Source organism: Hyperolius riggenbachi, chromosome 9 (assembly GCF_040937935.1).
Source record: "Hyperolius riggenbachi isolate aHypRig1 chromosome 9, aHypRig1.pri, whole genome shotgun sequence".
Classification (NCBI taxonomy): domain Eukaryota; kingdom Metazoa; phylum Chordata; class Amphibia; order Anura; family Hyperoliidae; genus Hyperolius; species Hyperolius riggenbachi.
This window is the reverse complement of record NC_090654.1, coordinates 99,179,644-99,323,822: the sequence shown is the minus strand read 5'-3', so window position 1 is coordinate 99,323,822 and position 144,179 is coordinate 99,179,644. Positions and strand designations below refer to the sequence as shown.

The 144,179-nt window shown below is 45.1% G+C and overlaps 1 long non-coding RNA gene across 1 annotated transcript; it reads left to right on the top strand.

Annotated features, from left to right (window-relative positions):
• Window positions 1-35,246: 35,246 nt before the first annotated feature.
• Window positions 35,247-109,841, top strand: LOC137531682 (uncharacterized). Its single transcript, XR_011023707.1, has 3 exons — window positions 35,247-35,625; window positions 41,378-41,493; window positions 109,710-109,841. It is a non-coding gene; the product is annotated as an uncharacterized lncRNA (long non-coding RNA).
• Window positions 109,842-144,179: the final 34,338 nt, after the last annotated feature.

Below are 144,179 nucleotides of genomic sequence, written 5' to 3'. Positions count from 1 at the left end.
CTGGGGGAGCGCAGGAGGGGTACAGGAACAGATAGGGGGACAAGGGGAAAGAAGGAAGCACGAAGGGGGACAGAAGGAGGTACAGAGAGATGCACACAGACCCAGATCATCACCAAGGCAAACTATGAGGGCCCATTTCCACTAGCACGAATTCGCATGCAAATTCGCATAGCAATACAAGTGAATGGGACTGTTTCCACTTGTCAGGATTCCTTTGCGTTTTTCTGTGCAGAAAAAATTTGCATGGCAGAGCCATCGGAATTCGCATACCGCTATGCGAATCGCATACAATGTATTGAATAGGAAATTCGCATGCGGTTTGGGTATGCGTACTTTCATGCAAATTCACATAGAAACAATGGAAAATCACACCAGCACTGCCATGGTTAAATTTGCATACATCTTCATTCATGCGAATTCGCATGAAAATCAGCATGAAAATTTGCATACACTCACATGCGAAATTCGCATCCGCATGCAAATTTTTACCGCGGGGATTCGTACCGCACAAGTGGAAATGGGCCCTTAATGGCTGGAAGAAACCCCAGTTAAGTAAAAATCATTTTTTTTGTGCTAGTTCAGGCAGGGGTGAGCCTGGGGTGCCTGACACCCATGTCCATAATCATTTTGTGGGCAGCATTCACCAGAAAATAATCGCTATGTGGGGAGCAATCACCAGAAAATAATTGTTATGTGGGGAGCAATCACCGGAAAATAATTGTTATGTGGGGAGCAATCACCAGAAAATAATCGTTATGTGGGGAGTATTCACCAGAAAATAATCGCAACGTGGGCAGCATTCACCAGAAAATAATCGCAATGTGGGGGCATTCACCATAAAATAATCGCTATGTGGGGAGCATTCACCAAAAAATATTCACAATGTGGGGAGCATTCACCAGAAAATACCGTATTTTCCGCCGTATAAGACGCACTTTTTCTCCCCCCAAAATAGGGAGAAAAAGTCCCTGCGTCTTATACGGCAAAGGCAGGGAATCCCCAACTTGCGAACGCCCGCCGATATGAACCGCCGACCCGACGCCATTGGGGATTCCCTGCCTGTGTGTGCGCTTGCTGTGCCTGGCTCCCCTGCGTGCGTAAGGTGTCCCCCTCTAACTTCCTCCTGCCCCCTCCATGTGCGCATCTCCCCGGTGCCCGCCCCCCCCGCGCGCGTGTCTCCGATATCTAGCCTTCCTCCCTCCGGGTCTGCAGCTGCAGCGGCTTACCTCATATATGCCGCCGGGAAGACTGCAGACACCCGGCTACTCCATGTGTTCCCTCTACTGCGCGGCTTGTACTGATGACGCAATCAGTACAAGCCGCGCAGTAGAGGGAACACATGGAGTAGCCGGGTGTCTGCAGTCTTCCCGGCGGCATATATGAGGTAAGCCGCTGCAGCTGCAGACCCGGAGGGAGGAAGGCTAGATATCGGAGGATATCGGAGACACGCGCGGGGGGGGGGGGGGCGGGCACCGGGGAGATGCACACATAGATGGAGGGGGCAGGTGGAAATTAGAGGGGGACACCACGCAGGGGAGCCAGGCACATGCCACAAGGGTGGAAACGAGACTGATGAGAGGGACACAGGAGGACACATGGGGAGGACACAGACTGACACAGGAGGACACATGGGGAGGACACAGACTGACACAGGAGGACACATGGGGAGGACACAGACTGACACAGGAGGACACATGGGGAGAGGGACACAGGAGGACACATGGGGAGAGGGACACAGGAGGACACATGGGGAGAGGGACAAAGGAGGACACATGGGGAGGACACAGACTGACACAGGAGGACACATGGGGAGGACACAGACTGACACAGGAGGACACATGGGGAGAGGGACACAGGAGGACACATGGGGAGAGGGACACAGGAGGACACATGGGGAGAGGGACACAGGAGGACACATGGAGAGGACACAGACTGACACAGGACGACACATGGGGAGAGGGACACAGACTGACACATGGGGAGAGGGACATAGACTGACACAGGAGGATACATGGGGAGAGGTGCACAGGAGGACACATGGGGAGACTGACCCAGGAGGACACATGGGGAGAAGGGGCAGTCAGGACACGTGGGAGACAGGTAGACAAGGTGCACATGGGGAGAAGGGACACACAGGACACATATGGGAGACAGGACACATGGGGAGACGGACACAGGAGGACATATGGGGAGAAGGGGCAGTCAGGACACATGGGGGAAACAGGACACAGAGGGAGACAGGCAGACAGGGTACACATGGGGGAGACAGGCAGACAGGTACTCATGGGGAGAAGGGGCACACTGGACACATAGAAAAACACATGGGGCATACAGCAGGACAGATGGGGCACACAGGAAGAGACATGAGGTACACAGGAGCACACAACATGTACAAGACGCTCCTGGAATATGGACGCACCAGGTTTAGTATTTTTTTCCTGGTTTTTGCCCTCTAAATTTGGGTGCGTCTTATATTCCGGAGCGTCTTATACGGCGCGAAATACGGTAATCGTTATGTGCGCAGCATTTACCAGAAAATAATCATTCACCAGAAAATAAACGCTATGTGGGGAGCATTCACCAGAAAATAAACGCTATGTGGGGAGCATTCACCAGAAAATAATCAATAGGTGCGCAGCATTCATCAGAAAATAATCGCTATGTGGGGAGCATTCACCAGAAAATAATTGCTATGTGGGGAGCATTCACCAGAAAATAATCGCTATGTGCACAGCATTCACCAGAAAATAAACGCTATATGCACAGCATTCACCAGAAAATAATTGTTATATGGGGAGCTATCACCAGAAAATAATCGTTATGTGCGCAGCAATCACCAGAAAATAATCGCAATGTGGGGGCAATCACCAGAAAATAATCGTTATGTGGGGAGCATTCACCAGAAAATACTGGCTATGTGCGCAGCATTCACCAGGAAATAATCGTTATGTGGGGAGCATTCACCAGAAAATTATCGTTATATGGGGAACTATCACCAGAAAATAAATGCTATGTTGGCAGCAGTCGACAGAAAATAATCGCAATGTGGGGAGCATTCACCAGAAAATAATCGCAATGTAGGGAGCATTCACCAGAAAATAATCGTTATATGGGGAGCTATCACCAGAAAATAAACGCTATGAGAGCAGCAGTCACCAGAAAATAATCACAATGTGGGGAGCATTCACCAGAAAATAATCGCAATGTGGGGAGCATTCACCAGAAAATAATCGTTATAAGGGGAGCTATCACCAGAAAATAATCGTTATGTGCGCAGCAATCACCAGAAAATAATCGCAATGTGGGGGCAATCACCAGAAAATAATCGTTATGGGGGGAGCATTCACCAGAAAATAATCGTTATATGGGGAGCAATCACCTGGGGAGCTATCACCAGAAAATAATCGTTATGTGAGGAGCAGTGCTGTGAAAAAAAAAATTCACTCACCTGGCCGGCCTCTGACGTGCAGCTCCCCGACGATCCTCCAGTGACGATCTCCAGCGCTGACAGGCAGAGTGCAGGGCTACGGCAAGATGGCGCCCGAAGCCCTGTACTGGAGACACAAATAGTCTCCACAGCAGGGCTTCGGCAGCCATCTTGCCGTAGCCCTGCTCTGCCTCCGGGAGGCGGTCCCCACAGCGGGGAGATGAACTGGGCAGCCAGCAGCAGGGAAGAGAGGCAGAAGGAGGGGACTCAGGTGAGGGAGGGGGGGATCTGTCCCCCCTCCCTGTCGCTGTCCCCACCCCTCCTTCTAGTGCTGCTCTTCCCCCACCATGGGGGGTCATGGCGACACCCCCTTGGGTGTCAGTCACCCGGGGCGCCACGCCCCCCTGCGCCCAATAGATGCGGCTAGAGGGAGGGAGGGAGCGGCGGCCAGAGGGGGTGAGCGGAGGCCGGGAGGCGCCTGACAGAGAGAGGCGCCTGGGTGCAATGCACCCGCAGCACCCGCCCGGGCGCGTCCCTGAGTTCAGGTGTGCTTTTATACTGTACTGCGTTATAGGCAGTATTGGTAGCAAACCATCAGATCATTTGCGATGCTAAGTAATGCTTACCTTTGCGCATAAGGTGCCTTTTGCAAGGCCGAACTGTGCGCTTGTCAAGCAGTTCTGGCGAGTATATATAGCGCTGCTGCTGCATGAGTTGGGCGCACAGGAGTTGATGAAAAATGTGGTCATTTAAATTATTGATATTTTACTATAGACAAATCTGGTGCCCATTCTCACTTGAACCCTCCTTCTGGTGCATAAAACAAACCCCCCACCTAATACCTGATCCTAATCCCCCCCCCCCATTAGTGCCTAAAACAGATCCCCCATCCTGCCTGATGCCCAAACCTAATCCCTTCTCCTAGTGCCTAAAATGAACCACCCACCTAATGCCTAACCTAATCCCTAATCATAATCCCCCCATAATGCTGGGGATACACGGTACGTTTCTGTACCGTGTATCAACCAGCTGATCCGGCCAGCTGATAATATTCAGTTGGCCCGATTAAGCCGCTCGATCCCAGCACGCTCGATTCCTGCCTGCGGACAATGGCAGGGAATCGAGCGCTGATAAGGAAGTGCCGGCGGGGGCGAGCGGTAATCGATCCGCGCACAAGCGCGGACAAGCGGTGACGCGGCTGGGGTCGATCCGGCGGCTGATCATTATATAATTAATTACACAATGGAAACTTGTTGTTTTTTTGAACGCCTGGTGTCAAGATCCGGCCCCACGGCACGCCTGCAGAGACAGTTTCCTGAGGGTTTGACTAGATCGAGAGGGGAAGCAGCCTTGTTCAAGCTAACACAAGGCTGTCAGCTCTCAAAACACTTCTCACTGCCACCACTAGCTGCTGCTAGACACTTCAACAATTCCCACTCTGCTGTCAAATGGCCTGCACTCAGTCCAGCGTTTTCGTATTTGGATCAGTTGCGCGCTTAGGCCAAGAAAGGGGAACGCCACACACACAATACAATCACACAGTAGCAAGGCACAATCCCAGCAGTATAATCAGGCACTGAACTTGTAACACAAATTACACTGCAGTCTCTCTCTAGGCTGTGAGTTCTATTAGTACATCAGAAGTCAGACTTATTAAATAAATATTTAATATTCCAAAAAGTGGACAGTGCAGAAAGGAATATATACAAAAGGTTTACAAAAACAAAGTAAAAATTACAAAGACGCACAACAAGACAGTTTGCTCAAAAATAAAAACAGGAATAAAACGTTACCAGCATGAAGGTCTGAATGTTGTTTGTGGGAGAACGCAGCAGCTGGTCAGAAACCAGGATAGTTCTAGCGTCTTTGCTATCTCCATGGAACTACAAGTCCTGCGTCTCTCAAGCCCATTTTTATAGCGAGCAGCGTATCCCAAAGGTACAAGTCCAGATATCATTTAATTTCCTCAGAGGGTTTTCACATATTCCTTGTAATATCCTTGCTGGCTGTGATATGCAAATGTCAAAGGTTTCCCCTTGGAATCTTCCTAGACTCAGATAGTTTGATTGTATATTGGGGACAACGGGCGGCTGTTTACATATACACAGAGTTCAAAGCAATGCAGACAATTGTCGTAGGCTTTAGTTTCCTTGCTGGAAACTCAATGCAAATGTAATTTACATTGACATACAGAAAATCAAATTAGCAGCTTCCTTCATCCTGCTGCCCAATTATACCCCAAAGCCAGCTGCCAGACTGGCTCCTGACTGACATACACATAAGAGATACCGGTAGTACATAGCCAGCATAAAATGACAAAATATGGCTTCTGTACTATACACAATATCACAGATAGCTGCTATATTATCACACCTAGGAAAAAAGAAAAGTTGAGCTCAGAACCTTCCATAACATACTGACAATGGTGTTTCGGCCATGTTTCTCTATTCATCAGAGTTTGGGATAGAACATAGCTGAAATCACAGTCATATTGTTCAATGCATGTCATATTGTTCAATGCATCCAATTCTTGGATTCCTTGCAGACAGATCCAAGCACAGTTTTAAAGTGAACCTTATCTGAGTCTTAAAAGAAAAGTTTTACTTACCTGGGGCTTTCCCTAGCCCCTGGCAGACATTCTGTACCTACACTGTCACTTACCGATCAACCGGTCCCTATACAATGCCCCAATTTGCATATTGGCTTGCCTCGGTACCTGCGGGTGCTTTCTTTGCTTCAATTTGCGCCTTTCCGGCATTTACTTTCTTTGCTGCAGATTGCGGCTAAACACCGGGGGTGGGGAGGTGGATTAGGTTAAGGTTAGGAGGGGGTTAAGTGATAAGTGCAGGGAGGTTAAGTGTTAGGCACCACCTGCGGTGGTTAAGGGTTAGGCATAGGTAGAGGGAGGTCTTAGGTTTAAAGGATACATCCAGGCTCCCAAAAAACAAAATTCTGGGGCTTTCTCCAGCCCCTGGCAGCTGTCCCGTGCCCTCGCCGCAGCTCCGGTGGCTTCTGTTGTCCTGCGCTGCAGAAGCCGACCTCGCCAGGTCGGTTTCCTGGTCGGCGTCTTGTGCGTTCCACGGCGGGGGTCACGTGGTCTGGCGGACGTAATCAGGATTGTACTGCGCAGGCGCCGTGGAACGCACAAGAAGCCAACCAGGAAGCCGACCTGGCAAGGTTGGCTTCTGCAGCACAGGACAACAGGAGCCAACGGAGCTGCGGCGAGGGCACGGGACGGCTGCCAGGGGCTGGGGGAAGCCTCAGGTATGTGGATTTTGTTTTTTGGAGCCTGGACCTTCCCTTTAAGCATCAGTAGAGGGAAGATTCTGTGTAAGAGTAGGGTTAGGTTAACACATCGTAAAATATCATTAAAGATTACCAATATTTTACTACTGGAATCAAGTAGCAGAATATAGGTAATTTTCATCTTCAGAACTAGGAGGCGGCTGTTTTATGCTTATTTGGCCCAAGAAAAAGTAATTCTGTCAACCACTATTATACACAATTTATATTATATCATCCTGATTGCTATTTCAGTTTGACATGTTCAATTTTGGCTTTAGAATATGCTCATTATAGGTTAGCGATAATTTGTGCTAAATTTGCTCACATCTTTAGTTTTGCATACTTTTGATACTTAGTTTTAGATAGAGATGTTATGTGGCGATAACAATCTTTAATCTTAAAATTTTTAAAAACAGGATGTGCTAATAACCTTTAAAACACACATTGCACAGTAAAGCTGCCCACAGCTATATTATTGCAAAATTAATTAAAACACAGCCTGCATATTAAAAGGCAAACTCTACTACAGACTTCCTGTATGAAAAAATAGATTACACTGCCAGAGCCACAATAGAAAACTTTAAGGCTGAAGTACTGATGGTCTCCCAAAATTCAGACAGCGGATGTACATAAGTCCTAAAAGGTCTTTATAGCAAATCATCAGAAGAATGAATATAATGAGGGATACATTATTATTATTATTTATTTATATAGCGCCAGCATATTCTGCAGCACAGTAAGACAACACGGGGAACATAGGTACAACCACAAAATGTACAGCAGAGTCTCAAGCAGCACTAATATTCCAACAAAAACAGTAAACATTAGGATTATGCAGGAGAACAGAGGCGCTAAGTGAGCTTAAAAAAACAAATTCTTGGTAAATAGAGGAGGTAGTGGTGGACTTACCTCCTCCAAGTAGACACACAACGACTGTAGTAAAGACAGTCAATATATTTTATTTATGAACTCCAAATATGCAACGCGTTTCGCAGGTTTTATCCAGCTTCATCAGGCAATAACAACGGAGCAATAGCATATGTGGTCAGTAGAAGAGCCAGGCAGCTCTGGAGGATGACCCTGCTCTTGCGAGTTTACAATCGAAACATCATAATTACTACAAGTAGGCTGCGCCTCCTAAAAAAACCACTAAGCAATCCTTTGAAAAGTTCCGCGAGTTCGCTGTGGTGTATCCAATCCTGCAGGTCAATGTAATTCAAGTCCACTGCGCTCTCCAATAAAGACAATATGCTCCTATAGAGGGAAAATACTGCACATAGTGTAATACTGGTTTAACTACTTCATACATCCAACTCTGTGCAGTGTCAAGTGCCAACACACGTGATCCCTCCACCCCACAATCAGGGAGGCGCACCAAATTGTAGCCACCTCGTTTTTCAGGTGGATCTCGCGCTCAATCTGTATGCTTTACTAGGACCACTTCAGTGAACCATACCAGGGTCATGTATCAAATTCTATTTATTCTTCAGTAAAATTTCTAAAACATATAAAAAGCTTCATTGCGCAACATGTTTAAAAGTACAGCTCCACATCTACGCTTCTCGCACCAATTAAAAACTTACATTCTCCCAAAGACAGAGAGGCATATCGTAGTGGTGTTCCTAGGGCCCTGGAAAGTTTGTGCACCCTTCTTTCCGGGTGGCGTCCCGCTCATCAAACACCTCGCACCCTCCGGGTTCCCCTTCCACGCTCCACCGCTCGTAACCTCCGCCTAGCGTGATTGCGTCAGTCGTACTGGCTCCGCCCTACTCATTTCATCATCAACCAGACTCATCAGGGACTGCACCTGAAAAACGAGGTGGCTACAATTTGGTGAGCCTCCTTGATTGTGGGGTGGAGGGATCACATGTTTTGGCATTTGACTCACACTGCACAGAGTTGAATGTATTTTTCCTCTATAGGAGCATATTGTCTTTATTGGGGAGTGCAGTGGACTTGAATTACATAAATCTAAAGATCATGGCATGGCTGTTACAGCCCCATCAGTGGCTGTAACAGCCATGCCCCTCTTCTATCAGCTAGAGAACTGTGTTCTCTCCCAGAAATGACAGGAAGAGGTGGGGCTGTTGCAATGACTTGATTGCTTAGATCCAGAAGATGATGGAGCCTAATAAGGGTACTCCATTATTAGTGGTGGCTCCAGATTCAAATTTTTGTTGGGGCACAAACAGGGCCAAGATTTGTACTTTCCAGCGCCCAAGGCCAGGTGTCACCAACCACCCCCACCCACCCCTTTCCCAACTCCAGTCTGTCCAAAAGGATACATATAAAAACAACGCTTACTGAGGCCCAGAACAAGTCCCGTCGATGTTAATTACTATTCCCCCTCCAGGTCCACGTGGATAGTGGGGGAAATACGTAATTCGCCTGCCAGCTATTTCTGGCGGACGAATTACACAGTTTTTAAGCAATTTGGGCTCCGTCTTTCGCTGGCCAACAAATTAGCTTCTGAGTGATGCTATAGCTGTAATTCACATTACGGTCTATGGTGCTGCCAAATTTCCATATTGTTCGGCTTTGGTCCAAAAACCTTACTAGTAATCACCGATTTGAATGGGCTCTTTTCCATTGTGCTGCTCTGCCCTCGATTCAAGAAAGAAGCAGCACATGCTCTATACGCTCATACTCCCTGTTATTCCACGCTCCTGCCCAAATGTACACAGCAGCCAATACTGTTCTGGGCATGTATACTTCAGAGTATACATGCTCATAACTCATACTCATAACACACCCATACTCAGCCAACTCATACTCATAACACACCCGGCCTCAGCTGTTGTGCACATCCAGACAGGAGCGCAAAATTACAAGGAGCATGAGTGGAAAGAGCATGCGCTGCTTCTTTGTGCTCTGTGCCACTGGCTGCAGTCAGATTCACAAACTGGTGACAGGGCAAGGCAATGGAGAAAACCCCATTCAAAACAGAATAAGTAGCAAACAACATCTTGTCAGTATACAGGAAGAAGAAGGCTTAGAAGCAGAAAGATTTTTCTTTTAAGTTAGCCAATAAATTATATAATCCTGATTAAAAACTTTCTGTTTCATTGATGGCTAACAATGTACAATACTGTACTGCTACAGGTAATCAGAAGGATCCTAAACTACATACACTGACATAGATGTAGGTGTCCTTAAAACAGTGACAATTCGTTGCTTAAAATAGAAAGCTGTATCTTAAAAGGAGTCAAGGAATAGTTAATTGAAGCGGAGATCACTGCTGCCATAAACATCCCTGGCTAGCAAGAAAAAAATAAATAAATTTAGGCTTAGATAAGAGAAACTCATTAACAGGAGTCATTCTGACAGCTGTAGGAGAGAGGGAGAAGAAACCAGCAGAGCTGAAATTCCTCTGTAGCAGTAGAGTATTGTACAGTCCGGAATCAGGAATCATCCTGATTCAAAACTTCTTGAAATTCCTCTGTAGCAGTAGAGTATTGTACTGTGTATCGTCCTGATTCAAAACTTCTTGAAATTCCTCTGAATGTGTGCATTAAAACTGAATGCAGTTTTGTCTGCTTTACTGTAAACTGGCACTTTTCACAAAGCAGCATGTATGTCTATCATACAGAGGACTGGATCACCATCAGATATGCAGGGAATACGGGAACTCTGGAATTTAGACATCAATGTAGAGCAGGGCGCTGTGCTGCAGACCAGAAGAGATGATTTACTTTAACATATGACCTCTTCTCTCTCCAAGTCCTACCACCCTTCTGATCTTATCTAAATTTTATCTCCCTAGGCCATGGCCTTTGTGGCCTTCCCAGAAATCTGGCCGTGGGCACAAAGGGGACACGATGGCTGGCTGGTGGTGCCCATTTGGGTGATCAAAATCTATGTTTGTATGGCAAGTTTGAATTATTTTTTGCCTAACTCAAGTGATAAAATTAAGGCTAGCTAGTTCAGCAATGACACTGCGGAAATCCTCCACAAGCGTATAATTAGAGAGAACCCAGCTATGGTGCTATGCACCTGTAGAGAGAGATTCCCATCGGCAGATGGAGCTGTGGAGTACAGACGAACACAGCCTCCGTACTGCCACAGATGCCAGATGGGAATTGCTCGAGTTGAAGCAATGTAGGGCTGGATAGCACTCAAAGAGAGAGAGCACAGAGATAGAATAAATGTGTGTGCACCAATCTAGTCGCCACCCAGGGACGGCGAACACACATCAGCAGAAACAAAGTATGAATGCAATCGCCAGACTGGCGATTGCCAAGAGACACAAGACCGAGCAGGACAGAGCACAAGATGAGCAAAAGGCACAGCAAGCAAGAACAATCTGAGCAACAAGGAAAATAAATGCTAACTAAACGCGAACACTGCACTCATTCGCAACAGGTTTAAGCACGATCACCGTGTGTTAGGCGCCCAGTGATAAGCGTGCCACCCTAACTAACCAATGTAACACAAACATGAAATAGAGAAAGCCAACGCTTGCTAAACTGTTACCTCAGCGAGCCTACAGCAAGCGTTCGTACAAGACAAGACAGAGAGAAGGAGCAGCCAGCAGCAACCGCAGCTCTGGCCTACACTCCCAGACAGAGTACAGAAGAAACCACCGCTGCTACCGCTAGAGCGAATGCGATCCAGACAGACAAACAGATGGGGCTACCAGTAGTAACCGCTGCTCTGGTTAGCACCCCTGAGGCAGAATACAGAAGGAGGCACTGTCACTACCACTAGGGCGAATGTGATCCAGACAGATGGAGCAGCCAGTAGCAACTGCAGCTCTGGCCTACATTTCCAGACAGACAGAACGATTTCCTGTCGACCGCCGCTGGCGACAAGACAATCGAGACAGAGAGACAGAACAAACCAATACAGATAATACAACCTGACTGCACTAGAAGGGATGCCTAGTGCAGTCCCCAAGAATTACTCTAAGATAATCTTTAGCAAACAGGCAAGGCTGATACTCCAGGAGAGTTAGCAGGAAACAAACCATCATGACCAGCAAGGGATTCTGGGAGAAAATGGTATTTATACTGCAAGCCATCAAAGGAAGCAGCTAGGCAATTTGCATGACAAATGTATGCAAATTCCTCAGCAGAGCAACTCTGAAACTTGCAAAGCGAAGACAGGTCTCTTTTCCAGAGACCTACAGCCTCAGACCTAAAGAATGGACAAACAGCTGTCTGCCCGTGCAGACAGCTGAGCAGATCATTACAGTGTGCAATGGGTTAACTGTTTTTTTACTAAAAAGCAAAGAGATGTAATTTTAGAATTTAAACCACACCGGTACTTTCCTGCTTCGCTAGTTTTTCTTCATATTAACATTTGAAATGAAGAAATATATCAATTTAAAGGATGGAAATACAGTTTGGAGTCAATTAAACACATTTTTCTGTGGAATAATACATACAGTATATTCCGGCGTATAAGACTGGGCGTATAAGACGACCCCCCAACTTTTCCAGTTAAAGGGAACCTTAACTGAACGGGGGGTAAAGAGTTTTACTTACCTGGGGCTATTACCAGCCCCCTGCAGCAGTCCTGTGCCCTCGGCACCACTCTGGAATCCTCTGGTCCCCCGCTGTCTCTTAGTTTCATTTTTGACGACTCACCAGTCGCCGGCCGCCATGCGTATTCTTGGACGCATTCACCAATGCAATTAGCGCTATTGCGGACCGCAACGCGTACAAAAATACGCGTTGCAGCATATCTACGCGTGCGGAATGCGGCAACGCGTATTTTTGTACGCGTTGAGGTCCGCAATAGCGTTAATTGCATTGGTGAATGCGTCCAATAATACGCATGGCGGCCGGCGACTGGTGAGTCGTCAAAAATGAAACTAAGTGACAGCGGGGGACCAGAGGATTCCAGAGCGGCGCCGAGGGCACAGGACTGCTGCAGGGGGCTGGTAATAGCCCCAGGTAAGTAAAACTCTTTACCCACCGTTCAGTTAAGGTTCCCTTTAAAATATAGAGTTTGGGATATACTCGCTGTATAAGACTACCCCTCTTCCAACACACACCAAAAAAAAAAAAAATCATATACTGGTACTATGTATGAACAGATACTGGTTCTGTACTGTATGTGGTACCTAGTATATAAGCGATTGACTGGTTGGATTGGTCAACTCTCCCTAAGTGGACTGGTCAGCTCTCCTTGTCTACCTGTTTATCAGAGCAGTATGGAAGAATAGATTGCGCTGTGCCCATCCATAAAACACGCCTCTTTCACCCTTCTGGCCCGCCCTTGTATCCTATTTACCTCCTTCTCTGCCTCTCAGATCTCACACGTCCGCCTATGGGTAAGAGGATAGGGTGTATCACCCGACATCAATGACACCCGGCGTATAAGACGACCCCTACATTTTCAGATGATTTTCAAGGGTTAAAAACTAGTCTTATACGCCAGAATATACTGTATATTTACACAGATCTGTACATCAGTCCTGAAAGAGGGACAAATGAGAAAGCAAGTGGGACAGAGGGATTTGGTTCTCAAAGAGGGACTGTCCCTCTGAAAAAAGGGACAGTTGGGAGCTGTGTTTACTGGTAACCCTGTCTTGTCACGCTTGTGCTTCTGGAGAGACACTGCTCCCAGCTTCTAATAATAATAATAATAATCCAAACATTTGTATAGCGATTTTCTCATGTCTGACTCAAAGCGCTCGAACTGCAGCCACTGGGACACGCTCAAGAGGACCCCCTACAGTGTTAGAAAGTCTTGCCTTGAACTCCTTACTGAATAGGTACTGACCCTAGTAGTGTTGTCCGGATCATGAACGATTCGGATCTTTGATCCGAATCTATTTTGTGAGTCGAATCATCCGAATCATCAAAATTAGTGATACGGATCGCAAAAGGGGCGGGGCCAGGAGCGACACGCCCCCTCTCAGCCGGCAGCGGGGTCCTGGAAGCAGAGCAGAGATGGATCGCTCTGTTGGAGGGGACTCAGGGGAGCCAGCCTTGCAGGGACAGGTAGAGGGGACATGGGTGCCACTGCCAGATATGTGTAGAGCACACATACTGGCTGAAATGTGCTGCTCATTACAGGCTGTCTGTTCCGTAGTTGTGCACAGTGAACACATTGGAAGCTTTTGGCTCAGCTCAGCACAGCTCAGTAACTTTGCAGGCACTGTGATTGCAGGGCAATATGATCCTCCTGCACTCGCTCTAAACAGCTGCACTTATCTTCTGGAAATGCTTTCTTTCACTGTGCGACGGTTCCATTCAAGGTATACAGATGAACATGTAGGTGAAATATATGTAAAGCATGATTGCAGCATGTGGGTATTGTGTGCAAACAAACATTTATGCTCTCTGGCTCTGCTCGTCCCTCCTCCCTTCTCTGTCCACTCATTGCCCTCTGTCCATCTTCTCCCCTTCTCTGTGTGTCCACCCCCTCTCCTTCTCCTGCCCTACTAGTCCTACTAGTCATTTCACCCCCCCCCCCCCCCCCCCCCCGAATGCTTCCCTTGTAAAATGATCCGAGATTCGGATCAAAGATCCGGATCTTTTCAATGATCCGATTCGAATCATCCGGATCATTGAAAAGATCCGAACTTCCCATCTCTAGACCCTAGCCAGGGTTCAAACCCTAGTCTCCCATGTCAAAGTAAAATGATATCATTTGTATGTGTAGGACAGCTAAGAAATAAAACATTAGGAGCAGAGACATAAGTCTAATATTGTTTCGAGTACAGGAAGAGTTAAGAAATTCCAGTTGTTACCTATGCAAAAGAGCCATTGAGCTCCACGACTTTCAAAGTCGCAGAGAGCTCTGTCTTCTGAAGCTTATTGTCTCAAGTGTCTGGCACTGTATTTTTTTTTCCTGCAGAGGGCAGTTCAAAATTTCACAAGTCTGCTCTGTAAAATAAATTACATAATAATAGAATGCTGAGTGGTGTGTAAACTGCAAATATTAGAGAATGATGCAATGTTCTAAAAAAAAAAACTAACTGAAAATAAAAATATGACAATATTTTCTTTGCTACTAATGTTCTAGTAATTATCCGTACTACACAACCAATTTATTATATCATAATTTTTTTTTCGCTTCAGTGTCTCTTTAAACAGTACACTATCAAGCAACTTCTACCACTAATGACATGGCAGTGCCTGTTTAGCGCTAATGCTCACTGCACTGCCTGAACACAGTACACAGGCAAGGGAGTACCTACATAATTGATACTGTATGTAAAAATCAAAATATAGCAAACAATATGCTAACAAGTAAAACACATAACAAAATTACTTCCGGGTATATTTTACAATAAGAATTCACTAATAATAGATCCAAGTAAATACATTTTCTATTTTGATTACATGATATTGCTGCCTTTGTGAATTATTACTGTACTTGGCACGTTTGTTCCACCACATTTTGTGTACTTCTTGCTAATTGGAAATTTTTCAATAAGAACTCACTAATAATAGTATCAAGACTTCGTGTCATTCGTGCAGTAAGGTGTCAGTGTCCTCCCTTCATTTACTTGTAAGAAGTCCCAAGGGGACAGGTTCTCGTGCCACTTCCTTTGTAAGCCACCTGCTGCTGGGGGAATACCAGTTATTCAAATATACTACAGCAGTGGCTAAAACTGAAAACTGCTGGTTACCTGGTCCAGACAGTACCACTTGAACCACTGGTAAATATTTGTTTGTAGCTTTATACAGTCTGAATTCCTTATAATGAGGGTCACAATCAAAAGTCGGCTTCCAGGCAACAGCAATGACATGACATGAATCTCTCCAACAGCAACAATAGGGTCTAAAAAAAAAATATGTATATATATATATATATATATATATATATATATATATATATATATATATATATAGTGCTGCCCATAACTATGCATACCTCTGGCAAATTTTGACTTAAGCTTACTTTTATTCAAACCAGCAAGTCATGTTTTTTTTATGGGAAATTACATAGGTGTCTCCCAAAAGATAATATGACCATGTACAAGAGGAATTATTGTGGAGAAAACATTTCTCAGCTTTTACTTACATTTGAGCAAAAAGTGTCCAGTTCAAAATTATTCATACCCTTCTCATTAATCAATAAAAAAAGCCTTTATTGGCTATTACGGCAATCAAACACTTCCTATAATTGCAGGCCAGCTTTTTGCATGTCTCCACAGGAATGTTTGCCTATTCATCTTTAGCAATGAGCTCCAAATCTTTCAGGTTGGAGGGTCTTCTTGCCATCACCCTGATCTTTAGTTTCCTCCACAGATTCTCAATTGGATTCAAGTCAGGACTCTGGCTAGGCCACTCCAAAACGTTAAAGAGAATCTGTACTCTAAAATTCTTACAATAAAAAGCATACCATTCTATTCATTATGTTCTCCTGGGCCCCTCTGTGCTGTTTCTGGCACTCCCTGCTGAGATCCTAGCTTGTAATTGCCAGTTTTAGGCAGTGTTTACAAACAAAAGACATGGCTGCTAACCAAAGTGTGAAAGGCTGAGAGGAGCTCAGACTGTGACTCACACAGAGCCTGCAGGGGGCATGGAGAGGGTGTGTATAGCTTATATCCTATCACAAGCAGAGCTAAACATTCCAGACTGAGTGTCTGAGCCCGACAAAGCCGTCAGAGGAAAGAAGATTAGATTATATAACAGAGATAATATAGCCCCTGTGCAACTAGGAAAGGCTGCAGTAAGACAGACCACATTAGAACAGGTATAGGAACGTATAGGATAGAAGAAGTGAGGCTGAAAATTTTGTTACAGAGTCTCTTTAATGTTGTTGTCTGTTTCTTCACCACTTTTGCTGTGTGTTTTGGGTGATTGTCATGCTGAAATATCCACTGGTGGCTAAGGCCAAGTTTCTCTGCAGACTGCCTGATGTTTGTCGTTGGGAATCAACAATGCAGGATAGTTCACCAGCCTCAGGATATTACCATGCAGATCTCGGGGAGTCCTACTGGGATGAGGGGTCCATCACTCCTCTCAATTTCAAAGTCCACAATCATAAAACATTCCCATCCAGGACTTGACCCACAAACGGATGTGATATAAATCACTGGTATTTATTCCATTATTGCAGAAATATGTACAGTATGACAAAACAGCACGACGTTTCGGGCATGTCGTTGGGAATCCTCATGTATTGTCCTTTTTTCATGGTGCCGTTTACTGTGATTAGGTTCCCTGGTCCATTGGCTGAAAAACACCCCCAAAGCATTAGGTTTCCACCACCATGTTTGACAGTGGGGATGGTGTTCTTTGGGTTGAAGGCTTCTCCTTTTTTACACCAAATGAAAGAAACATCATTGTGACCAAACTATGCAATTTTTGTTTCATCTGACCATAACACAGAAGACCAGAAGTCTTCTTCTTTGTCAAGATGAGCATTTGCAAAGGCCAAGCAAGCTTTTGTGTGCCTTATCTGGAGAAGTGTCATCCTCCTTGGTCTGCATCCGTGGAACCCAGCAGTGTGCAATTTCCGTGGGATTGTCTGCCTTGAGACACTGCCACCAGGAAAGCCCAGATTCACAAGGATGGCCTTGGAGGTGATCCTTGGATTCTTTTTCAACTCTCTCACTATCCTACTGGCCAGCACAGGTGTCACTTTTGGCTTCCAACCATATCCTCTGAAATTTCCACAGCGTGTAACATCTTGTATATTTTAATAATACTTTGCACTGTAGCCACTGGAACCTGAAAACATTTAGAAATGGCCTTGTAGTCCTTTCCTGATTTGTGAGCAGCCACAATGCGCAGCCACAGGTCCTCACTGAGCTCCTTTGTCTTAGCCATGACTGTCCACAAACCAACTGCAGAAAGGTGCTGTTTTCCACATGTTGAGTTGATTAAAGCAGTTGTTCCCAATTAATCAGGGTAACTAGGAGGTTTTAGAACAGCTTGGACTATTTGGACTGGTATAGAACTTTGGATTTTCCTACAGACTGTGACAGTTTGTGAAGGGTATGAATCATTTTGGACTGGACACTTTTTGCTTAAATGTAAATTAAAGCTGAGAAATGTTTTTTTTCCCACAATAATGCCTATTGTACATTGTCTCATTATCTTTTGGGAGACACCTATGTCATTTCCTGTCAAAAAATACTTGCAGGTTGAATCAAAGTAACTTTAAGTCAAAATTTGCTAGGGGTATGAATAATAATGGGCAGCACTGTGTATATATATTCTGTGTATGTACACTGTGTATTCCCCCCCTGAATTGGCTCTAGACTACAATACATACACTACACAATATAGACATATGACTATGGTAGGGACTAAATTGAGAACCCCTCCGAGGGACAGTTAGTGACAAGACTATATATACTCTGTACAGCACTGCGGAATATGTTGGCGCAATATAAATACTAAATAATAATAATAATATACAGTATACATATATATATATATATATATATATATATATATATATATATATGTATACAGTGGCTTGCAAAAGTATTCGGCCCCTTTGAAGTTTTCCACATTTTGTCACATTACTGCCACAAACATGAATCAATTTTATTGGAATTCCAGGTGAAAGACCAATACAAAGTGGTGTACATGTGAGAAGTGGAACGAAAACCATACATTATTCCAAACATTTTTTACAAATCAATAACTGCAAAGTGGGGTGTGCGTAATTATTCAGCCCCCTTAGTCAATACTTTGTAGAACCACCTTTTTCTGCAATTACAGCTGCCAGTCTTTTAGGCTATGTCTCTACCAGCTTTGCACATCTAGAGCCTGAAATCCTTGCCCATTCTTCTTTGCAAAACAGCTCCAGCTCTGTCCACCTAAACTCACAGGCCGAACAAGGAGAGCGCTGATCAGAAATGCAGTCAAGAGGCCCATGGTGACTCTGGAAGAGCTGCAGAGATCTACAGCTCAGGTGGGGGAATCTGTCCATAGGACAACTATTAGTCGTGCACTTGGCCTTTATGGAACAGTGGCAAGAAGAAAGCCATTGTTAACAGAAAAGCATAAGAAGTCCCGTTTGCAGTTTGCCACAAGCCATGTGGGGGACACAGCAAACACGTGGAAGAAGGTGCTCTGGTCAGGTGAGACCAAAATGGAACTTTTTGGACAAAATGCAAAACACTGTGTGTGGCGGAAAACTAACACTGCACATCACTCTGAACACACTATCCCCACTGTCAAATATGGTGGTGGCAGCATCATGCTCTGGGGGTGCTTCTCTTCAGCAGGGACAGGGAAGCTGGTCAGAGTTGATGGGAAGATGGATGGAGCCAAATACAGGGCAATCTTGGAAGAAAACCTCTTGCAGTCTGCAAAAGACTTGAGACTGGGGCAGAGGTTCACCCTTCAGCAGGACAATGACCCTAAACATAAAGCTAATGCTGGAAATACACGGTTCGTTTTTGCCTTCGTTTAAACCTTCGTTTCGATTGTGCCTTTTGTCCTTTTCGATCCTGAAATAATCGGTCATACGGTTAATATCACCACCCACGGTTTCGTTTTTTTTTCGATTCTGATGGTTTCGTTTTTCCAATGATCGAAGGCTGCAAAGAAACAAAACGAAAATCCCTTTTTACAGGGACGGACTAGCATAAACGAATATATAATCGATCTGAACAGCCATCAAGCCTACCAATGGCTCGATTAGATGGATAAAGAGAGATAATATCAAACATGTTCGATCACTAGTCGTTCGTTTTTGGGGTCTATTAATCGAAACTATAATGAGATTATGACTATTTTCACATACGTTTTCAACACTCGATTCGTTTACCGAACGAATCGAAGGTTTAAACGAAGGCAAAAACGAACCGTGTATTCCCAGCATAAGGCAACAATGAAATGGTTTAAAACAAAACATATCCATGTGTTAGAATGGCCCAGTCAAAGTCCAGATCTAAATCCAATCGAGAATCTGTGGCAAGATCTGAAAACTGCTGTTCACAAACGCTGTCCATCTAATCAGACTGAGCTGGAGCTGTTTTGCAAAGAAGAATGGGCAAGGATTTCAGTCTCTAGATGTGCAAAGCTGGTAGAGAATTACCTTAAAAGACTGGCAGCTGTAATTGCAGCATAAGGTGGTTCTACAAAGTATTGACTCAGGGGGCCGAATAATTACGCGCACCCCACTTTGCAGTTATTTATTTGTAAAAAATGTTTGGAATAATGTATGATTTTCTTTCCACTTCTCACGTGTACACCACTTTGTATTGGTCTTTCACGTGGAATTCCAATACAATTGATTCATGTTTGTGGCAGTAATGTGACAAAATGTGGAAAACTTCAAGAGGGCCGCATACTTTTGCAAGCCACTGTATGCTTGCACCGCACCTAGAAAAGGCCTTGTCACCTGATAATGCATTCATTTCAGTGTATGCGTCACATGCGTCACACCAAACATGTGTGAAAGCGTCTCGGAAATAAAATTGCATCATGTTTCAATGTATTTATATCGTTCAGATAGAGTGAAAATAGCCATAAAGTGGACGTTAAATTACATCTGAAGTGAAAGGAATATGGAGGCTGACATAAACAATGCACATTGCCTGGCTGTCCTGCTGATCCTCTGCCTCTAATACTTTTAGCCATAGACCCTGAACAAGCATGCAGATCAGAAGTTTCTGCCTAAAGTATGATTCAGGACTGGTGCACACCAAGGCGTACATTTGAATACGGCGCTGGTAGACTTGGGCGCAGGATCCAGCTGTTAAATGGCTGGTCCTGCTTCTGCACAAGTCCGGGGCGTTTTAATTACTATTCCCCCTCCAGGCCGACATGGATAGTGGGGGAATGAAATAATTCGGCTTCCAGCGATTGCTGGAGGCCGAATTATTGTGTTTTTTAAACAACTTCGGCTCCGTCTTCTGACGGAGCCGACCTTCCTCACTGAGCGCCGCTATAGACTGATTCCCATTACAGTCTATGGCGGCGCTGGCTGCGCCCAAAGCTAGCAGCGCTGAAAAGCACTGCTCCGACACCAAGGGCTTGATTCACAAAGCCATGATATACGCTTATCACGGTCACGCTAGCGTTTTGCGCGCACTATAACGTGCATAACGGTTTTCTCGCAGAAATGTTAATGAAAATTTGCACGCAAAAACTCACGATTGCGCATGAAAACCGCTATGCACGTTATAGTGCCCACAAAACGCTAGCGTGATCGTGATTAGAGTTTATCACGGCTTTGTGAATCAAGCCCCAAGAGCGATTCTGAGTGCTTTTAAAAACACCAGTGCTTTGAAAAGCGCTTGGCTAAAGTATTTGAATGGGATGGATCACACCAGAGAGATGTGATTTTCTCCCAAACGCAAACGCGTGTCCTGCAGCATTTCTGCTGATTTCTGAGGCGATTCAGCCTCAATGTTAAAGGGGTTTCTATGGTATCTGTAAAAAAGCTAAAACTGACACTTACCTGGGGCGTCTATCGCCCCCTGCAGCTGTAATGTCCTCGCGCCATCCTCCTCTGATGCGCCGTTCCCTGCCGCCAGTAACCTGCTAATTATTCTACGAATAATTATTTTGCCAATAGAATTGCGGTTGCACGGCCACGGATGCGTACTCACTCCCGCACGTATCATCAGGAGCTTACTGCACAGATGCAGTACAAGAAAACTTCGTACTGCGCCTGCGCAGTAAGCTCCCGATGACACGAGCTGGAGCGAGCACACACCGCAGTTCTATTCATCTAGTTAGAGGAATAATTAGCAGGTTACAGGCGGGAGGAACGGAGCATCAGAGGAGGACGGCGCGGGACATTACAGCTGCAGGAGGCCAATAGAAGCCCCAGGTAAGTGTCAGTTTTAGCTTTTCTACAGATACCAGATAACCCCTTTAAGTATAGGAAAGTGGAAAATCGCTCTGAAAAACGCTAGATCACAACAAAAAACATAACAAAGAAAAAAATGCCAAAACACTCCAAAAATGGCTAGGCATGATTAGAAAATCGCTAGGCACATACCTATAAAAATCACTTCAAAAAGCACTGAGCGTTTGCGATTACGCTAGCGCTTTTTGGTGTGCACTGGCCCTTAGACATTACTGAAGACAGAAAGATCAGTAGAACTGCCAGGCAGGGCCAGTTCGAGGTGAAATATGGCCCTGGGGCAGAAAAAAAATAGGGGGCCCCCTAGATGACACTTGCTAACATTACCGTGCCATTTCCAAAACAAATGCAAGCGGCAAGGCATCAATAAATGTACAATTAAACATTTCTGTAATATTTATTTACACAATAAATAAATGCAAACAAAAAGGAATAACATATAAAAGTTTCCAAGTACCAAAGTATGTTTCTATACAATGCAGGTAGATTTTTGGATAGGCTTAAAACCCAAGGAATTTTCTCCAAAATTCGACGATTTCCCCACAAAATGCAATCTGATTGGCAGACAATTTCCCCACAAAATGCAATCTGATTGGCAGACGATTTCCCCACAAAATGCAATCTGATTGGCAGACGATTTCCCCACAAAATACAATCTGATTGGCAGACGATTTCCCCACAAAATGCAATCTGATTGACAGATGATTTCCCCAGAAAATGCAATCTGATTGGCAGACGATTTCCCCAAAAAATGCAATCTCATTGGCAGAAGATTTCCCCACAAAATGCAATCTCAGACCAGTAGTGTGGGCCCGAACTGAACTTGACCAGCAGTGACTGACCCACCCCAAGCCCCAACTGAACTGACCCACCCCCAAATGAACTGACCAGTGACTAGACTGACCCACCCCCAACTGAACTGACCAGTGACTAGACTGACCCACCCCCAACTGAACTGACCAGTGACTGAGTCTGACCCACCCCCAACTGAACTGACCAGCAGTGACTGACCCACCAACTGAACTGACCAGTGACTGTCTGACTGACTGACCCAGACCCACCCCCAACTGAACTGACCAGAGACTGTCTGTCTGACTGACCCAGACCTGACCCACCCCACAACTGAACTGACCAGCAGTGACGGGCCGGCACCAACTGAACTGACCAGTGACTGTCTGACTGACCCAGACCCACCCCCAACTGAACTGACCAGTGACCCACCCGACAAGTTACTGAACTGACCAGAGAGACTCTGTGGACAGTGGACTGACCTCTTGAAGTGACCACGGACCGGACGGCGGCAGTACGGCAGGCTCTCACTTGCTGCTGCTGCTGGCTTACTAGCAGGCCTAGTAGTCTGGCTACTGGCACTAGTGCGGAGCGACTGGCAGTGGCTAGTGGCTGCTGCGTAGTTAGTTATGGGTGCGGCTGCCTCTGGGTCGCGCTCGCGCGTCATCAGGTTGGCTCCTGGTATTGTTTAAAAGGGGAAAAAAATATGGAAGCCTCCATATGCCTCTCACTTCAGGTTCCTTTTACAGTAGTCTATAGCAGGGCTTTTCAATATTTTCACTAATTGTACCACTTTTATCACCTGAAAATGTACAAGTACCACCTGTGTGCCTGCGCAGTAGAGTGCACCCAATCATGCTTGGCTGTTTCCACCTGAATCCAAGCGGAGAGCTGCTACTGTGTATGCTGACAAGGAGATCTTTGGGTGTCCTATCACTGGATCCCCTCTACTGTGGAGGAATGGGGAAGCCCCTTAAGCCCCCGAGGTCCTCGCTGTGCTGCCCTGCAGAATAGTTCAGACTTCAGATCAGCAGTAACCCGACTGGCACTATGCACCATTCGCCTGGCTGTCTCTTCACCACTGATCTGAGGTCTGAAGTATGCCACAGGGCAGCACAGTGAGGAGCGAGCGTGGGGGAGCTAAACTTTGTGGAGGCAAGATGGGACCAGGACAAGTGGCAGGCAAACCTGAGGTGTACCACCTGGCCAACAGCAAAGTACCACTGGTGGTACGCGTACCACAGGTTGAAAAGCCCTGGTCTATAGAACTTTGAGGAAAGGATCACACTTATATCTGTGGAAAACACAGAAGATTCCTTGCAAGCCTTTTTTTGCATGATACGTGCGTTTGTCTGCGTTTTAACACGTGGTTTTTTTTACATTTGCCAGTGATATTGAATGAGGAATTGCGTGCATTGTGCGGTAGTATCTTTTTTTTTTTTTAAGTACACCTGTGACTTTAATTTAAAAAATAAATCAGATACTTACCTTGGGAGGGGAAAGCATCTGGATCCTAATGAGGCTTCTCCAGCCTCCTCTGCAGCCATAATCTAGTGATGGCTACCCCAGAAAACAGCCACAATAATATTTACAATATATTGCAGGTGTAGTAGCGGCTTTCTGCTTGGGCTCTGGCGGAAATAGCTGAGCCCAATCAGGTCCGCTCTACTTCCCAGGGGAAGCTGATACTGAGGCTTCTGACAAGCACCAACAAGGGGGGGGGGGGGGGGGGGTTGGGGATGCCAGCACTGGATCCCCTCTGCTGAGGAGGAAAAGGGAAGCCTCCAAAGATAAGTACTCCCTAGGGGGGCACTTTTTACCCTTCAGGTACACTTTTAAAGTTACACCGAATCACAGGCACCTGAAAATGAGGCAACCCCATACTGCAGGAAACCATTCGTTGTAATTTTGCGTGCGATTGAGCACTGCAACAACATGCCTTTGATTACATCAAGTATGACCCCTACCTGAGGCCTGGAACCCCCTACAGCGTTTTTTTTAGTGTTTAGGGAGCGCTTTAAATTGCTAGTTACCGTATTTCCCTAAACGCTCTGCCTAATGTAAATGGATGGGACAGATTCCACTGGAGTGATTACAATTAAGGAAATCGCATTCGCAGGACATGCAGCATTTTGGGAGTGTTTCCATTCTAATGAATTGTATAGAGACACGGAAATTTCTCCCAAAATCGCTTGCAAAACGCTATAAAAAATCGCAAGTGATAGCACTTTCTAGTGGGTTCCAGGCCTGATATACAGATGGTTAATAAGATGCAAATACGTGCTGCATTTGAATGGGCTTGTTTTAAACCACACCTGTTGTGAAAAACAGCTCCCCCCCCCCCCACATACACGCACGCATGCGCACACACACCCCTTGTAGTTGCAGAGGCTGCTCCCCTGTAGTAGACCATCTTTACTTTCGGGACCGCTGGTGCAAAGAACCAGATTTACATTTTACCACTCCAGGATACATACATCCTATATAATCCTATAATAAACCCTGTGTCAGTGCTTTGCGCTACTGCGCATGTCAAGCACTGACAGCCGTTGGGACAGGACGCAGGGCGGGTGGGCCGGTGTACTGATAGATAGTGCAGCCCGAATGCAGCTCAGCACACTGAAGTGAAATGTCATCACGTGCTTGAGCAATGGAGAAACACATCATCAGAACTGGACAAATCACAGCGCATGGCCGATTTTCTGCTGCACAGTATTTGTCAACGTCTCTACCTGCCTCCGCCCCCCGCCAGTGTCATGAGGATAATATCCTCCCTCTGCCGTCCCCGATATCCTCCGCACCTGCTTATTATATATAAACATACCATTTATTTTAAACACTTTGAATTTCACTGGCATTTAGTGAAAAGCGTTTAAAATAAATTGTATGTTTATATATAAGCAGGCGCGGAGGATATCGGGGACGGCAGTGGGAGGATTAGAGCGGCAGTGGGGCCAGGGCTTAGCAGTGCTGATTCTTTTTTTCTCTAGTTTAAAATGTAAAATAATAATAAAAAAAAAAATTAAATTGCGAAGCAGAGGGACGGCGGCGAGGGGCGGAGTACAGTGACATCATGCTGGACTGTGGAGCAGCACTGACTTATACGCTGCTATGTGTTAATACATACCTCCCAACTTTTTGAAATGAGAAAGTGGGACACTTAAGCCACACCCTTGCCATACCCGTGACCACGCCCCATCACAACCCTAGTCACGCATACCATAAAGATTTCATAAGAAAAATATGTTGTTAAATCATTCAAACCACACTGGTCTTTTCTATCCTGGTTCATTTTCCTTCATATTAACATTTTAAAATTAGTAATATATCAATTTAAAGGATGAGAATAAAGTTTAGAGTCAATTTAACACTTTTTTAGTAGAGCAATACATATATTTACATAGAAAGAGGGCCAAAGTCCTGAAAGAAGGACAAATGAGGAGGAAAAAGGGACAGAGGGACAGGGCTCCCAAAGAGGGACTGTCCCTCCGAAAGAGGGACAGTTGGGAGCTATGGTTAATACACGCTGCAGCGATGGGGTATGACGTAGCATGCACGTTGTACAGCCGCATGCGCAGTAGCAACAGAGCTGCACAACGTGCAAAGCTGCACTTTCTGTCATTACACCGGCCGACCGAGTGGGCAGACGTGTGCGCTCTGACTGGCGGCGTGAAGAGACCTAGAGCACGTTTTTAAACGGGCTTAGGTCAACTAGTAATTATAATACATTTTATGACCGTAATGTCAAATTAATGGGAAACAGCACACGGAATTAGCTATGAATAAGGACCAGTAGGTCCGAAACATGTCAGCTGGTGATATGTGTTGACCTTTTGGATACGTCCATGAATAAAGACATAGGATTTTAGGAGCATCGTGCGGACCTTCTTTCGTTTTCACGCACACGGAATTAAATTGAGAATTGTATTACAATAACTTCAATGAGAAAAATAATAGTGTCAAAGAGAATAATATTGTTCTTTTGCAAGAAATTTAAACTAATAGTACTTTAAATGCTGTAATCCCTGAATTTCAGACATAATTTATAGCAGGGAAATGATTCCATTTTTTTGGCTTTGCATTATCCAGCAGACTCCTCTATTGTATGGTATGGCTGCTAGAATTACTTGCTAAAGTTCCCTATACTCTGTTTTTAGCAATAGCAAGCTCTTGCAAACACTTCAGCAGAAACGAGAAGTTTAATTGCAAATAATTTGCAGCACACATCCGGTTTACTTATGTTAGGAACGTGATTGCAAACTCCACCCCTCGATGACTACGCCCCTCCTCGTCCTTTCACTTCTGAGAAATGTATTCTGCCACGTGACTTCGAGGAACTCTTGTGCTATTTCCAGCTTGTTGCCAGGCGGAATCTAGCATTTTTTAAACCGACAAGCCAATCTGTGCTGAGGTGGGCGTGGCTGTTTACTGGTGGGCGCTTGCATTCCAATCCTCACATCGGAGCTGTGCTGTCTGTGTTATTGCTCAGGCTGCAGCATTGCTGTTTGTGCTGCAGGTCTGTATTAGGTGATTGGACAGCACTGGATGTGCTGTGTCAGCCTGCTTAGCACAGCTTATCTGCATGACTTGGGGAAAAATATTTTTAGCTGGTTGTGGTGAAAAATAAATAAGTTCTTTGTAAATGTTTTGCTCTGAGTGCTGTGTGTTCAAAACTGAGTTTTTTTGCGCAAAAACTAAACGCACCTGCAGCTGGTAGTCTTTGATTTGAAGGGATATTCAATTCATTGTGAAATTGCCATAAATAGAGGTGGGGATGTTTTGATAAGTCGTTTTTCCCTAGTCAATGTAATTAAACTCTGAGAATTTATTAAACTGATATTGGGCTCAAATTGCACTGCTTTGCAAACAGCACTTTGTGCACACTGGAGCATAGTTGCTATGAGGTCCTTTTGGATATTGCCGCCCTGCTGCAAGAGTTATGCTACGTACACACATGCGACAACGATCGTTCGTTGAGAACGACGAACGAGCTTTTAATTGATGAAAGAACGACCTGAGTAAAGTTAGTTTTTAAATGTGTGTAACGATCTGATCGTTAGAACGAACATTACATCACGTAAAGCAACTATTGCGCCTGCGCATAAAAATGAGAAGTTTCACAGAGAAATAGTGAAATGCGCATGTCAAGCCTAGTACGAACGACCGTTTGCAACGATGTACTACTTTTGCAAACGATCGTCGTTGGGAAAAATCCGCCGAGACAGAACTTTCTTTTGTAGCGATTTGGCTCGTTCGTCGTTTGCCTTAATAGTCGGTGGTTCGTTTTTTGTAACGATCGTCGTTGGTAAAGATCGGGGAACGATCGTTACAAACGACTATAGTCGCATGTGTGTGCGCACCTTTAGGTGCAGAGAGCAGGGCTTTTGTCAGTCATTTTCAACACAAAGGGTAGGAACACAATAGGCAGAATCGCATATGCGTTTTCCATAGCACAGTGTAATGCTGGGAATACACGGGTCGATCCGGCGGCCGATTAGCCGCCGGATCGACCCCAGCCTCGTCGGCGCGGATCGATTGCCGGTCGTCCCGCCGGCACTTCCTTTTCAGAGCTCAATTCCCTGCCATTGTCCGCCGGCGGGGATCGAGTAGGCGGGAGTCGAGCGGCTTGATCAGGCCGGCCAGCTGAATATTATCAGAAATGATACCGTGTATCCACAGCATAAAACGCATATGCAATTCTACCCAAATAGCAATATACTGACTGGCAGCAAATGTGGACAACACTATCTGCGAGCAATGATTGCTGAAGTCCTTGCAATATATAAATCGAAACAGAAAATACAAGATGTGTTGTATCTGCAAGCAGTACTGTAGCAGGTACCACCACCAGTGGCTTTTGGAGATATATATCAAATTGAAGCAAAAGTGGAGCACACACCAAGAGCAAGGGTTCTGGTTGGTTGCTTGGAGCAACTGCTGCACCTATTTTGCATGAGTTTTGGTCAGTTTGGCTTGCACTAAGGCCTGGTGCACACCAAAACCCGCTAGCAGATCCGCAAAAATGCTAGCAGATTTTGAAACGCTTTTTCTTCTTTTTCTGTAGCGTTTCAGCTAGCGTTTTGCGGTTTTGTCTAGCGATTTTGGTGTAGTAGATTTCCTGTATTGTTACAGTAAAGCTGTTACTGAACAGCTACTGTAACAAAAAACGCCTGGCAAACCGCTCTGAAGTGCCGTTTTTCAGAGCGGTTTGCGTTTTTCCTATACTTAACATTGAGGCAAAAACGCATCCACAATCCAAAAAATGCCTCACCCAGGCATTTTTCGTTTATGCAAAATGCCTCCCGCTCTGGTGTGCACCACCCCATTCAGGGGCAAACGCAGGATTTTTAAGGGGGGGGTTCCTGAAAGGTCCAGAAGCACGTATGTCCCGAGTGCTTCCGAATACAGGTGGCTCCATACTGCCCATGCACAAAAGTGCGCTGGCGTATTACGGAGCTGCCTATCTTTGGAAGTACTCAAGGACACTAGTGTTTCTGAGGGCTTCTGGTAGCAGCAAATGTGAACGGGGTACAGCGCTGGAACAACTCCCCAAGAGAGGAACAGGAGATAGACTTAGTTTGGACAATTCAGTGGAATATGCTACATAGTTTCACATAGCGCAAGCGATACCCATATGATGCAGGGATATATGCATCTGCGGAAGATGTCGGCGCTACATAAATACTAAATAATAATATTTTGCCTCACCAGGATTGCACTTTTATTTAGCTTTCCTGTAAGACAAGAACACACAGTAAGCTCTAGGGGAAGAGGGAAACAAAGGTGAATGAGGGAGGGCTGGTGCACACCAAGAGTGCTTCTGAGCGTTTTTCAAATCAACAGTGATTTGAAAAGCGCTTGGCTAATGTTACCCTATGTGGGTGTTCCCACAGCAGCATTGTGATTTTTTCAAAATCGCAGGTATACTGCATGTAGCATGTTTTTGAGCAATTCATTCAAAAATCGCTCTGAAAATCACTTCACAAAATCACACTCACAAATTGCTACCCATTGCTATTGTCATTTTGGCGTTGCACTAGCCCAGAGAGAGGAGTGGAGAAATTGAGAATAGCCTGAGATGGAGCAGAGAACTTATCTGTATTGAAGTCCCACATCACACAGGCTACTTGCCTGTAATCGGACTCCTGTCCCTGTCAGTCTCTCACACAAGTCAGAAAGAAGCCCTCCTGGAGTCTAGGGACTGTCAAAAACTTTTCAGCTTGTTATCCACACCTTATCCACACATGCAGTCATTATAACAATGGGGAGAGACCAGACAGATGTTTGCCCACGGACCCTGAGTCCAGGCAAGCTCTGCATCATGCTGTGCATATTTACCAGCTTGCCTGCACTCTAATTTCATCATGTCTGACACTTCTGTGCTGTGGAGAGTCCAGGACTCCATAATCAACATTCTCTCACTGCAGGCTGCATCTTGTGGGGGAAGCTAGGCTGCCTCTCTCATTCTATTAGCTGGAGGGAGGCACCAGAAGTAAGAAGGGAGGGAGAATGAGGCTGTTTATATTATGCGGGCTTCCCTGGCTGAATACACAGCTCAGTGCAGGGGGGAGGTTCCAGACACCCGGAATAGCCCCCTGAGTTCGCCAGTGCCATTGAGATACATTGACCAAGCAGATCCGCAGCCGCAAGCGGATCTGAAAACGCCCAAAAAGCCGCTCGGTGTGCACCAGCCCTAAGTTAGTTTGATATGTCTGTCTGAGTCTGAATGTAGGATAATGAATCCTTAGGGTCCTTCTATACACGTCACAGTATTCTCTCCAACCACAGCTTGCCCCAATGGCCATTACAAGAAATGGAACATGACACAATTCCTGCGATGCAACGGAAATGCTCGGGATAATGCACAAGCTGCCGTGCATTACCATGTGACGCTGTAATCCTGGAAGTATATCGGAAGCTACATGTTAATTTTTTTTTCCTGGGTCGCACTGCGACTACAACACGCGGTGCGACTTTTCAGCTCTGGTGCAGTGCAGTGTGATTGTTCCAAATCACATCGCACCAGTGTGAAAGGATCCACAGGGCTGTTTCTTACTGCAAGTTGCAACGCAATGCGATTTTCTCTGGGAACTAGGAGCAAAAGGAGAAACAGACAACATGCAGGATGATCAGACAAAATGAGATCGCCATCGGATCGCACTGGTATAAAAGGGTACCTTATATTTTCATTATTTTGAGGTCTTCACCATTTGAATAAAAAACACATCGCAAAATGAAGCAAATCACGTCTAGTATAAAACAATTCTTTTTTAAAAGACCACTATTATAAAAAAAAAATTGGGTACTTATCCGTTAGCCGGGCGCATCCGGCAGGTGGCGCTGTTGATCTTAATTCCAATCATAATTACTTCACGTCAACCTGTGAATGTAAACACCGGATGCGCCCGGCTTAAACAGATCAAGCCGCCGGCTTGCTTCGTGTCTCGCTCTTCTCCCCCTCTTGCCCTCTCTCCTATAGAACACTGGGGAGGGGACATGCGTGTCCCCCGAAAGTCGTTCGTCGCAATGCCGCGACGAACGACTCTGGGGGGACACGCATGTCCCCTCCCCAAGGCTCATACGAGAGAGGGCAAGAGGGGGAGGAGAGCGAGACACTCACGAAGCAAGCTGGCGGCTTGATCTGTTTAAGCCGGGCGCATCCGGCGGTTTACATTCACAGGTTGACGTGAAGTAATTATGATTGGAATTAACATCAACAGCGCCACCTGCCGGATGCGCCCGGCTAACGGATAAGTACCAAAAATTGCAATGGAGAATTCACAGGGTTTTCTTCATCTTCAAAAGCACTTTTGCCTTGTGACTCCTGGGTTTCTGGTGTTCTGTATTCCAAAACAATCGTTTGCATGTTGGATTGGTGTGGCTGTAAAATGTATAAGCTACAGGCTCACTATACACATCTGGATGTGGGGCTGGTGTTCAGGAGCATAAAGAGATGATTTGCATATTCAACAGTGATGCATTATGGGGAACCTCACTTGTTCACTTAACCTCCTTGGCAGTTATCACGAGTCAAGCTCGGGGTGGAAAAAACAAGCCAGGAGCGGTAACCTTGAGCATGACTCGTGGTCGCCGCCAGCAGGACTATGCAGAGCAAAGCGCAAAGCAGGTGTTTTAACTCACTTCTACCGGGATCCAGTCGCCGGCAGCCATTCTCCTTTCTGGTGAAATCGACGTTTGTCATCGTGACAACAGAGTTAAAGCCCCACCTGGAGGGCAGAGGGAGAACTGCAACGCTGGATCCCAGGAAGGTGAGTAAAGGTGGGTACACACATCAGATAAAAGTCTTTGGAAAATGAAAGATCACAGACCAATTTTACCCCTTTCTATGTAGTATGAGAGCCATACCTACACAGTCTAGTCTATTGAGCTGAACTCCCATCAGATAAAAATCTTTGCAAGATGCTGCACACAAAGATGCTGTACACATTCAACAGATCAGTATCTGCAAAAGATCAGTTCCTGCAAAAGATCCTTTCCTGCAAAATGCATTCATAGTCTATGAGATCTGCAGATCCTTATACACACCTTGTTTAACGAATATTCATCTGCAGATCAGACAATTATCTGCAGATTTGAAGATCCATCCTGGTGGATCTGATCTGCAGATGATTGTCTGTTAAACAAGGTGTGTATGAGATCTGCAGATATAGACTATGAATGTACCGTGTTTTTCAGGCTATAAGACACACCTGACCATAAGACGCACCTAGGTTTAGAGGGCAGAAACCAGGGGTAAAAATATATATACTAAACTGGTGTATCCTTGGTGAAGGGGCATCTTGTGGATTATGCCTTCTTTGTACCTCTTGGACGCTTGTACCTCTTGTGTCTCCCTGTGTCCTCCTCTGTCCCCCTTGTGTTCTCCTTTGCTCCCCTCAGTCCTCCTCTGTGGCCTTTGTGTTCCCCTTGTTTCCACCTCTATGCCCCTGTGTGTCCCCCTTTGTCCTCAGTTTGTCCCCCTGTGTCCTCCTCTGCATGGGCACAGTACAGGGAGTCCTTGACATTGCAGCAGGTTGGAGGTTCATATTGGCAGGCATTCACAAGTCAGGAACTCCCTGCATTTGGATAATAAGACGCAGTGACTTTATTCCCCCACTTTTGGAGGAGAAAAAGTTAGTCTTATAGTCCAAAAAATACAGTATTTTGCCGGAACGGATCTTTAGCAGGAACTGATCTTTCGCAGACACTGATCTGTTGCTTGTGTGCAGCATCTTTGTGTGCAGCATCTTTCAAAGATTTTTATCTGATGGGGGTACTCAGCTCAATAGAATAGACTGTGTAGGAATGCTCTTCTAGTACATGGAAGGGGGTACAATTGGTCAAGACAAGACAAGACAAAACATTTATATTGCGCTTTTCTCCTGGCGGACTCAAAGCGCCAGAGCTGCAGCCACTAGGACGCGCTCTGTGATGTTTGATTTTCCAAAGACTTTTATCTGATGTGTGTACCCATCTTTTGTGCTGGGACTGCTACAGATCTCTCTGCGGTGTGATTTTTTTTTTTTGCCCCCGTTTTAGGGTCTAAAAGCCTGAAAAAAATTGCACTGCTTTTAGACCCTAAAATCCGGAAAGAATCATAACCCTAGGGGGGCTAAAGATGAATATTTGCAAATCGCTTCTCTTTAGGGTAGGAACACACTACGTGCCATACCACTATGTGCAATGTAAAACGCATATGTGATTCTGCCTAGTGTGTTCCTACCCTTAAAGAATACCTGAGATGAAAGGGTTGAAGAGTTTATACCTCCTCCAGCCCCCTCCACAAAGATCCCTCACCCTCCTCAATGCTGCGGTAGATGTCCCATTATCCTCAGCCAGTCAGTGCAGGCGCAGTCCGCCTGCGCGCGCTCCCCTGTTACGCTTCCTTGGCTGGGAGTGTTCCCGGCGACAGGAGCACGGTAGGTTTTTGTATTTTATATGTCGGTCTGCTTTAGCTGATGGCCAATATGCTACTACTGCATATTACTCCACAACACCAGCAGTGAGTGATAGCTGAGCACAAAGTGGGGTACAATACATCACCACCTAATCTACCCCAATATCCCTGTCATTGTGCCTGTATATTCTTACATCTCTTGCTATACAATTCTTCAAGAAAACTGGTGAACTGAAAATACTCATTACTCTTAAAACAATGCTATACAAGGAATTATTATTATTTTAAAAGGTAAGCCTTTGTAAATATACGGACCCTGCTGCAAGCTATGGGTACTCTTTGTTTCCTTTACTGCTGATGGAATTTCCCGGAGTTGTTCTTTTAGGCCTCTTTCACACTAGGGCGGTGCAATACTCTCCCCTGTCGCAATGGCCATTAATGTCAATGAGACATGCCACGGTGCAACGCAATGCAACGGAAGTGCTTCTGGCAACACAAAGGGGACACAGACTCTACAGCTTGCACAATTGCATTGGAGTCAATGGCACCACAAAAATCTGTACAATTGTTGCAGCAGCAGTGTGACAATGTCTGAAAGTGTGCATGTGACTCAGATGTCTGACATCACTTGTGCGCACGTTCGGGGGCCATGCAGATTTCCATATCAGCACTATCTGCCTCGGATAAATCTGCATGTAAAGGGACGAAGCGGTAGGCTCTTCTGCTGCTCGCAAACCATCTGTTACACCTGGCCTAACCTCTAACCCCCTTTCCACTTTCCAATCCATCTTTGTGATCACCCACCCACGCCAACCCCCTCCTCCCCGCACTTTTTTCCAGTGTACGGAAGGAGGGGGGGTGGGGGTATCTACATTCTCACATGGTGACCCAGGATCAGTGGGGGCGGGGTTCCAGCTTGCATGCAGTAGCTCCGCCCCCCCTTTGCACGCACACCAGCATTATAACAATATTATGTGGCACAGCACAGTGCCAAAGGGGATCAAAGTGTCGGAATTTGTCTGGCTCTTTGATCCGCATAGCCTGATGCCGTGTCAGGCTAGATCCAGCAATGTGCCCCTTGTGGCGAGTCCAAATGCACCCATGTAACAGTTAAATTACGTGGCGGAGCAGGGGGTTCGACACTTTGATCTAAAGGGGCTGGTGCTGTCAGGGCCGGATTTACCATAAGGCACTGTAGGCACGTGCCTACAGACGCCTGATGGAGAGGCAGCTCACTCTCCGCCCTACGTGCATCCCTCCCTACTTCCCTATGCAGAGACCCAAACAGAGTGTAAACAAGGGGTTACTCAACCAATTCTTGGCATTCCACTGATGAGATCTCCCTTCATTTGCTAGCTACTTAATACAGAGGGTACCTCTGGCTACCTAATGAATGATATCTGGGTCAGTCAGCACACTTGTGTGATTCAGCGAGGGTTTGTTGGTTCATGGAGGGCGAGGTCTAGGGTGCCAGGACATCTGTGGCTATAAGCTTCTGTGAGGTAAATCCGGGCCTGGGTGCTGTATTGGATTTTATCTGGGAAGAACGCCGTTCGCAGCAGCCATGGTTTCCTATGTCTGACACTGAATAAATCCGACATAGCACTGGAAAGGGTTAAGGTGTTCTGTTCCTGTTTTATGCACATTTTTCCTCTTTAATGAATCCCTCCTGGAGTTTCAGTGTTTTGCATGAATCATTTTTCCCTAGTCTGCACATTTTTGTCCACATCACATGCTCTATTGTGAAATTCCAGCCTCAGTCAGTTCAGTTTCTCCAAAAAAAGACCAGAGAGCACAGGACAGAGAGGTTGTCAGCAGCGGCCAGTAAAGTGCTGTTTCTGCAGAGCGTGATGCTGTGTTTGTGAAGGTGAATTTGCTGACATGGGACACAGAACATGTAATAATATAGCTGCTGAAATGTTAATGTATGCTGCTACAGCTGCCTCTGTGATGTCACCTTCCTGAGCCTGCATTCTGTGCTCACTCAATGATTTCATTGTACTGGTGGAGCAGTAGACACATTCGGTTTTGTCGAATGCTGTCACAGTTGTAACGTTGGGCCGTTGTGTTGTGTGCTGAATTTCATTTGTGGAATAAAAAAACAAGGTGGCTAATTTAAAGGGCTTGATTACAAAAAAAAAGGTGTATTGAGTCTTATTAAACTGTACCCAAGGCGGGTAAAAATGAGATAAGTACCCCACTAATGCTGGGGGCTCACCCCCACAGCATATCCAACAAGAGCTTGTTGGAAATGTTACCTGGACACACTCCTCTTTATGCATGAATGTGGCCCTACTGTGGCCAAAGTATGGCCGTGCCTGCGCAGTAAGTCGGAGCCACACGTGGACAAGCAGCTGCTACTGCACCAATGCATGTGAGTGCGGCACAACCATGTTTGGATGCAATCTTCAAGAGGGTCCTGTGCAATGGCGGTGGTCTGGATGTGGGAGGCCTCCGGAGGATACAGAGGCTTCCATCTTCTTAGGTATATATATCTGGTTTTGTTTTTGTTTTTTTTTTGTTTATTGCCGCCTCGGGTTTCCTTTAAATAGAATTTGAACACTTTCTTTTAGACATAATATAAGTGTAGTATGCATTTGCATTCATTCTTGCATTTTATATTATAACCCCTGCGACCTTGGTCAGCGGAGCTAGGTAATAATGTTTACCTGCTCCTGTTTAGTGTTGTCCGGATCATGAACGATTCGGATCTTTGATCCGAATCTATTTTATGAGTCGATCATCCGAATCATCAAAATGAGTGATTCGGATCACAAAAGGGGCGGGGCCAGGAGCGACACGCCCCCTCTCAGGGGGCAGCGGGGTCCTGGAAGCAGAGCAGAGATGGATCGCTCTGTTGGAAGGGAGCCACCCTTGCAGGGAGAGAGGTAGAGGGGAGTCAGGGACATGGGTGCCACTGCCAGATATGTGTAGAGCACACATACTGGCTGCAATGTGCTGCTCATTACAGGCTGTCTGCTCCGTAGTTGTGCACAGTGATCACATTGGAAGCTTTTGGCTCAGCTCAGCACAGCTCAGTAACTTTGCAGGCACTGTGATTGCAGGGCAATATGATCCTCCTGCACTCGGCACTAAACAGCTGCACTTATCTTTGGGGAATGCTTTCTTTCACTGTGCGACCTTTTCTTTCAAAGTGTACAGATGAACATATAGGTGAAATATATGACTTCAGCATGTGGGTATTACGTGCAAACATTTCTGGTCTCTGCTCGTCCCTCCTCCCATCTCTGTCCACTCCCTGCCCTCTGTCCATCTTCTCCCCTTCTCTGTGTGTCCACCCCCTCCCCTTCTCCTGTCCACAGACCTGTCCTGCTGTTCATTTCACCCCCGAATGCTTCTGGTAATAAAATGATCCGAGATTCGGATCAAAGATCCGGATCTCTTCAATAATCCGATTCGAATCATCCGGATCATTGAAAAGATCCGAACTTCCCATCTCTACTCCTGTTTTGTCGGATCTCCTCTTCCTCCCAGCAGCTGCTCACTTTATGCTGCCCTCCTGTGGCTCCCAATCACATGACATGCCGGCCATGGGAGTTGGGCATGCAGCACTGAGCGAGTGGCTGTCAGGAGGAAGAGGAGCGAAACATGTGGTTTCAGGGCAAGGAGCTCACCGCCGGGTGCCAAAACCAGGCGCCACATATCAGCAAAGTTATGCTTCACGGGGCGCGTAAGGGTAATTCGGACCGGACGCCGAATTACATCTCTCTCCGAGTTGTGACAGCTCGGAGGGGGAATAGTCTTTAATGCCACCGGGGAGTTTTGCGGCAGCAGGGAGAGCCGTCATTCGGCTCTCCCGTCACCGAATTCACCGGCGACGCGTACATACGTATGCAAGAGGAGACCTGATGCAATGGCAGCAGGTAAATATTACTTATATTACTTATTACGCAGCATGAAGTCTGAAATCAGACAGTGCAGTCACTTCTAATGCTCATGTATGTCGCACACTATACGCATTGCTGAAATGTGCACGGCAACACGATTAGTGTGAACAAGGTCTTAGTGTCAGCTTATCTGCTGCCAAGTTGTTTGCTGGGCACTGACCAATATTTCAATCTGCTCTAGTTTCTGTACTCTGAGTAGGCACACTTATAGGCACCAATGCCAAGACACAGAGAAATGCTCTGAAAGGGAATTACAATGGTCTTCGATTAAAGAGTACTTCCAGTGAAGAAGACAGAGCCTGTCATGTAAGGTTCTGTCTTAATACTGCCAAGATCGGTAAGTCTCAGGCTGGGTTCACAGTGGTCAGTTGCATAATGCCCGTGTTATAATGAGTGTGAACTGCAATGGAGGCTGGGCATAGATTTAATACAGCCTGCATACAGCGAGTTAGAATAACGCGATCAGTTCCAATGCAGTACTGTGAACAGGGCCATAGAATTGTATGGGCAGTGAGCTGACATGCAGAATTATTCTATAACGCAACTGAGCACTGGAAATTAGCCCTTAGAGTTAATAACTCAACTGCTCGCCTGCAATTCATCAATGCTAGAAACTCCAACCCTCCTCGACAAAGCCGCTGTGGCATTTTTAGTGGAAGTATTCTGCTGGGGGCTGGCCATGACAACAAAGGTAGGAATGGCCAGGGCTTCAGAAGACTTAGGAAAAAATGGCCGCAAATGTCTTGCCAATACAGGGGGTGAGTGATGCTTATTAAAGCCACCGATCCTGGCAGATTCTTGCATGACAGGTTCTGTCTTTCTCAGTGGAAGTATTCTTTAATACTGTGTTTGTTTTTTTTCCTTTTATAATTGTTTCTGATACTTTGTTATATATTTAAAGAGACTGTACTTTAAAAAAAAGCTCTCTGGGGGAAACTTACCTCGGGAGGGGGAAGCCTCAGTGTCCCAATGAGAATTCCCCCTCCCCTGTAGCTTCAGGGAATCCAGCGCTGGCTCCCCCAAATCCTCCCCGACAAACTTGACAAGGCTTGATTTTTTTACCTTGCCGGGAGCAGGCGCAGTAGCGGCTGTTCGTTCGGACTAGGCGGAAATAGCTGAGCCCGATCGTATCTGCTCTACTGCGCAGGCGCAAAAGGACTCACGTCTGCACAGTACAGCGGATAGATCGCATTTAGCTATTTCCGCCTTAACCGAATGAAGATTGGCTAGTGCGTCTGTGCAGGATCGCGGTAGGTAAAGATTTACCTCGCCGCACTTCAGGGGACCCTGGCACTTGAATGGAGGGACGGAAGAGGATGGGGAAGCCTCATTAGGATCCAGAGGCTTCCCCCTCCCGAGGTAAGGTTTTTTTGTATTACAGGTTTTCTTTAACCACTTCAGCCCCAGAGCAATTTTCACATATCAGTGCTGCTCCATTTATTAGCCAATAACTTTATTACTGATTATCACACCTAAGTAATCTATATATTGTTTTTTCAGGACTAATTAGGCTTTTAGTGGGTGTAATTTTCATTTAGTAATTACCTTATTTTCTGTGCAATTTAAAGTGAAAATAAGGAGGAAAAAATAGAAAAAAAAAACTCCACACTTTTTCTCCATTTACATCCATTATAGCTGTACAATAAATAGTGCTAACTATAAGTTAACCTTACACATTTTATTTGCCTATCCATCCTGGTTATAACAATATTTAGATTATGTTCCGAGTACAATGTATGGTGACTATATTGTATTTGCAAATAAAAGTGTCTTTTTTTTCTGTTTTGTGTTTTTTGCTTTCTCATTGTAACACTATGGGTGATTATGAGACCTTAGTTGCAATAATAATAGTAATATACCCTCATTGCATACATATTTAAAAAGCCAAGTTCCTAAGGTATATGTATTTTCTTTTATGTTCTGCCGCTTTTTTCATTTTACAAGTCTTTTATTTTGGTACACAATGGGCCATATGCAATTCACTTTTTCTCCTGACTTTTCCCCTAGGTGATATTTTTACAACTTGTCATAAAATACCTTTTAAAGGGAACCAGAGAGGATGAACTATACATACCTTGGGCTTCCTCCAGCCCCATACGCACGGATCGCTCCCACGCCGCCGTCCTCCACTGCCTGAATCCGCCGCCACCGGGTCCCGTCATTGCCGCGAGTGGGCAAGTCGGCCGGCGGACGCGGCCAATTCTCCTCATCACAGGGTGCTCTCCCCATACAGATACGCATGTGGCTGCCTACTGTGCAGCCGCATGCGTACATGTATGGAGGGAGCCCCTGTGATGCGGACAATTGGCCGCGTCCACCGGAAGTGACGGGCCCGGTACCGGCGGATCCAGGAAGCTGAGGACGGCGGCGTGGGAGCGATTCAGGCTTATGGGGCTGGAAGAAGCCCCAGGTATGTATAAAATCTTTGCCTTTTTTCACCCCTCGTTCCTCTCTGGTTCCCTTTAAGTCACCAGCAAGCAAGAAAATACTCAAAATTAATTTGCTAGCAATTTTTTTACCAACTTTTGGGTACTTTTTCAATTGTAAAATTCTAAAAAGTTTACAGGGAGGGGAGTGGATCCTCTTCTTCCCCCCTACCGCCACAGCTCTGTAAGTGATCACTATGATCCTCCGGCGATCATAGTGATCACGTGATCAGAAGCCATCCTCGATGGCTTCTGATCACTGAGTGGAGATGTCAGCTGTCATATCACAGCTTAATCTCCCCTCTCGGGTGCGCACGATCGTGTCGGGAGCAGTAACGGCGGGTGGCGTAGATCCTACGCCGCATCTGGCTAGAACAGCCACAAGTGTGGCGTAGAATCTAATGCAGGCGGTCCCCAAAAGGTTAAACAACATGAAAAAAGCAATGCCCCTCTGTCTTTACAAATACAATATATTAGGTGCAACTGTGGCAGCTTTGCAAAACATATTGCTGAACAAATCACAGCACTGCATGCATGCTTGGAAGCTCCCTCTGCCACGCTGGTTTCTACTGGTGCAATAAATTATCATATATATGTAACTAGGTATGAGTATGGATTCCGATTGTCATTCACCTGGGCTGAATCAAAACTTTCCAAGGTCATAATAATTACATTTGGGAGACTGATAATGAATCAGCGGTTCTGAGACAAGCGTGCCCTATATTGGGTTTCCGAATCGTGAATTAGAATATAAAATATATGCAGTTGGTGAAAAAAGTGAGTATTTTCAGGCCAATCAGTGTTATTCCGAATGTGAAGAAAAACAAGTCAATAGAAATCAGACAGCAGAACAGCCGGAGGTAATGTTTGGTTAAGCTCTGAGTTTCTCACAGTAGAAAAACAGCAAAATAAGGTGTTTTCAGTTCATCTGTTAATGATGACAAACACTCCACTGTTCCCTGTATGGACGTGTTTACTGCAAAGTCGCTGTCACACTGCATTCAGTCTCACTACCAAAGGCACCTATGCATGGGGACAGGTAGTGGCCAAAACTATGCATTAATTGTCCACTAATATCATTATTATAAAACTCCAAATGCTTCATAAGCAAAACGAAATTCAAAATTGATGCACCATCCTTCCAGGGCTTTTGGGAGTTGTATATCATTATCTTATAATCTTGGTTACTATATGGTCATCGGGCTTCACTGTGATGGAAAGCTGTGCATTGTGGCAAAGTGGTGGGCAGCACGGTGGAGTAGTGGTTAGCACTCTCGCCTTGTAGCGATGAGTCCCTGGTTTGAGTCCTAGCCAGGGCACTACCTGCAAGGAAAACTCCTTGTCCTCCCCGTGTCTGTGTGGGTTTTCCTCGGGCACTCCAGTTTCCTCCCACATCCCCAAAACATACAGATACGTTAATTGGCTTCCCCCTAAATTGGTTCTAGCCTATGATACATGCACTAAATGATACATACATAGACATATGACTATGGTATGGATTAGATTGTAAGCTCTTCTGATGGACAGTTAGGTGACAAGATCATATACTCTGTACAGCACTGTGGAAGATGTTGGTGCTATATAAATACTTATTAATACTAATGCTAATAATTATACAGTACTACTAATAATAATAATACTAAAAAATAAAAATCTTCTACTATTGCCTGCACACATACACTGATTCAAGATACTGTGCGGGCTTATTCACACAAAAGGCACCAAGGCCAGCACAGCCATGGGGTCACACTTGGCAGTTGCCAAGGACACCAAACTCCTTAGGGTCCTCAGGTCAGGGATTGTGGAGGTCTTAACAACTTTGTTTTGTCAGTACAGTATTAAAACTGAAGGGTTCCCATAATCCCATCTGCCTAATGCCCCTTTTTTTGTTGTGTCTCTACAGTGGCTTTAGCTTGCACCAGTCACCCCCACCTGATTGCAGAGGGCATGGCTGATAGTGCCTCTAGCCTCCCTCCTCCTACTTCCAGTTTATTGACCAGCAGGGATCGCATCTATGTGGTATGTCGTGGTAGGAGTCACAGAGATGTTGAATCAATGCAGTGGTTTCAAAGATGTGGCATAGCATTTAAAGAAGATGGTAGAGTCAGCAAAGTTCAGTGTCTGATTGGTGGGTGGGTTTACACATCTCTCAAAGTTAAATTCCTTTGCGATAATTCCGACCCACGTTCGGGGTGAAAAAAAAAGATGCTGTTAGCGGTAATCCCAAGCCTGGGACAGGGTAGCCGCCTGGAGTTAGAATTATATGCAAATATATGCAGCTTGAAAATGGACCAATCAATTTAAACCTGGGTTTAAATTGATTGGTCCATTTTCAAACTGCACACATTTGCATAAAAATGCATAATTTGCATCTCATTGATCATCCCTAATGACAACAGACTGCAATCTCACCATAAGAGTAGTTCGCCACCCAGAGAACAGGAAGAAGGATTGCAGGGGCTGCTGCAGATCTCTCTGCGGTATGATTTGGTCTGAATTTTAGGGTCAAAATCACAAGACAAAACTGTAGCGCTTTTAAACCCTAAGATCCGGAAAGAATCATTCCACCAGGGAGGTTAAGGGCCCCGATAATTGAGCATACTGGGTTTTTGGTAAGTGTACAACTCCCTGGCGTTCTATTAAGATCGCCAGGGAGGCTACGCAGCAGTATTTTTTGGATTTTTTTTGTAAATCATGTAGCTAGCCTAGCGCTAGCTACATGATTCCCCCCTCGCTGCCACATCCATCCCACCCCTCCGATCGCCGCCAGCGCGCTTGCCCATAAGGAAATCCCGTTCTGATCGTCCCTAACACGCAGCAAGCAAGGTGCTTGCTGTGTGTTTTTTTTTTTTAAAATATGAAAATCGGCCCAGCGGAGCCTGAGCGGTGCCCTCCGGCGCTCATGGACGAGCTGAGCTCGTCCATACCGTCAAGGAGGTTAGGTAATGTGACATTAGCTTACAAAAAACAACACCTGGAATAGCGCTTAAAATAGTTTATTTGCCACTGACAGTTGTTTCATTTAAACGCATTGCTAATTATTCATACATCTAACATTTTACATTTCTATCCATAAAGCGGTAATATATAATTACGAACCGAACAAATTCGCCAAGTCAGCTCAGGTGAATGCCGTCATTTCCAATATTTATCCTTTTCTTCATGTTAGGATATGGAAGCACGGAACTGAATGCCTTGTTACTGCTGGAATAATGAGCTGTTCTCACTGAGAACATTCTCTGCTGTAATTCTACTTGGATGAACGTGCCCTTAGGCAGTCAGCTGTAGAAAGAATTCTTTCATTTTTAATTTGACTTGGGGACATCAGTCAGGCTTCAGGTCATCCTGGCATTTACCATCTCCACAGAGCAGCATGGGCTGTTCTTGTCAGCACATTATGGTTTAGCTATACAAACACAGGCAGAGGAATAACAGGATGCAAGCCGGAATGAACTCATAAACAAGCCATATGCTGAGCTCTGGTCCAAAGTATCTTGTGACAGACAGATCTCTGTGGAGAAACAGGAGCTGGGCTGTGGGTGGAGGACGTGATTTAAAGCTGTAGCCTTATGTTTTACTGTCCATCCATGCCAAAATAAAATCACAGTCATTTGGATAGCAATGGCATATTACACAGGTACAGAACACGTGGAATGATTTAAAGGACAGCTGAAGTGAGAGGGGAGGCTGTCATATTTATTTCCTTTTAGGCTGCTTTCACAGTGGGACGTTAAAGTCCCACGTTACAGCAGCCTGTAACGCAGATCAACTCACAGCAATGATAAATCAATGGGCTGTTCACAGTGCCCACTTTGCGTTGGAGTATAACGCTGCACGTTAAATGAAAGTGCAGCATGCTGTGCGTTATACTCGTATTTCGCTGCATTCGAATGTTTGCACATGCTCAGTAATGTTTGTTTTTTTTAATAAAAATGTGCCGCTTGCGCCGTTTTAGTTCAATCCATATGCGTCAAAAAGTATGCATCAAGTACACATCAAGAAACGCATAACGCAGTTCAATGTAACATCCAACTTCAAAGCTAACGTGCGTTGCGTTAGGGGCACGTTATGCAACCTTAACGTCGCATCAAACTCAACGTCCAAGTGTGAAAGAGCCCTTAAACAATACAAGTTGCCTGGCAGTCCTGCTGATCTTTCTGCCATCAGTAGTGCCTGAATCAAGCATGTGGCAAATTCAGTCAATTGTTAGTCAAACCTCTGATCTGCATGCTTGTTCACAATCTATGACTAAACGGATTAGAGGATCAGCAGGACAGCCAGGCAATTTGCACTATTTAAAAGTAAATACATATGCCAACCTACATATCCCTTTCACTTCAGTTGTCCTTTAAATCTGTGCTTGTATCACTGTCTAATGTTCTTTAACTTTGCAAATAAATGAAATGACCCTTACTGATTCCACAATATTATATCCAAAATGTAAAGTGGTATTGAACTCAGCATCTCTTCTTTGCTCTAAAATATACTTTATAGCATAAAGCCTACCATTAGAAACAAAATGGTAGCAGAACAGCAATCAAACAGTTAAAAACAGCACTCTCTTCTTCATTGGTAAGCTTAGCTCCGATGCCGAAGTTGAGGAAGTGATTACATTATCTTGTTTGTTTCCTTATTGTCCACTATTAGTATACATTGCAAGTAGCGCTAAACACAAGCACACAGAACACAGTGCACAGAAGACACATTCTCACTGGATACATTATAATATATAAATACAGCAGCTATGCAATAAATTACAATGGCAGCTTTTAGAGCAGATAAATTGTACTCTGGGAACTTGCAATTTGTAAACTGATGATAATACTTGTGAACAAACACAAATATGATAACTGTATGGGTAATAAAAATTTGGAAAAAATGTTTATTCAATGTTATGTCGGAGTTTAATCCTGCTTTAAGGAACCCCAAAACACTGTAAATTGAATTGATTTGCACCTTTCCCATATAGTGCTCCAATCCCCATAAAATGACACCTCTCCATTGCTGTAAATCAGTGTTCCTCAAACTAAGGCCCGTAGGCCGAATGCAGCCCTCCGAGTTTTTTTCCACTGGCCCCCAAACACAAAATGTATAAGCTTATAGATGTGGTCCACTGTACCTTTAACCACTTAAGCCTATCTGGAGAAACAATCTCGTCCAGATAGGCTGCGCGCTTCCGCTGCCGGCATTAGCCCAGCGATCAATGAATGGTATCATAGTTCCCATTCATTGATCAAAGTTTCCCATTCATTGATCAAAGTCCCCCGGAAAAAAATCGACAGCCTCTTATTAGAGGCTGCAGTTTTTTAAGTAAAAAAAGTTTCCCATCTTCATTCTTGTTCCGATCGCTCCCAGGACTTTTTGACTAAAACTACACCCACATCCATTTTTTATTAAATAAATACATTATTTTACATTTAAAATTAGCTGTTTACCTCCAACACCAAAAATTACCCAAATAAAATTTTTAATGAAAAAGAAAAAGAAATACAATAAAAAAAAAAAAAACCAACAACAAATAGTTACCTAAGGATCTGAACTTTTTAAATATGCATGTCAAAGGAGTATATTAATATAATTTTTTAAATTATAGGCATGTAAATGGTGATGGACGCAAAATGAAAAAATGCACCTTTATTTCCAAATAAAATATTGGCGCCATAAATTGTGATAGGGACATCATTTAAATGGTGTAATAAGCGGGACAAATGGGCAAATAAAATACATGGGTTTTAATTGCGGTAGCATGTATTAATTTCAAACTGTAATGGCCAAAAAACGAGAAATAATGGATTTTTTCCATTTTTTTCTTAATATTCCTGTTAAAATTGATTTAGAAAAAAATAATTCTTAGCAGCATGTACCACCCAAAGAAAGCCTAATTGATGGCGGAAAAAACAAGATATAGATCAATTAATTGTGATGAGTAGTGATAAGTTATTGGCAAATGAATGGGGTGTGAAAGTTGCTCAGATGCAAAAAATAAACAACCCTGTGGGCTTAAGTGGTTAAATATCGGCGGCCCGCATATAGAATAGCAGTGCTGGCCCCATCCATCCACGTACTGTGGAAGCCAGCGGGCTGTAATTCACTGGCTTCCAATCCAATACTGCATCAGGTGACACTGCTGTCCAACTGGATGGCAGGTTGTCACCTGGGGATGCTTCACTGTCTGGTGCACAACGATGTTCTTCAGGCGCCACATGACTGAATGCCTGCTGCTGGGAGTTCTGGGGGGAAGTAATACCTAGATTCAATGTAATGTTTTTCAACATCATTTTATCTATGTTCCGGCCCCCGAGCAGTCTGAAGTATGTTGACCCGGTCCTTGACCAAAAAAGTTTGGGGACCCCTGCTGTAAATGCTTTTCCTGTCCTTTTTACGTAGTAACATGTGGTGGGCTTCCTATACCACTTTACTGCAGCTGGTTGCTGTTTTTGTACTCAATCAGCCTGATGAACCAACAGACTTGTTTCCTAATGAACATTGATGGGGTATGGACTGTTTGAAAATGAAACTAAAACTAGCAATGTTAAGTAAAATTTTAATCTTTATCTCATACTTTTCCATAAAGTGGATCCGAGATAAACTTTAACTCATTGCATAATTGTGTTCCTTTCATATAGTTTATAGGGCAATCCTCAAGCCAAATACTTTTTTGTTTTGATTTAATACTATAATTCCCTATAAACTAATGAAGCCTCGCCCACAGTTTCTCCAAAGAGCCTTGGCACTCTCAGCCTTAGTAGCAAGGGATCATGGGAGCATAGTCTGGGCTGGAGGAGGAGGAGGTTACTAGCCAGAGACTTCAGAGGCAGAGGGAAGGAGGGAGTAGGAGAGGGGAGTGAAGTTTTCTCAGGCTGAAGGCTGGAGATATAGATCAGCTTGCCTGTGTGTAATGTGACAAACAGAACATGGCTGCCCTCATTGTATCACAGGAATAAATAATCATATACTGTTGAAGCTGTTTGCAGCTAGTTTTGCTGAGTAAACTATCTAAACTTTAAATAAGATATATAGACAAGTTACTTGTTATATTTAGTTTTTCATCTCGGATCGGCTTTAAAGAGTGGTTCACCAGAGGCAAAATTCTAAGCTCACCTCATCAGGAAAATAACCTTTCCAGTACCTCATAAACTGCATCAGTTCGATCTACTAGTGTTGATGTTCGAATTTGTCAGAATTTGTAACAGTTCAATAATATGCACCCTGTCCTGCTGGTCCAAGCTGAAATGATGCTGAATGCTTGTGTTCCAAACCACGTACTGATGAATTTGAACACCAATCTATCTATCTACCCTACTAATTTGTTTCTACTTTCTACCTCATCTTCAGAGTCCATTAACAATAGTTAATTCCTAGGCCCTGTCAGAAGGGCCACCAACCCTTGATCTGTAGACATGAGAATCTGTTCACGATATCTTCAAAAAATAAGTTACCGCAGTGCAGCAGCATTGGGATTGGGGTGAGAAATGGTCTCAAAGTATGTTTTTCAGTCTGTAGAGCTACACTGGGACTCTTTAGGAAGATTCCCACCTAACAATACAGGTCAAATTGTGGTTGTGGAATCTTATTACGCTATTAACCACATTCTCTGATGATTAAACCTGGAACAGTTTTGTGCAATTTTCGATATTGCAAAATGTCATCGAACTGCACACCCAAAGGTAATGAATGGGTGTTTTGCGGAGGTTCACATTACGTGAATTTTTTTTATTCGCACTGTTTGTGCAGACAAATTTTGGACAGCCAGTAGATAAATGTGAATGTATTTTTTGTATATGTGCACTATTTCTGTGCAATTTCTGTGCACGGTTAACCTAGCCTCCGCTGTTTGCTCGCCTTACCCCACCAACACTGCAACTCAGCTTTTAAATACCTCTAATATTTACCTAGGGCTTCTTCCAGTTCCATGGATGTATCAGGTCTCTCTTCGTCCTCTGATTCCCCTCCTTTGTGCCACTACCAGCTCTGAAATAACTGCAACTGGAGCTCCAACCCCTACTGCTCATGTGCGGTCTTGTCCATGGGTGCCCACTCCCGCAGACAGGATTGTACTGCTTATGCGCAGTTCATTCTTTTGAGAACCATGTATGTGCAAAACGCTCTCAGCAATGGTAGAGCAATCATGGTACAGGACTGCACATGCGCAGTAGGCATGGCTGGAGCTATTTCGGGGCTGGCAGTGGCACAACAGAGGGGACGCAGTGAGCACCAAGGTACCTGACACACTACAGGTGACTAGGAGAAGCCCAACGTAAGTAAAAATCAAATTCTTAGTAGCAACTAGGTGTTCTTTCAAGAGGAGCATTCTTTGGGCTCTTTTATTGTAGAATAGGGCAATTTTCTTGTGCAAACTGCAGCAACCCATAGCAATTAATGATACTTGGACATGTTGCCAGGAGTCAGGCCAGTGCAAGCTGAAGTGCCCAGTGCAAGGTAGCAGGCTTTTGTGTGTGTAGAGTATGAGCTAACAGTTGTGGAAGACCAGAGTGTTCTGATATTCTGTAGAATGTCTGATGTAACTGCTTTTCAGTTAAGACCTCAACTGCTTTTGACATGAAGCCAATACACAAACTCGAGACCTCATACTTATTGAGGTTGAGGCATTGAGGCAACAGAGGAAATTTCCGTGCTATTGCTATAGACTTTTACAACAAAAATAAGATTAAAAAAATGTGTACTGATTGCAGACAAACTGAAAAAGATCCCCTACCTTTTATAAGATTGTTGTATTTAATTTCCTTTTTCTCCTTTTCAGTAATTGGCTATTACTGCCCACTAAAGGGAAATTCCATTTTTTTTTAGAGGAAGAAGTCTGCTCAACACCTGTTTCCTGTAAAATCATCTTTATTGGAGTAAATCATTAAAATACATAGCAGCACAATGGTTGCAGGTCCCCACAGAATGGATAATAGTACAGTTTTGTTGAAAAAAACTACACAGTCCATAAAGTTAAGTTCTACATTTAGGCCTCTTTCACAGCACGATGTTAAAGTCGCACGTTATAAAATATTATAACGCAGAGTAACACACAGCAATACTAAGTCTGTGCGACATTCACAGTGCACACGTTGTGTTAATGTGTAACGAGTAGCGTCATTAGAAAGTGCTGCATGCTGTGCGTTTAGCAATGATTCTGCTGCGTTACTTGTGTTGCACATGCTCAGTAATGTTTTTTTTCTTTTTTAAAATGTTCCGCATGCGCCGTTTTCGTTCCATAGTAAATACATTTTCTAACTTGTGACTTTAGCGACTTTAACGTCGCACTGTGAAAGTGTATATGCGTTGAGTTAGGGCCGCGTTGTGCGACCTTAACATCGCATCAAATGTAACGTCCTACTGTGAAAGTAGCCTCAATGCCAAACATTCGAATCAAACAATAATAAAACATAATTCTGCAGCTCATCAATGGATTAGTCCAGGTGTTTAAACTCTTGCGGACCGTACTGCTCTAGCCGCTTTAAGACCAGAGCTGTACGTGCCTTAAAGAGGAACTCCAGTGAAAATAATGTAATAAAAAAGTGCTTCATTTTTACAACAATTATGTATAAATGATTTAGTCAATGTTTGCCCATTGTAAAATCTTTTAAATCCCTGATTTATATTCTGACATTTATCACATGGTAACATTTTTACTGCTGGCAGGTGATGTAGCTGCTGGCTGCTGCTTGCTGTTTTGGCAGTTGGAAACAGCTGTAAACAGCTATTTCCCACAATGCAACAAGGAACACAGACAGGAAACTGCCAGGAGAACCATGGTCCTCAGAGTTTCTTGTGGGAGGGGTTTCACCACAATATCAGCCATACAGAGCCCCCTAATGATCCGTTTGTGAAAAGGAATAGATTTCTCATGTAAAAGGGGGTATCAGCTACTGATTGGGATGAAGTTGAATTCTTGGTCACGTTTTCTCTTTAAGTCCTGTGATTGCTGTGATTGGCTCATAGCAATCACAGGGTAAGGAGCCAATGAAATTGGCTCCTGCCCGATATACGGAAGCTCTGCTGTCAGCGTGACAGCAGAGCAGACAGCGGCGGGAACAGCAAGAGCGGCGTGAGCAACGGTCATGATTTCAATCTACACTCTGGCAGGAATAATAGCTCCCAAACAGAGTGTTGATTTCAATTAGTGTGGTCTGGAAGAGGTTAAAGGGACCCTAAAGGGAAAACGTCCGAAATTGGGAACCTATCTTGGGGGATGGATTCCTTTGGATCCATGCTACTGTGCAGGCATGGGCGGAATCATCCCTGCGACCCCTGCCATCGCAGGGGGGCCCCGAAGGCATTATGGGCCCCTACTCCTCCCTCTCCCTAGCTGCACGTGCAGCCAATTGGCAAAGAAACCTCCCCCTTCCATCACAAAAAACGTGTGCTGAAGCATGTGTAATTTTTTCTTACTTCCAGATGCTGCTTCACAGCAGAACACTCACTGCTGCCATTCACTGGCTCACGGTCATGATCACCTACCCATTCTAATATTCGTAGAGGTGATGTATTGTTTCTGGAGTTATCAGTCACTCTGTCTTTCCAGTTAAAGAGGCACCGTAGTGAGATCTAATAGAATGTAGTAAATTATTCAGGATACCTACTTTTATATTAATTCTTCCCGTTTCAGCATCAGAAACACTTCCTTCATCTACTGTATATATTGCTGTATATTGGTATGTAACCCCACCCTCCCAGTTGCTTAGCTATGCGGAGTTCTATTCCCAGAGAATTATGGGAGACCACATATATTTTGTACTGGGTCAATTTGGAAAAAAGAAAAGTGATGGGCTTTAACCACCCTGCGTTTTATTTACTGCGGCCATGCGGCCATGGGTGGCTTTTTTTTAAAAAAAAATGTGTTTAAGTTAGTGTAGCTAGCCCTAGGCTAGCTACACTTTCCCCCCAAGTCCCACAGCACTGTCCCCCCCCCCCCCCCTCCGATCAGGGGGTATGTATTCACGGGCGATCGGGGGGGATCAGAGCGGGCCGGCGGTGAACGGGGGGTGATGTAGCTAGCCAAGTGCTAGCTACACCCCCCACAGAAAATGTTATTAAAAAAGACCCTAATGGAGGAGCTGAGCTCATCATTACCACCAAGGTGGTTAATAGTCAAATAAATAAAGACAACATACAAACATACAACATACAAATAATACACATTGCACATGAAATGCCAGAAAGCTACAACAATATCACAATGCTCATATATGATCATGAGGTTTGCTGAATAGTTAATGAATCTTAACTACTTAAAGACCGCGTCACGCGGCGGCAGCCCCAGGACCCCCTAACGCCAATTGGTGTGCAGTCCTGGGGGAGTGTTTTGCAGGAGATCACATGTGCTGATATGCGTGCATCTCCGCTTTACAATGTATAGTGCTGCCATCTAAGGCAGCGCTGTACTGGGGACAGCCGTGACACTCGGCTGTTCCCTTGGAAGGCACAGAGAGTGATCGGCTCTCATAGGCTCATGACTATGAGAGCCGATTGCTGTGATTGGCTGGCAGGGGGAGGGAGGGAAAAAATAGTTAACTTTAAAAAAACAAAACAAATAAATATGCATATAAATAAAAAAACCGGCAGGGATCAGAGCCCACCAACAGAAAGCTCTGTTGGTGGGCAGAAAAGGGAGGGGGATCACTTGTGTACTGACTTTGTATGGCTCTGCAGAGAGCACTTAAAGCTGCAGAGCCCTAATTATTATAAATAGCCTGGTCACTAGGAGGGGGTAAGCCTATGGTCCTGAAGTGGTTAAAGTGACACTTAAGCTAAAAAATACCTGAAGCATGGTGGAGGCAGCATCATGCTATAGGGTTGTTTTTCATTGGCGGGGACTGGGAAAGACTATTCAGAGTCAGCGCACAGTACAGAGATACCAGACAGAGAGGTCCAGACTGTTGGACCACAGAAAGTCAAAGGGTCACCTTCCAGTGTAACAAATACTGTACACTATGCACATGCAACACAGGAGCGGCTCAGGGAAAACTCGGTGGATGTTATTGTGTTGCCCAGCCATATCCTAGACTTGAAACACATCTAGTAATAGTTAACAATAGCTGTCCACTGACTATCTCCACCAGGTCCAGATTTACATCACTGGAGCTTATAGGCACAGATGTCCTGGCATCCTAGACTTTGCCCTCCATGAACCTACAAACCCCAGCAAACCGCACCACAAATGTGCTTGCTGGCCCAGCTGTAACTTCTCCCTTATTTCCCTTGCCTGTTATAGGCAGCTACAGGTACCCCTTAGTATTAGGTAGCCAGAGGCACCCTAAGTATTAAGTAGCTGGAGGTGCCCCTGCCTGAAGGGAGATCTGGTCAGTGGAATTCAGCGAGCTGGGTGAGTAACCTCTCATTCACACTCTGCTCAGGACTCTGCACAGGGAAGGAGGGAGGCACTCAGGAGGGGAATGAGCCGCCTTTCCATCATCTGGCACCTGTAGGCATGTGCCTATAGTGCCTTATGGTAAATCCGGCCCTGATCTCCACCCAACATGGCATAGCATGAAAGAATTTCCAAAGTAAAATGGCAGAAAATCCCCATACGGGTGTGTGAAGCTCATTATGCCCAAGAAAACACCAGGCAATAATAACTAACAAACGTTCTTCAACTATGTGGTAACATTTGTGTCCATGTCATAACTCCATAACTCCATATTTCCAATTCCATAAACACTCATTTAGTATGATGTTGTCACGTAACAGTCAGTGCAGGGGTCTGAATACTTTACAAATGGACTTTCTGTCAAATTTGTCATCCACCAAAGGATCTGTAATTCTCTCCAGCCAGGTGTATGATTCAGATGTCTCTAGACAACCAATCACATAACAAAGTTGGGTCTCTGACCTGACTTGACTGCGTTGTGCCAGCATTGGCTTAGCTGAAGAACTATTGGTCCCCATTGCAAGCGTCACATTTGGTCCTCTCAAGTACACCATACGTAACAGTTCATATGAGCACCAAAACCTGGCACGGATAGCCACAGTGTCAGAGAAGCATAATCGGGGGAGAGGAACAATATGCTATTTATACCAGTTGTCAAAGTACAGCAAAGTCTCTAGTATCCATCACCAGCGGGGATCGCCTGAAGCCAGATACATGGCCGAAAAAAGGGCTCCTAGCAGCTTTTCAATGTTATCCATGCACGGCTTCTGGCATGTCACCTGACCCGTGTGAGGTTATATGACATGCTGGGAGCTGTGCGTGGACGCCGGAAGACGCCAGGAGCCCACTAGAAGTTACCGGGTGCCGCTGGAGGCTCGGTGAGTATTTTATGGTTGGAACCCAAGCCCCCCCCCCCCCCCCCTCCAAATAAAAAAAACACCCAAAACCAGTCTCCGTTTTCATGCTAGTTACTTCCAGATAACGGGGACTTATCAGAGGTGGGTACATTCAGAAGTGGGCCTCTGTGACCCAGAGGACCAAGTGTGGTCACAAAGTCTGCATCCACTATTGCTACATCACTGCCAGCCAGTGTAGTGGAGTCACTAGTCACATACTAGTCCAGTGTCACTGAAAAGACTTCGTAGCCACAACAAAATGAAACGAACATGAAGCTAGTTTTATCTAAGGCAGTTTATGCAAGTATGGCACACAGAGGCGTATCTAGAAGGGTGCAGGCATGGCTCGTGCCATGGGCGCTACAGAACCATGGGCGCCACACCATGCCTGCCCCTGAGCTGAACCACCATGGATGCCCCTGTGCTGCCATGCCTGTCCCCCATGCCTTCTCATCACTCAGATCAGATTAATTCTGTTATCTGGGGAATTGGGCTAATTAACTTATGTATATAGGGCACACGTGGCTTCAGTTAGAAAAGAGTACAGAAAGGGAATAAGAAGAGCTATTTCCAAAAAAGTAAGTTCAGCAATATTCGAGCCAAAAAAACATGGGCAACCATAACATGTACACGAGAAAGGATGCTGTTTTTAGAGGGGAAGGGGGCTCTGACCAGGAAAAGGAAGGTGGGAGGGGGCGCGATTTCATTTTTGCCATAGGTACCATATTACCTAGATATGCCCCTGATGGCACACCAGAGCTGCATCAACAAGCAGCTCCTGTACACCATAAGTATTAGCAAATGAATTACCTAATGTTAGCAGAAACTGCTTAGCAATTCTCTTGTTAGGCAGGCAGTCTTGTTAGGCAGGCAGCGCATGGCAAATTTACCGAAATGTATACCAGGTATGTAGCGTGGGTTTTACAATTAGCCCAGACTCATGTTACACTACCAACACACGTACTAACTAGGTAACACAGGTTGCGCTCACTTCCGGGTGTATATACTGGTAATATTGTCGTGCGCTAACTGCACACAGCATTTTTATCACACATTAGTGAATATGCCGCATAGTCCTTTCATGCACAGGATCACCACAACAACCAGGTAGGTAGCAGTTTTAAAAGACAATCCCTTCACATTCCACTGAATTCAAGTTTACTATAACGTTCCTTCATTTAACAGAAGCTTTAAGTGACCAACTTTGATTTCCCATGATGCAACACTCCCTTATATGCAAATCATCTCTTTATGCCCCTAAATGTCAGGCACACATCCTGAACTGATGGTGTATAATGAGCCTATAAAGAGATGATTTGCAGATTCGGGAGTGATGCATTATGGGAAACCACACCTGCTTACCTAAAGCTGATTTATCACAAATACCTTTTGTTGTAAAAAGTCAAATGATAATTAGCGTAGCTTTTTAGTTATAGGTCTTTACAGTCTCTTTTAGTCCCTTATAATTTCATAATGGTGCTGTGTCTCCGTAAGCTAGCTGGGAGTTGGTGGCCTCTTTAAAGAGACTCTGTAACAAAAATTGCATCCTGTTTTTTATCATCCTACAAGTTCCAAAAGCTATTCTAATGTGCTCTGGCTTACTGCAGCACTTTGTACTATCACAGTCTCTGTAATAAATCAACTTATCTCTCTCTTGTCAGACTTGTCAGCCTGTGTCTGGAAGGCTGCCAAGTTCTTCAGTGTTGTGGTTCTGCTATGAACTCCCCCTTCCAGGCCAATCTATGCACACTGCCTGTGTGTTATTTAGATTAGAGCAGCTTCTCTCTTCTCTCTTATCTTTTACAAGCTGGATAAATCGTCCTCTGAGCTGGCTGGGCTTTCACATAGTGAGGAATTACAGACAAGGGCAAAGCTGTTTGCAGGAAGAAAAGAGCAGCCTGAAACTTCAGTGCATGAGAGATGCAGGGGGAAAGAAACACACATATGATCTCTTGAGATTCAAAAGGAAGGCTGTACACAGCCTGCTTGTGTATGGATGTATTTTCTATGTGTGGACATACTGTACATCAACCTACTTCCTGTTTTGGTGGCCATTTTGTTTGTTTATAAACAAACTTTTAAAAACTGTTTTCAACCACTTTTAATGCGGCGGGGAGCGGCGAAATTGTGACAGAGGGTAATAGGAGATGTCCCCTAACGCACTGGTAAGTTTACTTTTGTGCGATTTTAACAATACAGATTCTCTTTAACGGTACGTACATGGATTTTGTTCTAAAACATGTTTAATGCTTATTAGTGAAAACATGACTTCTTCAGAAGGGGGTTTCTTTATTTGCTGGAAGTTGAGAGATTAGTTCCATGGACTGTCACTGTAGGGAAATGGGTGTTTCCCAGGAATGTGTAATGTTTTGTCCAGAAACAATATTAATATTACAACGCCCTTTGGTTGTCTTTCTGCTATCTACAATAAACAAGGGTGAATTTCAAACAATGTGTTTCAAGTTCAAAATAACTCTCATTATTGTCTAAAAATACAGCTAAGCAAAGGTTTCAGGAAGCCCTAATAGCAACATCAGTCAGTGGCTATTTTAATAGAGCCAAGGAATGTATTGTAAAGGAGTCTAAACAAATTGCAGCAGATTTGAAGGGACCACCCAAGTACAGGCCTTATGTGCAATGGATGCTAGACTCCCTACTGCAACCCTGAGTCTTGGTAGCTTGGGTGAACCTTTGCTGGCTAGGTCTACCAAAGCTGAACCCTCAGTAACTGTACCTCAGATGTACCTTTGCTGGCTATGCCTAAAGCTGAACCCTGAGTAACTGTAGCCCGGCTGAATCTTTACTGGCTAGTTCCACTAAAGCTGAACTCTGAGTCATGGTAGCTAGGGTGAACCTTTTCTGGCTATATGTCTACTAAAGCTGAACCCTGAGTAACTGCCGCTCGGGTGAATCTTTGCTGGCTAGTTCTACTAAAGCTGAGTCCTGATTAATAGTAGCTCAGGTGGATCTTTGCTGGATATGTCTACTAAAGCTGAACCCTGAGTAATGGTAGCTCTGGTGAACCTTTGCCAGCTACTGTATGTCTGCTAAAGCTGAACCCTGAGTATTAGTAGCTCGGGTGAATCTTTGCTGGCTAGTTCCACTAAAGCTGAACCCTGAGTATTGGTAGCTCGGGTGAATCTTTGCTGGCTAGTTCCACTAAAGCTGAACCCTGAGTATTGGTAGCTCGGGTGAATCTTTGCTGGCTAGTTCCACTAAAGCTGAAACCTTAGTAATGGTAACTTGCATAAACCTTTGCTGCCTATGTCTACTAAAAATTGAAGAAAAATTGAAAAATTGACACAGCTGAGATTTGGTTGATTTTCATGCATGTTATGTTTTTCTTTTATGTATAGACTGCATATGTATAGTCTGCAAATAAGTAAAATCCCATACATGAGGCTATATAAAAACTGCTGAATTGTACTATTGAGCTACATAGCTAACGGTATACGTAAGGCCCGGTTCACACTTGCGGTGGCCCTCCGGAATCGCCGTGCCGGAGCCGCACCGCTTGCAGAACGGACGGAACGGACGCACGGCATAGCAATGAAAGCCTATGCGTCCGTTCACATGCGTCCGTTCTGCCGAACCGGAGCCGGACCGGATCCGGGCCGGATCCGGACTCCGGCCTCCGTTCCAACATGCGCTATTTTTTCATCCGGCTCCTCCGGCAGCCGTGTCCGGGGCGGAGCCGGACTGCACCATCCGGCCAATACAAACCAATGGGAACCGGAGAGCGCACAACACACTGGCTGAGAAATCCGGATGTTCTACCCCACTTCCTATGGGGATTGTTGCGGCGATATTGGATGGGGACACATGGGCAAGCATTTTGGAGTGGAGCAGCACAGCTGGATCCGGATCCGGAGATGTTGGCAGCATGTCGGAGGTGGAGGTGAGTGCTAAACAGCAGAGGGCCTGATTCCACAGGTCCCCCTTCTGCTGACCTCCCAGACCCCAACATTTTTTTTGTTTTTAACGTACTTTTGCCAAACGGATCCGGATCGCATCCTGATGGACACCTGATGCAACCTGACCGGATCCGGATCGGATCCGGATCAGAACCGTACGGTTCCGATCCGGATCCGGTCCGGATCCGGTCAGGTCATCCGGTCCGTTTGGCAAACAACCGCTAATGTGAACCGGGCCTAAACCGGGCCAGTGACTCACCAACCTGGAAGAGGCTAAAGGGAGGCATTTTGGAGAGACAGGAGGGGAACGGAGGAGAATGGGTGGTATAAGAACTGCTTCCCATACATCCCTGCTCCCCCGGTTTTTACTATTGCTTTAAGCTCTGGTATCCTTTAAGGCATTTTATAGATAAGGTGTGAAAAAAAGGGCCCAAGTCGGAAATGCAAACAGGGCTTTTAACATAAAAAAATAATGGTATGTTAGATGTCCTGCATAGTTAGTGTCAAGCTAAGCATACACTGCAGAACACTTATTTTACATAAACATCCAATGTAATAAAAATGTATTAAAAACTGGGGTATTCTTGATCCACTTGTGATTTGCATATTGATGGAACATATTTGTACAAGCAATACTGCCCAGAGGTGGGGAGCGCAGGCTGCATTCTCATAGCTTTGTACTGCATCACGCAGGAATGTGGGAAACGCAATGCTGACATGATGGTTGCTGTGTTTTTCTTAGACAAGATTTATGGTAAGGTGCTAAGAGGTATAACAGGTAGTTTGTCCAAAGTATTCACTGTATATGTATGGCACACTCATCCAGCTTGGCTGTTTAAGGCTTGTGAGCTTGAGCATCGGTGCCGTAGGACCCTGAAATAAAGGGCTGAATCGGGTTTGGTACCAGGGGCATAACAATAGGGGATGCAACCCCTGCACCCATGGGGTGGCCGGGGCCCCTCTAGGGCCCATTCCGGGCCATTTCTGGGGGGGCGAAGGGGTCGCAACATGAGGGGAGAGCATTGGACATTGGCGGGGAGGGGGTACAGTCCCCCCCTTCCTCACCTCGGGTCTCCCCTCTGCGCTTCCCTCCAGCATATATCACTGGCAGCAGGTGGCGGGCAGCAGGCAGGAACACATACCTTCCTGCTTTCCACCGCCGCAGGTTCCTCTAAGTGTCTGGCGCTACTTCCTGTTTAAACAGGAAGTCACGTGAAGCACTTAGAGATCGGAGAGCTCCGTGGTGGATGGAGGTATGTGTCCTGCCTGCTGCCAGTGATATATGCTGGAGGGGAGCGCAGAGGGGAGATCCCGAGGTGAGAGGGGGGGCTGTCCCCTCTGCCCTCCGATGTCAAATTCTCTCCCCTCATGTTGCGACCCCTCAGGCCCCCAAAAAATGACCCTGAGCGGGCCCAGGTGGGGGGCAATCGAAATTTTTGCAGGGGGGCCCGGTGATTTCTAGTTACGCCCCTGTTTGGTACCCACCGATAGCCGAAATGCGGGTCAGGTTTGGGACGGGTCGGGCTGCAAGTAGAGCGGGTGGCAGGGAGCTGTTATAGTTACCTGTCTGGACGGCTGGATCGGCATCTTTTCCTCCATCTGTGACAGTGCAGCACTCCCGACATCCTTTTCTGGCTTACAATCACATGATATGGCTTGATCGTAATCCAGAGGATGGTGTCAGCATTGCAGTGCCGCCTGGTGGTGGGAGAGGGGTGATGTAAGAGACTCTTTGCTCACCCCTCTCTCATCACCGGGTGAAGCTGCAATGCTGGGTTTCGATCACATGATATGACCCAGAAGAGGATGTCTGCATTACAGTTCCCGCTCGGTGAAGGAAGAGGAGAAGACGATCCAGCCATCCACACAGGTAACTATGACAGCTCACTAACTTCATGGCTGCATTAGACAGCCTAAAAGCAGGTTGCGGATGCGGAGGCTCACGATCGCAGATCAGGTGGGGGTAGCGGGGCTTCAGGTGCAGGTCTAAGAACATAGAGCCGTGCAGGCCTCTACTCTGAACCACAATTTTCCTCAGCATTCACTATTGTCATTAGGCATTGTATGATGCATACAGGGAGATGTAAGAAGGACTCTATCAGCGTTGTGACTGTCAACTAAAACTTCAAGCTGTTGAAATGTGTAAGAGGATGACCATTACAAGGTTCACGGACATGTTTAAAAAAATAAAAATACTAATCCACTTACCTGGGGCTTCCTCCAGCCTGTGGCAGGCAGGACGTGCCCTCGACGCCGCTCCGGAGGCTCCCGGTCTTCTCCGGTGGCTCACCCGACCTGGCCAGGCCGGCTTTTAAACATGTCCGTTAACCTTCCCTTTAACAGCCTGATAAATGGGTCAAGTGAGAGAACCAGGAATGGAAAAAATGCCATGCAGACATGCTGTGTGTGGTGTTTTTAGGCATACACCAACTTCATACTACAGGTGGAGAAACCATGTGAAAGTTTGGATGTTCGGATGTTTGTTACTCAATCACCCAAAAATAGCTGAACGGATTTGAATGAAATTTGGCACACATATAGTACATTATCTGGAATAACATATAGGGTACTTTTTATCCCCATAACCAAAAAGGGGGTGGAGACAAATACAAATTTCACTGGGAAAATGTAAACTGCAGCCATTCTTACAAACTTTGCACAGTTGGTCACTGGGTGACTGGGATTAATATTCAGAAAAGCGGGTGGAGCCTACAAAAGCCAATCAAAATTCACCTATTGACTTTCAAGGGGAATATTTAATTGCTGCCATTCTTGTGCTGTTAATGTCACAAGCCCTAAACTTGGTACAGTTGGTCATTGGGTGGCTGGGGTTCAAATTTAGATAAGGGGGTGGAGCCACAAACAGCCAATCAGATTTGTTTCATTTCAATGCAAAATATTGATGCCAAAGGCCGCAAAGTTCACAAACTAGGTCATTGAGTAATTGTGTGTTAGGGTTAGAAAAAGTGGGTGGAGCCAACACCAGCCAAATACAAACCCAGGCAACACCGGGCCATCAGCTGGTTTGTAATATAAAGACCAATATAAAGACCAGGAGGCTGAACACACAGGGCACGATGATGGAAGAGACGGTTGAAGAGAAACTATTGGACACAAGCAGCTCCAATAAGGGTAATGCTACAAATATAAAAAAATATTGAGAACAAAAAACCCCAGTGGGCTGCATTCATGTCTATCACAGGAGCTATGCATGCATAAGCTGCAAGTTCTCATGTCAGACATAGTTCCAGTTCTGATAAAGAAGTGTATTGTTTAGAATAGACAGACATAAAGTTATCTATAGATTTGATCTTCAGTCCTAGGGAAGTAATGCCTTGTACACACACTAGACAGTCCTCATCCTTGACAATCATTTGGTTTCATCGTGGTGCATGCAATAAACTGCGTTAAGCAGAATTAGGTGTGCAAAGTCTTATGCTAGGTACACACCATATGTTTTTGCGTCCGATAGATGGTCCATCATGTCCAATATTCCTTCCGATCGTTTTTCTAGTCGATTTCTCAAGGAAATTAATGGAAAATGATAAGAAAAATGAGCGGAAGATAAGACAATCTAGCCGAGAGTTGACTGGAAAAAACGATCTGATTGAAAATCGAGCAGAAAAAAATATTATTACTAAGGTAGCGATACATCTAGCGATTCTGATTCAACCGACAAAACAATCGACTTTATTAAGGAATCAACTTCAGTATGGTTGATCGAAAGTCAATCGACTAGTGACACATACAATACAAATGATATCCTATGTGATTGGCCTTCACATTCGATTTGACCAATGATGTGTCTCCATGCTCTAAATGCAGAAATCGATTCAGAGTCAGTCGAATGATAAGTGAACAGTAGCCGATTCCTGTGCGATTGACCGATATCTTGCATCCTGCTTGATCGACTAAGCTGGTTGAATCGACATGAAATCATTTTCATTGATTGAAAATTCTAGAAAACTCTCGATTCTCTCTCGATTCTGTAAAATGATCGAAACGAATAGTCGCTCGTACAGCCAAATCGCTGGATGTATGGCTAGCTTTACATCAGCTTTTTTATCAGTAGAGTGTAATGCATGACATGTAATCTATTGGTTGGATAGTTTACTGGTTAAAGAGAATCTGTATTGTTAAAATCGCACAAAAGTAAACATACCAGTGCATTAGGGGACATCTCCTATTACCCTCTGTCACAATTTCGCCGCTCCCCGCCGCATTAAAAGTAGTCAAAAACAGTTTTAAAAAGTTTGTTTATAAACAAACAAAATGGCCACCAAAACAGGAAGTAGGTTGATGTACAGCATGTCCACACATAGAAAATACATCCATACACAAGCAGGCTGTATACAGCCTTACTTCTGAATCTCAAGAGATCACTTGTGTGTGTTTACCTTCTGTCCCCTTCTTCTCTCATGCACTGAACATTACAGGCTTCCTGCAGACAGCTCTGCCTGTGCCTGTGTTTGTAATTCCTCAGTATGTGACAGACCAGCTCCTTTCACAGCCTCCAGAGGAGGATTTTTATCCAGCTCTCTTCTATCACTGATAAGATAGCAGAGAAGCTGCTGGCTTATGTAAATAAAACACACACTGGAGTGTGCATAGAGGAACAGTTCAACACTGAAGAACTTGGCAGCCTTCCAGACACAGGCCGACAAGTCTGACAGGGGAAAGATACATTGATTTATTACAGAGATGGTTATAGTAGAAAGAGCTGCAGTAAGCCAGAACACATTAGAATAGGTTTAGGAACTTGTAGGATGGTAGAAAAAACGTTGTAATTTTTGTTACAGATAGGGTTGCCAGGTCGGCTGATGGAGAAAACCGGACAGGGGGTGGAGTTATGGGCGGAGTCAGAAGCGCACTTTTATGTAGAGTGGGGCTAAGCAATGGGCTTTTTAAAAAATGTTTTTTACAGTATTTATATCGCACTGACATCTTCTGCAGCACATTACAGAGTACATAGCCATGTCACTAACTGTCCTCACCAGTACATGCACATAAGAGACCACTTTTCACCAGTAAATGCACATAATAAGAGACAGAGCAGAAAACTATTACAAAACTGGAAAACTATGCAAATAATGCAATGCATTTATGGCGTTTTTTGCACAGTGAAGTGGTCGATTTCTTGCGGGAAGTTTTAAAATTTATTTTTTCCCGGATCGTCACTCGGACAGCACCCCTGGATGAGACTTGTCTCCCTCCCCACCGTGGACAGGAACTGCAAAAGAAGAATTTGCATAAGCGACAGGCAGCCTGCTATATAAGCTACTTACTTGCTGCTATACTTCAGTATAGTTTCCTGTCCCGGACGGAGCGGAGGGAGAGGTCTCCAGGGTGCCATCCGTGTCAGTCGGCAGGGGCAGCGTGTAGCAGGACTCCCATCAGAGCTGAGCAGTGATCAGTGGGGAGTCCTGCAGCGTATGGGAGGCTTCTCCAGTGAAGGCGGCTGTGTTATGCGCGCAGGCGCGCGCATGAAGAAGGTCACTTCCGGTTCAACCGGAAGTAGTCACGCGCTGGCGTCCCGCGTGATCTGAGGTCTGCAGAGCGGCAGGGGCCGCGGCGGTGAGAAGCGAATCAGCCGAACAGCTGATTCCAATTAAGATGCCTGACCAAGCGGCAGGGGCCGCGGCGGTGATATGCAGTCAGCCTGCAGGCTGATTCATCAAGGTATGTGAGGCTGATTAACATAAATTATGCAACAAGGGTAGCATTGATTGTCTTCAGCTGGGTCTGCTTATGTGTATTTAAGCTAGAGGTGAGTCCATGATTCAGATGTTGCTGGCAATCATGGAGGACGCTTCAGGTTCAGCTCCTTTGCAGTCTGCGAAGTCTGGCCAAGACCCCTCTCTGGCAAGTAGATGTGGTACCTGAAATACTCCTGCTTGTTTGATATATAATATAAAACCTCTAGTAATATTTGTCCCTTGTTTGTGTTTTTTTATAGCCTAAAAAGACATGACAAGTCGGACAAATCTGATAAAAATGAAAAGTCTGAAAGGCCTGACAAGGCTGCTGCTCAAACCAGTCAGCATGGTTCAAACAGGTCTGAGAAGAAATGTGCAATATGTAACGGTCGTTTATCTTCATCTTCCAAAAAGCTGTGTCAGAACTGTACAGAAAAGGTGGTTAAAGATGAGTCACCCGTCATATTTAAAGATTTAATGGGCTGGATGAGGTCAGAAATGTCTACAGCAATAAAAGAGATTAAGGAATCTGCCATTGCTTCAAATCCTATAGTTCCTTCGGATGTCCCAGGAACTGGTGGAGATATGGACACAGTGCCTGTAGTTACTATTCCAGCATCTCCTGTATTGGATTTATCTCAGCCGGGGCCCTCCGGTTCTAAACGTAGAAGAGAAAGCGAGGTGGAGGATTCAGAATTATCTGAGGGAGAGATTTCTGAATTGGATCATCCATCAGATGGGGAAGTCTCTAATTCTGATAGATCGAAATTTGCTTTCTCTGCTGATTTAATGAAGGACTTATTAGGTGCTATGTATGATACAATGGGTATCAAGACAGAGAAAAAATCTTTGACGCCTTTGGATGAGATGTACAGAACTTTGGCGGAACCCCAGCCTCAGTTTATCCCAGTCCATTCCACCTTAAAGGGTATGATTAAGAAGGAATGGGATAACCCTGAGAAGCGGGCCTTCTGGCCTAGATCCTTATCCAATCGTTACCCTTTTTCTCCAGAGGATCAGGGGTTTTGGGGTCCTCCGCCTAGGTTGGACCCATCTTTTTCAAAGGTGTCAAAGAAAACGGACTTATTATTTGAGGATTTTGGAAGTCTGAAGGATCCAATCGACAAAAAGATGGACAACCTTCTGCGTAGAGCATGGGAATCCTCTTCCTTGACATTTAAGCCCGCTGTAGCTTCAACAGCAGTGAGTAGATCATTGAAGACATGGCTGTTAGAAATGCAGAATAAGATCGCTTCCGGTGTTCCCCGAGAAGAGATTCTTAACGATTTTCCTAAAGTTTTAAATGCCTCTAATTATATTATAGATGCTTCAGATGACACAGTAAAACTTACGGCCAGAACGACTGCCTTAGTTAACTCAGCCAGAAGAGGTATATGGGTTAAAACCTGGAATGGTGACAATTCCTCGAGATCAAAACTGTGTGGTATTCCATGTGAGGGGGGGCTGCTTTTTGGATCAAAATTAGATGATACACTAGATAGAACATCAGATAGAAAGAAAAACTTTCCAGAAAAGAAAAGACCATTTCAGTATAAGCGGCCATTTCGTCCCCCCAACAGATCTGAGCAGGACTCCAAATCTTCCAAGGGTAAATGTTGGGCCCCGTATAGACCGCAGAAGTCAAAACCCAACTTCAATCCTGCCAAGAGACAGGATAAGCAATGACGCCAGGATCCCAGTGGGGGGGAGGGTTGCAAACTTTTTGGAAGTATGGCAGCCTCAGTTCACAAGTCAGTGGTTGCTAAAGATTATTTCAGAGGGGTACCAGATCGAGTTCAGTCATCCTCCTCCTCTAAGGTTTTGCATTACTCCACAACCCCAGGATCAAAGAAAGTGTCTGGCATTACAGAACGAGGTCCTGTCCCTACAGGAGAAGGGGGTAATAAGATATGTACCAAGCTGCCAGAGAGGAAAAGGGTTCTATTCTCATGTGTTTCTGGTGAAAAAGCCACAGGGAACTTACCGGTTTATCCTAAACCTAAAAAAAGTTAAATCTAAATGTGAAATACAGAAAATTCAGGATGGACAATATAAAATCTGTGATTCATCTCTTGCAGAGAAACGATTTTCTTGCTTCCATAGATCTCAAGGACGCATACCTTCACCTGCCCATCCATCCATCATCTCAACAGTATCTAAGATTTGCAGTGCTCATGGAGGAAGAGGTAAGACATTTTCAGTTTATTGCTCTTCCTTTTGGACTTTCCTCTGCACCATGGCTATTTACCAAGGTGATGTCCGAGGTTTTAGCCGAGCTTAGACTGAGGGGAATCAATATCCTCGGATATTTAGATGATTTTTTGATTTGGGGCCCTTCAGCTGAAGTGGTAAGGTCACAGACATTATCGACATTAGACTATCTCCAGCAGTTGGGTTGGCTTATTAATTGGGAGAAATGTTCCCTTGTTCCATCCCAGGTCATAGAGTTTCTAGGTTTTAACATTGATACTAGAAAGGAGAAGATCTTCATGCCTGATAGAAAGATTTTTGCCATTCTAAACGCTGTTTTTTCCTTTCAGAACTCAAGAACAATATCGCTGAGGAAAGCAATGGTAATACTCGGACTCCTAACAGCCTCATTTCCCGCAGTACAGTGGGGACAATTCCACGCAAGAGTACTACAGTTGTGGATACTCAGATCATGGAACAGGAGCCTCACAGTGTTAGACAGGAGGATCTCTATTCCTCACAGCATAAAAGTGTCTGTGTTGTGGTGGCAGGATCGGGTTCATTTTTTAACAGGTCGTTTGTGGAATTACCCGGAACAAAGGATAATCACAACGGATGCCAGTTTATGGGGATGGGGAGCACACCTGGATGCTCTTCCAGCCCAGGGACAGTGGTCTGTACAGATCAGCTCAAGGTCATCAAACAGCAGAGAACTAGAAGCAGTATGGATGGCACTACTACACTTCAAGGATCAAATCAGAGGATCGCATGTAACTATAAAGACCGACAACAGGGCAGTTGTGGCATTCTTAAACAGACAGGGAGGCACGAGAAGTCAGATATTATGGAAGCAGACATCAAAGATTATGTTTTGGTCAGAAAGCAATATCGAGTCTCTACAGGCACGTCACCTAAAGGGGACATCGAACCAGGTGGCGGATTATCTAAGCAGGGAGAGGCTGGACCAGAACGAGTGGTCACTCAACCAGAAGGTCTTTCAGATGATAATTTCACAGTGGGGATGCCCAGAACTGGATTTATTCGCCAGGAGAAAGAACTCAAAATGTCGGAAATTTTGTGCCCTATACCAGGAGGATTCACCTTGGGCGGTGGATGCGTTCACAATCAGTTGGGAGGGTATGATGATGTATGCTTTTCCTCCAATTCCATTACTTTCAAGAGTATTGAAGAAGATCATTCAGGACAAGGCGAGACTCATATTGATTGCTCCAATGTGGCCCAAACGTCCATGGTTCACATTACTTCAGTCTCTAGCGATATCAGAACCAATAGTACTCCCACTGATACAGGACCTGTTGTCCCAGGGCCCAGTGTTGCATCCAGATCTGAGTCTACTTCATCTATCAGCCTGGAACCTGAGTGGGAAATACTAAAGTCCAAGGGCTTCTCAGATGATCTGGCAGAAACATTACTCAATAGTAGGAAAAAGGTAACTCGGGGAATCTACCAGAAGGCATGGAGAGTCTTTAAGGACTGGTGTGCAAACAGATCTTTTAACAATAGATCACTTAGGTCAGTTTTGGAGTTTTTACAATGTGGCTATAAGAAGGGCCTCAGTGTTAGTACTCTGAAGGTTCAGGTATCAGCCCTGAGTGTTTTTCTGGAAAGAAAGTTAGCACAGGAAGATTATATAGTTCGTTTTTTTCAGGCACTGAGAAGACTAAAACCATCTATACGATCAAGAGTACCTGCTTGGGATCTCAATACGGTCTTACAGGGTCTATGCGAGTCTCCATTTGAACCTTTATCTCAGGTCTCTGACAAATTCCTAACATTAAAAACCATATTTCTTCTAGCCATTACTACTGCAAGAAGGATAGGGGAGCTACAAGCTTTATCCATAAAGGAGCCGTATTGTGTTATTTCAGAAGATAGAGTAACATTACGCCCGGATGCGGCATTCCTTCCTAAGGTGGTTTCCTCATTTCACAGAAACCAAGAAATTTATATTCCGTCATTTTGTGAGAATCCCACAAATGATAAGGAAAAGAGACTACATTCTCTAGACGTAAGAAGATGTTTATTACATTATTTGGAAAGGACTAACTCTTGGAGAAAGTCAGACGCAATTTTTGTCCTGTTTGCAGGCAGGTCAAGAGGAAATAAGGCTTCTAAGACAACCCTAGCACGTTGGATCAAGCAAGCAATTGTATCAGCATACCAGGTGCAAGGGAAGACGTTAACTTCTTCTGTCAGGGCTCATTCTACAAGAGGTATCTCTACGTCATGGGCAGAGAGGGCAGGGGCCTCTATTGATCAGATATGCAGAGCTGCAACATGGTCGAGTCATAACACGTTTGTGAAACATTATCGACTTAATGTATCTGCAGGCACAGATTTATCCTTTGGAAGGAAGGTTCTGCAAGCAGTGTTCCCACCCTAAGCCTAATCTCTAGTATATCGTCTCATCCAGGGGTGCTGTCCGAGTGACGATCCGGGAAAGACAACTTTACTTACGGTAACGTCTTTTCCGGTAGTCAGGAGGACAGCACCCCTACAACCCGCCCTTTTTGGGTGGAGTATCAGAGGTTTGTATAAGCATTATTAATGTCCGTATTATCTTTTATATTTACTGAAGTATAGCAGCAAGTAAGTAGCTTATATAGCAGGCTGCCTGTCGCTTATGCAAATTCTTCTTTTGCAGTTCCTGTCCACGGTGGGGAGGGAGACAAGTCTCATCCAGGGGTGCTGTCCTCCTGACTACCGGAAAAGACGTTACCGTAAGTAAAGTTGTCTTTTTTTCCCACCAAAATTTTTTATTGAGAACAATAAAGTGGACATACATAGGCATAAAGTTAAAATATAAATCTGCGCATACATGTATGTACACATTTTGAGCAAATATAACAAATATAACAGTATAACAGTATAAATTGCGTTGTACAATAGTATGAATTCAAGTGTAAAGTATAGTAAGCAGCGGGCTCAGGCGAGATTGAATGAGATTGAAAGTCACGCCTGGACTATACGGAGGGGAGATAGAGCGGAGCCAATGCACACAAAGAGCGGAAATACAACCAGAGAATTATGGGTCACTCACTCACCATATCTCCAGACTCCTGACCTTACCTTGCTTCCTTCGCAGATGCAGAATCGCATTGCAAATGACGTGAGTGACGCACGTCATGCGTGCGTTGGCAACGCAGCGTTGGCGTTGCCGTAGCAACGTCGGGAAGCGCGGGCTCGGGGGCGGTACTTAAGCTGGCGTAACTTACGCCGCGTAAGCTGGCTGGCTGTGCCTTTGACTGACAGCCAGGCAGCGAATCAGCGGTCGCGCAGCGCTGGCGGACGGGTGGCGGCAAGTGGCAAAAGGCATAAAACCGGACATCTTAATTGTCCGGTTTAACATGCCTTTTTGGACAGGACACAGCGGCCAAAAACCGGACTGTCCGGTCTAAAACCGGACACCTGGCAACCCTAGTTACAGAGTCACTTTAAGGACTCTTCCTCTGACACCGGAGACCAGGGTTCGAATCTTGGCTCTTCCTGTTCAGTAAGGAGACCTTGGCAAGACCCCCTAACACTGCTTCTGCCTATAGAGGTCGCCCTAGTGGCTGCAGCTCTGGTGCTTTGAGTCAGGAGAAAAGTACAATAATAATGTTCTGTGTCTTGTCCTCTCTTCGTGTGGTAAAACCAGATCACTAAATTCACAAGAGAGATTTTAGCTCAAATGTATTCATACTTACCTGGCTGTCAAAAGCAGTTTGGTTGTGCTTGTGCACTGTGCCATTGTCCCTCCTCTCCCTTGACAATACACAGGTCTGTACAGTGTTTGTACCCCATAATGCTGTCCTAGCAATCAAGTATCGATAGTAAAGGGTGACATAAATCCAGCATGCACACAGGGCCAAAACTCTTGACTAGAAAGATTATCATAAGTGATGTCACAGCTGAAGCTACAGACTCCCTTTGTACATAGATGCACTCTTAAAATAAGGTAGAAATTTTAATGCTGAGTTTGAACAATGGATTGCATAAGAAATAAATCCAAAATAGTAGCATTCCCAGTATATAGCAAATATCCACTCAATAGTAAGTCCCTTGTTTCCTAGAATTACACGCCTTCATACTTTACATTTTTATTTTATTTTGTAAATTGATAGAAGCTTTAAAGAGAACCTGTACTGAGTAAAAATATTTAAAATAAACACATGCGGTAACTTCAAATGAACATTACATAGTTACCTTGCCATCAGTTCCTCTCAGAAGCTCACCATTTTCTTCTGACAATAATCCCTTCCAGTTCTGACAACATTTTGTCAGATCTGAAATATATCAGTTGCTGTCAGTAAAATATCAGTTGCTGTCACTTATAGCTGAGAGGAAAACTGATGTACCAGGTAATGTCCATGTTTCCCTATGGCTCAAGTGGGCGATGTTACAGTTTAACTGTGTGCTGACCAGAAAGCTGTTATGGGTAATGGCCATTTTCAAAATGGAGGACGGAAAATTCCCTTGATCACAGTGAACAAACAGGACGCGGGACAGGAGAAAGACACTGAGGAGTAGACTACATGGAAGGTAAGTATGACTTGTGTATGGTTATTTTGACTTTTAATTTTCAGTTCAGGTTTTCTTTAAGTAATCACGTGTGCCAAATTTTGGGGGGAAGATTTTTTATTTTCATTAATAATAAAGTATTACAGAAATATAACACAGAAATCCAGATATGCAATCATAGATGATAAAGGCAAAGGCGTCACTAAGGTTGGTGTCACCCGTTGTGTAAACTCATGTTGTCACCCCTCTCTCACACCATGAAAATAAAACTTTAATAATACTTTTTTTGTAGTAAAACAAATAAGTCTATATTTGTATAGCCTTACTCCAATCTGCTTTAGCCTGGAGCTTATTGTCACCCCCTCTGCGGGCACCACCTTGTTTGGTATGCACCTACCGCACCCCCGTAGTGACACCACTGGATAAAGCATTATAGTGTGAAGCAATGAAAGGCAGATAAAAATTCACGGAATATCTCTTCCCTCTACATCAGTCGGTGTTAAAAGTGTAAAACTTTTTGTAGCAGGAAAAAAGGGCGTCGGCTGAGGGTGGACGAAAAGGGCCCTGCCAAAGACTCTAATGCAATTATCGTTAACACGGCGAAAAAAGCAGAAAAAAGGGCTCCGCGATGAATATCATTAACAACATTAGAACATTAAAGTTTTTGGAAGTAAGTTATCGTTTTAGAATCTTGCAACGTTATAGTTTTTATCACATTATTTAGTTTGTATGTACAGATTTTACATTATCAAAGATATTGTTTCTATGTGTAAAAGGGTGTTTCTGCAGAGGGAATGGTTAGGGTTAGGCACCACCAGGGGAGGGTTCTGTGTGAGAGTAGGGTTGGGTTAAGCTATATTGTTGAATTACGTAACGATTTTTAACGCTAATATCTTTTCATTATTATTTCCTGTTCTGTTTTTACAACTGTATTTATCGTTAACCAAGTTTGACAACGATGTTTATCGTTATCAGATTTCGTTATCCACCGGCGCCATTTCGTTATCCAGCCGCACCCTTTTTTCATGCACACAAACTTTTTAAACCCACAGGGAAAATAATGTATTTGAATGACTTCATGAGAACCAGTAAAAATGTGTCTATAGCCTTAGAGTGACACATATTTAGACTATCATGTATATGGTGCTCTGAGGGGATGTGTGGTAATGCTTTTTAAACAAAGGCTTATTTACCCTCACGTAGTCCGATCGTGAAATCTGCCCACCAGTCACATCTACAGAGGTGATGATGGGTGAGATGTGTGAGTGACGTTCCTGTTACAATGAGTGGGCGTTCGGTCTATTCCAGTCAGCTGTGATTCAGGCTGTCTGGTTGAGTAATCAGCTGAAACTTGCTTTCTCCTCCAGCTGTTTTGCACTACCTGCAAACAATGAAATAAAAGCAACTTTGCGAAACTATGACAGGTTTCTTTATAGCTCGTAATCATTGTGGGAAAGCTGAAAACACTGTTTTTTATCCAAAACAGATAAGTGCATTCAACATGTCTGTATTCCCTGTAAATTACATCCTTTTAAAGGGGGTTTATTTAGCTCGGGAGGGCGAAGCTTCTGGATCCTAATGTGGCTTCCCCCATCTTTTTCAGCCGCAGGGATCCACCGCTGGCAGCCCCTGAAAAATCCGTCAGCAACATGGGCGTCCGCGCGTATGGCAAATTGGGGCAGCTGCCTCCCTCTGCCTATTTATGTGAAATGTTGTCTATGTGCCTCATGACTGCTGAATTGATCTTGTTGGGGGCCTCATGGTTACTGAATTTGTCTTGTTGGGGCCTCATGATTGCTGAATTTGTCTTGTTGGAGGCCTCATGATTGCTGAATTTGTCTTGCTGGGGGCCTCATGATTGCTGAATTTGTCTTGTTGGGGGTCACATGATTGCTAACTGCGAGACTATGGGAAAAGCTGAATCATCATCATATGAGACAATAGCCTTAAACCTACCTTTTTAGCTTTTTAAAACAGAAAATTAAAACTGGGAGATTCTAAAAAGATGAATACATTTTTCAGGAGTAGGATGGATGAAATTGTTTATCTTCACAGTTTATTTTCAACTTGGATTTTCCGTAATGTTCATGTATGAGTTAAAATGTTTGTATTTAGTTTAAATTGCCGTGTTGGCACTTTGTGATAGATAAGTGACTTTTCGGTTGCAGTTTGGGCACTCGGCCTCCAAAAGGTTCGCCACCACTGTCCTAGTCTAATGTCCCACCACTGCTAAGTTCATGTAAATTTGGCTCCACCCGTGACTACACCCACATTCTGGCACATGACCACACCCATTTTTTGCACAGCATACCCCCACATTTTTTGTGCGGCGCGCTTTCCCCCCTCCTTTTTGCTCCCCTCCCGGAAATTTTTCTGCAGACGCCCATGGTCAGCAATGCGCACATGGCAATATTTACCATCTGCGTTCCTGCACAGGTGCAGCAGTGGCTTTCCGATGGGCTTCGGTGAAAATATGCGAGCCCGAACTCAACTGTGTATGTAGGCCCGAGTTGTCTGCACAGTAGAGTTCGGCTCGGCTGTTACCACCGGAGCCCATCGGAAAGCTGCTACTGCGCCTGCGCAGGAACACATGTGTGCTGTTCGGGGGTTGCCAAGGCCCAGCTCAGCTGAAAATCTAGCATGTCTAGAGACGCACTCAATGTCACTCTAGGTTAGGTTCACAGTGGTCAGTGTGTGAACTCCAATGAAGACTGGACATAGACTTGAAAACAAAGCCTGCATGCAGCGAGTTATAATAACGTGATTAGTTACAACTCAGTACTCTGAAAAGACCTATAGAATTGTATGGGCATTGAGTTAAATTATTCTGCACCGCAACGGTGACCACTGTGAACAGGGCCTAAAGATCCAGCACGTCAGATCTTAGCAACAAGGATGCCCAATCAACTTGCGAGCGCACCTTACCCTGCCTGCTGGAAATCGATTTGTTGTTCCCCGCCTGTCATACCTCTCTTCCTCCATAGCAACAGATGTGTCGCTAGCCTCTAGGCTAGCAATGTGTCTGTACAGCATTCACGCCCAAATCTGTCGCCCAAGGGACTGAGTCCTAATATATGCATTCTTTAGGCAATGATCCAAATCTATAGAAAGGTCCAAAAGTAACAGCCTGCAGTAATATCTGTGCAATCAGGCAGCATATAAATTATGTCTAAATATTCTAATCTGTACTATATCTTGTAAAGGTGAACAGAGGCGCCAACAGGATAAAATAATATACAAAGTTTAAAACATGGAAGTGTAAGAGGTGGACTCTTACCCACTCCAAAGGACACAACAATAGAACACGTGTTAAAATATAACACAAAAATGTATTCATACACTCACTCCACAATATTTGCAACAATTTCATGGGCATGACCCCGATTCATCTGGCAGTCAGACAGGAGTATATAGCAAATGCTGTCCGGGTGTGTACTAAGGAGCCTCTGTAAGTACAGCGCTTTAGTACAGACCCAGACAGCATTTGTTATATATTCCTGCCTCATGAAGCGGGGTTACGCCCGAGAAACGCGTTGCAATTATTGTGGAGTGTATGAATACATTTTTATGTTATACGTTAACTCGTGTTCTATTGTCGTGTCCTTTGGAGTGGGTAAGAGTCCACCTCTTCCACTTCCATGTTTAAACTTTTTATATTATTTTTTCTTGTTGGTGCCTCGGTTCACCTTTACTTGATACCAGACCACTCTTGGTGGAAGGGCGGAAATCTTCTTATCTACAGAGAGCGACTTCTTAATCCTGAGTGGGGACAGGCTTGTTCTCCCCACCTGCCGTTACAGTGGTTGCCTATGAGGTGACCCTGGTTTGTGAGTATATCTATACTTACCTTTAATCTCCTCTTACCCTTATCCAATACATACTACACAGTATTGGGCTCTTGGTGTCCCTATCTCTTTCTGTACTACATCTTGTTTCAGCACGTTACTTTTCAGACTGTAAAATATTACATTTGCACTGCATGTAATGCTGACAGGTTTTTTTTGTTAATCTCTGCAATACCAGTGACATCCTCTATGTCTACACATCTGCAATGTCTTCCCAGGATGGTTTGGAACATGTTTAGCCATCGTTTGGCAAATAATTTGGTTTCCATAGCAGAACAAAAGTTTTGTTTTGTTTTGTTGCAAGGATTTTTATTTTTGGCGTTGGCAAGAAAAGTGTGTCATCCACCTCAGACAGGATGACACGTATTGCATGTAGTAAATGTGACGTGTTATGAAACTACACAAAGGCAGGGCAACCACATCCAAATGCAAGTGAATATTTTATGAGGACGCTTTCCAAAATAACACATTGAATAATTTTTATCTATTAATAGAGATGATCAACGCGGGGGAAATAAGTCTGGCTTGCAGTTCGGAATTGTGTGAATCAAATTCAGCAGGAAGCCCGTTTCCAAGCTGCTTAGAATAGGCAATACATTTGCATGCTAGCCAGATTTGGATCTCATTGACCAGCAGAAGAGGGGCAGGAAACTGATGAGGTGCTGCAGTTTAAGCATCCGAGGAGAAGGTTTTGTACGACTTAGAATAAGGGACGACATTATTTGATATGGCAATGCACAATGACAAGCCAGGGGGCAGGATTTGTTGACATTTAAAAGGACAACTGAAGTAAGAAGAATATGGAGGCTACCATATTTATTTACTTTTAAACAACACTGGTTGCCTGGCAGCCCTGCTGATCTATTTGGCTGCAGTAGTGTCTCAATAGTACCAGAAATAAGCATGCAGCTAATCATGACAGATCTGACAATAATGTCATAAACACTTGATCTGCATATGCTTTTTCAGGGTCTATGGCTAAAAGTATTAGATGCAGAGGATACGCTGGACAGCCAGGTAACTGGTATTGCTTAAAGGGGAACTTCAGCCTAAACAAACATACTGTCATTAAGTTACAGTGGCTGGATAGTGTATAGTGGCTGGAAAGTGTACTGGTTAAGGGCTCTGCCTTTGACATGGGAGACCAGGGTTCGAATCCTGGCTAGGTCAAGTACCTATTCAGTAAGGAGTTCAAGGCAAGACTCCCTAACACTGCAGGGTGGCCTCTTGAGCGCGTCCCAGTGGCTGCAGCTCTTGAGCGCTTTGAGTCCGACAGGAGAAAAGCGTTATACAAATGTTCAGATTATTATTATTATTATTACATTAGTTATGTTCATTAGAATAGATTGGTAATATAATCTCTTACTCACCCTGTTTTAAAAGAACAGGCAAATGTTTGTGATTCATGGGGGCTGCCATCTTGGTCATGGGGGCAGCCATCTTTTTGGTTGAAAGTAGGTGACAAGGAGCAGGAGACACAGTTCCAACTGTCCTGTGTCCTGATCACCCCTCCCAGCTGCACACGCTAGGCTTCGAATGTCAAATTCAAAATGTAAGAAAAATACATTTGTACCAAAACAGCAGAACAAGAGCAAGAACATCAGAAATCCCATCATGCTTTGCACAGCATCAGGGGAAAAATGCCCGGGCAGTTTTCTTCTGTGCATCTAAAAATGAGGCTTGTATAAGAGAAACAAAGTTCTGATGCTGTGAAACTGTTAAAGAAACACTGAGCCTTTTCAGTGCTGCTGAGTCGATTTTTAGTCTGGAGGTTCACTTTAAAAGGAAAAAAAAACATGTCAGCCTCCATACCCCTCTCGCTTTGGTGTCATTTAACCCTGTAGCAGCCAATTTATTTAAGAGCTTGTAAGTGCTCCAGGCCAATTTATTTTAGCCCTTTTTTTTAATTATTTGTTATTTGTTACATTTCCTTGATAATAATTAGTATTGTTGTAATGTGCATTTATGGCCACTTGACACTAGGGGGCAGTGTAGGACAATAACAGAGGACTTCTGCTTGCAGTTTCTATATTTTCTGCTAGGGAGAGAGATCAAAGCATTCCAAGAATTTACAGCATAATGAATTTGAAGCTGAGGTCAAAAGCAGTGCACTTGTCTCAAACAAGATCATTCCTTTAAAGCTAAATGGGTTAAAGCCAAGTCTTGGGTCCAGAATCATTATGAAAATTTAGAGCTAGTGCTAAATTGCATTGCAGAATAATTCTTCACGTCAATTCACTGCCCACACAATTTTATGGGCCTGTTCACAGTACTGTGTTGTAACTGATCGCGTTATTATAACTCGCTGCATGCAGGCTTTGTACTATGTCCAGTCACCATTACAGTTCACATTCATTATAATGTGTGCGTTATGCAACTGACCACTATGAACCGACCTAGCCTACAGGTCATTCACGGGTGAAATATAAATCTTTCATAAATAAATCACAATAAATATTCAAACAAGAATAAAAGCCTATTCCTGATTGGTCTCTAATTTTCCAATTTTTTTGGAACTAACATAACACTAAAACGCATGTGTATTCAGGCACAATAGAGGAAAAAATGCCAGTTATATGCACCGCACATCAATGCTTTACTGTACTGTGAACAGTAATATTAAAGGGTTTGGCCATTCATATTACCTTGCAGATCACATAAAATGTTCAGTGAAAACTGACAGCAGCACACGTAGAGTGAATCAGCGCTGCGTAATATGTTGGCGCTTTATAAATACAACAAGTAAATAAATAATAAAGCCAGCCTAGTACTGCCAGTGTTGGTTTTGGTTCACACTATACCCATTGCCCTGCATTTTAAATCACCTGCAACATCAAACAGTATGAATTAATTACATGATAGATATCTTTCTTTTTTAACTTTTCACTTTGCAATATATTGATTTATTATTAGGGTTAGGCATCGATAGAGGGAGGTCTTAGGGTTAGGCATCAGTAGAGGAAGGTCTTGGGGTTATGAATAGGTAGAAGGAGGTCTCAGGGTTAGACATCGGTAGAGGGAGGTCTTAGGGTTAGGCATTGGTAGAGGGAGGTCTTGGGGTTATGAATCGGTAGAGGGAGGTCTTAGGGTTAGGCATCGGTAGAGGGAGTTTTTAGGGTTAGGCATTGGTAGAGGAAGGTCTTAGAGTTAGGCATTGGTAGAGGGAGGTCTTGGGGTTATAAATCGGTAGAGGGAGGTCTTAGGGTTAGGCATCGTAGAGGGAGATCTTAGGGTTAGGCATCGGTAGAGGGAGGTTTTAGGGTTAGACATCAGTAGAGGGAGGTCTTAGGGTTAGGCCTCAGTAGAGAGAGGATTCAGTGTAAGAGTAGGGTTAGGTAAAGACATAGTAAAATATCTGTAAAGATTATCAATACTTTAATATTAGAATTAAGTAGTAGAATATAGGTATTTTTACTGATATTCTACTAGTGGCAATTCCCCGCACCATTTTTTTCCAGGCATTTTTTTTATATGTACGCTGATTTGGTGCCTGCTTCCTCATGTTCTTTTACATTATTATTATTGATTTTTAATTATAATACATTATATTAAAAATACAAAATGCGGTAAACGTGTGAACTGTGTCATGTCCGCATTGTCATCCACACATGACTGTAGTTATCATGATGACTTAAAATGGTATCTCTGTCATTTAAATTAGTAAACAAACTCAAGGCTTCCTAAAAGAACACATTACCTGTATTTGTCTGGTTAATATATTCCTTCCTCTAAACAATGCTAAACATCCTTCATTTCGCATGTAAGTAAACACCAGAGGCAGAAAAACAACAAGGCCTGTCTGTCACGTATGCACAAACATAAATTACATTGTGCAGTTATTGTGGTGCTGTCATGGCAGAGAAAAAGTCGGGGCTATACTCGGGTCATGGCTACAAGTGTAGACAAGTCAGAAGGATGAGTTTGCGTTCACTTCAAGCATGTCCCATATGTTTTGGTAGGCAGTGATGGATAATGATGGCCAAATGTTATATGAGGAGAGCTCTGCCATACTGAAAATATGATGGGTAGTTAGGATAAGAATGCTGTTTTCGGCACTACAAAAACTTGTCTGTTAAAAACATATCCAGTCATCAAGGTACAGTTCAATAAACATTAATGTACAGTTACATTTTAAGGGTGGATCTTAACCATGTAAACAGAGCGAGGGAGGATTGACAAGTACTTTAATCAAGCCAATATATCCAGCTCTGTGCCCCTGATGAGTCATGGAGTGACGAAACATGTTGGGCGGAGCCTGGATTTGGAAGTAGGAACTACGTCAGTGGCTACTGGCTAACTGGACTGGTGTTTGAGAGGGAGTGTACCCATGCTCTGCGTGTGGCAGCAGGTGCGTTCCACACTGGTCCGGGACCCGTGCAGCCCACATACGGAGGAGTGCCTGTGGTGAAATTACTCTATGTGCTGTTTTAGACAACTCAAATGTGAGTGCAAACTGGTTCCATCTTCATAACATTTTTACAGTTTTACACGATGAGAGGTTTTTATTCTGAGCCACTCCCCTGCCAAGGACACGCCCCTCCTAGCCCTCTGAAGGCATCTTTGCTTGGCCTCTGCATCACATTCAAAGGAGGTGAACATAATCTAATGAGATACACAATTTAATCTATTCTTCTACTTATATATTATAAAAATATGCCACAGTTTTATTTTCTGTGTCAGCTAAAAAAAGTATGTTTAATGGTGCATTGTCTTGTATGACTGATACAGTCTTGCAGTGTCCCAGAAGCTAAAATATATGAACTATTGACCTTTTTATCTATCCCCTGCACTCAGAATCTTTTCTTTGTTAGGAAAGTTTTATGGTTCTAATTTCTTATCAGTGAGGGTTACTGTATAGTCCGACTGGATGTTTAACTCTTTCTGGCAGAAAAAGAAGAAAGGGAACATAGACTTGTTATTTTTGTGCTTAGCACTGTAAGTACACATTTATGTCATCTTAGGTAGCCTCTAAGGCCAGGAAGATGTCACCTGGGGAGGGAGGAGGGGATGCTTGTCCCAAGTGGTCAGACTCAGATCCAACTGTGGCAAAACACTGGGGTCAAAAAGAGCCACATGTGTTATAAGCAGTCAGATCATTACTACACAGCCTTACTGACAGGGAAGCAGTAACACCCCCTCCCTTCCTAAAGGGTAAGATGACAGCGTTGCTTTACATAACTGGAACCTGTCTAATACAGTACCCATAAATTATTGCCAACAACAGGACAGAGAGCCCATCCGGCTTTCAATGGAGTTCATTATACAGGGGAAACTCGATACATTAGAATATCGTCCATTTTTTCAGTAATTCAACTTAACAGGTAAAACTAATATATGAAATAGACTCATTACATGCTAAGATCCATAATTCAAGCCTGTATTGGTTATAATTTTGATGATTATGGCTTATAACTTATAACCCAAAATCAAAATTTCAGACCATTAAAATATTGTGAAAATGTTCAATATTCTAGACTCATAATGTCAGAATCGAATCAGCTAATTAATCGAAAACACCTGCAAAGGGTTCCTATTTCATATATTAGTTTCACCTTTTAAGTTGAATTACTGAAATAAATGGACTTTTGTACAATATTCAAATTTTTGAAGTTTCACCTGTATGTCTCCAATTCTTCCGTAATCAAGTCTCCATTGTAGGGAACCAAACTGATCCTGATTTTTATCTTGTACATCTGTCAACAGACAGCATTGGAAGGTACCATATTTACCCCATTTAAAGTTTGCTAGTTTACTAGTTGCAAGCTGATCCTCGTTGCATGTAGTCTGGTATTAGTCATGGAGAGAATCCGAAGACATAATAACAAAAGTTGTTGAGATGATAACTTAAATGACTAACTGTACCTGATTTTTCTGCAACCTTTCAAAACTTTAAATTTCTTCTTCAGGAATGTTAGAAGAAACTTAAAGTTTCGAAAGCTTGCAGAAAAATTTAGTACAGTTAGCCATTAAAGGAATCGCTTAAACAACTTTTGTTATGTCTTTTGGAAGCTGATCCTCATCTCTGATACTTCCTGGGCCACTCACCTGGAACAAGTGTGCAGATCAGGTGCTCTGGCCTTCCTCTGAAGTTCCTGATCTGTAGACTTGCTCGAGATACTTAAGGCTCATACACACGCTCAACAAAAGTCTTTTAAATGCACGATTATCAAACAACTTGAAGAAGTTGGATGAGTTTTGTCAAGTAAAAGACGTGCAAATGACAAGGCGTTATCACTGATAAGAGGCATCCAACGACTGATAAGACGCAGCTTATGTCGATCCAACTGTTGAATTGACTTGACGAACAACTGAGAGAAGTTGTGTCCAACATGGCAATGTGTACAGAAGTTTGCTATGACTTTTCAATGACTTCCATTACTAACTAGAACATATTAGTCGTTCACCAGTTGATTAACGATATGTAAATTTATAGTTGTTCGTCAAGTGGTCCGTCAAGCCATTCTGTGTGTGTAATAGTCATTTGCACGCCAAGACGCATCTTTCCAACTTTTTTAATTGTAGTCATTTGTAAAGTTGTTTCTAGTAAAAGACTTTTGTTGAGCGTGTGTATGTGGTTTAACTTATACCCAGATGATCAGTATTAAAGCCAGTAAACCAGCACCTTTCGAATGAAGTAACTATGGCAGCCCCTATAGCAGGTTAGTCTAACAACCATAGCGTTACCTAGGTAATGTGAGTCATGCTAATTGCTCAATGCGCACTACCTTTTCAGCGTGATAAAAGATTTTTTTTTAATATGGCCTGATGTCACATACCTTATCAGATACCCATTAATATTTGTACTGTCTCAGATTTGTCTAAAAGACTGTAATCTAACCTGTTGTAGCTAGATTGAGTTTGCTGCAATAACTGCATGTCACTATCTTGCCAAAGAAATAATTCATTGTTGTCAAGCCATCACTTTAAGAACATGGCCTCTCTGTTCCGGCACGGAATGTAGAAACTGGCTTCACCAATATCGATTTACTGTCAACTGGCTGCTCTGATTGCATCTTGGCTTTAGAGCCAGCAAAATGTGTCCCGTTCAGCAATTTGCAACACTCACCGTGAAAGTGAGAGAAAAGGGGCCTTGCAACAGCTGCTGGAGACGTTCGGTTTGTGTGGTTGAAACATGAGATTCTTTGCATAGGTAATGCAATTTGTACCACTGCTCTTCCAAAGCACAGGCCTAATAAGCTGATTATTTTAACAGTTGTGGCTGAGCAGTTTCAGCTGTTTTCTGAGTAGCAGGCAAGGAGTTCTTCCATAAGTAATAATTTGCAATAGATGCTTTTTTTTTATATATTTTAACAGTGAACTGTTTTATCTCTTTTTTTTCTTGCTGATACAAATAATTTTTTCATGTCATACAAGCAGCTCTATTTAACATCTGCTGTTATTTAAACAAAAGCTTAAAGTTTGTTGAAAATGTAACACACAATCTATCAGTGCTGCACATTATTAAGGGGAACCTGAGAAGAACGTTTCACACAAAATAAACATATCAGTCGATAGCTGATAATTTTGCCACTCTGGTGTGCCTTTTTGGTTGTTTTTATCCATTATTTTTACAGGAAAAATCCAATATGGCCGCCGGCTCATATCCCTTCTGCTTCTGGGTTATGAGTTGTTCTGGATGTGCTGTCTAGGCTCTATGAAACAATAGACAAGCAGGGCTGCTGCTGCTGCAGCCTTTCATCTGTGTGCTTTCAACTTTATTATTCTGGTATGCTGTGTGGCTGCCTGTAGGAAGTGTCTTTCATAGTAATGAGACTGCACAGATAATAATGATGAAAACTGCATAGTGCACACAGATCACACAACAGCCACACCTGTCTGTTGTTTCAGAGCTTCTTTCTCAGCAAAGCAGCCCCTCCCATGTCATCAGTCATCTAAGTATGGAAAGCAGGAAAGCTGAGCCAGAAGGGGGTGGGCTTGGGCTTGAAAAGACTTCACAGAAGACTGACTCAGCTATAATGATTCCAGGTCAAACCTAGACTGAATCCTCAGTCGGGGATTCTTATCAGAGCTGGTAACAGGCAAATTGAGAAGAGCAGAATGAAACAGAGAGCAGGGTAGGTGTTTACTGTCATGTTCCCGCTGATAAATGTAGTAAAATACATGAAGGTGCTTCATCTCTGGTTCTCTTTAAGAATGGCCTTTATTTTCCAGTCTATAGTCAGTTAGGCTTTTCCAGTTATGGTAGATAATTAATTGCACTGTTCAGTGTAGTGCAACGCAATGATATATCAATTAAGGCTAATGTTAAACAACAAACAAACAAACACAGAACATTTATATTGTGCTTTTTTCCTGGCGGACTCAAAGCGCCAGAGCTGCAGCCACTAGGATGCGCTCTATAGGCAGTAGCAGTGTTAGGGAGTCTTGCCCAAGGTCTCCTACTGAATAGGTGCTGGCTTACTAAACAGAAGGAGCTGAGATTCGAATCCTGGTCTCCTGTGTCAGAGGCAGAGACCTTAACCAGTACCCAAAACACCCCAAAACACAGATACTCACCTAAGGAGAGGAAAGGCTCTGGGTCCTATAGAGTCTTCCTGTTCCCCTCACGGTCACTGCGTTCCAGCGCTGTCACCCTGGTTTGAATACCCTGCCACCAGAGGCTTCAGGAGACTTCGGGAGCTCTGTACTACGGGTGGCTTTGTACTGTGTCTGCCTGAGCGTGCGAGAGAGTGTGCTCATGCTCCCAAAGACTTCCGAAGCCTCCTGCGGTAGCAGAGAGCAGTATTTGACCGATTGGTTGAATGGGAGCCAGTACTGGAACACAGGGACCATAGGAGGAACGGGAAGGCTCTATAGGACCCAGAGCTTTCCCTCTCCTTAGGTAAGTATTTGTTTTTTTCCTCTTGGCTTAAAGGGAATGTCCAAGCAAAATAAAAAAATGAGTTTCACTTACCTGGGGCTTCTACCAGCCCCATGCAGCCATCCTGTGCCCTTGTAGTCACTCACTGCTGCTCCAGTCCTCCGCTGGCAGCTTGCCGACCTTGGAGGTCGGCGGGACGCATTGCGTACGATTTTACGCATTCCCGCTAGTGCAAGAACATTAACACATACATTTTTATGCATTACTGGTTCAATGCGTAAAAATGTACGCATTGAACCAGTAACGCGTAAAAATGTATGTGTTAATGTTCCTGCACTAGCGGGAATGCGTAAAAATGTACGCAATGCGTTCCGCCGACCTCCGAGGTCGGCAAGCTGCCAGCGGGGGACTGGAGCAGCAGTGAGTGACTACGAGGGCACAGGATGGCTACATGGGGCTGGTAGAAGCCCCAGGTAAGTGAAACTCATTTTTTTATTTTGCTTGAACCTTCCCTTTAATATTTCCTTTGAATACCTTTTGTCCAATCCATGATTGACCTAGATTTTTAGTCTTGTCAGATTGATACTTTCGATTAATGTTTGTGCAAAATTAAGCAAGATTGGATTGATCTGACATTTTAGGGGAATCGATTCCCCAGTTTCTGCTAAAAAAAAACGACTTCAAAAATGCTCCACCAAAATTCTCTTCAGTCAAAGATAAACATTCCATTCTTATTCCAGGTTTCCAGATGTGTGAAACCAAAGCTATGTGTTTTTCTAGACCTGAGTAACACTAAACAGGACTACATCCCAAAATCTACACTACAATCACAAAAAACGTATAGGACTCCTGCAACTCATATTCAGTTTTTAAGGGGATTGCAGTTTACTAAGTTATGATAAATAAGTTACATATTTATTTGCAAGGGTTATAAAATGATAAGTGAAGAAAACCCTTTGATATTGTCTATATATTTGCTAGATTTTGAGTATATGCATATCTAAATCAAAAAAAAAATATAGGCAATATCAAAGGGTTTTCTTCATATATGGAGATTTTTTTAGGTTACTCTTTGTTGCTTGAATGCTTGTTTTAATGATTTTATATATTTTTTGCAGGTGTGCTGTATAATTTGTGTTGTAGTTCTACAGAGCAGTACTGAGCAAAGGGATGATTTTCCAATTACAAATCTAATCTATGTAGGTAGAAAAAAACAAAGTCTTGTAAAAGTAATACCTTTTAAATTAATACCATTTTAAATCTAATCTATGTCACTATTAGGTGTATGCAATAAACTGCGCTAATTATTATTATTATTTAGTATTTATATAGCGCCGACATATTACGCAGCGCTGTACAGTGTATATATATATATCTTGTCACTAACTGTCCCTCAAAGGAGCTCACAATCTAATCCCTACTATTGCCATATGTCTATATTATGCAGTGTAAGTACTGTAGTCTAGGGCCAATTTTTAGGGGGAGCCAATTAACTTATCCGTATGTTTTTGGAATGTGGGAGGAAACCGGAGTGCCCGGAGGAAACCCACGCAGACACAGAGAGAACATACAAACTCTTTGCAGGTAGTGCCCTGGCTGGGATTCGAACCAGGGACCCAGCGCTGCAAGGCGAGAGAGCTAACCACTACGCCACCGTGCTGCCCAATGAAGTGTGTAAAGTCTTACCGCACTATGAGGACAGCGTAATGCATTGCATGTAATATATTCTGCTCTACTCATTATGCGGTAAGATTTTACGCATGTAATTCTGCTTTTTTTCTGCAGTTTATTGCATACACCCCTATGCCTCTCTTAAGCTCTGCACACATGTTAGATCAAACTCGGCTGAGGCGGCCTATAACCACCTCTGCCGAGAATCCAGCGTGGGTATGGCAAGGGTCACCCTCTCAGCCGCTCGACCAGGGATCTGTCCTGATGGATCATTTTGGACGAGCCACAGCCTAGAGCATTGTTCTCCACACTTACCCTGTCCACCACTAGAGATGGCCCGAACGGTTTGCCGGCGAGCGGTTCCCGGCGAACTTCCGGTGGTTCGCGATCGCGGAGAACCGCAAACTTTTGCGGAAGTTCGGTTCGACCCATAATGCACCATTAGGGTCAACTTTGACCCTCTACATCACAGTCAGCAGGCACAGGGTACCCAATCAGGCTACACTCTCTCCTGGAGCCCCACCTCCCCTTATAAAAGACAGGCAGCGTCAGGCAGTGGACTCACTCGTGTGCCTGCAGTAAATAGAGAAGGGACAGCTGCTGCAGACTCTCTCATAGGGAAAGATTAGTTAGGCTCTTGTAGGCTTCTTAGCTTGCTCCTTGCTGATTCTTATTGCTAAAATAGCACCCCACAACAGCTCTTTTGAGAGCTAATCTTGTTCTTGTGATCTATTGTTTTTTCTGTGTGTCCCACTGACACTTGTGTTGCATAGACAGCCTTGATAATTCATACTATGTGTGTGCCACTGCCAGGCCCAGCACATTCAGTGACTACCTGTGTGTGTGACAGGTGCAGATTGTAATACCCAGTACTGCATATACCTTCCTACCTGTTGTTCACAGTGCACCCACCTACCTACATGAGCTGAGCGCACGCAGTGTCACTGTGTGTCCCACTGACACTTGTGTTGCATAGACACCATTGATAATTCATACTGTGTGTGTGCCACTGCCAGGCCCAGCACATTCAGTGACTACCTGTGTGTGTGACAAGTGCACATTGTAATACCCAGTACTGCATTTACCTACCTACCTGTTGTTCACAGTGCACCCACCTACCTACGTGAGTTGAGCGCACGCAGTGTCACTGTGCCTGCCCGCTACCTGTCTGTGTGTGACAGGTGCACATTGTAATACCCATTACTGCATATACCTACCCATTGTTCACAGTGCACCCACTTACCTACGTGAGTTGAGCGCACACAGTGTCACTGTGCCTGTCCGCTACCTGTCTGCATGTGACAGGTGCACATTGTAATACTCAGTACTGCATATACCTACCTACCTGTTGTTCACAGTGCACCAACCTACCTACGTGAGTTGAGCGCACGCAGTGTCACTGTGCCTGCCCGCTACCTGTCTGTGTGTGACAGGTGCACATTGTAATACCCATTACTGCATATACCTACCCATTGTTCACAGTGCACCCACCTACCTAAGTGAGTTGAGCGCACGCAGTGTCACTGTGCCTGTCCGCTACCTGTCTGTGTGCGACAGGTGCACATTGTATTACCCATCACTGCATATACCTACCTGTTGTGTTCAGTGCACCCACCTACCTACATGAGTGCACGCAGTGTGATATACCACTCCATGCATACCTGTTAACTGCACCTGTGTGAGTGCACATTGTATTAGTCAAGTCAGTGCATACCTTTCACTCCCATCCCCCCCAATATGGACACAACGGACAAAACAGGCAGAGGTAGAGGCAGACCCAGAGGAAGGCCACCCGGCAGGTCTGTGCGAGGTCGTGTTGAAGTGATTTCGTGCGGCCCTCGACCAAAGTACAGTGCTCAGAAGAAGGCACGTCCCATCAACTCCCAAGAGTGTCAGGACGTGGTTGACTATTTAACACAGAACACCACATCTTCCACAGTAACCAGTGCTACTACAAGCACCACATCCATTGCATTTGACACTTCACAGGAGTTAATTTATGGGGAATTAACTGATTCACAGCTATTATTGTTACAACCAGATGAAGGTGCTAAGCAAGTTACACCACCTCATATGTCTGAGTTAGGCGGCGACACTATGGACGTAACGTGTGAAGATGATGAAGTATCTGCTGTTGGTGCAGTTTTGGAGGTGTCTGAGGCAAGCGAAGCTGGGCAGGATGATTATGAGGATGACGATGATACGGATCCCACGTATGTTCCCAATAGAGGAGATGAACAGGGGGACAGTTCAGAGGGGGAGTCAGAGAGGAGTAGGAGGAGATGAGTTGCTGAAAGAAGCAGGGGGAGCTCGTAGTCAGAAACAGCTGGTGGCAGTGTCCGGCGGCATGTATCGCCACCTATGTACAGCCAGCCAAGGGTATCTTCAACGTCAGCTGCTGATGCCACCATAGTGCCATCACCCCGGGGGGCTCAGCGGTTTGGAAATGTTTTTATGTGTCTGCCACAGATCGGAGCAATGCCATCTGTTGTCTCTGCCTCCAAAAATTGAGCCATGGACAGGCCAACACTCACGTATTGACAAGTGCCTTACGAAGGCACATGGAGAAAAGGCACAAACTGCAATGGGATGAGCACTTGAGCAAAAGCAGCACACAAAAAAAAGCCACCCTCTTTCTCCTCTACCTCCTTCAGGTGCAGCATCTTCAGCTGCTTTCTTCCTTGCACCTTTACAGGCACCCTCCTCCACTCCGCCTCTGCCCTTGAGCGGTTCCTGCTCCTCTGCCCACAGCAGCCAGGTGTCCGTGAAGGAAATCTTTAAGTGGAAGAAGCCAATTTCTGCCAGTCACTCTCTTGCCCGGCGTCTGACAGCTGGCGTGGCGGAACTGTTAGCTCGCCAGCTGATATCATACAAGCTGCTGGACTCTGAGGCCTTCCGGAAATTTGTGGCCATTGGGACACCGCAGTGGAAGATACCAGGCCGCAATTATTTCACTAAAAAGATGAAAGACGATACCCAAACTGTACCGTGAAGTTGAGAGGCAAGTGGTGTCTGGCACACAATGTTAGGTCAAGGGTCCACCTGACCATGGATGCCTGGTCTGCCAAGCACGGTCATGGCCGCTACATTACTTACACAGCCCATTGGGTCAACCTGGTGACCGATGGCAAGCAGGGAGTATGTGGCTGTGCAGCGGACCAACTTGTGACACCTACACGGCTTGCAGGCAGGCATCCTGCCACCTCCTCTCCTCCTGCTACATCCTCTTCGCTGTCGTCCTCTTCCTTCTCCTTGGCTAAGTGGCAGTTCAACTCTACTGCTGCGATCCAGGGGCGCCTCTGGCCATTTTGTCACTCCAGGCAAGGAGACCTGTGGCGCCCCCCCCCCCCGCCCTCTCCATGAAAATATTCACAATGCGGCAGCTTTTCACCAGAAAATAATCGTATTACAGTAGTGGTTCAGCGCAATACTACGAGCCCCTGATCTACCGCCACTATACCACTGTGTCCAATTGAAAAAATGTACTGCTTGATTGTACTTTTGGTACCTTTTTGCCATGGATTGATTGAAATTCTGATCGATGTGGTGGTTGATAATCACCATATTCGATCATTTTGAAAGAATCTGTCAGTAAAAATGAATGCATGTATTGACAGCTATAGGCTATCGTTACTAATAACAAGATTGGGTGATTCAATTGTAAGGGTAAGATTGGGGGGGCGGGGGGTCAAAGTAGAGAGTAACAAGGAACATTTATAATTACTTTTTTCCTGGCGGACTCAGTGCTGACTCGCTCAGTAGGCAGTAGCAGTGTTAGGGAGTCTTGCCCAAGGTCTCCTACTGAATAGGTGCCGGCTTACTGAGTAGGAAGAAGCAGAGATTTGAACCCAGGTTGTCTGTGCCAGATGCAGATCCCTTAACAATTACACTATCCAGAGAGAGGAGGAAAAGCACTTTTATTTTGCTTTCCTTTAAGACAAGAAGACAGCCAGCACTAGGGGAAGGGGGGGAATCAAAGGTGAATGAGGGAGAGAGGAGGAGTGGAGAGAGACTGAGAATAGCCTGAGATGGAGCAGACAGCTTATCTGTATTGCAGCCACATCACACAGAGGCGACTTGCCTGTAATGTGACGCCTGTCCTGCCAGTCTCTTACACAAGGCTGCAGCAGCCCTCCTGGACAGTGCTGGGCCGAAATTACGCATGAGCGTAATTACGCATCGTAATTCAATGTAAATTTACGCGTAAGCGTTACGCGTAACTTACGGTCTTACGCGTAATTATTTACGCGTAAGACCGTAAGTGGTATCGTAATTACACTGTCTACCGTAATTGCTAGGCATGCGTAATTTTACGAACACTTACGCGTAATTTTACGCGTAATTACTAACGTAAAATCTCCCATTTTCTAAGAGTAGCCAATCAGTCAACATCCTAAGCAACCAATAGTATCTTCTCCCGCCCTTCAGTATAAGCGTACGTTTTGACGCATACGAATGATATGTACGCAATAACTGTCACATTGACGGCTATTGCGTACATATCGTCCGCATGCGTCCAAAAATACGCATTAATGGTCATTACGGCACTACGCGTAACATCGTAGTGTAAGCGCCTTCATTACGGTATCCTTACGCGTAATTGCGTAAGTTTACGCGTAATTACAGTGATGTACCGTAGATAATTTCCTACGCCGTAACCGTAATTGCGTAATGCGTAATAGCGTAAAATTACGCGTAATGATCCGTAAGCGTAGATTTTTCCATTACGAGCAGCACTGCTCCTGGAGTCTAAGGACTGTCTAAATCTTTTCAACCTGTGTAATACATACCTCCCAACTTTTTGAGATGAAAAAAGAGGGACACTTCTGCCATGCCCCCGCCACACCCCTGATCACTCCGCCGTCACACCCCTAGTCACGCATACCATACAGATTTCATAAGAAAAATATGTTCTTTTATAATTCAAACCACACTGGTCCTTTCTATCCTGGGTCATTTTCCTTCATATTAACATTTTAAAATTAGTACCGTATATACTCGGATACAAGTCGACCTCGTGTATAAGTCGACCCCAAAATTTGACCCGCTTAAGCTGGTATTTTTCAATGTTTCAAGTATAAGGCGGCCCACGATAGTTGATAGCTGCAGGTGGGGACTAGGAGGGTTACTGGTTCTACACTTGGGGACCAGAAGTAATGTCTGCACTTGGAAACTAGGAGAGGATAATAGCTAACTCCCCAGTTGCAGCCAGCACCTGCCCAACATTGAACCCCTGTGCCCTGTATGGCTGCAGCTGTGTCCTCCCTTCTGTGTGCCTTGTGATTCCTTAGTTTGCCCACCTATAGACCCCTATCTCTCTCCCCCACCCCAAGTGCCCTGTATGCAGAGTGCACATTGCAGCACATCAGGCATACATTGCTAGGGCAGAGTTTCCCCTCAAACCTCCCCTCCCTTCCCAGCCGCTGTGGTGCCTCCCTGTCTCTGAGTGCCCGCTGCCCTCTCCCTACGGATGTCCGCCTCTCTCTCCCCGTTACGTGAATGCAGTGTAAGCCGGGCTGACATACATTACCTAATCCCCCGCTGCGCGCTGTGTCCGGCACCGGAAGCGGGAGAGACGCTATAGTACACTTACCGGCATCAGCGAAGAGGAGATCAGAGGACACAGCGCGCAGCGGGGGATTAGGTAATGTATGTCAGCCCGGCTTACACTGCATTCATGTAACGGGGAGAGAGAGGCGGACATCCGTAGGGAGAGGGCAGCGGGCACTCAGAGACAGGGAGGCACCACAGCGGCTGGGAAGGGAGGGGAGGTTTGTTAGGGAAACTGGCCATAATTATTAGTAGGTGGAGGCAGGAGGGAGGGAGAGCCAGAGAGGCGGGCAGTTTAGAATAGCATAATTAAGAGAAAGAGGCACCGGACCCCAGCTATAAGTTGGTAAATTTAGGACTGTCTCAAGTACAAGTCGACCCCCCCACTTTTACACTGTGAGTCAGTCCTAAATTTCTCGACTTATAGCCGAGGATATACGGTAATATATCAATGTAAAGGATGGGAATAAAGTTTACAGTCAAACACATTTTTAGTAGAGATATATATATTTACATAGAAAGAGGGACAAAATCCTGAAAGAGGGAAATATGAGGAGGAAAGAGGGACAGAGTGACAGGGCTCCCAAAGAGGGACTGTCCCTCCAAAAGAGGGACATTTGGGAGCTACGACCTTATCTAGCTGACCACATGCAGTCTTTACAATGGTGAGAAAGCAGACAGTTTTTTTCTAAGGACACTGTAGGAGGCAAGCCTCTCTTCTGCATCATGCTGTGTACATTTACCAGCTTGCCATCAAATTGTACATTTATTTCCCTCAGCCAGCCTAGTGCTTCACATTGTTGGCTCTCCATAAACCACAGACTTATACACTGTACCAGCAGCAAGGGGGAAAAAATCTCACTCCTTCCTCCTGGCTAGTCCCGTTCTGGAATGCACACAACAACACCATCCTCCTCTTAAGTCATAAGGAGGGGCGGGCAGGACAGGAGTCACACAGACACACTCTAGATCCTGAGATAACACTAACATTAGGGAATGCCATACAAAGTGTTGTAGACAAAAGGTTTGTAGATTTGAGCAGTAGAGGCTTTCATTAGAACTTTTTATCTCCGGTCCCCGAGTTTTCAGCCTCTAAGGACAGGAAAAATAAACTTTTTTTCCCTCAAAGCCGTCCTGCAATAAATCTGCCGCTCTAGGCAATTAGCTGGTCAGCTGGTCTCTAGAAGCGCCTCTGAGATCTCCAGCTACACAGACCCAGCTCCCCAGGGCCTATGCTGCATGCCAGGTACGATGGTGTCACACCATCTTAGACATGTCTTGCCTCAAAGCGGAGAGTCACACTGGACCAGCTCTACTGGCTGCTCTTAACAAACAGGTGGATCAGTGGCTGACCCCGCACCAGCTGGAAATCGGCAACATGGTGTGTGACAACGGCAGCAATCTCCTTTATGCTTTGAATTTGGGAAAGTTGACACATGTACCCTGCATGGCACATGTGCTCAATCTAGTCATTCAAAGATTTGTGTCAAAGTACCCAGGCTTAGAGGATGCCCTGACGCAGGCCAGGAAGTTGTGTGGGCATTTCAGGCGGTCTTACACTGCCATGGCACGCTTTGCGGACATTCAGCGGAGAAACAACTGTCCGGTGAGAAGCTTTATATGTGATAGCCCGACTCGCTGGAATTCGACCCTGGTCATGTTCGCTCGCCTGCTAGATAAGGAGAAAGCCGTCACCCAGTACCTTTACAGTTTCAGTAGAAGGACACAATCTGGAGAGATAGGGATGTTCTGGCCCAACAACTGGACACTCATGTGAAATACATGCAGGCTCATGCGGCCGTTTGAGGAGGTGACCAACCTGGTGAGTCGCAGTGAAGGCACCATCAGCGACTTGATCCCTTACGCTTACTTTCTGGAGCGTGCCGTGCGTAGAGTGGTGGATCAAGCTGTGGAGGAGCATGAAGAGGAACAGTTACGGCAGGAACAGTTGTGGGAGCAATTTACATCAGAATCAGATGTTTCCTCAACACCTGCGGCAGCACAGACGGGGGAGGAGGAGGAAGAGTCATGTGGGGAAGAGGAGTCAGACTCGGATGATGAGGAAGGTGTTTCTTTGGAGGAGGAGGAGGAGGTGGCAGCAGAAGAACAACCGCAGCAGGCGTCGCAGGGGGCTTGTGCTGCTCGACGTTCCCGTGGTATAGTTCATGGCTGAGGGGAGGAGGAGGACTTACCTGACATCACTGAGGAAGAGCAAGAGGAGATGGATAGTACGTCTGCATCCAACTTTGTGCAGATGTCGTCTTTCATGCTGTCCAGCCTGTTGAGGGACCCCCGTATAAAATGAGCTGTACTGGGTGGCCACGCTACTAGACCCTCGGTATAGGCACAAAGTGGCAGACATGTTACCAACTCACCAGAAGGCAGAAAGGATGCAGCACATACAGAACAAGCTGGCAACTATGCTTTACAATGCGTTTAAGGGTGATGTCAAAGCACAACGCAATAAAGGTACCACTGCCAGTAATCCTCCTCCCATGTCCACGCAGGCAAGGACAGGACGCTCCAGCGATCTCATGGTGATGTCGGACATGTGGACATTCTTTAGTCCAACGCCTTGACTTAGCGCTTCCAGATCCATCCTCCACCAACGCCTAGACCGGCAGGTAGCCGACTACCTGGCCTTAAAGGAGAACTGTAGTGAGAGTTATATGGAGGCTGACATATTGATTTCCTTTTAAGTAATACCAGTTACCTGGCAGCCCTGCTGAGCTATCTGCCTACAGAATCACACCAGAAACAAGCATGCAGCTAATCTTGTCAGATCTGACAATAATGTCAGAAACACCTGATTTGCTGCATGCTTGTTCAGGGTCTACGGCTAAAGTATTAGAGGCAGAGGATCAACAGGATAGCCAGGCAACTGGCATTGCTTAAAAGGAAATCAATATGGCAGCCTCTATATACCTCTCACTACAGTTCTCCTTTAAGTGCGGATGTAGACACTGTGAGCAGCGATGAACCCTTGGACTACTGGGTGCGCAGGCTTGACCTGTGGCCAGAGGTGCCCCAATTTGCCATCCAACTTCTGTCTTGCCCTGCCTCAAGCATCCTGTCAGAAAGGACCTTCAGCGCAGCTGGAGGCATTGTCACTGAGAAGAGAAGTCGCCTAAGTCACAAAAGTGTTCAGTACTTCACCTTTATCAAAATGAATGAGGCATGGATCCCGGAGGGCTACTGCCCGCCCGAAGACTAAGTCGCTCCCCACACAGCACCTCTTCCTGCAGGCCGCTTGACTGCCTTCTCCGCCACCACCAACAGAGTCCCCCCCTTAAGGACCAGCGCTATTTTTTGTGATCTGTGCTGGGTGGGCTCTGCAGCCCCCAGCACAGATCAGCTGGCACGCAGAGCGATCAGATCGCTCCCCTTTTTTTCCCCCTATGGGGATGATGTGCAGGGGGGGTCTGATCGCTCCTCCTGGCTGGCATGTTGCGGGGGGGGGGCACCTCAAAGCCCCCCTCCGTGGCGAAATTCCCCCCCTCCCTCTCACCCCTGGTGATCCAGGCTGCACAGGACGCTATCCGTCCTGTGCAGCCAGTGACAGGCTGTCCCCTGTCACATGGCGGCGATCCCCGGCCGCTGATTACAATGTAAACAAAGAAGACAAATGTCTCCTACGTTTACATTTAGTCTGCGAGCCGCAATCAGTGGCTCGCAGGCTATTCACGGAGACCCGCTCCGTGATCTAACAGGAAACGGCCGCTCGCGCGTTAGACCCCTTGAAACATCTTTTCCATCACTTTTGTGGCCAGCATAAATTTTTCTAGTTTTCAAAGTTTGCCACCCCATTAAAATCTATTGCGGTTTGCGAAAGTTCGTGCAAAACGAACTTTCGCGGGAGGTTCGTGAACCTAAAGTCGGAGGTTCGGGCCATCTCTACCCACCACGTAATGCCACTCTTGCACTGCTCCGCCTCCATGCACAGGCCAAAACAGAGCATATGCTGATCAGGGATCGGGTATTTATCCGCATCAGGTGACATTAATTGAGAGTTAGTACTGGGCATTATAGATCTGTTCTCCATGCCTCAATGTCTCTCTGATAGGTCTGTTTTTTAAAGGTGCGTGCGAACATGTGATAGAACTGTGGCCATAACATTCAGGACTCAAAGGGAACCTGAACTGAGAGGGATATGGAGGCTGCCATATTTATTTCCTTTAAAATATGATTCTCTACCTCTAATACTTTTAGCAATATACCCTGAACAAGCTTGTAGATCCGATGTTTGGGAACAGTCCGGCAACATTAGCTGCATGCTTGTTTCAGGTGTGTGGTCAGGCAACTAGTATTATTTTAAAGGAAAAATAAATATGGCAGCCACCATATCCCTTAAATATTGATACTCGAATTTGGGACGAAAGGGGCCACCCCTCTAATAATTCAGTACAAAAAAAAACCCAAATAATACAAATTGAGGGTTTCTCGTCCTAGTAATCTTATGCATAAAACATAACTTTTAATAGTAATGCCAATAAATAGTCATAATCTATTGATATTATAACCAGCATGTATGAAGGACTTTTTTATGCTGTATCACTTGTATAACTATTTATTGGCATTACTATTAAAAGTTATGTTTTATGCAGGCCGAGAAACCCTCAATTTGTATTTTGTGTGTTTTTTGTAGCTTCCATATACCTCTCGCTTCAGGTTCCCTTTAAAACCTAGGTCTGTTGTCCATGTCGAAATGTGTCTCTCTGATTGGACTGTTGTCCATATCACAAAGTCTCTCTGATTGGTCTGTTAACTAAGTAACTACATCTTTCTGATAGGTCTGTTGTTCATGTCCCAATGGCTCTCTGATAGGTCTGTTGTCTATGTCCTGATGGCTCTCTGATAAGTCTGTTGTCCATGTCCTGATGTCTCTCTGATAAGTCTGTTCTTGAAGTCCCAATGACTCTCTGATAGGTCTGTCCTTCATGTCCTGATTTCTCTCTGATAGGTCTGTTGTCCATGTCCCAATGTTTCTCTCATAGGTGTGTTGTCTACATTCCGATGTTTCTCTGATAGGTCCTTTGCCCATGTCACGAGGTCTCTCTTGTAGGTCAGTTGACCAAGCCACTACTTCTTTCTGATAGGTGTGCTGTCCAAATCCCTACATCTTTCTAATAGGCCTTCTGTCCATGTTTCAATGTCTATCAAAGTCACGTCATGTCTTCCTAAGTAATGTGAGCATTGCTAGGTTAATGTGTGTTAAACCGTGAGTAACCCTAACAAAGCTCACATCAACGGTAAAGTTGCCGTAAGTTTGTGAATCAGGGCCTAGGAGAGATAAAACATGAGTTAAGTCAGATAAGGACAGTTAAATCAAGAGTTAACACAAATAAGGGGAAATAATTAATGTGATATGTTTTGCCAATAGGTTTCAATGTCACTCTGATCTGTTGTCTAAAGGCTCGTACACACGCCTGACTAAAGTCGGTTGAGGCAGCTGATAATGACCACCTCAGACGATAATCAGGCGTGTGTACAGTGGCCACCAACCCGCAAGCAATCCTCCCGATGGATCACTGACCCCCAGCGATGGACAATTCTTCTGTCCATGCTGCTCCCCCACCAGATGCGTGACATCACACATGTGCTGCTCCATTGTCCCTACGCATAGCAACAGAGAATGTCGCCAGCTACACAGCTGAGATGCATCTGTGCAGTTCCAACCAGCTATGTCACCCAAAGCGACATATATCACTGGTGTGTACACACCCTAAGCCACCACGTCGCTCTGATTTTTCTGTTGTCTGTCCAGATGGCTCTTTCCAGTATGAGCAAACTGGTAAGTGTTTTGGGATGCAGCCCTTTGTATGCTGGTACTGGCACACACCATTTTATCAGAGTGAATGTGATGCGTGTGAGAGTGTATGTGTGTATTATATAAACATGACAAGAAAGATGTGGTAATAAAGCCTTCTCGTACTCACTCAGGGCCGGGCCGAGGCATAGGCTGGAGAGGCTCCAGCCTCAGGGCGCAGTGTAGGAGGGGGCGCAGAATTCATTCAGCTGTCATTCCTAATTGTGTTTGAAGCAGAAAGAAATAAGAAAAGGGGATACATGGCAGTGACTGCAAGCCAGATAACTAGATATTAAGGTGTTGGGGAGGTTGTGGGCCCTGTGGCGCCTCTTAGTCTAATAGCAATCAGTGTGTGACGGCTGGGGTGGGAGGGGTGAAGGGGCGCACTTTGCTGTCTCAGCCTTGGGTGCTGGAGGACCTTGTCCCGGCTCTGTGTAACTCACTGATGCTCACTGGCAATGTGTACCCAAGGTGAATGGCTCATGTAAGGACATGCATAGCTATTGACTGTACACATGAAATGAGCAGATAATACAGCATCCTCTCTAACTACAGCAAACCAATGGCATGACATAGCACAATTACTGTGATGCAGCTTCCCTACGAGATAACAGAGTGACAAAGCACTGGGGGTGACTGTCCTGGAGATACCACAACCTCTAGAACAATGTCCAGCATTAATGAAAGCATGGATAGAAGCAGCAAGTATGCTTTCTTAATATTACAGGGTACCAGTTTTTTGCTCTTTTGGGCTGAAAACTGTCCATGTCATTTGAAGTGTATGATAATAACATGTGCAGACGGTACCTGCTTGTTTGTCATTTTACAAGTTCTGCTGAAGAATTTGCCAATATAAGAACAAAATGAACAAATATGAACAGTGTGAAATAGTGAATAGTGCTCAGCAAGAAAATAATCTAAATTGCTGTAAATAAATGGGTTGGTTCATGAAACTCATCTCTCATTAAATTCCCCTTACTTATTAACTCACAATTTACCTTTCCTTATCTGTCTTAAACTGAACCTGAATCCTTGCACAGGACAGAGGGAAAGCATACAGAAATGCACATTGCATGTGTGTGTAGAGAGTTTAGCCTGTCTAAATCCCCCTCATCTGTGACAAATCACAAGTTGTAATTTGATCTCAGCGGAGTCAGCTGACTGCCACGGCAGATTGGTAAGCACAGGATGTTAACAATAATGCTTCTATGAAAGCAGGAAGTAGACACACTGCAAATGTATTGCAGGATTTGTATCAACTGCAACAAAGAAATGCTTTTCTTTAAGGCTGCTTTCACAGTGGGACATTACATGTGCACGTTAGAGCAGCCCAACTCACAGTAATGAAAAATCAATGTGCTGTTCAGAGTGCCCACGTTGCGTTACATTGTAACGCTACACGTTGAATGAAAGTGCAGCATGCTGTGCGTTATACTGGGCTTTAGCTGCGTTAGACTGCTTGCACATGCTCAGTGACTAGCCACATGGCTAATTAATATTCACTGCACTGTGGTGACATAACCTGGACTCATAGTGTTGTCCAGATCATGAATGAATCGTTCATTTGATCCGGATCTTTTTTGTGAGTCGAATCATCCGGATCATCACAATGAATGATTCGGTTCACAGTGGATGTCTGTCTGGAAGAAACATGAACATACAGAATGTACAGTGCAGGGAAAGTCCTGTCCTGCTAGTCATTTCACCCAGTCTGCTTCCCTAGTAAAATGATTCAAATGATTCGGTTCAAAGATCCGGATCTTTTCAATGATCCGATTCGAATCATCCGAATCCTTGAAAAGATTCGGACTTCCCATCACTATCCTGGAGCGGCTGTTCTATCAGTATAGATAGAACGAAAACAGCGCACCAAGAGCTGCATAACGCGGCTCAATCTGATGTCAAATTTCAACACCACCATGCGTTGCGTTAGGGGCACATTATGTGACCTTAACGTCCCCTAAAACGCAACGTCTTGGTGTGAAAGTAGCCTAAAGGTTAGTATTTTGTTGCTTGTCTTTTAAAGCAGAGAGGAAGTTCTGAGTTCAATTCCACTTTAACTGGTGATTTATCTCTTCTGCGGCATGTTGCACAAAAGCGCAGTAATATAGCTGTGCAAAGACAGCACTCAGCCCATTTTGTCCAGCAGCATGTACCATGCTTTTGTGCATCAACCCTGATGCACCAAACACAGTTAGAAGAGCATGGCAATTTTACCGGTACTAACGCCGATGGAGCACCACCCCGCCTATTAGTGTCACGTGTGTCACTATGGTAATGCATGGAGATACCCCGATATCAATAAATGTGGAGGACACAATTCTAATGGTTAGAAGTTTACCTAAATATCTGCCTTATCCAAGCTTTAACTTCCCTAACTGTAAAAACGTAGAGAGATGCCAGAAACAGGCTTTATTCTAATACACTACTTCCTGAACATCTGTTTTCCCTCAGGAAACATCTTCCTGTAAATACATCTTACAGGTAGGATACAGGGAAAGTGTTCTGCATATCCTTCTCAGTATCAGAGACAGATTCAAGGGAAAAACACTGAGCAACAGGCCTTGGGAGAGAAACACAGGCACTATAAAAGGAAACTACAGACCATGTTTATCTACAATGTCCACTACATCAAGTGCCTCTAACCATAAGAAGACGCTTTATGAGGGTCAAAGCGGAGAGAGCAAAACCTGGCCTAAGTCCTGGTTCACATCAGCGTTCGCTGTCCGGATTCGCCTGATCGGATCCGGACCGTATACTGTACAAACGGAACGTACTTTCCGCATAGCAATGCAAAGTCTATGCGGACGTTCACATGCGTCCCTTCCGTACAGAATGGAGCCGGATCAGATCCGGACTCCGGACACGTTTCCAACATGCGCTATATTTCGGGTCCGGATCATCCGGCCCACGCACCCGGGCCGGGTCCTGACCCGAACATGCGGCCATGCTGTGCAATGAGAAACGGATGTTTCTCATCACACTGGCAATAGGACCGGATGCTTCCAGCACCGGTCCTATGCCACTTGGGGGGCCCGGACTACACGCCGGTATCCCCCATGCTTGTGGTGCCTTTCTGGCACTGCAATGTATCTAGTTCCGGCTACTTTATTGTAGCCGGAACTGATACATTCCGGATCCGCATCTGGCGGCAACTTGTGGCCACCGCAGAGACCCGTACGGTCTCTTTGCGGCCCCCGGACACTTGCGGACTCGAACTGCAAGTGTGAACGGGGCCTAAGGCTCAACATTAAAAAAAACGAAGATCATGGCATCAGGACACACCCCCTCCTAGCACATCAAGGGGGAAGAAATGGAAATAGGCTTTGGCCCTTATTTAATTCATTTTATCTCCTAAGTTTTCTCCTAGGAGATCATTTTTTATCTTCTGTTTAAAATAAGTTTTCAGCACCCTGCAATTGAAAAAGTACCAAAAGTAGGTGAAAAGGTACTTTCAAAATTATTCAAATTATTTATTTGCTTGCTGGTAACTTAGAAGGCATTTTATTGATTAGGCTGCAAAATATCACACAGGAGAAAACTTAGGAGAAAAAGTAAAATTAATAAGGGCCTTCCTGTGTCCTCCTTGACCCGACTACCACTGACCAGGACTGGCCGTACTGTGCCTGCACAGTAGCACAGAGTCACTTGTTGACAAGCAGTTTGGGTTACTGTGCCCAGGCGCTATACGACCGCTCAGCCACAAGACCATATCCAACAAGCTCTTGTCACATATGTTGAGAGGGTCTGTGTGTGGTAATGGTGGGGTCAAGGAGGACATGGGAAGCCTCTGGACTAGGTAAGTATCTGATTTTTTTTCCCCCCTACTGCCTCATGTTTACTTTGGGCAGAGTTCCTTTACCTTATAAGAAGCAGTTACATTTGCCCAGCACCCCAAGGTCCCATAATCCCAGTTTCAGTATGTTTTGTTTTATGCTGGGCCGGAAAAGCCCACAGCTTTTCAACTGGGCATGAAGGAGTTCACAAACCACACATGCCCAGTAAATGAAATCATTCATGCACTTCGCCTTTCCTTCGTACATGAGAGCCTCCTTTTACTGGGTATGTACGACTAGTGAGCTTGCACATGCCTAGTTCAAATGTGGATGTTCCTGTGCACTAGGCATGCATGGTTTGGGAGCTTGCACATGCGCAGTATGTATCTGCTCATTTATTGCCATGGGTGCTTAAAGTTGAATGGATGCCAGTCACATAAGTAAAAGGCTGTGTTAATGAGGAACAAGGGTACCCTGGAGCCCTGGGAGACCTATAACTGCTTCTCATAAGGTATAGGAACACTGTCCAGTTTTAAAAGTAGAATAACCATTTCAGGGACCCTTTAATTACAGATATTCTTTCAGCATAACACAAAAGCAGCATACACCTTTGGTTGAATAGATCGTTAGTCATGGTGGTAAAAAGTGGGAGGGCCCATATCTGAGCTCCAGTCTTGCATACCAATACAGACTGAGGCAGGATTCACACTTATTGCGAAAAACTGAACTTTTTTTGCTTACGTTTTTGCATCAAGATTCACATTTGTATGTGCATTTTTGTGAGCAGTTTGTACGCAGCTAATGAAAGTCAATGGGAAAATGTGAATTTTAGCAGAAGTGTGATTCTTCATTGACTTTCAATAGATGTGCGGCGAAAGTATTTTTGTACATAGGCAATTTGCATGCAATGTTTTGTAACTGTGGACCCTGCCTTAGGCTCAAAGGTGGGAATTCCATGTTGCATAAGTTGAAGTGAGTGCTAGTGCCTTAGAGGCGCTTTTACACTTTAATCCGGCAGTAAGGATAAATATAGCACAGGTGCAGTACATTCTTTTCATCCACTTCAGAATAGTCAAGTTTTGCTCAGGGTAAACAGTAATAATGTTAGAGACATCTGAAAAAGCAATACTCTCTGTCCTCCTTGAAGCCTTGGGATTCCAGTTCACTTACATTTCCATGCCTAGGCATGAGGACACATAAGTGCAGGAATATAATCAATGGGAGGGACTATCTTCTGCAGGGACGCCAACAGGTAGGGACAGAGAGGGCGTGGCTGTGCTGTTCCTGGAAAGTGACCTCACAATTCAGTTCTGAACTTCTTAGAAATCATCTTCCATTAATTGACAAAAACTTGCAACAATCGCCTGCATTATAGGGCAGGGGTGTCAAACTCAATCATGCAAGAGGCCAAAATCTAAAATATAGTCTAAGTTGTAGGACAAATTTTTCATCAGGATTCAAAATTGAACAGTCTCAAATGCAGTGACATAATCAGAGTCCCCTTCTGCAGAGTAGCGCAGTGGAGCAGTTTAATATTTACATGCTCCAGTGCTGGTTCTGGACTCTGATCTTCCTGATAATAACATGCTCTATGCTGCATACACCAGGCTCCGAATGCATGTCACGTGATCAAGAGAAGAAAGGATGCAGGTTAGGGCCCATTTGAATTACTAGCTATCGCTAGCGCTTTGAAAAGCGGTAGCGTAATTGTTAGTATATGGCAGTGATTTCATTGCAGCGATCGACAACAATTTGTGATTTGTGGATATCGCAGATGCGATGCATGCATTGCTTTTCAACAATTTTGGAGCGATCGCAGCCCAAATGTTGAAATATCTTGAAATCGCTCAAAAATCCCGTTTGCGTACAATGAAAAACTGAAAAAAAAAAACCACTCTGCAAAATGCTACCAATTTTGCTAACGTTTTTGGAATCCCCAGTGTGAACAGGCCCTTAGAGCATGTAACTTCCAGGAAGAACAGAAGAGACACACACAGTGCATCGGTGGAGCAGTGTAAATATTACACCGCTCTGTTGCAATACTCTGCTACGGTGTTGGGGGGAAGGTGTATGTGTGTTGTACCGCCCACATGGGGAGTTGAGAGGTTTGGATCTCCAGAGCGGGCCATTCTAAGTTTGTTGGGGGGGGGGGGGGGTCTCGTGGGTTACCAGTGTGATCCTTTGGAGGGAAGGCAGTGTGCTGTCATTCTTTTACTGCTTACAATGATGGGCATTTGATTCTTTCGAGGGCCACATAAAATGGCAAAGAGGATTGCATTCGGCCTGTGGGCCATGTGTTGGGCCATGTGTTGACACCTGTGTCACAGGGAGCCAAAGAGAAGGTTACTGAATGGCTAATAAATTAGCAGTTGTAAAATTACAGTTGTAGGAATACCCCCCATCCCCCCCAATAACTAAGGAAAGGAGCATGGGGCCCGAGTGTGAGTTTTACATGGGGCCCCATGCAGGCTATTGATATGCAGGGTCAAAACTCATGAGGGACAGCGGCAGTGCCACAGAGGTGTATTTAATTTAAGGAAACAGTTTGCTAAGGATTACCAAATGTAATGTACATATAGGGGTGTTCATTACAAGCATAGCACCAATGAAAAGCTAAGATGAAAAACACCACTGAAAAGCTAAAATGGATGAAAGAAGGGCCCCTAGTGGGACTCTCTGGCCCAGGGTTCTGGTGCGGTCACAGTCTCTGTATCCCCTAATGCTACGCCACTGACACCCCCCCCCCCCCTTGCCTTCATTGAATAACATTTTTGTACAATAATCGCAGGCTGTTTTGATTTATTTAAAACAGTTATCACTACCTACACATGTGCATTACTGAACTACAGTATACATAACTTAATGAAAAATACTTATTTTTTCAATATTAATTTATAAATTACCAGAGTGTTTTTGGGAAGGAGGCAGTGTGACATCATCGTAGCCTAAGCATAACATCACTGGGTTACACACCACTATAAAGCAGCATATAGATTATAAGAGGCATTTCTGGTGGGATAATCAAAGCAAACCTGGGAGTTTTGAAATAATAAAAAATGCCATACTTCCCTCGGTAGAAGTTTGAGGCTTTCCTCACCTCCCTCCACTTCACTGTTTAGGCAGTGGGCCCCCCAAAGCTTCCATACGAGAGTAAGTGCAGCTGCACTGCGCCAGAGCAGGAAGGCTAAAGGCCTGTTTCCACTACACGCAGATTGGATACAGAAAAAACTGACTCCAATGAATGCCTATGGGAAAATCTGCATCAGAAAAATCGCGTTTAGTGGAAACAGGCCCATAGACATTCATTAGAGTCAGTTTTCTGCATCTAATCTGCGTGTAGTGGAAACAGGCCCTTACGCAGGACAGCTGGTGACAAGCGCCCTTGTTGATGGGCTTTTGGAGGTCCCAGTGCTGGAATAGCAAGGAACAGCAAGGAAAAGGGGAATGGGGAAACCCTCTGGGTTATCCAAAGGCTTTAAGGTAAAAACAGGTATCTTGAATGATTTATTACATTTTACTATGTAATTGCAGTTCATCTTTAAGATTGTAAGCTCCGAAAGGGCTCGATTCAACTCCTCCATTACAGTTTATACTTCTAATGCATCAGGCTTGTCCTTTGTACGTCCTAAGACAATAGCAATAATAATAATGCTACCAACCAATAAGTGAGTCAACCCACGGCGGTCATCTTAAATAAAATGCGATTCCAGTTTGACTTCCCATGGAAAATGAATGTCACAGGAGGCCACCTAGGGACACAAGCACTTTGCGCCAAGAAATGGGCAGGATCAAAGGTGGATCAATAATAGCAAATGCTTTGTCATGTGACATACTCCCAACCACTCTCCTCTCCACTAATATGAAACTGGCTACACAACTTTCAGCAACTCCCAGGTGATGCTTGCCACCATTGTATTCATAACATCGCAACCTCTCCCCAGCCAGTAACAGCCCATAGCAAAAGGTCCCAAAGTCACACCACAAAATATACAGCAATGTAGCTAGAGAGTACTGAATATTCTTATCCAACTCAAATACAGCTTATTACACTCAACAACAAATTCTTTTTTTTTTTTTTTTGACATGCTGAAGTCTAAAAAGCTACATTATACTTTGAAACACATTGACATTGTGTAAACTTCCATGGAATAGACAGAAAGCTCTGCTCTGTATAATGGGAAGGGCCTCATGGTAGTCTTTGGCCACTACCCAATGTTTTGATGCAGCAGTTTTTCTAGACTCTCCCTTTTCAAAGACTGTTTGAAGATTGCCCTTTAGCTATGCCACCTGCTATTTAAAGCAGCTGGCACTGAGAGCTTTGCCTTGCCAGTGTTTACTGAAAACATTAACTGGGACAGGCAGTACTCGAGTTTTTCAGTGTGAAAGTTCTATGGAATATTTAAAGTCATTCAGGATTATGAAACTTGCTGTAATATTTGTAAGCACATGAAATCCAGCTAAATGCAGTATGAAAACCAGAACATGTTACAGCTAAGCACCAGCCATAACTTTTTGCTGGTTTTGTATTGAATATAGGAGGGTAAACCCTTGTACACACACTAGGTGGTTCTCGGCTGAGGTGGCCAGCTAGGGCCGGCTCTGACAAGAATATAGCGTGTGTACAGTGGCCCCGCTAACCCTTGGTGCCTCAAAGAGTGATCTGCTTGGCGGATTGACTTGGTCGAGCACAGGCCGAAAGTATTGTTCTGCGACTCGCTCCACAGAACCTACTTTCCCCTCCATAGCAACAGAATGAGTTGCTACCCTCTAGACTAGTGACATGTCTGTGCAGCCTCAGTCCTGATAGCTGTCAGCCCCCGCATGTGTGCACATATCGTACACACTTACGCCAGGCAGACCCTCTCTTAAGAGTATTATGTTGTACCTGACAGACACTGATAGTGTCTGTATATGTAACCAGTTTGCTACTGCCTTCTCATTCCTCACCTTACACCAACAGTTGTTAGGGCGGTTTATGGTAGTTCAGTGTCATTGATCCAGCCTGTGATAAATTTAGGTGAGCACTATAACACATTATTATTATCAGGGCCGGATTCACCATATGGCACTGTAGGCACGTGCCTACAGGCGCCTGATGATGGAAAGGCGTCTCACTGCCCTCCCCGAGCTCCTCCCTCCCTCTTCCCCTATGCCGAGTCCTGATGAGAGTGTAAATGAGAGGTTACTCACCCTGCTATCAGCATTCCACTGATGAGCGCTTACTTCAGCTAGTGCACCTCTAGCTACTTAATACTGAGGTTCCTCTAGCTACCTAATACTTGGGGGCACCTCTAGCTACTTAATATTGAGGGTACTTCTGGCTACCTAATACTAAGGAGCACCTGTAGCTATCTATAATGGGCAAGGAAGTAAGGGAGAAGTGACAGCTGGGGAAACTGGCACACTTGCGGCTGACTATCCCTCCAAACAATATCATTAAAGTGGTATAAAACCCTGACATAATATTAAATAAAAACATGTTTTCCTACTTTTTATATGCCATACAGTTATCATATTTGCTTTTGTGCATAAGTATTATTATTCATTTAGAAATTACAAGTTCCCAAAGTACAATGTTTTTGCTCTGAGAGCTGCCTTTGCATTTTATTCATAACTGGTTTATTAATCTTGTACTGTACACAGAAATGCTTTCTGAGTGTCTGTCTGTGTTCAGGAGAGTCTGCACAGTCAGAGAAGTATTTACTTAATTGTATCAAGTGAGGAATGTAAGCACAAGTTAACATTATCTCCAGCTCGGATGCATCCAGCTTTCCCTGCAGGGAGCTTGTAAGTCCTGTGTTTAACTAGTTGAATGTTGTTCTATGTTGTTCTGTAAATAATCTTTTAGAGCAAAGAAGAAATGCTTGGTTTCATTCCGCTTTAAGTACAGTAACCACCCAAACAACATATTTAGGCACTACTTTCTAAATAACATAATTAGGCAGCATGTACCCCCATGTAATATAAGTAAGCAAAGTGCCCCCCCTTCCCCCAAAAAAACACAATTAGATAGCATCCCCTAAAAACCAAATGCACCCAAAAAAAGCATTTTTAGGCAGAGTGTCTCCCCAAACAACATAATTAGGTAGACGGTCCCCCAAACCACATAATTATGCAGTGTCTCCCAAACAACATAATTGGGCGGAGTATTGTAACGATCTTACCTCATCCCGGCGGGTCCCGCGACATCTCCGGCAAGACTCGCTCGCGTGGGGGGTCCATCCCCAGCGTCTCTCCGGCGGTGAGTCAGGGCGGCCTTTACAAGCTTAGGAGGGGTGTCTGATTGTAGACTCGTCCTCCTGAGGGCTGGCCTGGCTCATCACTTATGGTATTTTAGGCCCAGTCAGTCAGTTGCGCACTGGCCTTGATACTAATCAGTTCGCTGGTTCTAGGTCTAGCTAGTGATTTTAAACTACATTAATATATTGTGTAGACGCACAATATATATGTACTCCAGTTAGTCAGTCTTTGTTATTTTCGTATATATTATTGTAATATTATTTTGTAACATCTGATTGTATATTTTCTGTGTACCGACCTCTGGCCTGCCTCCTGACCTTGCTCCTGTCTTATCCTTTTGTACCGCTGCCATCTGATAACACGTGTTTTGACTCGGCCTGCCTTGACGACTCTATTGCCTGATCCTTCTAACTAGACTGACATCTGACATTAGTGCTGACCCTGCGTGTTATCGAATACGAGATTGCCTTACGACTCTGTACCTTGTTACCTCTGTCACTGTTTACGACTACGGCCTGATCCTGACTACGCTTACCCTCTCGCATTGTATTTGTTCACTACGTCTACGCCTCTCACGCATCAGCGTGATAAGTATCTCCTAAACAGCATAAATAGGCAAAATAAACTTTTATCCTGCGCCTTTATGTACTTGGCTAATGTTTTGCCTATGGTGCTGCTCCAATATCTGGGTGTTGAAGGGAGGAACGTTCTAATGTTGTATAAAGCGCGCATGAAGCTGCCAGCAGGTCCTTTAAGTCCTTCCTGGGGTTCGGGGAGGAATAAGAGGACCCACTGCTGGCTTCACATATGCTTTATACACTATATGTGCAACTTATATTTGTTTCAAAACAATAGGTTAACACACCATAGGTACATAGTTCCTCCCTTTTTGTTTAGCATAATTAGGCAGCATGTACCCCTAAACAACGCATATATGCAATCAGTTGTTAAATCCCAATGGACCGATATTCTTCAAACACATTTCAGTAGTTTTGTTTTACCAATGCAAGTATCTTTTCAAAATCCATGTTTACACTGTAAAATTTCACTGCAATGACAATACAGGCATCTCAGCAACTCATAAGCACAAATTGCCAGCTGGGGTTTGTCATTTTTTCTGGGTCACCTTTGTTAGAATACATATGTATGGCGGGTTATCTTGATGACCTTTTTGCTCAACTGTTCCAGCCTTTCACTTCTGCAGAAAGCTCTTACTTTGGTATTTCCTTGTTAGTGACAGAGGTGGTTTTCTTTTGCAGGTAGGATGTGGTTGGGAAAACCTACATTAAATAATATGCAATACCCTACAGCTCTTTAGACACTTGTGTCTTCTGTATATTGTTCTATATTTGTTACAAGATAATTAAATTCTACCATTAACCCACGCATGCGCAGACCTGTCATGCCGGCCGCCGTGATAACGCGAAGCGGCCGGAGTGATGACGCATTGCGTCATTAACCAGGAAGAGCCGGCCCGACACCCGGCCCGGGTGTCGCCGGGTGACGCCGGTGGAGGCTGAAGGAAAAGAGCCAGGAGGACGCTGGGGGACCTCGCCACCTACAGTGAGCTGGAAGAAGCCTCAGGTAAGTGTATTCTTTTAAATTCGGGCACTCCTCAGTTTCCCTTTAAGGGGAACCTGAGATGAATGAAAAACAAAAATTCATACATACCTCGGGCCTCCTCCAGCCCCCTCTGGCCTGATCGCTCCCTTAGCACCGTCCTCCGCCTTCTGTGTCCTCCATAAGGGCTCCCGGTATGTTGGCCAGTTGGGAGCTTTCTGTGCCTGCGCGGCCCGGCTGCGCGCGCCAGCCACACTGCGGTCCCATCACCGGGAGCTTTCTGCGCCTGCGCAGTACTACTGCGCAAGTACTGGGCAGGCTCAGAACTCCCCTGGCCGCGGAAGCGAGACGGGGAGCACACGCAGCCGCACAGCGCATGTGCCGACTGCTCCCGACTGGCTGAAGATACCAGGACCCCTTACAGAAGATCGAGGAGGCGGAGGATGGTGCAGAGTGAGCGATCAGGCTGGAGGAAGCCCGAGGTGTGTATGAATTTTTTTCCTATTCATCTCAGGTACACTTTAAAACTTTAAAATCTTGATCATTTCTGTTATGTTTCTTTTTTCTTTTCTATGTCTGAAGATGTGTACAAAGTTGTTTTTCATAAAATGTGTTGTGCTTAAACTCTTCTGCTTGACTTAATTTAAAAGAGGCGTAACACAATAAAACCCTTTTTACTGTCATGGTTATGCTAACCTTTTGCTACCACAGTTGGCTGAGTCAGTTTTCACATGAAAACAGTACAGACTTCAGTATTACTTAAAGCAGGGGTCTCAAACTCGCGGCCCGTGGGCCATTTGCGGCCCGCGATACAATATTTTGTGGCCCCAGGGCCCCAGAGCTTGTAGGGGCCCCCAGTGGCTACAAGAGGAAAAAAAAATTTTCAAATCGGCCTTATAGTTTTTGAAAAAATCGATTTTAAAGTTGCAAAGGAAAAAAATACACATTTAAAAACCCGCCGACTTTAATGGTTAATAGCAAGTCTACCTTAAATGCTAGAAACCCTAAATTTGCAGGATATGCTAAGGAGATCATTAGGGATAAGAGGAAAAAACAATTTTTCAAAAAGACCTTATAGTTTTTGAGAAAATCGATTTTAAAGTTTCAAAGGAAAATAGTATACTTTTAAATGCGGTAAATGTCACTTTTAGTAGCAAACCTAACGATAGTGTAATTTTACATGTATCAAAAGTAAGAGCAATACATTTCCAGACAGGGTTTCCCGGGGGTCCATACGCAGCCGCAGCGCTTTGGCCAGGGATCGCTATACAGCCGCAATATGGCTGTATGAAGATTCCTGGCATTTTTTCCTATTTTCCCATTTATTTATTTTTTATGTTTAGAGTGTGGGAATTTTTTTTTTTTAATTATGTGGGGTCCCCCCTCCTGAAACTTTTTAACCCCTTGTCCCCCATGCAGGCTGGGGTAGCCAGAATGTGGAGCTCCGACCGATTGGGGCTTCACACCCTGACTATACCAGCTGCAAAAAAGGTCCCTTAATGCCGATTTTTGTTCCAGGGTATCTGTTGGGGGGGGGGGGGGGGTGAGGGCAGGTTTATTTTGCTCTGGGGCCCCATTGTTGCTTAAACCAGCCCTGCCTGCCGGCAAAAGCAAAAGAGACACGGAAGCGTACTATATTTTACCTTATAGTTCGCTTCAGTGCTCCCAAGTAATCCGCCGCATCCCCGCCGCTAAACAAGGGCTGCAGACCCCCAAATCCCCCGCGCAAACATCCACGACTGCGCTGAGGGGCAGAGCTTCCAGCTGTAGGTCTGCCCCTCCTGACGTCAATCGCCGAATGGATCGCCGCCTCTCCCCCGCCCCTCTCTGTGAAGGAAGAGTGAGAGGGGCGGGCAGAGGCGGCGATCCGCCGCGATTGACGTCAGGAGGGGCAGAGCTGAAGCTGAAAGCTCTGCCCCTTCCAGGAAATGCCGGCGGATTGCCCCCCGGGGTGATTTGGGGGCTCTGCAGCCCTCGTTTTGCGGCGGGGACACGTGAACTCCCTTATGCGGCCCAGCCTCATCCTGACTTTGCCTCCTGCGGCCCCCGGGTAAATTGAGTTTGAGACCCCTGACTTAAAGTCTCAAAGCATAAGTATTTTCACATGATCTTTAAGTGGTGATCATGGGTGTAGCAATACCCCTGTGACCCCTCCATCGCAGGGGGGCCCAAAAGCTTTGGGGGTCCTTCCTCCTCCCTCTCCCCAACCACAAATGCAGCCAATTAGCAAAAAACCCTCCCTGTTCATTCACAAAAAAACGTGTGCAGGAGCGTGTGTAATTTTTTCCTGCTTCCAGATGCTGCTTCACAGCAGAACACTCTCTGCTGCCATTCGCTGGCTTCCGATCATGTTACCTGCATGGAATTCGGGGACCAAGGGAGCCCCATGCTATCATTTTTGCAGGGGGACCCCATTAAAGAGACACTGAAGCAAAAAAAAATGATATAATGAATTGGTTGTGTAGTATGGATAATTATTAGTAGCAAAGAAAATATTTTCATATTTTCAGTTATATAGTTTTTTTTATAACATTGCATCATTCTTTAATATTTGCAGTTCACACACTACTCAGCATTCTAAATGATTTTACAGAGCAGGCCTGTGAACTATTGACCTGTCCTCTGCTGAGAAAAAGAAATTACAATGACTGACAGTTGACATAACAAGCTTCAGAAGACAGGGCTCTCTGCGACTTTGAAAGTCGTGGAGCTCAGTGGCTCTTTTGCATAGATAACAACTGGAGTTTCTTAACTCTTCCTGTACTGGAAACAATATTAGACTTATGTCTCTGCTCCTAATGTTTTATTTCTTAGCTGTAGAACACATACAAATTATTATATAATATTTTTTTTTTGCGCTTCAGTGTCTCTTTAAGTCTAGTTACGTCCCTGGTGATGATGTAATACAATGTAAAGGCTGGTGGAAAAGCTGCATATACTAGTTACCACCGTTACTGATAAGTTACTTTCCCTAGATTGGCTTTTGAGTATAAGTAGGCAGAGGCGGGACAAGATCCTCCAGCACCCAAGGCTGAGACACCAAAGTGCTCCCCCCTATCCCTCCCACCCCAGCCGCCACACACTGATTACTATTAGACTAAGATGCACCCTAGGGCCCCCAACTCCCAAAACACCTTAATCTCTAGTTATCTGGCTTGCAGTCACTGCCATATATCCCCTTTGCTTATTTATCTCGGCTTCAAACACAATAGGAGAATGATAGCTTAGTAAGTTGTTCGCCCCCTCCTACACTGCGCCCTGAGGCTGGAGCCTTTCTTGCCTCTGCCTCGACCCTGCAAGTAGGTCCTTAAATTTGGGTGGACTTCTCAGTATGAAAGGTCCTCCACACTATGCCCATCTTCTTCTGCTTTAGGTCCTTGCACCAATTCAGGAGATGGAGAATGGTCAAGTGAGGCTTAGATGGACTTCCAGTTGGGCCTTAATTATGTTTCCATCAAACTTGGAATCCGATTGTACCTCAGAAGAACCTCATACGGTGAACAAATGTGGGGAGAAGGCATATAAAAAAGGATTAAAAGAGGTAAGAGATTGCTTACCTACAAGGATTGAAATAACAATTTATTGCTCAATGACGGTGCATTTTGTGGGACTTAATACCACTCCATCAGGTGTGGTATTAATTCCCACAAAATGCAATAAGGTGACTAAAAATATAAAAATATAATTATAATGTTCAGAGCTCTGATTTTTTTCCCTAATGACTGTTTCTAATATGTGTAAAATACAATATACATTAAATTCGGTATACCATTTTATCAGTGTGATTGCAAGAAAGATTTAAAGGAGAACTGCAGTGAGAGGTATATGGAGGCTGCCATATTTATTTCCTTTTAAGCAATACCAGTTGCCTGGCTATTCAGCTAATCCTCTGCCTCTAATACTTTCAGCCATAGGCCCTGAACAAGCATGCAGCAGATCAGGTGTTTCTGACAAATTTAGACAGATATGACAAGATTAGTTGCATGCTGGTTTCTGGTGTGATTCAGACACTTCTTTAGGCAAATAGACCATCAGAGCTGCCAGGCAACTGGTATTGCTTAAAAGGAAATAAATATGGCAGCCTCCATATCCCTCTCACTACAGTTCTCCTTTAAGCAATACCAGTTGCCTGGCTATTCAGCTAATCCTCTGCCTCTAATACTTTCAGCCATAGGCCCTGAACAAGCATGCAGCAGGTCAGGTGTTTCTGACAAATTTAGACAGATATGACAAGATTAGCTGCATGCTTGTTTCTGGTGTGATTCAGACACTTCTTTAGGCAAATAGACCATCAGGGCTGCCAGGCAACTGGTATTGCTTAACCACTTGAGGACTACAGTCTTTCTAACCCTTAAGGACCAGGCACTTTTTTTCCACTCAGACCACTGCAGCTTTCACGGTTTATTGCTCGCTCATACAACCTACCACCTAAATGAATTTTGGCTCCTTTTCTTGTCACTAATAAAGCTTTCTTTTGGTGCTATTTGATTGCTCCTGCGATTTTTACTTTTTATTATATTCATCAAAAAAGACATGAATTTTGGCAAAAAAATGATTTTTTTAACTTTCTGTGCTGACAATTTTCAAATAAAGTAAAATTTCTGTATACATGCAGCGCGAAAAATGTGGACAAACATGTTTTTGATTAAAAAAAACCCATTCAGTGTATATTTATTGGTTTGGGTAAAAGTTATAGCGTTTACAAACTATGGTGCAAAAAGTGAATTTTCCCATTTTCAAGCATCTCTGACTTTTCTGACCCCCTGTCATGTTTCATGAGGGGCTAGAATTCCAGGATAGTATAAATACCCCCCAAATGACCCCATTTTGGAAAGAAGACATCCCAAAGTATTCACTGAGAGGCATAGTGAGTTCATAGAAGATATTATTTTTTGTCACAAGTAAGCGGAAAATGACACTTTGTGACAAAAAAAAGAAAAAAAAAAAGAATCCATTTCTTCTAACTTGCGACAAAAAAAAATGAAATCTGCCACGGACTCACCATGCCCCTCTCTGAATACCTTGAAGTGTCTACTTTCCAAAATGGGGTCATTTGTGGGGTGTGTTTACTGTCCTCGCATTTTGGGGGGTGCTAATTTGTAAGCACCCCTGTAAAGCCTAAAAGTGCTCATTGGACTTTGGGCCCCTTAGCGCAGTTAGGCTGCAAAAAAGTGCCACACATGTGGTATTGCCGTACTCAAGAGAAGTAGTAGAATGTGTTTTGGGGTGTATTTTTACACATACCCATGCTGGGTGGGAGAAATATCTCTGTAAATGACAATTTTTTCATTTTTTTTACACACAATTGTCCATTTACAGAGTTATTTCTCCCACCCAGCATGGGTATGTGTAAAAATACACCCCAAAACACATTGTACTACTTCTCCCGAGTACGGCGATACCACATGTGTGGCACTTTTTTGCACCCTAACTGCGCTAAAGGGCCCAAAGTCCAATGAGTACCTTTTAGGTATTCCGTTAGGAGTATGGTGAGTTCATAGAAGATTTTATTTTTTGTCAAAAGTTAGCGGAAAATTGATTTTTATTGTTTTTTTCACAAAGTGTCATTTTCCACTAACTTGTGACAAAAAATAAAATCTTCTATGAACTCACCATACTCCTAACGGAATACCTTGAGGTGTCTTCTTTCTAAAATGGGGTCATTTGTGGGGTTCCTATACTGCCCTGGCATTTTAGGGGCCCTAAACCGTGAGGAGTAGTCTGGAAATCAAATTCCGCAAAATGACCTGTGAAATCCTAAAGGTACTCATTGGACTTTGGGCCCTTTAGCGCAGTTAGGGTGCAAAAAAGTGCCACACATGTGGTATCGCCGTACTCGGGAGAAGTAGTACAATGTGTTTTGGGGTGTATTTTTACACATACCCATGCTGGGTGGGAGAAATAACTCTGTAAATGGACAATTGTGTGTAAAAAAATCAAAAGATTGTCATTTACAGAGGTATTTCTCCCACCCAGCATGGGTATGTGTAAAAATACACCCCAAAACACATTGTACTACTTCTCCCGAGTATGGCAATACCACATGTGTGGCACTTTTTTGCACCCTAACTGCGCTAAAGGGCCCAAAGTCCAATGAGTACCTTTAGGATTTCACAGGTCATTTTGCGAAATTTGATTTCCAGACTACTCCTCACGGTTTAGGGCCCCTAAAATGCCAGTTCAGTATAGGAACCCCACAAATGACCCCATTTTAGAAAGAAGACACCCCAAGGTATTCCGTTAGGAGTATGGTGAGTTCATAGAAGATTTTATTTTTTGTCACAAGTTAGTGGAAAATGACACTTTGTGAAAAAAACAATAAAAATCAATTTTCTGCTAACTTTTGACAAAAAATAAAATCTTCTATGAACTCACCATACTCCTAACGGAATACCTTTGGGTGTCTTCTTTCTAGAATGGGGTCATTTGTGGGGTTACTATACTGCCCTGGCATTTTAGGGGCCCTAAACCGTGAGGAGTAGTCTTGAAACCAAATGTCGCAAAATGACCTGTGAAATCCTAAAGGTACTCATTGGACTTTGGGCCCCTTAGCGTACTTAGGGTGTAAAAAAGTGCCACACATGTGGTACCGCCGTACTCAGGAGAAGTAGTATAATGTGTTTTGGGGTGTATTTTTACACATACCCATGCTGAGTGGGAGAAATATCTCTGTAAATGACAATTGTTTGATTTGTTTTACACACAATTGACCATTTACATAGAAATTTCTCCCACCCAGCATGGGTATGTGTAAAAATACACCCCAAAACACATTATACTACTTTTCCTGAGTACGGCGGTACCACATGTGTGACACTTTTTTGCAGCCTAGGTGCGCTAAGGGGCCCAACGTCCTATTCACGGGTCATTTTGAGGCATTTGTTTTCTAGACTACTCCTCGCGGTTTAGGGCCCCTAAAATGCCAGGGCAGTATAGGAACCCCACAAGTGACCCCATTTTAGAAAGAAGACACCCCAAGGTATTCCGTTAGGTGTATGGCGAGTTCATAGAAGATTTTATTTTTTGTCACAAGTTAGTGAAAAATGACACTTTGTGAAAAAAAACCAATAAAAAATCAATTTCCGCTAACTTTTGACAAAAAATAAAATCTTCTATGAACTCGTCATACACCTAACAGAATACCTTGGGGTGTCTTTTTTTCTAAAATGGGGTCACTTGTGGGGTTCCTATACCGCCCTGGCATTTTACGGGCCCAAAACCGTGAGTAGTCTGGAAACCAAATGTCTCAAAATGACTGTTCAGGGGTATAAGCATCTGCAAATTTTGATGACAGGTGGTCTATGAGGGGGCGAATTTTGTGGAACCGGTCATAAGCAGGGTGGCCTTTTAGATGACAGGTTGTATTGGGCCTGATCTGATGGATAGGAGTGCTAGGGGGGTGACAGGAGGTGATTGATGGGTGTCTCAGGGGGTGGTTAGAGGGGAAAATAGATGCAAGCAATGCACTGGCGAGGTGATCAGGGCTGGGATCTGAGGGTTTGGCCGAGTGATCAGGAGCCCACACGGGGCAAATTAGGGCCTGATCTGATGGGTAGGTGTGCTAGGGGGTGACAGGAGGTGATTGATGGGTGTCTCAAGGTGTGATTAGAGGGGGGAATAGATGCAAGCAATGCACTGGCGAGGTGATCAGGGCTGGGGTCTGAGGGCATTCTGAGGGTGTGGGCGGGTGATTGAGTGCCCTAGGGGCAGATAGGGGTCTAATCTGATAGGTAGCAGTGACAGGGGGTGATTGATGGGTAATTAGTGGGTGTTTAGGGTAGAGAACAGATGTGAACACTGCACTTGGGAGGTGATCGGACGTTGGATCTGCGGGCGATCTATTGGTGTGGGTGGGTGTTCAGTTTGCCCGCAAGGGGCAGGTTAGGGGCTGATTGATGGGTGGCAGTGACAGGGGGTGATTGATGGGTGGCAGTGACAGGGGGTGATTGATGGGTGATTGACAGGTGATTGACAGGTGATCAGTGGGTTATTACAGGGAAGGACAGATGTAAATAATGCCCTGGCGAATTGATAAGGGGGGGTCTGAGGGCAATCTGAGCATGTAGGCGGGTGATTGGGTGCCCGCAAGGGGCAGATTAGGGTCTGATCTGATGGGTAACAGTGACAGGTGGTGATAGGGGGTGATTGATGGGTGATTGATGGGTAATTAGTGAGTGTTTAGAGGAGAGAATAGATGGAAACACTGCGCTTGGGTGGTGATCTGATGTCGGATCTGCGGGCGATCTATTGGTGTGGGTGGGTGATCAGTTTGCCCGCAAGGGGCAGGTTAGGGGCTGATTGTTGGGTGGCAGTGACAGGGGGTGATTGATGGGTGATAGGTGATTGGCAGGTGATTGACAGGTGATCAGTGGGTTATTACATGGAAGGACAGATGTAATTAATGCACTGGTGAATTGATAAGGGGGGGGGGGTCTGAGGGCAATCTGAGCGTGTGGGCGGGTGATTGGGTGCCCGCAAGGGGCAGCTTAGGGTCTGATCTGATAGGTAACAGTGACAGGTGGTGATAGGGGGTGATTGATGGGTGATTGATGGGTAATTAGTGGGTGTTTAGAGAAGATAACAGATGTAAACAATACATTTGGGAGGTAATCTGACGGCGGGTTTGCGGGCGATCTAATGGTGTGGGTGGGAGATCAGATTGCCCGCAAGGGGCAGGTTAGGGGCTGATTGTTGGGTGGCAGTGACAGGGGGTGATTGATGGGTGATAGGTGATTGGCAGGTGATTGACAGGTGATCAGTGGGTTATTACAGGGAAGAACAGATGTAATTAATGCACTGGCGAATTGATAAGGGGGGGTCAGAGGGCAATCTGAGCGTGTTGGCGGGTGATTGGGTGCCCGCAAGGGGCAGATTAGGGTCTGATCTGATAGGTAAAAGTGACAGGTGGTGATAGGGGGTGATTGATGGGTGATTGATGGGTAATTAGTGGGTGTTTAGAGGAGAGAATAGATGTAAACAATGGATTTGGGAGGTGATCTGATGTCGGATCTGCGGGCGATCTATTGGTGTGGGTGGGTGATCAGATTGCCCGCAAGGGGCAGGTTAGGGGCTGATTGTTGGGTGGCAGTGACAGGGGGTGATTGATGGGTGATTGATGGGTGATTGACGGGTGATTGACAGGTTATCAGGGAAGATAGATGCATACAGTACACAGGGGGGGGGGGGGGTCTGGGGGGGGGTCTGGGGAGAATCTGAGGGGTGGGGGGGGGTGATCAGGAGGGGGCAGGGGGCAGGGGGGGATATAAAAAAAAAATAGCGTTGACAGATAGTGACAGGGAGTGATTGATGGGTTATTAGGGGGGTGATTGGGTGCAAACAGGGGTCTGGGGGGTGGGCAGGGGGGGGGTCTGAGGGGTGCTGTGGGCGATCAGTGGGCGGGGGGGGGCAGATCAGTGTGTTTGGGTGCAGACTAGGGTGGCTGCAGCCTGCCCTGGTGGTCCCTCGGACACTGGGACCACCAGGGCAGGAGGCAGCCTGTATAATACACTTTGTATACATTACAAAGTGTATTATACACTTTGTATGCGGCGATCGCGGGGTTAACATCCCGCCGGCGCTTCCGTATGGCCGGCGGGATGTTACGGCGGGTGGACGGAGCCAGTTGCCGGGGGAAGCGCGCGTCATCAATGACGCGATCGCTCCCCCGGCATGCCTAAAGGACGCGCCGCCTGAAGGCGTATTGCGGTCCTTTAGGCATCCACTTTGCCGCCGCCCATGGGCTGTGGGCGGTCGGCAAGTAGTTAAAAGGAAATAAATATGGCAGCCTCCATATCCCTCTCACTACAGTTCTCCTTTAAGAACATGCAGTGCTAATAAAAACAATTGTACTGACTTTAAGGCCATTGGTCTAGGGGTCATATTATATATTCACATACCTGATTAGGGAGGGGCATACCCCACTTGTGCTGACCTTGCCCATTCTACTATATCATTATATCTTCCATCTTGCAATTGCATACTACACTATACTGGGCTGCCAATGTTCCTGAGTACGTTTTTGAATGTTCTCAGCAACCACAACCCCCCCCCCCCCCTTCCCCACACCACTTATCCTCTACCTCCTCTTCCCGTGGCACTACAGCCCAATTTAAACTTGGCCTCCCTCCGTTTTCATGCTCCATCCATCTCTATCCTCCATTTTGATTTCTGAGGCTTCTCTGAAGGCTTCTTAGCAATTAGGTTTTTATGGGAACAGGTTGTTGGTCTATTGCCCAATCCCCAGACTTAGAGGACCAGAGTATCCTATTTAATATAGAACATCACCTTTGACCTGTCAGGCTAGGGAGACCCTACCAGTAGCTAGGCTACCGCCGGCATAGCTCTCAGGTTCACATGTTCACTCAAGCCGCACGATTGCAACAAAGTAAGGCTACCTAATACCTTTATATACCACTTATGGGTAAGCTATACTGATATGGTAGAAAGACTGTTTATTATGCAGCTGTACCCCCAATGTTATTTTAGGAGATTCACTTCAGGATCACACCGTATCATCATTATTGATGAGCTTCAAATTTCAACAAAATTTGACTTTGCAAAATTCAAGCCGCATTTGGGTATTTTGATCTAAGCTCTGGAAAATCAAATTTTGCGGTCAGAAATTTGACTTTTGACAATTTAGACAATTCCAAAATGGGTTCGAAGTGTATGGTAAACTAGAATTCATACTGTTAATTTTCTCACAGATAAACACCATAAACATTTGTCCATGAAGGGGAATTTCTCCCAGGTTAATTTCCTGACATCATCTTCTTCTCAGTTATTATTACTATTATTATTATTATTACTTCCTCAACATTCAGAAAACATGCTGATAAGTTAATTGGTTCTGCCTAATGATTTGCCTTAGACTAGTGTTTCTTAAAGCACGCCTGAACTTGCCAAAATAATGCAATTTACACTTACCTGGGTCTTTTTCCTGCCCCCATATATGTGTTTAGAAAATTTTTTGACCTTGGACATGTGAGTGAAATTATGGTAGCACAAATGTCAATCACCAAACTTTCAGCAACCCATACCATGATTGGGGAAGAACTACAAACTACTGCCACCTAACTAACAGCAGACAAATGTTACTAAAACCAGATCAGATTTAGAGGACTACGTCTTGTCTTCATTGTTCCTAAAATGTACCTGAGCCAGAGCTCGGGTACAAAATCACATACTTACCTAAGAAGAGATAAACCTCGGTCCTAATGAGGCTTCCCACAGTGTTCTCCAGTTCCTCATTGCCTCTCGCGGACTCACCAAATATTACTGATGTGGACTTGTTGGTAATCTGATCAAGGCACTGCACTTCTTCAGATGCGAGTGCTGCCGTACTGCACCTGTGCAAGTACAGCTGCGCCCGACGCAGTGAGCCAGAGCTGGCATTACGGCCACGCAGGTGCACAAGCCGCTGGGTGCTACTGAGCAGGCACAGTCGTGCTGGTGCTAGAAGAGCAGCGCGGCCCCGATGAGCTGGAGAGTCCAGGGACTGAGGACCAGAGGGCGCCATGGAAAGCCTCATTAGGATCCAGAGGTTTATTATCTTCTTAAGTAATAGGTAAGTATGTGATTTTGCACATTAATTAAGCTTCAGGTTCTCTTTAAGTTCAAAAGAACTAAATAAATCAAGGCACCTCCTTCAACTGCTTTACCAGCTTTTTATTGGTCCTAAGGTGCTAATGATCACCTCTATATGTGCTTTGATTAGTTATAACCATTAATAGACTGTTCTCCTCACCGGCCTACACCTCTCTGACACTGTGAATGACCTTGGCAGGTTTCGGGGTTCCATATCCTTTGTTATGTATAAAGTGCTTAAGGGGCCCAATATAAAACTCACACTGGGGCCCAGAGCTCCTAAGCTATGTTACTACTTGTCACAACTTTGTGAACTTTACTAGATTTAATTTGCACCAGGAAAAAAGTTATCTGAATTTGGACTGGTTGCCGTGGACCATGCAGGCTTTCCTATCCAGAATCCCTAGGCTTTCCAAGTGATGAAACAAGGTCACAGACCCAAAAAAGGACAGACATGCAGATCTGCGAGTTTGCTGGGGATATAATAACACTTCAATATCAACTTCTACTCTGGTCAGGAAGTTGCACAAGGAGCAAGTGTTCTTACACGATAAGTAAGCACAGACATGTCAGGCAGAAGCGTCTCTTTCTAATTCAGGAATGACTCCAGCAGTTATGTCTTCATCTGGCCAGAAGCCAAACCAGCATCCCATTGACAGACATTTGTGGAAAGTAACACGTTCAGGTACCTCACTCATCTGGAATCTGCACGATGAGGCAATCTCCCCTCACACTGTGGTGAGGAGAAGAAAATACTGATGTCATTTCATTTCTAATTCCTCATATGCCATTATGATTTGGAAATTGAGAACCACCAGAATGTATTCATTTCTGTTGGGTTGGACCTAAGGGAACTTTAAAGAGAACACGAGGTGGGGATCGTACAAAGAAATCTATACACAGAGGCTGGGTCTGGCTATAGTGCCCAGCCTCTGTTGCTAGTTGAATCCCCCTGAAGTGCCTCCTGCGCTCCACTCTCCCCCATAAATTACGGCCATGCTGTTTACCTTACTAATGTCACTTACGCCGCTCCTCCTGCAGAGCGCCGGACCCCGCACACGTCCTTTCCCTCCAATCAGCGGCGAGGGAAGGGACGTGGGCGGTGACCGGCTCTCTGCAGGAGGCGTGGGAGCGCCGTGAGTGACACTAGTGAGGTAAATACAGCCCGCTGTGACACGCTGCGTGTCGCTAGCGCGGCTGTAATTTATGGGGGAGAGCGGAGCGCAGGGGGCACTTAGCGGGGATTCACCTAGCAACAGAGGCTGGGCACTATAGACAGACCCAGCCTCTGTGTATAGATTTCTTTCTACGATCCCCACCTCGGGTTCTCTTTAAAGTCTTTTTCTGAAAAAATGTCATAATATGGCATTGTCATATTTAGCACAGAAGGTATCTGCAGGTTATCATTTACTTGGGTGCATAAGGCAACTTTCTCAAACCATTACTTCAGGACAGTTGGCAGAGTTATGCAAATCAGTCTCTTATGTGTTTATAAGCTGCATAGCTGGATTTGAGGCAAGGAAACAAAGGCCATGGGCACCAGGAAGCAAGGGGCGGGAAGTGGGCTGGCATACTTAGGAAGTAAAACTGCCAAACATGTAAACCATAGCGGTCACAGTCCTGGTCCGTGGCCACCTTGCTTCCACAGGGCAGAGCAGTCAAGCACAGCACAGGATAAGGGGAAGGACAGGGGAGCATAGGGTAGGGTTGCTCAAGACCAGGGGAGACACAGTAGGTAGCATTGACAGTGGGCCTTGGGCGGTAAAATGTACAAATCCAGCCCTGATGAGCTGTAACTCCAGAGAGGACTGCTGATTTTACCACAATGTACATCATTTACAGAGAGACACAGTCCAACTTTCAGACAGCTGTTTCAGGCTCTTATAATCTTCATCAGTGCAAGGTATGGTGGATTTTTTGTGACTCTGAAAGGAGTAGGACTTATTGGAGTAGCAATACAGGGCTCCCAGTTAAGTTATGGAAATCCAAAACCACAAGGGTTTTTCTTATGGGCCCAGGTAAACCTAAGAACTCTCTCTATATTGAATAAGGTATTGCCAGTGCAGTATGGCTTTCTTAAAGGGTATAAGAGAGTGGTCAGTTTATTATGTGGTCTTTTAGGGGTGCAGCAGACATTTACTTACCTACAGGGTGGGGGTTGCTTAATGACCCCCTGTCTATATGGTAGCCTTCATTTTCTAACTGCAAATTTGTCCTATGTCCCTGGCCCCGCAATACATAACAGAGACCGCGTCTGGGAAGCACGATGCATGCTGGAAGATGTAGTTCTCAGTGATGCGATTACATATCCTGGCTGAGAGATGTAACCACATAAATGAACTACATCTCCCAGCATGCATTGCATGTTCCCAGCTTGCATTGCGGTGGCCAGGGACACAGGAAGTCACTGTGGGAATTTCAACCTGTGGAACAGGGACAGAGAAGATGGAGGCTTCCATACGGAAATGGGGCTATGGAGAAGCCTTCTATGGGAAGGTAGATGCACGCTGCCCCCAAAAAGCCCACACAATTAATGAACTTCCCTTAGGGAAAGGTTTGTTTGAAACATTTTCTGCACTTAGGAGCACCAGTTGCTGAGTATAATTTAAATGTGCCCCCTTTAAAAAATATCAGTTTTATTTACCCAGGGCTTCTTGTAGCCCCCTGGAGTCATCCTGTGCCTGCTCCGTCCTTTCAAATCCCTCCATCAAGCAGCAGCAACCTCCTCAAAGCTGACCAGTCGGGGACAGTTGGGGACTACTGCACATGTGTGGCCTCAAGCCACGCGCACCCTGATCGTGCTGCCGAGGCTCTACTGATGGTTTGGTCAGTTGCATCAAAGGTGAATTCACTATTACCAAATGTTTTAGACCTGTTTTTAGACCTGGACTAACACATTTGATAATTAGGTCGGTAAAGCAGAGGAAATGATCAAAAGATGCAATTCACAAATGAGTAGCTATGACTGACATCTTCCTCCTTTGCATACAATTAAAGTCCTGCATGATAAATTTAAAAGGTTCCATCCTCACATCAAAATACCTCACAGAATTACTTTACCAACAGAAATCAGCTGGTCTAATCTCTGTCAAAAAAAGTGGGCGTGGTTACTCCTTGTTTGCTTTGTGAATTGTGTAATTACTCAATGTTAGACCAGGTCTAAAAACAGGTCTAAAACATTACACCATAGACTAAAAACCATCAGTAGACTAATCTAAACTGCTTAGTGAATTGTGGCCTTTGTTACATACATGAAAGGGAGATTTCCTGATCATGGGATAATACTGACTTGTGCAGTTTAGTAAATCCCATTTACCCCGTAGATGTTTATGTCAGGTTGGCCTCCTGCATTGTCAGCAGCGATGAGCCAAAATACCAATATTCTTTTCACATTAATTTTCACAAAAATAATGTTAAATTTGATTTTCGTGCGAAAACTCCATAAAACATAAGGTTGTTTTTTTTCAAATATTTGTGGTTAAAATATTTTTTCACGGAAAAATAGTTGCGGTAAAAATATTGGGTTTTTTATGTGTTTGTGCTTTTGCGGTAAACATCGATTTTTCATGTTTTCGCTAAAATGTTCGATGTGGAAAGGACTTTGGTGAAATTTCACAAGCAAAACTAAGAGTAGGTTCACACTCGGTCCAGGAACGTATCCGTGGCTCTGTTTTTAAAACCTGATCAAAACCGGAGCAATGTTAAAAATAGCAGCCTTCTACACTAAGTTTCAAAACGGATCCGTACGGTTGGTCCGTATTTGCTGCATTTTCCCGGACCGCACATGGATCCGGATACACTGAGGGGTAGTGGCAGACAATAGAAAAAGGGATCCACCTCTACAAAGACAGTTTTGGACACAGAAACGGATCCGTTTCTGTGTCACTGCCTGTGGGTGAGGAGGGGGCCACCATGCTAGAAGGGGAAGCAACTAGGACGGGGGTGGCAGCGAACGGCGTATAGAGGGGTCGCCCCCCCTCTTCACCTGGATCCCCCGTCCCTGCTCCCCCTCCAGCTATTTGTGCAAAAACTTAAAATGTAATGTCCGCAGCGAGCGGGGAAGTCCTTACCTTCTCTCTACTTCCTCTGCTCGCTGCGTCACTTCCTGCAATGCATCTCTCTGAAGTATAGAGGGCGTCATTGCAGGAAGTCTAGCGGCGAGCAGTGGAACGCAAAAAGAGAAGGTAAGCGTCCCTGCTGACATTACATATTAATTAACAAGTTTCTGCAAAAGTAGCTGGAAGGGAGCAGGGACAGGGGACCCAGGTGAGGGGGGGATGACCCCCCCTGTCCTGGCTGCTTCTACCTCTAGTTCGGCGACCCCCCCCCCGGCATACGTTTCCATGGACTGGAAACATATGCTCCAAACATATGGTAAACTTAAAAACGGAGGAGAAAAAAACAAAACAAACCGGATCAGTTTCAAATGGATCCGATCTGTAGACGGACCAGTGTTGACCTACTCTAATTGTCAGCACAAATCCACAGATTTTACTACTACCTGCAAGTATAAAATAAACAAATCGGAAAGTAACAGTTACATTATCACATTTCTGAATCTGAAACAATGTAAAATAGTGGAACATTAGACAGAAGGCAACATGTTTGTAGGCTGAACATACAGTGATTGCCATAATGCTATCAGAAGAGGAAGATACAATTTCTCCATCTCTATTGCTCTGTGGCTTTTATAGCTTCCTGGTCTACTTTGTCTCAAGTTCTAAAACTGCATCAGCTTATGATGACAAATATTAAAGGAAATAGGTTGTGACAGAATTATGCACACAAACAAGGGAAGCTGTGCTCATCCTATTGAGGGCCCAGAATTTAAATGGTAAAAGTAAGGGAAGTGGTCAATTTACATACAAACAATAATTAACCCTCTGCACTCAAATACAGTGGAACCTTGGTTTGCGGGCATATTTTGTTCCGGTAACATGCTTGTAATCCAAAGCACTCTTATATCAAAGCTAATTTCCCCATAAGAATTAATGGAAGTCCAGTTAATTCGTTCCACAATCCAAAAACCGTTATAGTAGAATAGTATAAAATAAAAATGTAAACAATGCTTTCATTATAACTAACAGAATCATTGCCATCTGTGCTCACACCAACCTTTTTTTTGTGTGGCTTTAATTAGGAACTTATCCAGCGACAGTTACTTTAGAGGATTTCATGGAAATGTGACTTAGCACAGTCTCTACACTCAGATTAAGTACAATTAAAAGGACTCCGAGCAGTGCAGTAACTATGGAAAGATGCATACCATTTTGAAGCTCTCTTTCTCCTCTTTCCAATCAATGATATATAACCCGCCACCCTACGCTTTTTAGTTATTTTTGCGATCGAAATCGCAGCCGCCATCTTGGATTCCTTATTCAGCATTGTATTATGCAGGATGACACTTTCCCCAGTGGCGGCAGCTCCATTCAGTGCAATTGTGAGAGATCGCGGAAAAGCCGCCACATGTGCTACTGAGCAGGCGGCTGATTCCGCGTCCAGTGCGGCGGTTTGCACGCGGAAGCGTGTGTTTGGTAGCAGGGCAGAATGCGGAAAAGCCGCCGCATGCAACAACGGTAAGGCGGCTGGTTCCGCGTCCAGCGCGGCGGTTTGCACGCGGCAGCGTGTGTCTGGTGTGGCTGAGTCTGTTAGTGCACATAGACTTAGGAAAACACGCGCGCGCGCTGAGAGGCAGAATTCTTATACTAAGCAGGAAGAGTCAGCTGACCACGCCGATCAGCTGACTCCTGAGCGGGATACTATTGGTTGAGCAATTAGGGGTGGTGCTGGAGAGCACTACTCCATATATAGTTCCCGCTGGTCACTTGCAAGTTGTCTGCCGTTGCGATCACTACGTGGAAGCACTCAGACCTAGTCAGATCCTCAGTGTGTTTGAACCAGGTGGACCTGGGAATACACACTTAGCCAGATTATTTGAATTGTATTCTGTTTATGCTTAAAGGGATACTGTAGGGGGGTCAGGGGAAAATGAGATGAACTTACCCGGGGCTTCTAATGGTCCCCCGCAGACATCCTGTGCCCGCGCAGCCGCTCACCGATGCTCCGGCCCCGCCTCCGGTTCACTTCTGGAATTTCTGACTTTAAAGTCAGAAAACCACTGCGCCTGCGTTGCCGTGTCCTCGATCCTGCTGATGTCATCAAGAGCGCACAGCGCAGGCCCAGTATGGTCTGTGTCTGCGCAGTACACTCCTGGTGACATCAGCGGGAGTGAGGACACGGCAACGCAGGCGCAGTGGTTTTCTGACTTTAAAGTCAGAAATTCCAGAAGTGAACCGGAGGCGGGGCCGGAGCATTGGGGAGTGGCTGCGCCAACACAGGATGTCTGCGGGGGACCATTAGACGCCCCGGGTAAGCTCAGCTCACTTTCCCCCGACCCCCCTACAGTATCCCTTTAAGCTAGTTCCAGGGTGTAGAGACCAAGGACCTCACACCCAGCTTAGAGAACTGTGTTAACATCTGTGTTATACTTCAGACTAGTTCCAGGGTGCTGAGACTACGGACCTCGCACCCAGTCTAGGGAATACTATATTATCATCTGTGTATTCTTGAGACTAGTTCCAAGGTGCTGAGACCAAGGACCTTGCACCCAGAATAGGCATTGTTTGATATATGTTATGACTTATAGCTTTTCTGACTACTCTGTCTTCTGATTCGGTACCTCATATATCTGATATTCCGTTGCCAGACCCTGCTTGACTTAGATACTGAATCAGCCTTCTGTCTTTGTACTTTATCTGTCAGTGTGTTGCCGACCCGGCGTGCCCGACCTCGAGAGCTATCTCTCCCCTTAAAAAGAGATAGTCTCCAAATCAGATAGTGACATCCATCTTAGGTGTCACTCACTCCCTGGTCCTTCCTACCTCCAGCCTGACTCCTCCCCCGGAGAGCCTCAGGCTGCTGGAAGGTTCCTGTTCTCCCAGAGCTGTGTCTCTATATTGTATACCACCTACTCAGCAGGTACATTACTCAAAGTATTACTGTTACACCAAACACTCACTTATCCATAGGTGTCCAGAGGTTAGCAATATATCTGATTATCGGTGATACTGCAGATCATCAATAATCAGATTCTCTCTGCGTGCTGACACCAATCGTTACAGCAATGCAATGAAATACAAGAAACCCAGGGGGACATAATTACAAACATCATGCCGGTAGGTGTGAGGATATAATGAATTCGTTGTGGGTATGCTTAAAGGCATACCCACAGGCACTGCTCGGAGTCCCTTTAAGTACAATTCTGCAGCTCCAAAGGGAGAAGAACCATCAGCTCAGTTGTGATGATGTGACGGATGTATACTTTTTTTTGCTTGTATATCAAAACGTTGCTTGTATATCAAGTCAGAATTTCACAAAAATGTTTGCTTGTGTTGCAAAGCACTCTTAAACCACGCTACTCTCAATCCAAGGTTTTACTGTACTCATAACAAGCTGGAACTCTAGTAATGATAAAAGCAAATTGAATGTGAGTCATATTTGTTTGCACTAAATAGGGGTTTGCATGCAAAAGCATACTGCGCTAGACTCTTTCACCAGCAATGAGGTTCCCTCCAAGTTCGAAAGGGTCCCTACTCTACTCAAACCAGTCAGCAACCAAGCAAACATTTCATGCTTTGAAACCTTACATTTAGGCCTCTTTTCCATGAGCATCTGAAGGCGGATGTAGGATGCTGCTCTGAGGAGTGGACGTAAGCTCTGCCCCTGCTGCTGGAGGCTGGGCTTTTTCTTACATTTGGGGGAAACTTCATTCCCCCATGTAGGACTTTTTATATATCAGGCCACATTTATTGCACCCAAATAATAATAGCAAATTCAAAATCCCCAAAGAATATAAGTCATATTTATACCATACAATTCAATCATGGATAGTTTAGGACATTCCGTTGCTGAGAAGTGGAATAATGGGGCTGCTGTTTATGTCAGCCCCCCGTAAGAGATATGAAAATGTTTGTCGGGTTACTAGCAAACAAACAATATACTTTTCATACAAGTCAGAAGTACAGCATCTCTTCAAAAGGCAAAAATTATAAAATACAGCTATGGAATATAACAGGCTATGTTTCAGCTTTGACTGTCTCCTGCTGTGCTGTAGGCTTTCTCCGGCCTCAGCAGGCCAAATGGTCAGTTTCAGGCTAGAGTTGATAGCTGGGGGATGCTATCTCCCAGAAAAGAGATGCGACACTGCTTCTTCCTAAGCTTAGTACCCACGTTGCGATTTTGCTGCCTATTTTCCCACTGACCGACGATTATTTGAGAGCCAAGGGGTCATTTCCACGATATTGCAACGAGGGTACAGGTGCACAACCACGCAGCGTTGCTTAGAGGCGCGTCGCAATAATGAACGTTGCAGTGGATCGGATTGCTATGATACCCGACAACTCCTGTGCAAAGTACCACGATCGCTTAAAGCAGGGGTCTCACACTCAATTTACCTGGGGGGCCGCAGGAGGCAAAGTCAGGATGAGGCTGGGCCGCATAAGGAATTTCACAATCGCGGCGCATTGCCGCCTCTGCCCGCCCCTCTCACTCTACCTTCACAGAGAGGGGCAGGGAGAGGCGGTGATTGACGTCAGGAGGGGCAGAGCTGAAGCTGAAAGCTCTGCCCCTTCCAGGAAATGCCGGCGGATTGCCCCCCGGGCGATTTGGGGGCTCTGCAGCCCTCATTTAGCGGCGGGGATGCGGCGGATTACTTGGGAGCACTGAAGCGAACTATAAGGCCCGGTTCACACTTGCGGTTCTCTGCCAAACGGACCGGATGACCTGACCGGATCCGGACCGGATCCGGATCGGAACCGTACGGTTCTGATCCGGATCCGATCCGGATCCGGTCAGGTTGCATCAGGTGCTCATCAGGATGCGATCCGGATCCGTTTGGCAAAAGTTAGTACAAACCAAATAAAATGTTGGGGTCTGGGAGGTCAGCAGAAGGGGGACCTGTGGAATCAGGCCCTCCGCTGTTTAGCACTCACCTCCACCTCCGACATGCTGCCAACATCTCCAGCTCGTTTAAAGTCACTGCTGATCCACTCCAAAATGCTTGCCCATGTGTCCCCATCCAAAATCGCCGCAACAATCCGCATAGGAAGTGGGGTAGAACATCCGGATTTTTAGCCAGTGTGTTGTGCGCTCTCCGGTTCTCATTGCTTTGTATTGGCCGGATGGTGCAGTCCGGCTCCGCCCCGGATACGGCTGCCGGAGGAGCCGGACCAAAAAATAGCGCATGTTGGGTCTTATGCCGGAGTCCGAATCCGGTCCGGATCCGGTCCGGACGAAACGGACGCATGTGAACGCACGCATAGGCTTTCATTGCTATGCCGTGCGTCCGTTCCGTCCGTCCCGCATGCGGTCCGGCTCCGGCACGGCGATTCCGGACGGCGCCCGCTAATGTGAACCGGGCCTAAGGAAGCTTTTGCCAGCGAGGGCCACAAAATATTGTATCGAGGGCCGCGAGTTTGAGACCCCTGGCTTAAAGTCTCGTTCACTCCCGGCATGTAGTGACATGTGACGTCGTGCGCACCTGCCGACAGGTAGAGGCGGCACTGATAACCGTCATCAAGGGGACATCACAGGACCCATCGGGCGGTGAGTACACAGCGTTCGAATTTAATCTTTGTTATTTAGCTTGACTAGCCAGACCCCAAGGCTTTTCACCTCTACACATGCAATCCGAATCACAGTCGGTGCAGAAATCAATTGTGATTGCGTTTTTCACAGTTCATCCGTGACACAAGCGGTTCCACCAGCTATTTGGGTGATTGATTTTGCTGTGTCACTGCAGTTGTGGTAAGACTACTGCTGCTGTCTTGCCATTGTGGTAAGACCATCCTTGTTCAACTGCATCAACTGAGACTGTCCCTTATCAGTCGCCTAGGACTGTTTTTCTTACGGCTATTGCCCTGGTTTACACTCTTTGTAATTTAAAAGGAACAACAGACCTTTGCTTGAAATGGACTTTATTGCTTTGAAAGGGGCTTTGTTCAAGCCACATTCCATCTATTGTGTTCAAGCCAATTGCTTGGTATGTGCCTCTTTGCATGTGACCCCCCCTTTTTTGCCTCCTACTGCAGTGAGAGTGCATGTGAGAGCGAATGTACATGAGTGTGGTGTGTGATTTAGGGTCACTACAGCTGTAATCTTTCAGCTCATTATTTCATAAATCTTTATATTTTAGTACATTCAGTGCTGGGCCGAAATTACGCATGAGCGTAATTACGCATCGTAATTCAATGTAAATTTACGCGTAAGCGTTACGCGTAACTTACGGTCTTACGCGTAATTATTTACGCGTAAGTCCGTAAGTGGTATCGTAATTACACTGTCTACCGTAATTGCTAGGCATGCGTAATTTTACGAACACTTACGCGTAATTTTACGCGTAATTACTAACGTAAAATCTCCCATTTTCTAAGAGTAGCTAATCAGTCAACATCCTAAGCAACCAATAGTATCTTCTCCCGCCCTTCAGTATATGCGTACGTTTTGACGCATACGAATGATATGTACGCAATAACTGTCACATTGACGGCTATTGCGTACATATCGTCCGCATGCGTCAAAAAATACGCATTAATGGGTATTACGGCACTACGCGTAACTTCGTAGTGTAAGCGCCTTCATTACGGTATCCTTACGCGTAATTGCGTAAGTTTACGCGTAATTACAGTGATGTACCGTAGATAATTTCCTACGCCGTAACCGTAATTGCGTAATGCGTAATAGCGTAAAATTACGCGTAATGATCCGTAAGCGTAGATTTTTCCATTACGAGCAGCACTGAGTACATTCCCTTACATTGTAGGTCAAATAACTGTATGTCTAAAAGTACTAAATTGGTCTTATCTAGAAGTATCATCAATAATAGAATAAACTTAAATAACTAATAACATAGTGACAGCATTGTTTGCAGAGTACAGCCAGCCCATGGCCTGCCTACACTTGTACTCCGCTGTTTTGCTGATGATACACAGAGTAGCTCTGCCGTCAGTTTCACATTCCACCAATATGTCCCCCTGATTTCAGGAGCTCAAGAAATTACAAAAGTATTGATCCATCAATACTGCAACACATTTTGCAGACGTGTTTCCAATTCCAGCATTGCTGGGGAAGTAAATGTACTATCTACAGTTACAGTTTAAGAAAATCTTAATGGAGATATGGCGATAACCCTAACAAGCCAAACATCTACTATGAGCATTGAGATGATCAGTGTGTCCCTATCTGTTCAGTGTTGCTCCCATTGTGTGACAGCCACATGCCTGGATTTAAAGCAAACCTTTACTTAATGCAAACTGCACCAGAGCAAGCACAGCCATGCCTGTTCAGTAGCATGGCTTACTGCGCAGGCGCGGCCATGCTAGCACAGGGTCAGTACGGCCACGTTCGTGCCTGAAGAGGACCATGGTCCTAACAAAAAATCCTTGTCAGTTATTTTTGGGGGACTTGGCAATGGGGGACCAGAGCATGACGTCGAAAGCCTCTATAGGATACAGAGGTACCTGTACATGAGGTTCGCCTGGCGTACATTTACCTCAAGTCTTCTGTTTTATTGTAAAACTTTTTAGCCGGTGCTTGGTGCACTCAAAAGCCTCAATTTATATACAATTGATAAGTATTTAATAGAACATTAATTTAAATTAAATATGCATAAAATGTGGAGTTTTTTCAAAATAAAAAATGATCTACCTGCTCTACTACTTCCGAGATTCACTTGGTCTGTTAGCTGCCTTCTCATGGTTAGTCAACCAAAAACACCCCCCCTTTAGTCATATGGGTAGGCAGGGGAGAAATGATTGCTCTGTTGGCTGAAACCACGCCTCTCTGCTGACCAAGAGCCTATCATGGCTTCAGACTGATTCACTGATGAGGCAACTGAAAGCTCTGAACTCAGACAGCGGATATTTTCCTATTTTGTTTTGCAAAACTTTGTATGCATAAGGTATAAAAAATGATGTTCAATTAAACATATGTAAGAAAATTGCCCTTTGCCCTAATATGGGCTTTAAAATCCTTGTTCAAGCTTATGTGTTTTACTGCTCGTTGCATGGAATGCATTGCATACAGACTGTTATTGCATTATTAATTTTCTTACTACAGTACCTGGCTTGCTGGTCTTGCAGACAAGGCACTGGCTACAGTGCACAAAATGGAGGAAAGATGGAGGCACCATGCTTGCTACAAGACAGTTTTCCTGTTTTTCTTACTGCCTGAAGAAGAGGGCTGCAACCCGTGAAATGTGTTGCAAATCTTGGAGTACTTATTAAACTTTTTTTGATGACAATATCTTACTGACTCTTCAGTGGGGAGGTAAGTGTTACTTCCCCTTGTTTTTATCATTTTGATATTTTGCATGTTTTATTCTTTTGTTGCCTCTGTTTCAACTGCTTACTACTGTCTACAGTGCAGGCTGTGAGGTGCAGCGGCATGTTAATAATGCATCTGGCTGTGTTTTTATGTGTTGGGAGTCAGAAGCCCAATTCACTTGAATTGAATGTGTCTGCGCCAATGTGAAGTCCACCTCAGCCAGCAGCAGTGCAGAGCTGTGTTTGCCAGTAAGAACAGGCCCAAGGGAGTAACTAGGGTGCATGGGGCTCCCCGTGAAAACTTTATGAGGCAGTGTGAGCTTACTTGTGTAGCGCCGCACCCTTCTCTTCACTCTGCAGCATGACAGCGCATGCAAGCCTTTCTCCGCAAGGCTCCGATACCACGTGACATGCACCAAGGCCTTATGGAGGAGCAGCGGCGATGCATGTGCACGTTGCTCTGCATAAGGAGGGGAGAGAGAATGACAGATCCCCTTAGACTACAGTTACACCCATGAACAGGCCCGCAGCTGAGGTCATGTGAGCAAGCTGCAGCAGGCTAAAGTCTTCTTTCTGAATTACAAAAACAGGTACTCTATCACAATAGTGTAAATATGCTATACTTAGACATAGCTGACATTTCAGACTGTACGTGAGACTGGAGACATTCTTTTCTAGTAAGTAACAGTACACACCCCCGCACAAAGATAGAGAGCTGTATACTTCTATGTCTGCTGATTATAATCTGCCTATTATCAGCATATTAAAACGAGGCATTATTATTTTTATGCCCTCAGTGAGCTGTTTACTTGCAGAGCTCTATACAATGAATGTTATAACTGTTTACACTACACAGTGCATGTTATGTGAACAGTGTGCGTGTTGTAGCCAAGTCAAAGTGGTGGAACTAGATGTAAACATAGTATGGCCCAACTTTTCATATCACTCAGCCCTGGGTGCCTGTGGGTATGGACGGGGTCAGGACTGGGTTGAGTGGCAGGTACTGGACGGTCTGGGAGGCATTCAAAAGTCTGAACAGGTGTGCTGCTAGGCCCAGGCAAACCAAGTGGCGGCTTGGAGCCTCGACCACAGCAGGGGCCACCCCATCTGTATGGCCACCACTGCCTCCCTATTACTCACATACAGACCTTAGATCAGCAGCAACAAGGACAGAGGGAAGAGTAGCGCAGTGACCATGGAGTACACTTAGGATGTGGAAGGGAGGTCATTGCTCACTTCCTGCATTTGAAGTGTGCCGCATGGTTACTAAGCGATGCTCTCTTCTCTTCAGGTCACCACTGATCTGCAGGAGTGTTGGGGATGGGGAGGTAGCAGGAAGCTACATACCCCCACTGAACCCCAATGCCCTATTCAGGGGGTTGGAACGACACACCTTTGGCACCCTATACTTTGGATGTTTATTCTGAGGGGGACACCTTGGCTACCTATACTAGGGGTGGCTACCTATTCTGGGTGGGGGCACTTGGCCAACTATTATTACGAGAAAAGAAGTGTCTGATTGTAAGGGGGGGAGAAATTATGTGCTGCTTGGAGCCACAAAAACCTTAGCAGCTCCTAAGTCTGAAGGTGGGGGCATTTTGGATAAACTTTATGAGGGGCAGTGGAATGTTCACAATTTCGCTATGGTGCTCCTTTAAGGATGCTTATGATGTAGTATTCACAGATCTATTATAAATTAATGAAAGGTTCAGAAAGAATTATATGTAGCTACATTCCTCATACATCAATCATGCTCCTGATGTTTTTGTGTTAGCACAATTCCTTAATCTGATAGAATTCTTTAAATATACTGTATATTCCTGTGTATAAGACTACTTTTTAACCCTTGAAAATCTTCTGAAAAGTTGGGGGTCGTCTTATACGCCGGGTGTCATTGATGCGGGGTGATACGCCCTATCCTGTTATCGCCTCTCAGATCTCCCTGCTGAGGGAGCACAATCTATTCTTCCATACCGCTCTGATAAACATGTAGACAAGGAGAGCTGACCAGTCTACTTAAGGAGAGTTGACCAATGCAACAAGTCAATTGACTATATACTGTTATATACTGGGTAACACATACAGTACAGCACCAGTGTCTGTTCATACACAGCACCAGTACATGATTTATTTATTTTTTTCTTAATTTGGTGTGCGTTGGACGAGGGGTAGTGTTATACGGCGAGTATATCCCAAACTCTATATTTTAACTGTAAAAGTTTGGGGGTCGTCTTATACGCCCAGTCGTCTTATACGCCGGAATATACGGTATGTATTTTTTATTTTAAGCTGCCTCTGGTTCTCTTTAAGCTTGAACTACATCCAGCAGAATTTTTCGAGGAAGATCTCACCGGAAATCACTAGAGTAATCAGCAACTTACAACAAAAAATAAATTCAACAAGCAAAAAAGAAAACAAAACAGAGTGGGTGACTTATGGTACTTACTGAATTGCATCAGCTTTAGGCCCGGTTCGTACTACAGGCGGATCTCCAAAGACCCGCAGGAGCGGTCAGTGTAGTGTCCACTCCAGTGGTGCATTGTGGTCTAGTTGGGCCAGCTGATGCGTTTCTACCATAGGCTTCTATGGAAATGCATCCTCTGTCCTGTAATTATTGCGCACGTTCCAATTTTGTGTTTCTTTACCACAATGGGCTTGATTCACTGTGTTAGCACGCCTACAAGCTTTGCACGTGCAAACTAGTGTGCTAAGTAGTTTGCACGGGCAAAGCTGTTACTGATCGTGCGCTATTTGGGACGCGCAAAACGGCGCACCAGTGCGCACAAACTGTCGCACCATCAGCGTGTAAAGTAGGCTTATAAGGCTATTTTGGCCGTGGATGGTGCGACGTTTCACGCGCACCCGTGCAACGTTTCGCGCGCACCTCGCAGCACTAAACTTTGCGTGCGCAAACATTTGTGCACTTATTAACGCGTGCAAAGGCACTTTTCACTGGCGTGCTAACACTTAGCACGCTTTAGTGAATCAAGCCATATGGATCCATTGCAGACTGCCGAGTGTGAATGGATCCTATAATAACTATAGGATCCTAGGATCCGTTGACTGTCAGCAAAATGGACAACAAAGGTCAGTTTTGCACTATAGAGTGAACGGCCTTTTTCTAATTTATTATTTATTTATTCCACTTTGGGGCTCCCCATCTGGTCAAACTATTAAGAGACAGTAATGAATTACGAAAAACTCCAGCTTTCATGTCAGAGGTCCCTGAGAATATACAGTAGATATAGATGCCAAGAAACTGGACCAAGCATTGGCACTGCAGTTATATAGTCAATAATAGGGATGGTCAATGAGATGCAAATGATGCTGAGCTAATGCAGAATTCAACACATTTTTGAATGCAAATCTATGCAGCCCATAAATGGACAATTTGAATATTAACTTGGCTTCATTTTCAAGCTGCATACATTTCCATGAAAAAGAATTGCATAATTTTGCATCAACTCAGGATTATTTGCAATGCATTGACCATTCAGATTAGACAAGTGTTTTGCCTGGCAGAGGTGTGGGCATCAACCTGAGATGACTTGGGTAGGTAGGTGGATGGCAATGGTTTGCGTCTCCTGTCTGGGTCTCTATTGGAACAGAACAGCTTGCTGAAAAATGAGTTAATTCGCAGCCAAGCACACATCTGCAATGAGAACCTGTTTTGAATGTATTCATCCTGTCCTGGATTTTTTATGGATAAGTCATGGCTGTGGGTGTGTGCTTAAGACTGAAATAGCACAAAGTCTAATTCCTTTTGCCACCTAACAGCCGATACCTTGTAAAACCCTGTCTAGGTTATTATTATTATTATTCTTATTTAGTATTTAAATAACTATGACATCTTCCGCAGCACTGTTACAGAGTATATATAGTTTTGTCACTAACTGTTCTCAGAGGACCTCACAATATAATGCCTACCATAGTCATATGTTCATCTTAGCCTAGGGCCAATTACAGTATATATTTTTTAATGGGGAAGCCATTTAACCGATCTGTATGTCCTAGGTTTCTGAATCTCTCATTATTTCCATAGTTGTTAAGCCTTAACATAGGAAACATAGTGATGTCTTGCAGCAGGCACAGGATCTCAATTCCTGACAACCTCTCCTTGACATTCTCCTCAACTCCTGACTCAACAGGCCACCTGTGGGCATTCCTGCTTGTTAGTGAGTGGAGGAGATAAGATCAGCAGATTGGGGGTGGCTCCTTAAAGGGGGATGAAACTGGTAATTGAAGACTCTTGTACCAGGGTATTAATTACACTGGGCCTGCCCCCCACAGAGATCTGTTGACCAGTGTTGGGCACCACCTGGGAGGGTAGGCATAGATAGGGGGAGATCTTAGGCATTGGTAGAGGGGTGTCTTGGGGTTATGAATTGGTAGAGGGAGGTCTTGGGGTTAGGCATCGGTAGAGGGAAGTCTTAGAGTTAGGCATCCGTAGAGGGAGGTCTTAGGGTTAAGCATTGGTAGAGGGAGGTCTTGGGGTTTGGCATCGGTAGAGGGGGGGCCTTGGGGTTAAGCATCGGTAGAGGGAGTTCTTGTCTTTAGGCATCGGTGGAGGGAGGTCTTAGGTTTAGGCATCGGTGGAGGGAGGTCTTGGGGTTAGGCATCGGTAGAGGGAGTTCTTGCGGTTAGGCATCGGTGGAGGGAGGTCTTTGGATTAGGCATCGGTAGAGGGAGGTCTTGGGGTTAGGCATCGGTAGAGGGCGTTTTTGTAGGCAACGGTGGAGGAAGGTCTTAGGATTAGGGATCGGTAGAGGGAGGTCTTGGGGCGAGGCATCAGTGGGGGGCTTGGGGTTAGGCATCGGTAGAGGGAGGTCTTGGGGTGAAGCATCAGTGGGGGGCTTGGGGTTAGGCATCGGTAGAGGGAGGTCTTGGGTCTTGGGGTGAGGCATCAGTGGGGGGGGGGGGGCTTGGGGTTAGGCATCAGTAGAGTGAGTAGGGTTATGTTATTACCGATATTTTACTATTGGAATTAAGTAGCAGAATATAAGTAATTTTATCAAAATTCTACTAGCAGCAGTCACCTGCACCTTTTTTTCCAGGTGCCTTTTTTCTATGAACGTCTAGAGACATTATATTTGCAACTGTGCTGGAAATGTTTCATGAACATGACTCAGTGATAGAGATGTAGCGAACGGTTCACCGGCGAACGGTTCCAGGCGAACTTAGGGGGTTCGCGTTCGCCTGCGCCAGGCGAACTTTTGCGGAAGTTTGATTCGCCCCATAATGCACTATGAGGGTCAACTTTGACCCTCTGCATCACAGTCAGCAGGCACATTGTAGCCATTCAGGCTACACTACGCCCTGGAGCCCCACCCCCCCTTATATAAGGCAGGGTCCGGCGGCCATTAGCCTCACTCGTGTGCCTGCTAGAGAGAGGAAAGGGACAGATGCTGCAGACTTTTTCTCCTAGGGACAGATTAGTTAGGTTATAGGCTGCTTTGCTTGCTCCTGACTGATTATGATTGCTTTTAAAGCACCCAGCAACAGCTCTTTTCAGAGCTCAACCTGTACATTTTTTTTTCTGTGTGTCAAACTGACACTTTTGTTGCATGCACAGCCTTGCTAATTGATATTGTGTGTGGCACTGCCAGCAGCCCAGCACATTCAGTGACTACCTGTGTGTGTGACAGGGAGCTGCATATTGTACTACCCAGTACTGCATATACCCCAGTACCTGTTGTGTTTACTTAACCCACCTCATCACTGCATATACCTAGCTTTGTGTTGAGTGAACCCAGCTCACTGCATCTAACTACCTAGTACCTGTTGTGTTTACTTAACCCATCTCATCACTGCATATACCTAGCGTTGTGTTGAGTGAACCCAGCTCACTGCATCTAACTACCTGTTGTGTTGAGTGAGAACCCACCTGGCCACCTCACTGCATCTAACTACCTGTTGTGTTGAGTGAGAACCCACCTCACTGCATCTTAAGTACCTTTACTGTTCAGTGAACCCAGCTCACTGCATCTAACTACCCAGTACCTGTTGTGTTTACTTAACCCACCTCATCACTGCATATACCTAGCGTTGTGTTGAGTGAACCCAGCTCACTGCATCTAACTACCTGTTGTGTTGAGTGAGAACCCACCTCACTGCATCTTAAGTACCTTTACTGTTCAGTGAACCCAGCTCACTGCATCTAACTACCCAGTACCTGTTGTGTTTACTTAACCCACCTTATCACTGCATATACCTAGCGTTGTGTTGAGTGAACCCAGCTCACTGCATCTAACTACCTGTTGTGTTGAGTGAGAACCCACCTGGCCACCTCACTGCATCTAACTACCTGTTGTGTTGAGTGAGAACCCACCTCACTGCATCTTAAGTACCTTTACTGTTCAGTGAACCCAGCTCACTGCATCTAACTACCCAGTACCTGTTGTGTTTACCTAACCCACCTCATCACTGCATATACCTAGCGTTGTGTTGAGTGAACCCAGCTCACTGCATCTAACTACCTGTTGTGTTGAGTGAGAACCCACCTGGCCACCTCACTGCATCTAACTACCTGTTGTGTTGAGTGAGAACCCACCTCACTGCATCTTAAGTACCTTTACTGTTCAGTGAACCCAGCTCACTGCATCTAACTACCCAGTACCTGTTGTGTTTACTTAACCCACCTTATCACTGCATATACCTAGCGTTGTGTTGAGTGAACCCAGCTCACTGCATCTAACTACCTGTTGTGTTGAGTGTGAACCCACCTGGCCACCTCACTGCATCTAACTACCTGTTGTGTTGAGTGAGAACCCACCTCACTGCATCTTAAGTACCTTTACTGTTCAGTGAACCCAGCTCACTGCATCTAACTACCCAGTACCTGTTGTGTTTACTTAACCCACCTCATCACTGCATATACCTAGCGTTGTGTTGAGTGAACCCAGCTCACTGCATCTAACTACCTGTTGTGTTGAGTGAGAACCCACCTCACTGCATCTTAAGTACCTTTACTGTTCAGTGAACCCAGCTCACTGCATCTAACTACCCAGTACCTGTTGTGTTTACTTAACCCACCTCATCACTGCATATACCTAGCGTTGTGTTGAGTGAACCCAGCTCACTGCATCTAACTACCTGTTGTGTTGAGTGAGAACCCACCTGGCCACCTCACTGCATCTAACTACCTGTTGTGTTGAGTGAGAACCCACCTCACTGCATCTTAAGTACCTTTACTGTTCAGTGAACCTAGCTCACTGCATCTAACTACCCAGTACCTGTTGTGTTTACTTAACCCACCTCATCACTGCATATACCTAGCGTTGTGTTGAGTGAACCCAGCTCACTGCATCTAACTACCTGTTGTGTTGAGTGAGAACCCACCTGGCCACCTCACTGCATTGTTGTGTTGAGTGAGAACCCACCTCACTGCATCTTAAGTACCTTTACTGTTCAGTGAACCCAGCTCACTGCATCTAACTACCAGTACCTGGTGTGTTTACTTAACCCACCTCATCACTGCATATACCTAGCGTTGTGTTGAGTGAACCCAGCTCACTGCATCTAACTACCTGTTGTGTTGAGTGTGAACCCACCTGGCCACCTCACTGCATCTAACTACCTGTTGTGTTGAGTGAGAACCCACTTCACTGCATCTTAAGTACCTTTACTGTTCAGTGAACCCAGCTCACTGCATCTAACTACCTGTTGTGTTGAGTGAGAACCCACCTCACTGCATATAGCTAGCATACCCCCGAGATGGACAAAATGGACAAACCAGGTAGAGGAAGAGGTAGAGGCAGACCCAGAGGAAGGCCACCAGGCACCGACAGGTCTGTGGCTGTGCGAGGTGGTGTTGCTGTGATTTTGTGCGGACCTGCCCCAAAATACAGTGCTCAGAAGAAGGCACGTGCCATCACTTCCCAAAATCGTGAGGAGGTGATTGAGTATTTAACACAGAACACCTCATCTCCCGCAGCCACCAGCGCTACAACAAGCACCACATCCGCTGCATTTGACACTTCGCAGGAGTTATTTGGTGGTGGTGGTGAAATCACTGATTCCCAGCCACTACTGCAACAACAACAAGAAGGCGCAGGTACACCACCTCATACGTCTGAGTTAGGTGGCGATAGTATGGACGTAACGTGTGTGGATGGGGATGATGGTGGACCACCTGAAGTTGGTGCACTTGAGGAGGTGTCTGAGGAAAGCGCAGCTGGCCAGGAGGATTATGATGACGATTATATGGATACCACATATGTTCCCGGTAGAGGAGATGACCAGGGGACAGTTCAGAGGAGGAGTCAGAGAGGAGTAGGAGGAGACGACTTCATGATAGAAGCAGAGGGATCTCGTCCTCGGAAACAGCTGGGGGCAGTGTCCGGCGCCATGTATCACCAGCTATGGCCAGCCAGCCAACATGCCCTTCAACGTCAGCTGCTGATGCCACCCTAGCGCCATCACCCCAGGGGAGTTCAGTGGTTTGGAAATTTTTTAACGTGTGTGTCTCAGATCGGAGCAAAGCCATCTGTTGTCTCTGCCAGCAAAAATTGAGCCGTGGAAAGGCCAACTGTCACGTAGGGACAAGTGCTTTACGAAGGCACCTGGAGAGAAGGCACAAACAGCTATGGCAAGAACACCTGAGGAAAAGCAGCACCCCTCAAAAGACAAGCCGCAGAGAACAACCGCGGCAGCCGTCACAGCTTCTGCTGCTCCACGTTCCCATGGTATTGTTCGTGGCTGGGGGGAGGAAGAATGGATACACTTTTAAACAATTTAAAAATACAACCATCTAAACTTTCAAACAATTTAAAAATACAACCATCTAAACTTTCAAACAATTTAAAAATACAACCATCTATCATTTTCAAAAAATTTAAAAAAAAGGGCAAAAAAACTTGCCCTCCGCACAACATTCTTGGCAAATGCTTTCGACTTGGTTTGTCTTCCGCTGGCTCAAGGGTCCATCTGACCACAGATGCCTGGTCTGCAAAGCACGGTCAGGGCAGCTACAGCATGGGTCTCAGCAGGCTCCCACTTCGGGCCGGAATCCAACCTTCATTACCCGCGGTGACAATGGCAGACTTGCCCTCCATAACGGATTCCCGTTAAAGGATTTAAAGTTAATTCATTTCAAATACACAGCAGGGTCTCGAAAGTCCGCCTCCTGTATTGTTATTTTTGGTCACTACCTCGGGGCGGGCGTGCATGCCTGCCTGCTGCCCTCCTTGGATGTGTAGTGGTAGCCGTTTCTCAGGCTCCACACCGGATTCCATCCCTCATTCCCCGGCCATTACCCGGGGTCACAAATGGCAGACTTGCCCGCCTCCATATGATTCTCGTGAAAGGAATGTGGTGTCATCTTTGCCCGCCATAACTGGTTCTCGTTAAAGGATTTAAATTACATTCATTTCAAATACACAGCAGGGCCTCGAAAGTCCTCCTCCTGTATTGTTATTTTTGGTCACTACCTCGGGGCGGGCGGGCGTGCATGCCTGCCCGCTGTCCTCCTTGGATGTGTAGTGGTAGCCGTTGCTCAAGCTCCACACCGGATTCAAACCCCTCATTCCCCGGCCATTACCCGGGGTCACAATGGCAGACTTGCCCGCCTCCACAGGATTCTCATTGTAGCGGTACTGAACAAGTACACAGCAAGTAGAAAATGTAATTTAAAAACAAAACGTAAGCTTTTTAACAATGCCATGGAAAGTTGAGAAGGAAGTCACACATTACCTGACATCACTGAGTGAGGAAGAGCAATCTCGCCATGTTGCGCAGTAGTCCAGCATGGCCGTCACTACACAAACAGCTGTTTGCGGTGCGTTACACAGTGAGTTTGGTGTGTCAGTGTGAAGCAGTACTCTAATTACACTCCCTGATTGATGTATACACATGCAAGATGTTTTAAAGCACGTTAGGCCTGCAATTTAGCATTCAATGTGATTTCTGCCCTTAAAACGCTGCTTTGCGTCACATCCAGATTTTTCCCCCGGGACTTTTGGCATGTATCCCACTCCGCCATGCCCCCCTCCAGGTGTTAGACCCCTTGAAACATCTTTTCCATCACTTTTGTGGCCAGCATAATTTTTTCTATTTTTCAAAGTTCGCCTCCCCATTGAAGTCTATTGCGGTTCGCGAACTTTTCCGCGAACCGAACCTTCCGCGGAAGTTCGCGAACCCGGTTCGCGAACCGAAAATCGGAGGTTCGTGACATCTCTACTCAGTGATAGGTTCACTTTGCATTCTCTCAAATTTTGTATAGTATTAATATGCTTATACTGTATATACACTGTATCTTCTTCTTTCTCTACATCTGATTGCTGTGTCACACTCTGCTTGTTAGAAACAATGCAATAATGCCTGTTTTGTCTCCTTGAACTCATGTCCATACATAGTGACATTATTTTTATTGTGCTACTGCCGGTGTTGTCAGTAAATAAGGGAGCTCATGCGAATGTAATCATGCCATACAGAGAGCAGAGCACACGGCACCAAAGGTGGCTGGAGTTTCCCACCATGTGGTGCAAATATTAATGATTTCTAACGATATGGAATATACTATGAATATTCCAGAAATAAGATTTTATCTCAAGGACTGTACAAAGGACAAGGGGACAGAGGGAAAGAAGGAGAACAGTAAGCATGGTCCACGCTTAAAGGATACCAGAGCTGAAGAAAATATTGAAATCAGGGGAGCAGGCATGTATTATAGGTGCAGCCTTCATGCCCACTGCTCTCCCCGTTCTACTCCGTTCCCCTCCTCTATACCAAAATCCTCCGCCCAGGTCACCGGAGTCGGGCAGCAGTGCGCAGGTGCGCGGCCAGAACTGTTCTGCGCAGGCATGCGAAGGAAGAGAACGTCATCGTGCCTTTGTGTGCATGGGCATAGTGCTTCTAGCCATGTGCCCCTGCGCACTACCACCCAACTCCGCCGACTTAAGCTGAGCCGCGGAAGTAGGATTTTGGTAGGGGTATGGAGGAGAACCGGTGAAGCGGTGGGCCTGAGGACTGCACCTAATACATGCCTGCTCCCCCTGTTTTCAGTATTTTCTTAGGCTCTGGTAAAGCACACCAGAAGTGAAAATAGACTGAACAGATAAACAATTGTTTTCATAGTCCCATTAATAAACAGGACATTCCTAGAATCCCATAGTTTTATGATCTATCTAAAAATAAAAAGTGGTGTGCGGTCTATTTTTTGACATGTAGCCCATTTCCACTTGTCCTGGCATCCATCTCCAAGACGGACGCTGACACTTGTTCTGATGAGCAGCCCATCCGAATCCCTCTAGCCATGCCATGCACGACTATGGATTTGGATGTGGCATGCACAGAAATGCTGCTGGCACTATTTCTCTGCATGTGAATTTAAAAGCAGTTTATTGAGTTCAATCGACTGAGAACCCCGTCGCTCCGAATTGCCCCTAGGAAAAAACACTTCACCTCCAAGGGTTTTTCCCCTTAAAAACCAGAGCAATAGCGCTCCTTCCATTCATTCGCCTATAACTTTATTACTACTTATCACAATGAAACAATATTTAGCCTTTGTTTTCACCACCAATTAGGTTTTCTTTGGGTGGTACTTTTTGCTAAGAATTAATTTATTCTAACTGCATTTTAATAAGAATAATAAGGGAAAAAAATAATTATTTCTGACTTTTCGTCAATTGTAATTTTAAAATAAAACGTTCTTGTAACGATTGGTGTCAGCACACAGAGAGAATCTGATTATTGGCGATCTGCAGTATCACCAACAATACAGATGTATACCTGATTATTGATGATCTGCAGAATCACCAATAATACAAGTATGACTAACCTCTGGACACCTAATAGAGTGTAAGTGTTTGGTGCAACTGTAGGCTATCTCCCGTGGGGCGGGAGACACAGATAACTTCGACCAGAGACCACCTGAGCAGCAGGTGGCCCTTGGCTGTGCAGGAACTATCTCCTAAGAGAGGAGATAGAGATAATCTGGCAGCCAGTGATTCCCTGGTAAACTGGGAATCAGACTGTACTGCAGCCAGAGGACTCCTATGGGATAGAGGCCCCTGGCTGTACTGCAGGAAGGACTCTCTGAGGAGCAGGAGGTCCTTGCAGCTAACTGACACTTGGTGGAATAGTGTCACGGGTAGTACAGACAGACTGAACACTCAAGGGATGAGTGACAGCCAGAAGGGTCGGGCAGGCCAGGTCGGCAACACACGAGCAGATAAGGTACAAAGACAGAAGGCTGATTCGGTAACCGGGTACAGGCAAGGTTGGCAACTGGTAGGCAGATAGGCAGAGGTACCGAATCAGATAGCAAGAGAAAGGTCGACAGAGCAAATGGTCATAACAGATATAAAGCACAATCCTAGTCTGAGGTGTGAGGTCCTTGGTCTCGACACCCAGGAACTAGTCTAAAGAATAGCACAGTAACCTAAGCTTGGGTGTGAGGTCCTTGGTCTCAACACCCTGGAACTGGTCTAAGGTATAACACAGTAATGACACAGTAATCCTAAGCTTGGGTGTGAGGTCCTTGGTCTCAACACCCTGGAACTGGTCTAAGATATAACACAGCAATGACACAGTAATCCTAAGCTTGGGTGTGAGGTCCTTGGTCTCAACACCCTGGAACTGGTCTAAGGTATAACACAGTAATGACACAGTAATCCTAAGCTTGGGTGTGAGGTCCTTGGTCTCGACACCCTAGAACTGGTCTAAGATATAACACAGCAATGACACAGTAATCCTAAACTTGGGTGTGAGGTCCTTGGTCTCAACACCCTGGAACTGGTCTAAGATATAACACAGCATATAACAATAGAGTAATCTGGCTAAGTGTGAATTCCCAGGTCCACCTGGTTCTAACACACTGTAGGATCTGACTGAGGTCTGAGTGCTAACACGTAAGTATTCGCAACGGCAGACAACCAGCAACTGACAAGCAAGATCTATATATACTTGCAGTGCTGTGCAGCTCCGCCCGAGCCACTCAGCCAATCCAGAGTCCAGCTGGGATCAGCTGATCGGCCTGATCAGCTGATTCTTCTTCTGCTGGTATAAATGTCCTGTCGCCTGGCGCGCGCACGCGTAGCTCTCCATCTGTGTGCACTAGAAGGTCCAGACAAACCAGACACATGTTGCTGTGCGGAAACCGCCGGTCTGAACGCGGAGACAGCCGCCCCGCCGCCAGACCGTGCGGCGGCATCTCTGCTATTCATTACAGTACCCCCCCTCCCTGAGGAGTGGACTCCGGACACCCGGCTTCCCAGGATGTGAATCAAGAAATTCTTTCTTTAATTCTCCCGCACGCATGCGACAATCCGGCACCCAAGTTCTTTCCTCCACACCATAACCTTTTCAGAGGACCAGATACTGCACAAAATTTTGCACTAAGCGAGAGTCCAGAATCTTTTCGATCTCATATTCAGGTTGGTTATCAACGATCACAGGGAAGGGGGGAGAGGAATCCACGTGCACTGCTGGCTTCAACAGAGACACATGGAATGATCTCTCACCTCTCATACTGGCTGGGAGATCAATCGCATAAGTGACATTATTGATCTTTCTGGTCACTGGGAATGGTCCTATGAATCTAGGTCCCAGTTTGGGTGACGGTTGCTTCAAGGCCAAATGCCGAGTGGATACCCATACCATGTCCCCTGGGGAAAACTTCCACTTTACAGACCGTCTCTCATCTGCCTGTTTTTTCTGAGGTAGAATGGTCTTAGGCTCAAAACCCCTAGATAGAGCGTCTGCTTTGGAATTTTTACTACCTGGTATATGCGTAACAGGTGACTGTGAGGGACAGAACCCGTCAGAAAAATCCGCACACTGCACTGCCACTCCTCCAACCTGTATCTTGGTAGGACGAACAGCAACTCTCCCCAAACAATGCCGATGACAATGGGCTGACCATCTCTGTAGTTGACCTGAAGCCCAGTCAATCTGAGGGGAGTGGAGTTGCAACCAGGGCATACCGAGAACCATGGTAG